Genomic DNA, 144,179 nt, shown 5'->3' on the forward strand with positions numbered 1-144,179 from the left:
GTAGTGGTAATAACTAACAGCCTTATCTCTGGATTTACAATGCTTAATTAGAGACGGCTAACACAGATAGCCCTTGTGAAGTGTTTCACAAAATTTTTAAACATTTTCATAACTTTAAATATTTAAAATAAATTTAAGGTGTAACATATCCTAAACGCTCATATTATGGTCATCTACACATTGTGTAATAGAATTCAGTTTTGCTGTTTCTATAAACAAAACCTAACTGTTGAGGAATACTTACCGTTTATGAATAGTCGCAGTGATTGAGCGGTGTGAAGATCACTTCCATAAACCATAGAACCATCCACGAAACTGGTAGGAGAATTTAATTGATCCCTGGGTCCTACAGTTAAGAATTATTTTAAAGATAGGACATACATTTAATTAACCTAAAAAAATGAATTGTTTGAAACCTTTCATTCAGAAGTTACTTATTTTCTACATGTTAAACATAAGTATTAGGAAAGGTTTATATTTAATTGATGTCTTTCAAAACACTTTTTAGAAGAATTAGATGTCAGGCAAAAGTCAACATAGCCTTTATAACCTCAGGGGAAGTGGGATAAGTCTATAGGAAACTATTAATTTTTTTATTTTATATTTTTTAAGAAATCAATGTTCACTGATAGTCTGTTTTCCAAAACCGATATAAGGAGACAACAGTTAAAATGTTTATCTTTATTATATTTAGAAACACACACACAAAAATTAAAAGCAGATGCTATGAAGTTACCATAGTCGATCATAAGGAGAAACTAATACTCACTGTTTCCTGTTAAACAAGGAAAATATTTGCATCTGCGACAGTTTTTCACTTAATAATGAACCACTTTGTTTTACATAAAAAATATTTATAACGATGAAAAAAAATCTAGCTGATGATAAAAAGAAATATTCTAACGATATTCTTTCATCACCAGACAGTGTATTATGTGGAATATTATTTGAAGGTGTATTATAAAGAATCACTCTGAAATATTTAACACAGTTAAAATGCCCATGATGTATTAAATTAACTTAAATAGTTAAATTAAAAAAAATCATTTAAGAAACTGTAAATAAGAGAATCTTCGTTCTCAGGCTTATATTAAACACAAATGTAAAAAAGACTTATGTTGAACAATTATAATCACTGAATCACATTTTTTTTTCTACAGATATAAATTTTCTTACTCACTAAGATCTTCTCATGTTATTAGCTAATGACCTTACCAAGTTTGCATTTTGGACAGCTAGCAGATCTTCGAAAATTCATACATCTTTCATTAAATCGACTAAAGAATTCATCATTTTGAGGAATTTCGATCGGAAGACATCGTGTGTCATTCCTATTCTCTGAATCGCAGCAGTCCACACCTTCACCTCCATCTTGACGGTTAAAATGAAAGTGTTAAATGCAATTATTAGTAAAGGTTCCTCATGTGTTTTATTAGTGTTCACAAAAATATTCAAACGACTAACTCTTCCCGGATATTATCAAAGGCTAAAACACATATCAAGGTATGGAAAAATCAGTTATATAACAATTTTGTTATAAACATAATCAGTAAATGATGCAATTTTTCTTACAATAAAACATTAAAAAGTAAAAGATTAATTTATTTTTGCTTTGGTAATTAATTCACGAGAGAAAGTATCCCCATATTCCTTCTGGTTAATGATATATATCATAAGGTGATGATTGTGATTAAATTTGAACGATATTCATAGTTTCTTTGGAGTGTTTGATTATATGCTAACAGTTGGTTATTTTCATTTGATTTAATGTTTACTTGTTTATTGTGTTGTTGGTTTTTTCAGTGTCATTATTCTACACTATTTGAATCAGAAAAATTGCAGAATACTTCGATTAAAAACATGGTCTGTTTCTGTTAGAACAGTAAAAATGAAAATTGTTAATTTGATAAGGTATCTATTTAACACTCCTTAAAGTTTCGAGCTGTCCTCAAACATAAAGTGGCATACTCTACCAGCTTTTCTGATTGAAAGAAAAATTTAAAATCATAGTATCTTACGTGATTTTACGTCTATGTAAATATATAAACAGGAAAAAAGAACAAATAAAATAGAGATCTACCTGCAAGTATCACTTCTTCTTCTGGGGCGCTGTTAAAAGGAGCGAGGGCACTGTCGTGGTCCATAAATTGACCCCACAACATCAAAAGTGTGTGAAAGATGCTTCTTTGTTCCTATTGATGTGAATTGTAGTTGATACCAGTCGTGGATTCGGTAAGTCTTTTCCAGATTTTGCTTTTCTTGGTTCAGAAATACCTGTAGACAAATTCATTTTCTATATATCAATAAAACATTTACTGTTGTAACAAGTATAAAGGTTTTTCTCAAACATAATAATTCTAAACAATTACTTCTTTTCTTTCTTGTTACTCTGAAGATGACCTAGGAAAGTCAAAACGTGGTTCTCTGCTTATCAATAAAGGTGTTAATATCCATACCAGCCGTTCAGTCATACATAATTACATACATAATTACACATCTAGATTACAAGCGTAAAATCTAACAATATTTGTCTCAATTTATATTTTATCTTCAAAACAATATATAGTATATAAACACACACTCATATACACGAGAGGGGATCTTCAATTGCCTTTGCACTTGAAATTCTTTCCAGTAGAATTAGAGTAAATTAATCTTTGGGATCAATGTTTTCCCTTTTTACTTGCTATTTATTATTTTATACGCTAGAAATTCCAAAGGTGGGGCATGCGTATATCCGAATCAATTTCAATACTCATAAGAATCAATTCTAATTTACCTCAAATTGAAATTCTTTAAGGTAAGAATAAGGTAAATTAATCTAAGGTAAAAGAAAAAACAAGATCACAACAAAGCTATGAGCTATTCACCAGGGGCAAAAAACTGCGACTACTTTTTTAAAAGCCAGTTTCAACTAAAGACAAAATCAGTTTTATGGATAAAAATTTGTTGTTGTTGTTGTTTTTAAACCTAGTAAGCTCTAGTACATGTACTGAAAGAATTTAGATAGGAGAAATTACACTTACCACCAAGAAAATATATTTAAAGAAACATTTTTTCTCATTCGGGTTAGTTTTACAGAAGGTAAATTTCATAATGCACCTTATCAAGGTTGCTCCAAGAAATGTTATACTTTTTTGGCTTAGAATAATTTCATAAATTATAACATAAGACAACGGTACGCTAATCAATTTAATATACTCACCATCAGCGTACTTTGCTGGAAGAAGTCTGGTCAAACAGGTGAAAGAAGAACCATCTCGAGGAGATTGTAAACGGTTACACGTTCCGTCAAATTCCCGGTATTTTTGTGAACAACTACACGTTATTTTCTCTTCATCTTCGCTCAACATACTTCCTAACTCGCTTGATTTTAATTGGACATCAGCTAAAGCAGATACTTCTTCGCTCTTTAACCCTAGCCTATAAAGAGGTAAACAAGGTGTCCCTTTCATTTCCCAAATAAAGAGGTAGTATGCTTTTAGCCACATGACTGCATGTCTTTTACACTGGAACGTTCAATGAAACATTTGACATCAAACTTGAAAGAGTAGAACAGTGAACGTAATTTTGCTTTACCATAATAAAGTATATTTACTGGCAAAGTATATTTTTAAAACACATATGTGTATCATTATTCAAGACATTATGGTGGAATTTAATGTAATTTTTCTAAATACTCCTTTTATGTTTTTTTGTTTTTTGCTTGTTTTCTAGAATACGTAAAATGTGGATATAAAATCTTACTTTTTAGCCAAAACTTTTGTTGTTTCTTCAAATATTCTAGCTTTTTCAACCATCTTTGACACCCTGCTATCTCCTAACATTCGGTAGTGGTAGGTTGTCATAGCTGAGCATTGTGAAAGAGAAGACTTTCTACCTACTTCTGCAAAAAGATTTACTTTATTAAAACCGAATTCAAAGATTACTTAATATGATTTTCTTCAATAACATTTTTAAATATTAAAAAAATTAGTTACGCAAGATACTAAAGTAAATCTGTAATATTACATTGAATAATAAAATATGTAAAAGTAAAATATTCATATTATCCGTGAAAATTACGAATGCAGAAATTTTAAATACCCATTAATATATTCTTAAATATATATATCTATCCTTAAATCTCCATCAATAATTGTTATATACTAATAGACTAAACATGAAAATATTTGCATTTATTGATTGATTAAAAAATTCCGTAGCATATCTAATGATCATGTTTCCCAATAGAGATTTAATTGGGGGTTGTTTTGCTCTTCTTTGCTCGACTAAAGTGATTTATGTTAGAAAATTATGATTACTAGATAATTAAAATTAATTAATATTGATGGTGAAACACTTTGTAAATCAAAATATTAAAGTAAATCTGTACAATTATATAATTACATTGAATAATAAAATGTATAAAAAAATATTTGTTTTATCAGTGAATATACTGAATGCAAAAATTCTAAATACCAGTTAATATATTACTAAATATATATATATAATTAAATCTCTATTAATAATTGTTATGTACTAATAGACTTCAAATTAAACATCAAAATATTTACATTTATTGATTGATTAAAAATTTCCATAGCATGTGTTATGATCACGTTTCCCAAAAGAGACTAAGTTGAGGATTGTTTTGCTCGTCATTGTTCGATTGAAGTCGATTGTCTGAGAAAATTATTATTCTTAGGTAATTAAAATTAATTTTGAAATTAGTAAAAAGTGAATAAACTTCTAAGCTATTGTGATTGTTAGTTATACAGATCACTTACTTTTCATTATTGGTTTTTTGATATATGATTTCATTTTCTTGAGGTCTTTCACAGCTTTATCAATAGCTTCATCAAGCAACTTGGAATCTGTGAAAGCTTTGCTTATAATAAAATTGCCTAAGTCTGTGTTGTTCAGGATATCAGGAGAAGGAGTGAAGGTGTAGTTTGTTTCAGCATCGTTCTTCGTTTCTATCGATAAAAGTGAGGCTTGATCATCAAATTTTTTGTCAACTGATACCTTGTCTTCTTTGAAACCTTCCGATATTTTATGTATAATCTCGTTTCCTCGAATGTACTTGTTGAGCATATCAGAGGAAACAGTCAAGAACTCATCCATTTGAACATTATGAATGTTCAAAAATAATAACAACAACACCGTCAACAACATCCTAGAGGAAAGAGAAAAAAAATATGAAGGAAAACGATTATATGATTAGGTAAATATATTTCTCATGTACAAAGTGGAAATGCGTTCCAGTAAAATAACTTACATGGCCGTTTTACACGTCGCTGTTGTGGTTGAACCTCAGAATCTCCTCACTCTTGAGAAGACTGCTGGAGTGGAGGTGAAGTTAAGAATATTTATAATTACCAATTATCTACCCTTTGACATTTTCGGTCTTTGTAGATCTCTGTAAAACATGTCATGTAAAAACTGTTATTCAAAAACATTTGCCAAATCTAACAGATGGTGTAGTACACCAGTGTTTCAAATAGTTGAATTTTGTAAACACAATTTATAACCATGGTATCTCAACAGATGGTTTATTTGTGTTTGTACGTAACTGACTAAACCTTTGAATAAGTAAAAAATACTCAAATGAATATTTGATACAAACATATGTTTTTTTGAAAAGTCAACTAGCATTTTGCAACACATAACTGAACCACAACTGGTTCGCTTTTGTTGTTATTTTCTAAAGAATCTCATAAACCATTTCTAATTTGTATGCGCTTTCAAATTAACAATTGCCTATAAATTTAACCTTTTGTGTATGAATTAAAAGATCACCTGCATAAACATATTTCAAACATGAGACCTAACTTTGAAAAGTGTTTTTTCTACTTTCATTAAGTCACATTTAAAGTGTAGGTAAAATATGGATGGTTGTAAAAGTATGTATAAAAAAAACACTGAATATTGTGAATGCAGCGCCAGCTGTAGCGATTTGCAAAACTTACAATGTTGGATAATTTCTAAACATCATTCTGTTTCAGGTAGCCTCTTGCATAACCATTTGTCTAACATCCAAATAAAACATACTGAATCCCCAGTTACTCAAGCTCCAAGAAATTCAGGCTCATGAAACTTTTAAATTATAAGATTGGTCTTAGGGTATTATTTCAGATAATCTGTCTAACGCAAGAAAGAAGAGATATAATATACACTAATCCAATATCTAATATCGTAATTTTACTGGCTTCATTTTACGTGTATTCTAGTTATTCTTTCCTAGATTTATTCATAAGGCATTCAAAGCCAACTGAAGTATACTGAAAAAAAGCACTTTTGAATAATAATTTGTTTGTGTTAACGTGTAGCAAAATCTAACATTGTGTATAAATTGATATTTCATTAAATCGAACCATGTGGGAGAGATATGATATTTCATTATTACATAATAACCTAATTAGTTACTTGATGTGTCACTGCGCACATGTTTAAAATTCATTCTGTTGTGTGAAATGTTCATATTTTATCTATTATTTTCTTCTAGGGTACAGGTATTTTCATGAGCAACCAACTTTATAATTTAGGTGTAATTATCAGTTCAATTTAATAATTGAAACCCTGAATGAGGATGCCAGTCAGCCGAGCATGCCAAAATGAAAGGCTTTGTGCATTAAAGTAAACGTTCTGCATAAGCGATCTCAGTTTAACGTAGTACACTTGTGAGATGTAGCATCATATTCAAAACTCTACAATCAGTATAACTTGGCACATTTCCAGAATAGAACATCTCCATTTAACATAGTACACTTACTGAATAGGCTACAAAATTCTGTTCTTATCATTCCGTGTGAAACTGTTTAACCTGGTGGTCTCTACCATTACATTATATTTCAAAAATTACCCCTTTTCACGTTAGTGCCGGTGTTTTGGGATGTGTTATTACTTTTGTTCGAACATTCCAGCAACGAGTTCACAATATGATAATGAACTTTGTCAACACATCCGGCATTTCCAGCATTATAAATGTCGAATTTGATCTCGCTAATCATGTAAGATTATCATTGTAAGGTGATGACTTGTTTCCGTCTCTCTTTTCTAAAAGGAGGGGCGGTTATGGCCGAACTTTGTGATTTTCGATCTTTCCTTTTTGGTATAGGTGTTGTGTAAGGTGCTGTTCAAATATGAAAATACCATCTTAGGGTCATTTTCCTTCGTTTAAGATTATATTATATGTGATACCTTTCCTGCAAAGTTTAATACAGAGTAGTTAAAGTCAAAATGGGTCTTACCTCTTGGAAACCTGTAACACATAAGCATAAGATTTAGCTTACATACATAAGGAATACAACATGTTTTCACTAGTTTCTGTAAACAGCATGTAATTACATCACTGTAAAAAAATAATTTTGCATTATTATATTCAACTTAATTATGGTATTTAAATGCCAAACCTCGATAATTTTCATCACTTAATAAATGAGTTGGAGGAACTGTGACATATAGCAACCAGAGATAAGGTCAGAATATCATGTTGGCTGAGTATGATGGAAATACCGACAATAAAACTTCCAATATGCAAATACGGTTTAGTTACACTTTTTCGAAGTTGTTCTTACTAATAACAATACTAACATATAAAATTACTTTTGAAAAGCTGTCATTAACGAATCTTAGCAAGTTTCCATTATAGATTCAAATTTAGTTTGTATTAGAGATTTATGATAGTTCGTGTTCGTTCATCAAATTATCTTTCTAAGATTGCTAGATTTGCTAATTAATATTTCACAGTTTCTTATCTAAATTGTGTTCCAGTTATAAGTTCGTATCCTACAAGCATTCATTTCACTTTGAAGTTTTTTCTTACCGAATATTAATTACACATTTTCAAGCAAATATGCGTCGGTGTTCCAAGTTTTTGAATAATTAAATAACCAATATCTTTCAGATTTACTTTTAATGATTATTGATTTTCGTGTCAAAAGTGATTCTCAATGAATGATAACACCTGTGGTTTCAGCTTCATTTCCTAATAAGTAACTATTAAAAAATGAAGTTTCTTCCTTCATTATAATTTATGTGTAAGTTCTAATAATGTATTTTCCGTCATTTAATGACCAACACCCTGTTATCAACCCACCTCTTGCCGCCAACAGACTGGGTACTACTGTTCTGTTTTCTTCACAGAGAAACTAAAATATTTCACTATTTTTTATTCAGAACTTACTTTATTCTGTATTTGATTCCTTTCAGACTAGAAGGTCTGAGGGTCTCGGGTTCGCATCCCTGTCGCGCCAAACATGCTCGCCCTTTCAGCCGTGGGAGCGTAAATAGTGACGGTCAATCCCACTATTTGTTGATAAAAGAGTAGGGTGGTGATGACTAGCTGCCTTCCCTGTCGTCTTACACTGCTAAATTAGGGACGGCTAGCACAGATAGCCCTCCAGTAGCTTTGTGCAAAATTCAAAACAAACAAACAAACAGACTAGAAGAAAACAAAATGCTGCTAATTTACGGTCCCTACAAGATACTTTTATCGGAGAATGTGGCTGAGCCGCCAAAGACAAACCTAAAGACTTGGAGTTATGGCTATTAGAGTTTCAAATGTTTTTAAGACATATAACTATATAAGCATCTGAGATTTACTTTCAAAGATTTTTTCCAAAAGAATTATTAATGGACCCGGCTCTTTCTTTCTGAAACACATTTTTTTAAAATTATTTATTCACCATATTCCTTGTGCGTCCCTAAAATAAAGAATGAATAAAACCTGACAAGATTAGCATCGGTATTGCAATTATTTCTATTAATTACTTCTGGGATTCCATATAAGGGATTCTCAAACTTTACAACCCACGACTTACATGAGTAGACAAACAATTTTTGGTAACACTAATAAATTGGAAATGTTACTGTTTTAGTGTCTATAAAATGTAATACTAGTGTTCTTATAGTGTATTTGTTTATTTATTCAAAACATTTTGAGATTATTGCTCGATAAATACCTTTAAAATAAAATTATATTTATGTTTTATTTGCGAGCCACCTGATACCTTTTGCCATCCACAAATTGAAAACTACTTTCCGTACCATTTAAAAATGAACTAAAACATTTCATTTTTTTTCAAAATTACATTACTCTGAGTGTTGTAACAAATGAAAACAGAAAATTAACATGATCCAAGTTTCTATTTATTATATTTAATATATTAGCGCAAAGCTAAGCAAAGGATAACTACACCAACTATCCCTAGTTTTTTTCCCCTTGAAACTAGTAGGAAACAAAAGGCTGCTAATTTACAGACCCCACAAGATATTTTCATCGGAGAATGTGGCTGGGTTGCCACAGATAAACCTCAAGACTTAGGGTTTATAACTCTAAAACGGGTTTTATACCCGCAGTGGGAAGGAAGGCAATTCAGATAAAAGTATGTTGTGCATTAGCGAACAATGGTCTTGTTGAAGTGATATTATTATCAAATTATAGATGTAATTTCAGGCTAATTTTAAGAAACAATTGTTACAGCATGAGAATTATCTATTTTATTGTTACTCATCAAGTAAGATCTTCTGGATAGGACACCCTTATATATGGTTTCTTCTTCCTTATTAAGAAAGATCTTTTGGATAAGTAACCATTATCTGTGGTTATCTTATTTTTTATCAAATACGATATTTTAGAAGGTTACCGTTATCTGTGATTTATTGTTCCTTATCAAGTAGAACTTGATTAATTCAGCATTATAAAATTTCTTCAATAAAGCTCATTAACTCACTCTAATTTTGAACAAAAATAAATTTATTTATCGCATTTTAATCATTAGATTCAGTAAACTTTGGCCTAGGTACAGCATTGTCAAGTGGTTATGGCGCTCGACTCATAATCTGAGAGTCGCGAATTCAAATCCCAGTCCAACCAAACGCGCTCGCACTGTCAATAACGTGATGTGAAATGGTGGTATTCAATTCCCCTATTCATTGGTGAATGAGTATCCCAAGAGTTGGCGGTGAATGGTAATGACTCGCTGCCTCCGTCTATTCTTACACTGCAAAATTAAGGACGGCGAGCGCAGAGAGCCTTCCTGTACCTTTATACAAAATTTAGAATAAACAATCATATAGAGTATATATTTTTTTTTATATACCGGCTCGTACAGAGAATGTTTGATAGAAAGGCTCCAGTTTCTGAGAGCCAATGCATATTATCCGAAAATTCGTAAAATATAGGCGCTATGATATTAACTGACGGAGCGATTTTGTATGAAATATAGCTTAAACAATTGCATGCCTGTTTATTGTTTGTTTTTTGAATTTCGCACAAAGCAACTCGAGGGCTATCTGTGCTAGCCGTCCCTAATTTTGTAGTGTAAGACTAGAGGGAAGGCAGCTAGTCATCACCACCCACCGCCAACTCTTGGGCTACTCTTTACCAACGAAAATGGGATTGACCGTCACATTATAACGCCACCACGGCTGGGAGGGCGAGCATGTTTTGGCGCGACTCGGGCGCGAACCCGCGACCCTCAGATTACGAAGCGCACGCCGTAACGCGCTAGGCCTATGCCTGTTTATATAAAATCCATAAACATTTAATGAAATACCAACAAATGATCATTCTGTTGTAGCATTATATGGGGCCTAGACTTAAATTAGGATAAATATGTATGGTTTATTTCGCTACTGTGCTGTACTATCTACGTATATAGCAGTTATCATTTGTTAACTTTATTACTGATATATTATAACAAAAATAAAAGGTTCAGACGATGTCTCCGTTAGTGAGTGCGTGGTGTTGGTAAAACCCTTATCACTTGTTTATTATGTGTTTATATAGTATGATTTTTTTTTCAAAATAGCTAACCCTTTTAATCGATTTATTAAATTTCTTCACGTTTTACATTTTTATCTTCAGCAAAAATAAACGATTCAACAATATTTAAATCCACTCATGAAGGTAAAACATATTTTTATTTATTTCTATAAATACTTCATAAAACTTGGTTATTTAAAATCAAGCACAAAGCTACATTAGAGGTTATCTGTACTCTGTCCACCACGATTATCAAAACCCAGTTTCCAGTAGGATGGGTCCGTAGACATGCCACTGTTCCAGTGAGGATTCTACATGAATCAAACGTGTTTTCTAACATAATAAATCTGATAATGTATGTTTACGCCAATAAAGTTAAACACATCGCCAGTTCAGTGTCATATGACCCTTTCGTGTCTCCTTTTGTCTCTCTTTTATGTGTCATATGGTCTGTCTTACGCGATGTGATTGGTTCCATTTGTCATCCGATATTTTATCGCCCAAAATGTTTTTGTTTCCATTAGCTACGCCCGCTGGTAGGCGCAGTAATTAGTTTTGTTGTCACAAATTCTGTTCTTGATTTAATTGCGTTGAAATTCCTTATCTTTAAAGATTTGCAGAATTGTCTGCCAGAAATCAATACTCTGGTTTCCTTTTTAAATTCCGTTTTCCTTGAGAACAGTTGATTGAAAATAAAATTGGCAACATATTAAGAGTTCAACGTTTTATAATTTTTGTTTGCAACTCAGATGATTTTTAATTAATATATGTTTAATTAAGCTTAATAAAATGTGCTAGTTTATAACTATTTATTATAACTTTAAAGATAAACAACGCAACATATCTACCTAAACTAACTATACAGATCGACCCAGACGGAAAATCTCACTACAGATATAGAAGTGTTCGTACGTCTCTGCCATATTACAAATGCCCATCACAGTTTCATGTTATTTCTCACTGAATTGAAATGATTGCATTTCTTCTATTTTTCCTTGTCAATCGTTTATTACAAAATCATACAGAGAAGATAACCCATGGCTCATGATTACCGTCTCTAATTTTAAATTTATGACAAGAAAAAAAACATTCGTCGTCAAAATGTTTTTTTCGATTTTTTGAACGGAATAACGGGATTGACTGTCACGTTTATAACAACCATTATAAAGAAAAATATTTTCTTTTAATGCGATGTCAATTTATTGTCAGGATTGTCCCAAAACAAACATTCTTTACTGCTCTCCTATTACTTCTCTCAGATTTGAATTCAAATCGTATTTTGTAAACCTTTCTCTATTTTAATTTATGATTTGTTGTTCTATATGTATTTGTATGTAAAAAGTTCATGACGATGAAAAATTTGGAAAAAAAAAATGTACATAAAACGATGAATATTCGATTTCTTGGATTTCCAAGCGCACATAAAATTCGGGATGTAACCTGTGAGGATGTATCGCCAAGAAACCACTCGACTATTCTAAACACTCTTAAAGACCTGCTGGCTTCCTATGTTCGTCAATAATGATTTGGTGTTATGTACCGGTCTCGGTCGGTAAGACACGTGCGCACGCGCCTAACGTAAAAGTTGTTACTGTGGCTGGCTTATCCCGCAGTTACACTTGATGTAAGCAAACAACCTGTGACAGTTAGAGATTTAAGAATAAATGGCAGTTACTGATTAGGTAAAATATGATTATTTACGGTAGTAAGAAGCAGAAAGAAGTAATTAATAACAGTCTGAATAATCTGAAAATCGATAACACATGTTAAGCACAGGCAGTGGCTAGCTGTGTGGTGCTGAACAGTTAGTTTTCACTGCTAAAGTTCCGGTAATTACCTGAACCTAACTTTACTCGTCAAGACTAAGATTTTAATTTCCGCAAAGCTTGAAGACGGTTACAAAGATGTCGTATAGGTAATGTGGAGCGTCCATTATAATTACTACTCACATAGACTTTCCACCAACGTTTAATTTTGCTTTTGGTTTTTCATTATGAGATAAGATCTGTTTCTTTCTAGATAATGTTATTTAGTTCATCCAGAAAAATGTTTAGCAGTGTCTTGGTGAGACTATAAAATACTTATTGTAACGTGTGTAAGCTAGGTGATTCAACCTGATGAATTTCCTGGCTCATTGTAATGCTGAATTTGACATGGATTCAGCCGATAAAACAGTAACGATGAATTATTGAAGGCTACCAATTTAATGAAAGCGTAATTTTGTCTCTTAAGTATATGAGCGTTAGAATAGGTACAGTTTTGAAGATATTTATAGTTCTGGTATAGTACAGTATATACTGATCTGCTACATGTGTTGGAAGACAACTACATTAAGTTTCCGCTATTGACTTAAGTGTTGTATTTGTTTGTTTGTGTGCAATAATATAAAAATATTTACTCCTCCCCTTCCAAGTGGCTCAGCGGAAGGTCTGAGATTATATAACGCTGAAAATCGAATTTCGGTACCTGCACAAGACAGAGGTCAGCGTTACGCTTAAAAAGGCAATAAAGCCTATTTCTTTTTACATCTACTTTAGGTACAGCACACATTGATAACAGATCTGTGGATGTCGAAGAAAGTATTAAAACGCTAAATATATACATAAAGAGAAAAGCAGAAACGCGTGTGCAACAAACATTACTTAGTCATTTTCTGGAATAATTTATATTCGTATGAATAAGGGATTGCCTGTAATCTATAACATTTTGAAGGTAGCCATAACGGGTGTTTCTTTCACATGTAGATGATAACGCAAGAAAAGAAACGACGTTGTAAACTCCAGATAACGACAAGAGAACTTTTATTTGAATCGACGTTTCGCCTATGCAGCTTCTTCTGGGCTAGTACATAAAACTCAATTTTCCCAACTTTTCCATTCTTGAAGTTTGTTATATTGTTTCTTAAAGACGTAATATAATTACTGGTATTGTAACATATCGCACGTATGCTGGGGGAGATATATTTGTAAAGCAATAACAGTTAACTGTAATATTGAGATTTCTTAAATGAATTATTATATCAAATTTAAAAATGTTAAGGGTTCAAACAGTTTGCTGGGATAAACTTTGTTCCCACTAAGCCCAAGGAAAATTAATTTCAAATAACATCTGTTAAGGCATAAAAGGTATAAGGTAAAACAAATTATGTATTTGAAATTCAGGAATAAGACTCACCTGGAAGTAATTTAGGCATTCTTGAAGTACTCAAACAGAATAATCCAATTGGGCAAATAATTTCAAATATATCTGTGTATATATCTTCATAAACTTGAAACTTATTTCGTCACATTTCTTGAGAAATTGTATTAATCATTTTAAAGATTTTTCTTAAAACTACATAATAGTTTAATGTGCTATAGTTACCATTCAGTGCCTTCACAATAATATTCTTTTGTAAAGATTGTACATTTGAGCACAAATCTTGTATACCAAGTATATTCCTGCCATCAAGCTATCCTATTTACAATTTTACAAAACTATAATGATCATTATCATAAGTACTTCATCCCCAAAGAATTAAAATGGATCCAAAATCAGCTTTTACCAATATTATTATGTTATGCATGTAAGAAGCTTTACATATGAAAAACAAACCATGAAAGCTTATCTGTCTACTTTCACCTCATACTGAATTAGAAATACCTAAAACTTCAAATGTAGATTACACCTTCTTTTTTGTTCTTTTTTTCTTGGATCAAAGAGCAAGAATTCTGCCACAAAAAATATCAAATGTTTGTCAGCTAACAATAGTAACCATTCAAAAAGTTACATGGAGCCGACCATTAGGTGACATTTAAAATTCAACTGACTGAACACTCAATTGTGATGGGTAATGGTAGGAACCCAGCTATAAAGTTTAAAACATGACACAAATTAGTGATATTTAGTTCACAATTCAAAATTATTTTGATTCCTTGACAAGATCCAATGAAGAATGCTGTTGCTATATGAAAGGAAAACAAGAACAACAGTACACTGATTAAAAATAAAGGTCTGTTGATAAATAAACCAAAGCTGAGCTGTGAATTTATATATAAATCACAAAGTAATCAGTTCTAAGAGAGCCAACAGATCACCAGAAAATACAACTCTGGATGTTTGACAGTCATACTGAAACTTCTGAATAATGTGGAACATTGAGAAAAAATTATTTTTTTCATTAGTACAATACACTGTCTGTCATACATCCACTGCAGAGAATGGAAACAGATTTTAGTTTTGTAAATCCATAAATGTACCACTAACACAGTAAAGAACAAGCAAAAATGAGCTACTAATGGGAGTTGGTGTACGTGAGTACTCAATAACCTTGATATAAATAATTAACCAGTCTTCTTTTGTAGTTACAAGAATCTTTATATAATGACTAGTTAGAAAAGCAAACTATTAGCTATTTATCATTCTTGGTTATAAAACTAATAAAGAAAATTTGTATCCATGAGCAGATAAAGAATGTACAAGTAGAATTTCAAAATTGTGTCTCCTATTAAAAAATGATAAAAGATATAATTATTTCAATGGATACAAACTTTGAAGTGTGAAACAAAAAGCTGTAGTCACTTTTTTCACAAGTGTCACTCACTACATTCATTTTTTCTTTTCTCTTTTAATCAAGTCTGTAAAATTTACAAATGATGTTAAAACATATCAGTGCATAACCAACAGTATGGAGTTGGATGGGAGAGAACTTCAAAAAAAGAAAACCCTTCTTGCAAATAAAAGCTTTAAGTTATTCACCTTAGCCTAAATTAAACTTGTAAAACACACAGGTATTGAAAATGAATGAGAAATTCAAGTATATATTTAAAAAGAATGTAAAGGTAATGGATCTCTCAGAATTTTGGGATGGTCATTTATCCCTTTCCTCCAACTAAGCTCATGCATACACAAAGCATTGCAATGTTACATTCCTTTTTTTATGCAATTTATGAATAATGTTTTTTCTAAGCTTCCCTTAGATACAACAATGCATATATATGTATGTATAAAAACATTTTAGTATAACACTGACATATTCTGAAGACCATATATCATGTTTTACTACTTTCAGATTTCCCCAAAATGTCTACAATTGTAGTACTAAGGAATTTTACTGTAAGAGCAACACACTTAAAAATGGTTGTATCTGTTTCGAGATGCCTCAAATGCTAAATGCATTATAACACACATACTTCAGCAAGATTTTAATATAAAAGTAACAGGTTTGCAAGATAAATATTACTAATCTCAAATATCCTCAAAGATTCCTTTTTGTATATCATGTTTTACATGCTTCCAAATATTCCCAAACTTTTCTAACTTGTAACATTTGCATATCATAACAAAAGATGATTTCATTCCAACAGTGAATTAGATAGTAATTAAAAGACAAGACTCGACACTCATTCAAGAATTGCTTCACTACACAAAAAGAGACATTTCAGGCTGACTACTTATTTAGAAGTCTGACTAATAACCCATGAATAAAGGTTTCAGACCCTCCAGGCTGCACATAATAATATGTCTTCTGAATGTCCTAATTCACAGGAAGAAGATATGTACAAATCCTCTTTTAAAATAAACAGCTCAATTCTAAAAGTCATGTCTGTCAAACCAGTCAACTCACTTCACACTGCATCATACAAAGGAAAAGATATCGTGGAAATAAGAAGATCAATGTTATGGAATGGCCAGATCAATCACCTGATATCAAACCAAGATTAATGAAAGCTTGCAAGCCAAACATAGCAGATAAACTTTTTGAAGTACCCAAAGAAGGATGGTAGTCAATCACTCTGTAATATTTGCACAAACTCACTGAACGCATGCAATGTCGATGTGAAGCAATACTGAAATCCTAGTGAATGCCAACTGAATGAAAAGTTCAGGTATTTACAGAAGCAAGTGTTATACTTAGGATTTGAGATACTATTAAAACATATCTCATTAAGTATGTTCTAAAAAACATATTTTTACATATTTTTCTGTTATCTAACAAAGAATATAACAAGAAAAGTTTCAAGGGGGAATATTTTTTTTTGGCACAACTTCTATACACAAATGGCTTGAGGAAATTTTGAACAAGAAATCAGCTGTAGGTGACCTAATGTACATATACCAGATGACAGTGAACTCCCAAATTTAAATGGCAACATTTGCTTTTAGTGACATATAAATTGATATACAATCTCTTATGGAAGAAATAAAAATGTTAGCTGAACTTAATTTCTATTTTCGTTTAAAATAATTTTTACTAACTCATAAAACCTTGTGACCAGGTTTATATTTCCTTAATTGATTTAATACTGAATAAGAAGAATATATTGTTGAAACAATTTCTTATTTCGTTTCCCTTTTCATGCACTCATAATATGATATAATTAATGTAGAATATATATCCAACAAAATGTTTTATTGTGATGCCCAAATACGAAAGTTCTCAATTAATGATAATTTGTTCTCTTTTGTTATTATTTTAAAATGTCAACAAACACAAAAAGGAATAACATGTAGAAAAGTTCTTGGATACAAAAATAAAATTATTATTGTGTGCTTTTAATACAAAGAACAACTACAGGTGTAACTGCAGTTAAATGCATCAGCAGAGCTAACAGTTTTGAGTCTACATGCTTCCCTATAAAAATTTAAAACCTGGCAAAAATGTAATACCTCGCAAAAGTGCTCTCTGAGAAATTGTAGTTCACAAAATGTTGAATTCTGGGATTTCAAGTTTACATTTACCTAAACTATATGTAGACTTGTATTAAAAATAAATGAAAAATAACAAGGATTTTTAAAAATAAAAAAGAAAATATACTCTTCAAAACAGGCAAATTAGAGGCTTTAAAACTCAAAGTCACAAACTACTCAAAATAAAAGGGGTGAGCTAATAGATCATGCAAACCATGTTAAATAAAAGATCAATTAATCGAACTAATATTGAAGTATCAATGTCTGTAACTGAAGTTGATAATTATTAGTCTTGTACAAAAGCTAGGTCTTGAATACTGACCAAATTACATATTTTATATAATCTAAGTTTTAGCATGTACCCAAATAATATGAAGTATAATGCTGACCACAAGAGACATCTCCTAATTTTTTTTTGTGACAGATATTGAATATTACCTACACTTTGATACCATACCATCTAGCATTTTGCATAAGCCAAGTCTTAACCATTGGTCAAACTATACACCGTATCTTAGGTCTCACCTTTAATTTTCGAAGATGATAGCAAAGGGTTGCAAGATAAACTTTTTCTTACCAATAAATATAGGACTCCTACTTGCAATAACATTATAATTCTGGAATGTGAATGTGCCAAAATTTTTTCAAGTGTTAAATGTTCATAATAAATATATATATCTTGTTCACGTATAAACAGGAGCACCATTTCACAAAAGACACAGGGATACAAACAAAGCTGATGTTAAACTAACTATCCAATGCAGCTGATGCCTTATGAAAGGGCATAATTTTTGTATATGTGTTAATCAAGAATAACTTGAAATGTCTCTCTGAAACATCTAGTTTACACCCTCTCCCACAGCTTGGAGATTCAACTGTTACTCCCTTCTATAAATCTTCTGAATAAGGCTTTATGTTAAAATATTTTGAAATATTAAAACCCATTTTTATTAGAACTATTTCACAAAAGCTAAAATATGCTTGATTCAAGAAGAAACTGCTGTATCTAGATCATAAGTACCTGTATTGACAAAGTATACAGTATATCACTGCTGATAGTCACACTATATTAAAAAAAATTATATTAACAAAAATTATGTTTTAAATTCCAAAAGTTATGAAAGCATTAAAATATTATATGTAAAATTTGTGTTAATCATGCACGAATTAAGAGGAATGTAGAAAACAAACGTAAACATGCAATTTATGAGAAACAACCTTGTTAATCACAATTATAGTTTCCTCCTATGTGCAGAATCTTGTTATGTAAACAACTGAAATACACATATCTGAAAATCTTCTTTATAAGGTGTGCATTATCAATGTTTCAAGAGCTCTTAATTTTACAAAATAAAATGCAACACAAACCAGCAACCTGCTAGTGTGCCAGTGATAACTTCAAGCCCTATATTTTGCCGTTCATATAAGAACTAACTATAATCCAAATCTGTTAATATATCTGCAAGTACCACCACTGTGACCCAAAACATGGATGGAATAACAAGAGTGTAATTGAGTAAAGGAATAGGCTCATGTGTAATATATTTGTGAGGATGTATGTTGATTGGTTCAGGTCTAAATCCATAACCTGGTCACTGGAAACCAACATTCATGTAGAAGTAGTATTAGAGATTCCTATCAGATGGCTGAACTGCAATTTTGATGGTTCATTCTCAAGATATATAAAACAAAGGACAGGACAACATGTCTTCTATAGAAGCAAACACCATCAACCTACTCTCAACTGATTGGTTTAGTTTATATACAGCTTCTCATTCAGGAAGATGCTGCTGTGGTCCACCACCTTGGAAACATGGAACTGGAAAGTGGCCAAGATTTCCAAACTCCTCTAAAGTGAAAAGGTGGCAGAACCACAGTGGTGAATCTGGGGGAATAACAATACTGAATGCAATGGCTGACCACAAAACCCTTTTTTGAAAAGAGACCATATCAATTTATTCAATACAAGGTAAGTAAAAATGGGTACTATCCCTTTCTGCTTCACCAATGTAGTCCATGGATGACTACAGTCCAGGTCAGACAAACCAGTGAAACAACCATATCATGATTATAAACCTATCATGGCCTTTTGGTGCAGCTTTGATTAGTTTAAGTATATTTGGATCAGCACCACTTGCCACAATGTGAGATCTATAAAGAAAAAGAGGGACATGGCCCTGAAGAATAAGAGGCGTTGATAATAAAGGGTAACTTACCAAATCACTATCTCAAGAAAGATTGAAGAATGATAATAGGTGAATGAAAGTCCCCACAAAGAAGAAATAACTACCCAATTAGACAATGGGAGATGAACATATGACATGCAGTCCCAGTTCTCAACAGATGAAGTACCTCTAACAGACTACATGGTTAATATGTGGGGTAAAGGGAAGGCATATGATTGGAGTGAGGACACCTGAAAATGACAGAAAGAAGGTGACAACAAATGAAAGACCCATTGGAACATAATTCAAACCCAATGAGTTAAGAAAAAAGTGTAAGAAATCGCAGACAAAGCAGTGGAGTAAAGAAAGGAAATTGTGGGAAATAGATTCAACTGAAAAAAGCTTTAAAAAGAATGACACAAACTACAGCATATACTGGACAGACAAGAAAGCAGCCTGAAATCTAAATTTTGACTTTGTCCCGACATTTTGCACAGTATTGTAGTTCAATTAACTTTTGAATACAACCTTAAAAATGTCATGACCAGTGCAATTTGATCTGCACATGTTAATATAAGAAGACCAAAGTCTTAATCAATAAAATTACAGAAGAGATAATGAAAAGTGAAACAGCCTAGAAATAGTACCTTAAAAAAACTAACAATATATTCAAAGAACATTTAGAGGAAGTGTGGAATTGGTCTGTGTTACTGTATGTGAACAAAAAATTAAATCATTACACTAGAATACAGTTAGCAAAAAGTAAGTACAATGTAATGTAAGTACAATACAATTGCACATTCTGTTTATCATTAAATACGTAAATTTATTAAAATTTACTGTGATTCTTATATAGTTCACCCTTACAAATTTAACAGTTATACAATATGTTAATCATAGTGCTGTTATTTAAAAGTAGAATTCTCCTCTATTTTCACAGAATTTGCAGTGCATCTATCGGCAATAAAGTTAGCCAATTTCAGCTTAGGTTTTCCTGTTGTAACTTCATAAGGTCCAATGTTACAAGATCAAGCTGAAGAGTAAAATCTTATTTTGTATGTAACTTCATTGTCAAACTGGTTTTACTAATCTCTGACATTAAAATCACAATGTAGCTACTAAAGTGTAAAATTGACAAGTCTAAGTCTTATTATGAAAATGACACCCTATACATCAATGGTTTCCAACCAGGGGTACTTGTACCCTCAAGGAGTGCAACAAAGCATTCCAGAGGGTGCAAGATAACATTTGTTTTAGCCATTTTCACCTTTATTCTTAAATAAATAATTACTGTGAGGGGGCAGGAACATATTAAAATTTTTTAGGGGTGCAGGGCATAAAAAGGGTTGGGAACCACTGCTACACATGTATGTCTGTTCATTAGCATACATCAACCAGAACTGGCTGGTACAGTGACCATAACTTTTTTGTATTATAACCCAGGAACTTTCTGACTGAATACATGGGCTATTTTGTTTAAGAATTTTGCCTTAAACGAAAAATAAAAAACACTTGAAGTTTTCATCATCCACATGGCTGATTTAATCAATATATCTTTTATATTGTAACTTCATAGTATCAGTTGACATACATGGATTACTTTGTTTTAGGATTTTTGCTTCAAAAGAGGTATCAAAAATTGGAAGTAGAGTATATCTTAAAAATAAACTTTTGGCTTTGAATTGAAAGACATTACTACTTAATCATTTAAGTCTCTCAGTACAAGTTCAGTCTATATGACCAACCATGTGACCTCTTTGTACACATTTATAGTCTTTTTAGATTGAATGCTTCTATATTTCATTATATTGTATGAATGTTACACAATTTAGCAAGCAGTCTTTTAGCTGATATTATATGTCTTTCACACATAAAAATTTATATTTTTAGTGTAGTACTCTTAATGAAGTAAAATAAAAATTTATCTATGAATACATTGTGTGTGAGGGCCTGGCATGGCCAAGCTCGTAAGGCGTGCGAATCGTAATCCGAGGGTCGCGGGTTCGCGACCGAGTCACGCCAAACATGCTCGCCCTCCCAGCCGTGGGGGCGTATAATGTGACGGTCAATCCCACTATTCGTTGGTAAAAGAGTAGCCCAAGAGTTGGCGGTGGGTGGTGATGACTAGCTGCCTTCCCTCTAGTCTTACACTGCTAAATTAGGGACGGCTAGCACAGATAGCCCTCGAGTAGCTTTGTGCGAAATTCCAAAACAAACAAACAAACAAAATACATTGTGTATTTGTTTTGAATAGTTCATGTGCAAAGTAATTTTCATGTTGAAATTAAAAATACTTTCACTCATCTAAAAATCGAAAATTCGTTTGTTAATCCCTAAAACATCCTTAGTATGTTTAAAATGTTTTTGTTCACTAAAACTATATATTTTATATGTTTTCTCTCTACCCTATCTCAACCAAAACATATTCTGTTTTTACATTTTTGTTACTTTTATAATTATACACCATGAACAAACATGAGAAACAAGAAATAAAATATTTATCCAATCTTTTTTTTTTATTTCTCTCAACTATCCAAGAAAGCTAACTAAATATTTTATACCACTCATAGTATTGCATTTAATAAATTTTATTCAACTACAAAATGTCCAAAATAATATATACTAATGATGCACACAGTAGGCATATTCCCTTATCTGTCAAAATGTTTCTGGCTTTCTAACCATGCAGCAACAGTCATTACAAATTCATCAAAACTGATCATTAACTTTCTATCGGAACAATGATTGTACTCTGAGTTGAAACTGACATTTAACCATTCAGAACTTGACTTCCTATTGGTTATGGGTAACATATCATTAAACATAAGGGCCTGGCATGGCCTAGCGCGTTAAGGCGTGCAATTCGTAATCTGAGGGTCGCGGGTTCGCGCCCGAGTCGCGCCAAAACATGCTCGCCCTTCCAGCCGTGGGGGCGTTATAAGTTACGGTCAATCCCACTTTTCGTTGGTAAAAGAGTAGCCCAAGAGTTGGCGGTGGGTGGTGATGACTAGCTGCCTTCCCTCTAGTCTTACACTGCAAAATTAGGGACGGCTAGCACAGATAGCCCTCGAGTAGCTTTGTGCGAAAAACAAACAAACAAAATTAAACATAAAGGATAACTACTAACAAATTATGAAACAGAGGATGTAACAAACAGGTGTGACATGAGAAGTCTGATTTCTTATTTCATACCTCTGTAAATGAAAAAAATTCAAGACTTATAAAAACGGTTTGTCTGAGCAATGATCATTTTATAGAGAACAATTTACATTTAATTTCACACTTTTTTTTTTTTGAACAGGTGGTGGATAAAATAGAAAAAATAAAAGGTGATAGGAAAACGTGTCATGTTAAGTAAAATTCAGTATTTTTGTTAATATTGCATTGTAGAATTAAGAACTTAAAACTTATATTCTATTAGAACATGTATTATTAGCAGAGATTTTATCTTATTTTAATTGATATAACATAAACAAAAAGCAGTATAATAAAAGTTTTAATATGAGACAGTAAAACCTCGTGTCATGCACAGTTAGAGGTATGTGTGGTGACAGGGTTAAATGAGTCAATTATTACCTTCCACAAAGCAGATTATGCAATTAGCATCTTAAGAGGCCATTAGGACTTTAATAACAAAAGAAAGAAGTGTAACTTTATCTAACATTGTCGTATCTATACCTGATTTATGTAGCAATCACAGTACAGTTAATAAGTTGTTCAAATTTCAAGTGTTAGTGCAGGTAAATTGTGTAACAATAACACAACATTCTGGGACAACATGGGGCCTATTGGTCCATCTAAGCTGCTCCACATTCTAACATAAAAAAACAACTTAAAGTACTTTTTTAAACTCGTTTAAATTTACTGCCTCTAGAATATCTGAAAGTAACACCTTTCAAAGGCAACCAACCCTTTTAGAAAAATAAAATTATTTGAACTGAAGATGATTCCAATGTTGCCAAAATTTATTCTTGTGTCCCCTACTTATACTATTCTCACTGTTAAATATAAAATGATGATGCATCAACATCATCAATTCTTTTTAGAATCTTAAACACCTCAATCAGACACCTTCTAACTCTTCTTGTTTTTCAAAATGAAACAAGTTGACAGTTTTAAGCCTTTCCTCATATGAAAACCCCTCCATTTCAGGCACTATTCTAGCATCCCATCTCTAAACCCTTTCCAACAATTCAATGTCTTTCCTTAGGAGCCCAGTACAATGTTTCAAATGTGGCATAACTAGTGGCCTGTACAATGAAATTATAGCTTCTTTCGATTTTTATTTAATATTTTTAAAGTAACAACCTAAAATCCTATTGCAACAGTACATTCCTTGGATGGTTTTAGAGACTGATCAACTATTACATCAAAATCTATTCTTTCATATCAATGTTAAGGTTATTCCTATCCAATTTATAATTCAACTGATGATAACCCACATGCAGTACAATTACTAAAGTGTTGAAATGTCAAGTATTGGTATAAGTACACTGAAGACAAGATTATTATAATTCAAATACAGTTATTTTAGAATGGAATCATTAAGTGTTAGTATAAGTAAAAAGAGGAATAAGTCTTTACTATTCAAGAGCATAAATAGAAGATAGTTTTTTTTGCTTGTTCTGTATATGATGTTCTTTGAGTGTCAAAGGCTTGGGAACCTCCTTCAGGTGAGCATAAAATGATTAATTCTATTTGTTCAAATTATAGATACATATTCAATTTCATAAAATTTACTTTACATGAAATATCCATACTTCAAGACATACTCATCATTTATTTTACATAAATGATTACATCAACGTTTATTTTATAGAAACCTCTTTAAATTTAAAACTAATGAAGTGCAAAAAAATTATTTGAAAAATAAATAAACAAATATTCTTTAAGGACCAACATTATGGCTCATAATAACCCCATTTTTTACACTATTCAACATCAAAGGAACATGAAGGTATGATTATCTTACAATATTTTTACAAAAAATGTATAACAAAAAGAAAATAATGTGTGTGTGCATACAAACCAAAGTAATAAAAGCACTTAAACCATTATCATTCACATGTTAAACTTTCCAACTCCCTTTTTCACAACTGTAATTACAACAACATGCAATTTTCTATCACCTAGTGTATTACACACCTTCCATCTTGTTACTTCTTAAACAACCGATATAATAGTGTTCCTTCAACTTCTCTGTATATTGAAGCCTAGCAGGTTTAATAAACTCTGGTATTGAGCAAAATGTCCCATCATCATCTTGATAAAAAAAAGTAGCTTCTTACCACCTTCACAGGTTTTTTATTAGTTTTATACATCATAAAATGTGTAAAGTCTACACAAGTATTATTTCAAAATGTATTGTTAAGCACATAATTTTATTTGTACATTATAATAATTAATATGATCTCCACTAATAATTACCTATATCTTCCCTTGTTAGAGGACACTTTTCATAAAAGATTTTTTATGTTAAACGACAAATGGCATTGCCTGTCTTCATGTCCTACCACAAGGGCTGACACAGATCAAAACTGGAGAAGTTTGGTATCTTCATTTCATTACTTTCTTCTGTCAAGAATCTTCCTAGAAAGTAAACATAAACTAAATAAGCAAGAAAACAAAGTCTATTTTAAAGAAAGGTAAGCTGTAGGAGAAAACCACAGGGTTTTTATAATCTTACTGGCCAGAAATATATGTTTTTATAGATTTTCTGCATAATCAATTTGGCAAAAAACTGATATTCCCAACTGAACCATTCATAAAGTCACAATATTATTGAAATCAAAATAGTTTTCTTATATTTTCCAAAAAGTATCAGGTTGTGTTCAGTATAACAGTGAAGATTTTTACCTTTTTCCATAAACTTCTTTTTTTTTTATATATTTTTAAAGTAACTATAATACAAAATAAAACAAAAGCATTTTAAAAATATATGTTTTCATAGATTCATTGAAAAGCCCTTTTGATAATGCATCATACTACATGTTCTATTTCATTTAAAATATTCAAGACAATAAAAGTTATGTAGTTATTCTTATAAAATTTCCATGCCACTCTTTAATTTTAAAGAAATTAAATCTTACGTAAAAGTATCTTAAGAACTGCTGTCTTATTAGGTTTCTGATGACCTTCAAATTTGTTTCTTTATCTTATAGGAGAATTAATCTGATGTTTCACTGACATCCTTCTGCAATGGTGAGCTCTTTTATCCAAGTTTTAATGTTAGGTCTGGACTTAAGCTTCTTTGATTTAACTCTCAAACACCCTGATATTGCATTACCTTTACAGGAATCTAGTTGAATATATACATGTTTTGCAATTTTATTCAAATCCATTTTGTATGTGAATGATTATTTTTAAATGCTAGGCTTTATCTAGTATATTCTAATTCTTCCAGCTTACAAAGCTGTTTACAGTACGAACACATTCATCAACAGCTAGTTTTCAAGTCTTTTTAGACCTCTGAGCATTATGGCCTATTTTAAAATCTGTCTAATCTAAATGATTTTTTTCACTTTGCTTGTTACAAGAACAATTAAGAATCAAGCGAGTCGTTTTTGCATATAAATTAAGAATCTTGTCAGACAATGTGTATCTGTTTCTTAAGTTTCACAAAGAAGGTTCCTGAAAGCTTTAGTTTGTCATGAGTGAACATTAATTGTAGGTGTTCATAAAAATTGTATATTTGGTTCTTCAGGTTTGAAATGTAATTGAAACATATCATTGTTTTTATTTCTTCATTATGTTTTCAGTCTATGAATAGTCGATGGGAGCTTCCTTAATAAATCTGTAACTTATGTTTTCAGTGTCACACACATGCTTATTTCTATGTTATAAGCATGGCAAAATACTCTTTTTTCTTTTGCAAAAACAAAATAAAAACACAGAATCTCAGTTCCACAGATCAGCATATTAACTACCATACTATGCTCAGCCTTATCATATAAGTATGATTGAAATTATTTACACACATCACTTCCAGAAACTCAAAGGTAAAACTTTTGTTTGCACACACACAAGAACTGAAGTTCCAGGTGAAATGGAAACTCGTCCACTTTTCCAAATTGATGTCCATATGAAATTAACATTTTTCTTACCTGAAAATACATTCCTGATAGATACTAAACTCCACATACAGAATGCTATCGACCTCGCATCTTTGCATATGAGATTTGTATGCCACTAAACTTGAGATAACATTCACCTAAATTAATGTGTTTGATAGAACTACATATAAGGAAAATATTAACTTTTGAGACAACTCAGTTATGCACACGGAAATACTAGATTCTCATGTTGAAATAGTTGAGAGACAAGCACAAGAAATTACCTAGAGGACCTTCCTTCTAAAAGTGCCCAAAAATAAATCCATGAAATGTATCATGTGATGACAAGGACTCCATAGGAGCACACAAGCAGAAGACAACATCTCATCTTGTCCAAGATATACTCTTCAACATAAGGGAAGGAAAGGCAAATGAACCCAATGTATTACAAGGACAAATAGAATGATAACATGACTATCCAAGCACCTGCACATAAGCAGTTAACAGGCCAATATATATAGTGTGATTAAAAAGCAGAAAGACTGCATCATGTGTGCATGCTTCAACTGTACTGAACAGGCTATAGCTGCAACAGGAGGGCAGATTAGTTCTGGGGTGTACTTTGTGAGGGACCTTTACCACACTGAAAGTGTCACCACCATTCCAATTCTCACTATATGTGCTCAACCCAACTGGTGAGGATTCTCCATTGTCCACCACCTCACTGAGTGGACACTGGTAAGTGGTAACTCTCCTGTTGTCCACTAAAAAGCAAAAAGGGGAGGGGAAAATCCACGGCATGGTGACCCCATTTGACCACCAGCCAGATAAGTCTTTTACTGGAGACAGTGCAGTGGGTAACCATAAAATATTATTTTTAAAAAACCAGCAATCATGAGCCAGAAAAGTTCAACACTTTTCTGATGCCTGAGTGTTAACATTTTCCCACAAGGAAAAGGATTTCCAGTAGGTTCTTACCTCCTCTTACTCAACTTCAATATGCTCTCTGAGCATTACTTTTTTTTTTTGTTAACAGCACAGCAGTCTGTTATACCTCTTTGCTTTTGTATCATTTCAGAACATGTGAAAATCATGTAACTAACCTCCACAAATTGTACTATGCTGCTCATAATAGTACAGGTTGCTCACTCTACTGTTCTAGTACAATCCTCACTTACGAGAAACAACAGTTACAAACTAAAACACTGACAGTGAGGAGGAAGGGTGGCAGAACACCAAAAGTGGATGGTTTGAGCATATAGACTATTTTGATTTAACGTGAATTTTGGGAAATAAGCATATTTAGGAAGTCAGAATTCTAATAAATGTTATGAAAAATTGAAAGTTACAATTTTCCAAAATGAAAATGATACTCACAGCAGGTACTTATCTCCTCTCACAAGATTAGCTTTTCTCATTTTGTTTTTCAATGCATACAACAAGCCTTCAACCCTCCCTCTTTAGAATCCAAAGTTCCAACATGATCTCATGTAAATCACTATGTATCACTTCTCCACCGATATGAGAGTACTACTATCATGTAATGCACGTAACTCCCTATATGGGCTACTCTCAAACTATTGTTGTAAAGTTTAGCAGAAGACAAAAACACTGGAAGATAGTTGAAATAAAAGGTGGAAAGAGTGAGCAAAGGAAGTATCTATCAGAAACATATTTTCATTTTGGAAAATTTTAACTTCAAATACAATACTCTCCCTCTTCTCACAATATTAGCTTGAATCCCACAATGAATTTGAGGAGGGACCTGTATAAGGGAATCACAGACATATCCCCCCATAATCATCCAAAACTGAAAGGAAAATATCAGTACATCTGAGGAGAGGCACGCAAGTGGTTAGGCTAACTTGGAAAGGATCATGAGAACAGAAAGGTTGCAAAGGGTCAAACAGATGAGAATGAAGACCCTGAAAGCAAGCCAAGGAAGCAACATAATGGAGGGTACTGGCAAGACAGAGGAGTCCACCCAGTTCAAGAGGAGGGCAGAAATGAAAAACTAAGGACTGGCAGATAGGATAAAGGAGACCTGAACATCACGAGCCACAGAGGCTGTAGGAAGGAAAGTATGATCTGGAAAAGGAATAAGAAATGGTAAAAGGACATGATAAACTTGTGGACAAAATTATTTGACCTACAATAACCACAAGATGGGAGGAGAAAGAAATATGCCATCAAATGGAGGTGAAACAAGGAACATACAAACAGAGAACAGAGGTGCAAATGAATATAATGTGAGGGCAGGAAGACCCATGATAATATCTCAGACTGGGAGCAATGGATGCCTTGGTGGTCAATGGAGAAGAAAGGAATGGATGAACATGGAAAGAACAGAGGAAGTGAAGACCATGCAGAGACAGTTAAAAGTGAAGGTATGAGATAATGGTACGCAACACTCAACATCAAGAAGATTGGAGAAGCCCTCTGAAACAGACATATGAGACACTCATGAGGCAACTGTTGGATGAAAAGCCCAGTAGCTTCAAGTCAGTGCTCAGGAGAAAATATTCTCCATTTATGTATATGGATGGCTAAAGAAGGGCAACATAGAACAGGTTAAATGTGAAGTTACTCTGCAAAAGTAACTGGAAAATCTAGTCACAGACTTCACAAAAAATGGAGCACCACTGACGACTGGATTTATGTAGCAGGTTGGGACAAAAGAAAAGAGGAGAAGGGACCACCTGTAGCTGGAGAAAATGAGGTAACCAATTTCAACAGGCTAGGAAGAAGCCTTGCCAAAAGGTTTGAAAGATATCAGAAATGAACACTCCCCAAAGGCTATAGAATGTCGCCAGTAAGAAGGAAGGGAGCAGATAGGACAGTCAGAAAAGCCAGTGCCATAGAATAAAGTCTGAGAGGAAAAGTAGAGCACAAGTGGTATAGATGTTGAAGAAAACACCCAGATGTACAAAATATTCGTGAGGATGAAGGAAGGACCTCTTCAAAGTGTTCAACCATTGCACCTGAATATTTTAGAGAAGGAGCTGATAAAAGAACCATCTGACTCCTGTTTGGAAATGGCAATAGGAAACCAGTGGCCTACATACGTGTGGAAGCTCAGTCTCAAGGGTATAAATACCATTTCACAATTGGCACACTAACTGCAGTAAAAAACCGCATGTGGAGCATGTACAATATCATTGGAGTAACAGGACAATGGTTGCTACAGATATACATTAGAGGGCCCAGGAATCCTGAGAAGAAATAAAGAAAAACCATGTATTGCCAAAAAACATGGCAAACAGTGGTACTGAGGGTAATTGTAACAGACAGAGGTGGAAGACGTAAATTCAAGAAAACGAGACTCAGAATCACACTGGGTCTTGCACAAGGAAAGGCAGATACATGTTGAACAGAAGCCACCCAAAACAACACAGTGAGAGTAATCATGTCAAACTCAGATGTCATTAAAACAACGCCATAGGAATGACCTATGTATACTGAATCGGGTGACGAGACCATAAAAATACAGCATTGTGACCCATAAATGACCTAAAGAAAAGTAAACTACATGTGAAGGGCCATACCAGAAATTTAACACAAAAAAGTCATCCAGTATTTTGCAATACATAACTAATCCACAACTAGTCCGTTTTTAGTGTTAGTTTATCAAGAAACCCATAAACTATTTATAAATTAGTTCGCATCCCCGTCGCGCCAAACATACTCCCTCTTTCAGCCGTGGGGGGCGTTATAATATGATGGTCAATCCCACTATTCGTTGGTAAAAGTGTAGTTCAAGAGTTGGCGGTGGTTGATGATAACTAGCTGCCTTCCCTCTAGTCTTACACTGCTATATTAGGGACGGCTAGCACAGATAGCCCTCGAGTAGCTTTGTGCGAAATTCCAAAAACAAACAGACACAAGAAAAAAGACGTATAACTTACACTAATCCAACATCTAATGGCGTAATTTTACTAGCTTCATTTTACTTGTAGATTAGCTATTATTTCCTTGGAAATTTTCACAAAGCATTCAAAGACTATTGAAGCTAATTAAAGAAAAACTTTTAAATAATAATTTGTCAGTGTAAACATGTAGACAAAATCTCACAACGTGTATATATTGACATTTCATCAAATCCGACCGTGTATGAGAGGTATTAAACTTCACGATTACATAATAACTTAATTAGCTGTTTCATAATATATTATCATGCAGAAGTTTAAATTCATTCTACTGTGTAAAATGTTCATCAAGTTATTTATTCATTTATTTTATGGTACACCTATTTTATAATTCATGTAGAATAGGGGTAAGCTGGGCTCTATCCACATCGGGTATCAAATCCGGGTTCTAGCGGTGTGGGTCCACAGATGCCACTGTTCCAGTGGAGATCCTTCATGATCTACGTGTTTTTTCTAATGTCAAAAATCTAATCATGTGGATTTAAGCGACTGAAGTTAAACCCAGCGACTCTTCGGTTTCATATGACGATTACCTGTCTCCCGCTCTTTTAACTGTCACGTGGCCTGTCTACTGTGGTGCGAATGGTTCCATTTGTCATCTGATATTTTTACGCCCAAAGACACTTTGTTTCCTTCATAACCGCGCGCTAGTATGCACAGTAATTAGTTTTCTTGTTTCAAATTCTGTTCCTAATTTACTTCCATTGAAATTCATTATCTTAAATATTCACAAAATAGTCTGCCTGAAATTAGTGGTTTTCTTTTTTAATTTCAGTTTACCTTAAGGGCAGTTGACAAAATAAATTATACATAAAAATTGGCAACATATAGAGTTCAACGTTTCATAATTTGTTTTTTTTATAAATCATATGATTTTAATATATGTTTAATTAAGCTTATATAAAACGTGCTTTTTTATAACTATTTATTATTACTTCAAAGATAGGCAACACAGCATAACAACCTAAACTAAATGTATGTATTTAAATGCATACATTGACCCAGACGGAAAATCTCGCCACAGTTGTGGAAGTGTTCGTGCGTCTTTACTATATTTCAAGTGCCTATCACAGTTTCATGTTGTTTCTAACGGAATTGAAATGATTGCATTAGTTCTATTTTTCCTTGTCAATCGGCTATTACAATATCGTATTTAAAAGATCACTCAAAACTCATGATTACCGTCTCTTATTTTAAAATTATAATTTGAAACAAGCACCACCCGTCATCAAAACGGTTTTTCCGATTTTATTAACGCAATAACGGGATTTACTGTCATGTTTATAGCAACCATTAAAAAGGAAGAAATTTTCCATTTAATATAGTGAAATATAAATAATTACTTAAGGTCTATTGTTTTTTGCCAATGCCAAATCACTTTATCGTAAGGCTTGTAAAAAAAAAAAAAACATTCTTCACTGTTCCACGATTATTTCTTTCAGATTTGTATTTAAAGGGTATTTTTACACCTTTTATTTAAAATGTTTTGCTTTGTTGTTCTATAATTATTATCACATATATCTGTATTCCGTAGCTTACTATCATATAGTCATATTAATGAAGGTGTCCATCACCAAATCTCAGCATCATATGACCTTTGTCGTGAAATTACACTCAACCATAACTCATCACAACACAGCAACAATCATGAAATAGTATATTATACCTGACATCTACTCTTAGATTACACTACCATAGTTTGCTTGTGAAACTGTGCTCCTTTATGAAAATTAAATGTGGAATACCAAATATGATCAATTTGACTAAAATTAAAACTTAACTCGTGTCTATCGACAGAGTCTAACTCTTTGGGAGAAAAATACCCAAATAAAATCAATATGCATTTAATTTACAATTCAATTATCAAATTTTAAAACATTCAACCAATGGGATAACCCAAGAAACAGCACCTGATGCACACCCTACACTCCCTCATAAAGAGGAAACACTCAGTATCAATTAATAACTTCACTAAAACTAAGCATTCAAGTGAATGAACCAATTCCAGTACATGACATGCCTCCAGTATATCAACGTACTACCATTGCTACAAGGAACATCATGCTGGTACAAAAGATACAATCAACACCACAAAGGTTCTATAATGATGCTGCAAGATCACAACAGTCAGTATGACTCAATCACAGAAATGTCAAGTTAACATATCCATAAATAATTCAATACAAATGTGGTTATTACTGCAACATGTAAAAATACTATTCTGTCCATGACAGTCTTTCTAACATACATCTGTAACATTGAACAGCATTATCTCAATCTACAAGCTTGGTGCAGACTACCTACGAGAGATCATACACAGAAACAAAAATTATATCTCAATTTAATCTTTTTGCATTTTCATACATAAACATCCAAGTAGGTATTAGCTATAAACAATATAAACTATTTAAGGTTGACATAACTATACCAGAAGTTATCACAAATATTAACCAGAAGAAATATAACAATAGTGTCCAAGATAAAGACAGAATACCAAACCAAGTGTTTAAGAATGCACCACCTTAACTATTTCCAAAACATTTTAGTCTCTGCACAATATTTCTACAACCCATCAATACGGAATTCAACGATCTTACTACTTTAAAAAAAAGCCCCAACTCCCAAGACCAAAACAACTTTCTCTCTCTAAGCCTTACTACTTGCATAAGCATCATCTGGAATGAATTATCACTACATGACTAACGTGACTACAAGAGGAGGACAATATAATCAATGAAATACAAAATGTATGAAAAATGCAGAGAAACAGGAGATCACCTCATAAGACTTGGAGAAACCACATTTCCAACTGTAATCATGCAACAATACCAGCATCCTTAGATGTAAATAAAGCATTTGACACAACTAAATTAAGTACAACCTATGCACTTACAGCATACCAAAGGTATACTTAATTAATTTCAAGTTTCCTTTCAAACTGCATTGCTAAAGTTTCCACCAGCAACCTCGTATCTCAGCCATCCAAATCTGATGCAGTATTAAGCCCATTAATTTACACAGTATTTATCAGTGACTATGTAAGCCTCTCCTGTTGCTACTTCATGCATCACAATATGTTATTTAGTGGTAGAGAGTACATCTTGTAACTCCCCATGTGCAGCTAACAGAGTACATGATTCAATAAATAGGATCACAGCAAGTTGCAGATTGACCTTAATACATCCAAAACATGCTTATTTCACTGAAACCCCAAACATTTTCCACAATTCATGAAAGACAAACTTAATATATGACACACCCATAACCTTCAAAAATCATTCTAGATCACTTTCAACTTCAAGGAATTAATGACAAAATAATAATTAGAACAGTGAATCTCAGAAAAATAGCATGTAGCATACATATACACAAACCAATCATAAGAACTTTTCATGGAGTATAGATCCATGATACTCTGTAACATGCATACCTATGACTACAGTTACTTCAAAACAGCATGACTACTTTCTCTTCATCTATGATTTTACACTCCAGCATCTCATGTTGAGAACTCAATCTCTGAAGATTGTAATTGCTGCTAATTTTTAGAAAAAAAACACTAAAATGTGACACTTACCCACCATACAATTTCCTAAAATTGTACCCACATCCTCTTCACAGGAAAAGTATTTGTATTCATACATTTTATTCAGTATCTAATACATAATCATATGTATGCCAAACGCACAATAATATACTATTGTGGGTCACTCTGTAGCACTAATCTATTGCTTTCCAGTTTTTTAAAGACGTGAGCAAGAAGAACAATTACAGTTAGCTCAAGGGTGTAAATGCAATTCAGATATAAGAAAGCGAAATGGCCAGAACTTGAAAAATTGTACCCTTGTGTAACAGAACAGATGAGTCAAAGCATTGTACCTTCAACAAAAAATGATAATTTTTCAAAGGAAAAAAAGATAGCTAAGGAAAAGAATTATGATGTTTTAATGTTATACACCTTGGTCTTACAGATTCATGAAATGTAAAAACCTAGTAATACAAACAAAAACAAAATAGCACAAAGGATGCCAGAAGGGCTTGAGAATAAAATTTTAGAATCCCATGCATATATAATCAACACAAGAAAATCAACAAATTTTGGGCTATCTCAAATTGCTAATATGGATGAGGTACTCAGAATATAATTATAAAAACAATTGAGCATGAGAAAATCCATTACATAGTAAGTAGTATTATCATGCTGTTCCAACAGTTTAAAACTTCCACCAAAACTGATATTTAAAAGAAAGACCTTGCCATAAGAGAAGTTGCCAATTGGTATTCTTCTTCATCTCCATCCCAATGGATGGATGGATGAATGATGGGATGTAGTTGTGGCTAGACAAAGTGTGGGTTAAATGTCAAAGTGGGTTATTGAAAGCCCCAGCCTTGCTTGTATGGGATTCTTTAAGAGCACGTAAGACTGATCCAATTAAGAAAAAAAAATTGCCCAAATGAAGACCCAACTGGCTGTTATACCTGGTGGACTAACAAGCCAATTACAACCACTGGATGTATCTATCAATTTGTCCTTCAAGTGCTTCATGTCCAACACGTTCAACAAATGGATGCAGATGGTCAACTACAAAGTGACTCCTACCAAAAGAAGGAAGAGACCAAGCATTCCAATTGGATGACAGTGGGTGAAAAGCTCATGGGAAAGAGTTAAGACTAAAATTGTAGTAAAGGCATTTAAGAACTGTGTCAAAAGTAATTTTCTTTATGGTAGTGAAGATGATATCCTGTTTGAGTAAAGTGATGACTCAGGTGAATGAGCCTTCAAATCTTGATTTCAGTGGCAGTGAATGCAGTGATGCACAAGATTTTGAAAGTTTTTATAATGAATGAATAATGTTTTTGCATTGAATGTATGGAAGAGCCTTATTTTATTTCCTTTTTAACACTATTTTTAAAGACTTTGGACGGGTTTATGGCAAGTAAGCAGTTATTTTGTTTCCTGAATGTTTCAAAGTACCAAACCTTTTTTTCTTCCCCAAAGTTGTGAAACTGTAATAAAAAGGTATTTAAAAAAATGTGATGTCAGCATTTTTTTGCTCACATAAAAGAATTGCCTTAATGGCACCAAAGATAATACTGTTTGAGTACAAGTGAGAGTGAACTTTCAGAATTTGTTTTCAGTGAAATCTGTGATGAAAAAGATGAATTTGAAAGTTTTCATAATGAATAAACAATGTTTTGATGTATATGTGTGAAACAATCATATTTTATTATATTGTGTACATTACTTTTGAAGTATTATGAAAAATAATAAAAGATTATGCTTTTGTTAAACAAATAAATAAATGATAACTTTGAAAAAATTTTTCCCTGAACGTAGTCTTGAAAATAGGGGTGTCTTATGCACTGAAAAATACGTTAATATTCAAAGAGATCTCATTAACTGTGTCTAATAAACATAGTTTTACATATTTTTCTCTCATCTAATAAAGGACATAACAAAGTAATAACATTTGCAAGAGGGAGCATGTTTTTCTTGTCCAACCCCTGTACACAAATGGTAAGAGGAAATTTTTAACAAGACATAAGCTGTAGGTAAACTAATGTGTATATCCCAGGTAACAGTGAACTCCCAAAGTTAAATGGCAAAATGTTTTTAGTGACATATAAAGTGATAAACAATCTCTTTTGGAAGAAATGAGTGCATTAACTGATCTCAATTTTGTATTTTCATCTAACTCATAAGACCTTTTGACCAAGTTCATGGTTCCTTAATTGATTTAATACTGAATAAAAAACATATATCGATAAAACAGTTTCTTATTTCATTTTCATGCACTCATAATATGATATAATTAATGTAGAATATATATCCAACAAAATGTTTTATTGTGATGTCCAAATAAGAAAGTTCTGAATTAATTATTATTTGTTCTCTTTTATTATTATTATTATTTTAAAATGTCAATAAACACAAACAAATGACATGTAGAAAATGTTCATAGATACAAAAATAAAATTATTATTGTGTGCTTTTAATACAAAGAACAAGTACAGGTGTAACTGCAGTTAAATGTATCAGTAGAGCTAACAATTGTGAGTCTACATGCTATATTGTAACATTAAAAAATTAAGAACTATACAACATACAAGTTCACACAAGATAAACAATTATAACAGTGGAATAAAGAATAACTGTTGTCATTACCATTTCACCTAGTCATAACTGTTTATGTAAACTTAATAGCACTCATACTTTCCCATAAAATTTTAAAACCTGACAATAAATGTATTATCTAGCAAAAAGTAATCTACAACAAAATGGAGTTAACAAAATTTTGAATTCTGGCATTTCATGTCTACATTTACTTAAACTATACTTCCTGACCACATCTCCTCATTTTCATCAGTAAGAAATAGTGAATGGTACCTACACTTTCATACCATACCATCTTGTGTTTTGCAAAAGCCAAGTCTTAACCATTGGTCAAACTATACATTGTGTCTTAGGTCTCAACCTTAATTCTCAAAGACAGCAAACAGTTGCTAGTTATACTTTTTCTAACCAATAATTGTAAAACTTCTACTTGCAATAATGTTATAATTCTAGAAAATGAACTGTAAATGTTTCATAATTATTTGAAGTGTCATATGTTCATAATAATTATACATATATATCCAGTTCATGTACAAACACAAGCACCATTTCACAAAAGACAAGGAGATACAAACAAAGCTGACGTTACATTGACTATCCAATTCAGCTGAGGCCTTACGCTATGGTGTAATTTTTGTATACAAGTTAATCAGCCATAACTTGAACTGTCTCACAGAACATCAGTTTATTCCCTCTTCCACAACTTAGAGGTGCAGTTGTCACTCCCTTGCATAAACTTTGAGTAACGCTTCATGTTCAAATATTTTGAAATACTAAAACCCATTTTTATTATAACTATTTCACAATACCTAAAATATGCTTGATTCGGGAAGAAACTGCTGTATCTAGATCATACATACCTGTATTGACAAAGTATACAGTATCCCACAACTGATAGCCATACTATACTAAAAAAATATATATATTATCAAAAATTACACTTTAAACTCCAAAAGCAATCAAAGCATTAAAAGCTTATATGTCTAAACTTTGTGTTAATCATGGGCAACTTAAGAAGAATGTAGAAAAAAAAATGCACAATTTATGAGATTCCTATTGTATTATCACCTCCAATAGGTAACTAATTCAGTGCATCATCTGTGACATTAAGATAGTGAAAAAACTGTCCTGCAGATGCTAACTGGTTTGAGTTTAGGCAGCTCGCCCATGGGTGAACGGCTTCAGCAACCAATTCAATGAGTTGAGCTGCACTCTTGTTTTCCATTTCCTGATACATAGCTTAGGTACACAACCAACCTCAAAATGGAGATGACAAGACCTTGTTGAAATGCCACTAGGGAGAGAAACAATCTTGTTAATCACAATTATAATTACCTCCTATATGCAGAATCTTGCAATATAAATGACTGAAATGCATGTATCTGCAAATTTTCTTTCTAAAGTGTGTACTATCAATGTTTTAAGAGCTGTTAATTTTACTAAATAAAATGCAATACTGACCAGTAGCCTGCTAGTGTGCCAGTGATAACTTCAAGCCCTGTATGTTGCTATTCATATAAGGACTATTACCCAAACATGTTAATACATATCCTTGCTTTTAGCATGAAATTCATATCCTAACTAAAATCAAAAATTGCATAATGATCTAATTCTGATAAACTTGGATGAACCAACAACCAAATTATATGTTAATACTATTTTATGATGCTCAAATATATTATCTATTAAGCAATTTAAATACACCAACTTGCTATTACACAAAAACCATCTAATGGCTTGTAGCCAGAATAAAAATATCATTCTGCTTTCTGAATGAGCATCTTGTAATAGCTAGTAAGTTAAAATGGTACTTCAACTTGTTTTCTGTAGAAAAATCTCGTAGTGGCTTAAAGCCAGACTAAATGTCATGCACTACATATGCAAGATGTCAAAATGCAATTCATATCACAAAAATTATCACTAACTGCAATTTCTAACAGATTAAGTTTTCTACTAAACAAACATAGATATATGCTGGAAAGCCAAAACAAATAATGGAATACTACATCTAAGGGAAGGATATCAAGAACAAGTATACCCAAACCTTAGATGAAATACAATTAAATTCAATTTAATAAAAGTACATTCAACGTCATTTAAAAAAAAATTGTGGTCACAATATATACATCAAAAATTAGGGTATAAATTGTAAAGAACATTATGAAATGCTCCGATTTTTCAGGTACTGGCAGAAGTAAGAAATTGACTGGGGGTACACCATCTCTACAGTTTAACCTTAACTTGGCTGTCCTTGCATGTTTAAGTATATTGCAGTAATACCTTAACATATTGGTGTTTGTGTCCAAACATCTTATTAAGCACTTAAGTGCTTACTTCATGGGCAGTTTTGCTGTCTCCCCATAGATGTATTATATTATTTCTTTTTCTTTACTGTTATATTTTAAATTTAGGAGGAACAATCTACTCACATCTCTTCCATTTTTCTATTTTCTCCAGCATTTGAGGCTGACAAATATCAGATTAAACTAAACATCAGTGTACCCCAATATAATTTGGGTCTTACTTCCACCATGGCACATTACATGAGACCTACTTTCTTATGTTTTGTGTCCTGCAATTCAATGTATGAATTGTGGCTGTGATTTGTTTCATTTTATCTTCCTTAAAATAACAATTATACATAAAAAAATTTATTTTTTATCACTTATAATGTGGTTACCAATGTTGCAAAGTTACTTTATCCTCTAACAATGTTTAGGTACAACAAGAGATTTACTGCAACCTGATGTTTCATATTATTTTACTGGTGATATTTAAAAATACATGGAATAAACAGAAAAAAAACTTAACATCATAAAAGCAACACAATCAAACCAAAGTGTCTGGAAAAGTGAACTTTCCTTTATAAGGGATAAGTGACACAAGTTTCATGATTTCTCAATTATCATATTCTCTAAGCTAGCTAGAGTAACTAAACTTATTTCATGAAATAACCAATTTGTACATCATTAGCTTTTAGGAAAATAATTTCAAATAAAATAAAAATTATAACTTTTCTGGAATGAAAATATGTTTCCAATAAATGCTTACCATTCTCTCACATAAACAGCTATTTTTCTTCAGTACTTCAGGAATGAAATAGAAGCACCAATTTCAGTGAGTTGGAAAAGTGTGAAGTGTGAGTGAAGGTACGACCTGCTGAAAACACATTTTCAGCACAAGAAAATTATAACTTACAATAAAGTAAATTACCTTCAATCACATAAATTGCTACAATCCCACAATGAAAAGGAAGACGAACCAGTGCAAGGGAAAGAGAGTGCATTCTTCAAAACCATCAAAAGGGCACTATCAAAAATGAGATCTTTAGACAAGATCATATATGAGAGACTATACCACTTCTGTATCAAATACACTCTTTGGGTGTGTAGAAAAAAAGTGTTGCAGATATGGGTGGAAATAGAGAGTACCACATCCAACAGATAAAGAACTATCGTTAGATAGGAATTTTAACTACAACACATGAAAACAAACAAAAATGTAACTGTCTAGAAATTCAAAAACGTCACAGGGTTGATTGATTGATTTAGTGTTTTATGGCACAAAGCAGCTAGGCTATCTGCACCAAACGTCTGGTAAAAAGGTAAAAACAAATTAAATGTAGTAAAATACAGAAAAGGAATTGAAGGTAAAACAAAACATCACTGAAAAACAGAAAAAGCATAAAACCAATGTTGACACCTAGTTTACACTGTTAAGAGAGAAAGCAGAGTAAAAGAAGTTGTAAAGTACTTACTCTATCAAAATGGTTATGATCATAACCCGCCAGGAAGACTAACAGGTAAGTACAAGAACCACCATCAGTCACCTGAAGTTGGCCTTTCCAGTCCTGGTTCCGGATTATGTGTCATAGCAGCCATTATCAAAATGTAAAATAAGAGAAGTTTTAAAAGACATACAGCAAAATCGTAATAATGAGTAGCCAAATGCCCAGTAAAAAGGTAAAAGTAAAGTAAATGTCGTAAAATTTGTAAAAGTAAATGAAGGTAAAAACAAAACAGCAATTAAAAACAGAAAATTGCATAAATCCGATGTTGACATCCAGTCTATAAAGTTGTAAAGGACTTCCTGTAGCAGAATGGTAATGATCATAACCCGCCTGGAAGACTAACAGGCAAGTACCAGAACCACCGTCAGTCACCTGAAGTTGGTCTTTCCAGTCCTGGTTCCAGGTTATGTGTCATTATGGCCAGTACCAAAGGGCAGAGTAATAAAAGTTTAAAAGACATGCAGCAAAATTGGAATAACAACTCGCCAGGACGACGAATGGGTAGTTCAAACAGCAGCGTCACTCAGCTGACATTGGCCTTTCCAGTCCTGGTGTCGAGTTATATAATGTTCTGGCCATTTTCCAACTTCAAATTAAACTAGAGAGATTGAAACTTTGAAAATGGAACCACAATTAAAAAAGGTGTAATAAATAAATATCCAACACTTAAATGAGATTAAAAGATTAATGGCCATTAAAAAACTAAAACTTTATCAAGGTGGAAAGTGTCACCATCACCAATAACACTGTTTAATGTTACAGATAAACCCTGGGAAAAAAAAACATGTTTAAAATAGTGCCGTCGTTGAGAGTCGTAACGATGGCAAGAAAGTAAAATGTGGATTACAGTGATTTGAGTGTTACACAAACTACACACTGGTGCAACCGTTCCAGATAAAAGAAAACAATGAGTTAAAAAACTGTGACCAATGCGTAGTCTACTTAGAACAACTTCCTCCTTCTGAACCTTATGGAAGCTAGATGGCCAAAGCCCAATATAGGGTTTTATTAGAAAAAGCTTGTTGTCGCGTTGCTCACTCCAAGTGGACTGCCAGCTGGCATGGAGCCGAGCCTTCAATACAGGACCATAATCTATGTACAGAATATGTACAGTGGTGATAGTGCCTGAGCAGATAGATTTAGCTGCCGTGTCTGCAAGCTCGTTCCCGCAAATACCAACATGGCCTGATATCCAGAAAAACTGGATAAAAGTAGCAGTTAATGAGAAATGGGCCAGTCGGTTTTGAATATCAGCGAGAACAGGGTGTGAGCCAACGTGTAGCGATTCCAGGGCCAGTAGAGAATTAAGCAAGTCAGTAAAAATAGTGCAGTTGGAGTATTGCTCAGCTACAATATGATTCAGGGCAAGAGATATGGCGTGCAGTTCAGCAGTGAACACAGAAGCTGTAGAGGGGATTCTGCACGCAACCACCGAACTGCAGCAAACCATGGCAGAGCCCACTGAAGTACCTGATTTGGAACCATCTGTATAAATTGGAATGGAATGATTGTTTGAAAGATGTTCATTAAATAAAAGATGGTACTTCCAATCTTGAGTATCTGCCTTTTTCAGATGACTGAAAGAAAGGTCACATTTGGGGGCTGTAATAAGCCATAGTGGGATGGGCTGACCTGTGGATCTGCAATGTTATCCATGGACAGACCCAATTCATCCAATGGCGCCTGGATGTGAAGGCCAAAAGGAGGAATGGCAAATCGTCTGTTCTGAAAAAGTACGGCCCACTGAGGACGGAAAACACATCCCCAGGTGGGATGCTTTGGTAAGGAACAAAGTTTCAAAGAATATAGTAAAGATAGTTGTAAACGGAGAGGTGCAGAGAAGGTTCATGAGATTCAACGTATAAGCTTTGAACTGGAGAGGTGCAGAAAGCCCCAGTGCAGAGTCAAAGTCCTTGGTGATAAATGGGGTCCAGCATCTTTAAGGCCTTAAGTCTGGCACAGCCATAGACCATTGATCCATGGTCGAGTTTTGATCGAATAAGAGCACGATATACCTTTAGCATAGAACATCAATCTGCTCCCCAACTGGCAATAGAGAGGACACGGATGATGTTCAATGCTCTTGAGCATTTGACCCGTTGCTGCTTTAAGTGTGGTATAAATGTCAGCTTACAGTGAAATATAAGCCCCAGGAACTTGGTCTCAGGGACCATTAGCAGCAAAACTTCACCGATATGAAGTTCAGGATCAGGGTGTATACCCTGTTGGTGGCAAAAGTGCATGCAAACGGTTTTAGAGAGAAAAAAATTAAAACTGTTCGCCATAGTCACCTTCAGTACACGATTGAGGGCAGTTTATAGTTGCCACTCAATATATCTCATGTTTGACGATCGACACGAGATGTGAAAATCTTCGACATACAGCCCATTCGCAACAGTGAGAGGGAGTTGTTCAGTGATGGCATTTATCTTTATACTGAAAAGTGTGACACTCAAAACACAGCCCTGAGGGACTCCAAGTTCCTGTACAAAAGAACGGGAAAGTGTCGAACCAACAGGCACTTGAAATCTCCAGTCCAATAAAAAATTTTCAATAAACATAGGTAAATGGCCACATAACCCATATGTATGGAGGTCTCGCAAAATACCATACCTCCATGTTGTGTCATAAGCCTTCTCAATGTCAAAGAATATTGATACAAGATGTTGGCATTTGAGAAAGGCTTCTCTGATTGATGTTTCAAGTCGAAGTAGGTGGTCTGTGGTGGAGTGCTGTCATCGGAACCCACACTGGGTGGGCGAGAGGAGATTGTTTGATTCGAGGAACCAAACAAGATGAGCATTAACCATCCTTTATAAGGTCTTACAGAGACAGCTCGTCAAAGCAACTGGACGGTAGTTTGTAGGAATCTTGAGATCTTTCCTCAGCTTAGAGAAAGGGAAAATAATAGCCTGGTGCCAGGCATCAGGAAAAACATTCTCCTGCCAGTTCCAGTTAAAGACAATTAGAAAGACATCAAGAGAAGCAGGAGATAAATGGTGCAGCATGTCATAGTGTACATCATCAGGTCCAACAAATGTACTGCCAGATGATGAAGGGAAATTTTCAGTTCCACCAGTGTAAATGTACAATTATAGTCAAAGAGACAGTTAGTTCGAAAGGAAAGAGGTGAACGCTCTGCCTGAGTCTTGATGGCCAAGAAGGTTGAGGAACAAGCAGAAGTGCTAGATACCCGGCAAAAGCTTTCACCTAGAGTATCAATGATGCTCCAGACATCAGCCACCTCCTGACTATCAGAGAGTAAGATCGAGAGAGGGACAGAATTGTAGTGCCCACTGACCTTTCGAATCCAGTCCCATATGACCTTGGAAGAGGTGGTAGAAGATATGTTAGTTGTGAACTTAATCCAAAATTCCTTCTGGCTTTGACGTCTTACCCACCTAGCATGTGCACCGTTGGAAAGCAACAAGGTACGAAAGTGTGGGATATCTACGAAAAGTATTCCAGGCCCGTTTTTGAGCCTTCCGTGCTAAGTGGCAAACAGGATTCCACCACGGACGAGGATATCGTGGAAAACGTGTCGAGGTTTTAGGAATACACTTAGCAGCTGCTTGTATAACACAGCCAGTTACCGCTGCCACACAGTCGTCTATTGATGGCTGATTCACGATGGCAGGATCAAGTTCTGCAAGAGCAGTGAAAGTGGACCACTCTGCCTGATCCAGCTTCCACCGGGTCACGCGGGTAGGGTGGCATCGACCACAGTCAGTCTCTCTCAAAAGTATAGGAAAATGATCACTGCCTAGTGGATTATTGTCAACCCTCCATGAAAAATGGGAAAATAATGAAGGGGAGCAAACTGAGTGATCAATAGCGGTAAGGGACTGACTAGGTGCATGAAAATAAGTGGAAGAACCAGCATTGAAAAGAGATAGGTTGTGATCAGAGAGCATACGCTCTACAGAGTGACCTCTCCCATCAATAACAGCAGTTCCCCAGAGAGGATGATGTCCATTAAAGTTTCCCCCGGAGTAGAAAGGGAGACGGCAACTGTTCAACGAGAACATCAAGGTCTGATTGATCATATGTCTCTCCAGGGGACAGGTAGAGAGAACAAACAGTGATGGTATCACCTAAGGAAACATGGATGACTACAGCCTCCAAGGGTGTGTTGAGTGACAAAGACAGGATGTGCGCATGCTGATCAACCAATAGTGCCACCCCTCCCTGCACTCGTCCATCACACAGCCTGTCATTTCTGTACAGAGAAAACTGCTGAATGGTGACTGTATCAGCAGGTTTTAGAAATGTTTCTTGCAAGTAAAGACATACAGGATGGTGGGAAGCAATCATTGTTTTGATATCATCCGGATTAGAACGTAAACCTCAACAGTTCCATCGTATCAAGGTGGCCATTTTTAATAACGAGTAGGCGAAGTGGCTGAAGAACCCTTTTGTTTACGACCAAGTCTTTTTCCTTACTGTCCTTAGTGGGAGGAGGTCTATCAACCTCCATGGATCCTGCCCTAAGTCGATTGGGCAGGTCTTTGTTATTGGAAGGGGATTCCAGTGACTGAGGACATGAACGAATGATTTTTTTGTCTTTTGGGGTGGGAGAAAAAGATGTATTAGAAGAAATATCTGTACCTGAAACTAAAGGATGTGGATCTTGAGGTTTCTTGGATTGTATGGGAGGAACAGAGATGGGTGTGGAAGTCGATTCATCAACCTTTTTAACCATGGAGGTCAAAAGGCTTTTCATTTGTTTTGAAAATGATTCTTTTTAAGGCACAGAGAGATCTGTCTGCACTCCCACTGTAGTTGTCGAATGAAGTGCAGTAGCATATGTCTGAGATGGAATGGCGGGCAGCAATTTCTGAGCCTCAGGATAACTAATGTTATGAGTTGTTTTCAAATGCTGCACCTCTTTTTTCTCCAGCCATTTTGGGCAAAAACGAAAGTAGGAAGGGTGAGAACCATTGCAGTTGACGCAATGCGGGTCCATGTCACATTCATAGGCATCGTGGTCCTTGCCACCACAATGAGCACATGTCAGGGAACCACGACATGATGTCTTTGAGTGGCCGAAATCTGACACTGGAAACATTGGAGAGGGTTTGGAATGTATGGCCGTACCCTTCAAATTAGACAACCTACCTTGATGGTGGCAGGTGCACGTGATGATGTAAATGTCAAAACGAAGGTATTTGTTGGCAGTGTAACTCCATCTTTGCGAGTGGAGATGCGCCTCACTGCAGAAACTCCTCGAGTGGAGAGACCAGCGAGAATCTCTGACTCGGGGACGTTCTTCAAATCCCTCTCCACAATAACTCCTCGTGATGAATTCAAGGAAGCATGAGGGGTAACCTCAATAGGTATATCCCCAATTGCCATTGAATTCAAGAGGAGTTCACTGTGTTGGGTTGTGGATGTTTCAACTAATGTCTGCAGATCAAAGCTTCTTTACTGACTTTGGAGACCCAGCAAGACCCTCAAGTCCCTTCTGAATAAAAAAGGGGCCATTCGTCCTGAAGGTTTTTCTGAAAGAGAATGTAATATAAGGAAATGAAGTACGTGTGTTACAGATGTTGAAGATTGCTGCTCAGAGTCTTCAAGATGTGGTCGTTTACCTATTGACTGGTTTTTCACTATTTTATTATAATTTTTTGAATAAGGATCCATAGGAAGAAAGAAAAATTTCGGTACCCACTGACCCCACACTCCATGGAGCCCTATGAGGGGACGCACTACAATGTCATGCAAGGACAATGCAGCAACGCCACAGTGGTGTGTTAAGGTTGGATCCCTCAATCACCAGGATCCTCTCCTCACCTTCATGGGTTGCCACACACGGCAAATACGTGGGTGGACGTTTAGACCAGACAGAACAGAACCTTTCCTGGGAGGTCCCCTCACCACGTACAGGAATCCACACTGAGGGGACGTCACAGGGAAAAGTATTCTACAGAAAGCAGAGTCACCAAAAATTTGGAGGATAAAGATGTCACTCGTTTGAAGAAAGTGTGATGAGACAAAAAGTCAATCAGCAACAAGAACAAAAAGCACCAAGGAAGAGAAATAATCCAGAAATGGAAGGAGGAAGTAGTAAACCCGAGGTCATAGCTAATCTGATCAGCTAACAACAAATAGACAAAGAAAGAAAGAAAAAAATTAAAAGGAAAATAAAATGAATGGCTTGGATAACATATCTCCATAGAATGCATTTGAGGAGGAGAAATGATGGTTCTTTATGGAGATGTTTTTAAGAATTCTTACCCAAAAGAGATAAGAATGTGAGGTATGAAACAGGAATAACATAATCCCATCAGAAAACCTAACAACCTAGGCTGACTGTAGAAGTATGTGAGCATATTGAAACTACCCCCATTTGGAAGGAGCTAACCAAAGTCAGACATCCAATGAATGGTGTAGGTAAAATCCCCAAAATTGTTAAAGTCTGATAAAATGCAGACCATCCCACAAAAAACACATGGAACTGAAACAAATTCAAAAGGAAAAGCACAAAACTGGGACTGAATCCCTTGGTGAAAAAAACAATCTAAGACAGGGTCCTGAGAAATGGAAAATAAAAATTTGTATCATGGGTATTCCAAGACATGCATAAATACCCCACTGGAATATGATCAAAGACAAAACAAGAAAACATAGTAAACCCAAGAAATGATTGAAGTAGAATCAATCAATCTTGAAATTCAATCAGCATCATGCATACAAGACAAATGGAGGGAACCTTCAGGTAAGATAAGTAAATGATAGGAAGTTGAAAGAGATGTGAAAAAATATATTTGAATAAAACAAAGTGCAAATAAACAATTTAATATAGCATGGTAAATACCCCACTTAATACGAAATCTACAGGATGAGCCTCAGAATCTGAATTGTGGAGAAAAAAGATTTATCTTAAGTCCATATTAGCAGTGGATGGTAAACATAAATTAGCAGTGTCTCACCCAAGAAGTCTCAAAAGTGAAGAATCCTTATGTGAAGGGAAAAACCTGAAAATGTCAAGTGCTCCAGTATGGAGGGAAGGAGAAGGTATCCCATCAAAATCTCTATATATAGGAACACCGACTAAAGAAGGTGGAAATTAAACATTACATGTACAAGAGTAGATTGGACAGTATGAAGTTGAAGAACTATGTTGAGGAAAAAGGGCATGACATCAAGAAGATAATCTGCCTGATGGTAAGTCAAGGCAAATATAATTAATGTTTCTATAGGGTTAGGCATGTACCCACTTTCAAAAGAAACACACAAACATTATAAAACAATGTCAAGATAAAGAGAATATACTGTAAAACGTATCTAAAACAAAAAGTGGCTGAGACAAGCCAAGTAAATGGTTGGAATTTTTTTGCACAAGAAAGTTCTGCAGTAAAGGTAGAGGAAAGTTCAAAATGTATGATCAGCTTGAAATGGGATCTGGCATTATAGAAAGAGAGTGAGCAATAATGGGCACAGTTATGGAAGATCCCATACCTCAGGGGCTTAAACAAGAGAAAAGGTAAGAAGGTTTGCATTATAAATTAAATAAAATCACTGGTAGGAAACTGTAGCAAAATAAATATTGATTGTAAATGATAGATATTGATGAAAACAAAATGGTTAATCTAGCTATTGATTAACCTGGAAGAATAATCACAAGTATACTGAAATTAACAAACACTTTTTTAAGCCTAATCGAATAGTGCAGGACAAAGGATATCGCTAAGCTCTAAAATAAAAATGTTAACCTAAAAAAGTTGTATAGTACTGGGAGAAGTTAGTGTTGACCCAATCTAACACAATTTATGTCATATAACACAAATGAATACAGACAATATTAAAAATAAATTATTCAAAAACCTCATAATGTCTTATATTACTAAAATTGGGGGGCTGTACGTGAAACACAAGTGAGTCTCCAAACTAAAAATGAGGCCTGATAAGAGTCAGCTCATTGATTGATCAATCTACTAACGAAGTAGAAGCCAAACATTTTCTCATAACGTATCGTCACTTGAAGACTGAAAAATGTGCTGATAGTACACATTACCTCTGGAGTAACAACATAGTATTTATAATGCAAAGTGAATAACCAAATACAACTATGTTGGCAGAAGTAAATAAAAATGTTTAGTAACGAAAGAAGATCTGTAACCAGGTAAAAATATAAAATAATTCCATTTTGGAATAGCTCAATAAGTTAAAAATTTCACTATAGTATAATAAATAATAACTTTGTTGAGCGAAATTGACAGAAAGATGTATAAAAAATTAAAAACCTCAAGACAGTAGAAAAAAAAGTTTGTCGCACTGTTGTTGGTAGTGGGTTATACATGATAATTTACATGCAACACACATTGGAATAAGTTAATTACAGATGGGTAAGAACTTTAGGGCTTGATGCATGTGTAAAACAATTTTGCATTGAGAGAGTAGTACCGAACAAGAATAGTCATTTATGTGAGTGGAAGTTACCTATCAGTATCAGAAAACAATTAAAGATAGAATAAAAATTCATTGATTCATTGAAAATTTATTGCCTAATCAAATTCATTCTTTCCTTGTGATTCTTCATCGTATTATGCGATGATTTGAGGCTATTGTTTTGATTTAAATAGTAGAAATAAACAAAGTTCTACACAAAAAACAAGTATACTTTTTCTGTAGTCTTTTCCCAATAACTGAAAATTTTAAGTGAATATAAAGTAAGTTGAACTTACTATTTACACCTCATAAAATTAATTATGGATGAAGATTAAATATCTTATACTAAATGACTCAAAAGAAAGAAAGTCCAGTTTGAAAATATTCAGATGGTGACAAAATAGGTATAAAAGTGTAAAATGGAAGATTCTGAAACTTCAAGATCAAAATCTACATTTTTCAAATAATGTTCTTCTTCCTTGAAAGTATTTGAAAATCAAATAAAGCAAAAATATTGCTAGTTTTCTTAAGTATCACATGCACTAAGCTGACTATTTACAGTTGAATAGAAAACAATGTTTGAGCATTTCAACATGTACAGGCATATATATATACTTAAATAGTGAAATTGTTGGAACAAGAAAATATACAAAACGGGCTGTCAAACAAAATAAACAATTTTCTTATACATGATGTGAATGTAAAAAATTAATAACAATAGAAACATATATACCTGTAAATGAATACAACAACCTTCTTTGATAACAGATGTTGGTAGCAATACTTTTGGTTGTGGTTCTCAGTAATGCCTATCCATATAAACAGTTATCACAAAAAATGGAGTATTCACCTCTGTTACCTCTATTAAATGTCAATGAGTATTCCACACTACCAAATGATTTAACACCATTGAAAAGTCTCACCGCAGCTGTTTCTACACTTAAAACTCTTGCACCTGAGGATGTAAAAGATGAAGAATGTTTACATGTTATTTCATGATTTAAGTTCTAAAATAAAATGCCATTTACATAACAAATTGAGTAAAAGTTCACTATGATCATTTCAAACTGAAATTGGTGAATAAATATCAAGTAAATGTAAAAATAAAGTGAGTTTAACAATTTATATGCACAGAGTGGATACATTGAGATGAAACAAAGAAAAGAGAGTGACATAATTGTTTCACTTTGAAGCAAAACATTTAAATGAAAAATAAATAACATAAAAGTAAATGCATAACACTATATTCTTACTGCTTCATTAACTTCATGCCTGTCCCCCCACCAGTACAGTGGTATGTCTATGGAAAAACAATGCTAATATCAAGTGTTTGATTCCACTTAATGGCTAAGCAGATAGCCCAATGTGGCTTTTCTATTAGAAAACGCATACATACTTCTTGCCACGCTCCTCTGTATGTGCAGCAACTGCTTACAGAAATCACCAGGAATAATTTCATTCTAGTCACTTTTTTTTGTGCATTTTGAATTTTGTACAAAGCTATGTGACAGAAACGTGTCCAGATGTATAGTATCAAAAACACTCAATAAATGTCATGACCTGTGCAATTGGGCTTTACATATTAACAAAGAAAACCAAAGTCTTAATCAATAAATATACATAAGAGATAATGAAAAATGAAATATATAGTAATAGTACCTTAAAAACAACTAGCAATGTATTTAAAAAACAATTAAAGAAAGTGTGAAATTTGTACTGCATATCTTAGCAATAAATTTAACCTATATCAGCTGAGGTTTTGCTGTTGGAACTTCATCAGGCCTAATATTACAAGATCAAGTTGAAGAGTAAAAGTCTTATTTCTTTATGTAACTTTATTGTCAAACTGGGTTTACTCATCTCTGTCATTATAAACACAATATAGTGACTAAACTGTGAAATTGACAAGTCTAAGTTTTATTGTTAAAATGATACCCTGTGTATGTATGTCTATGCATTAGTATACATCAATCAGAACTGGCTGGTACAGTTACCATAACGTTTTGTATTATAACCCAGGAACTTCCTGACTGAATACATGGGCTATTTTGTTTAAGAATTTTGCCTTAAAAGGAAGATAAAAACAACTTGAAACAGAGCACTTTTTTTTTTTTAAAGACTTGAAGTTTTTATCATCCACATGGCTGGTTCAATCAATATATCTTTTGCATTGTAACTTCATACTATTTGTTGATGTACATGTTGAGTTACAGTATTATTAGTCAAGTCTGAATAACACAGTCAGATGGTTAATGGAATTTGATAACTGATAAATTGTGCATAGCATTCAACTAGCTGACTATTCACATGAGATTTCAATAATTGAAATAAGAATAAAAAAACTTACTAATTTTTACCAAACTGAATAGCCCTCAATTCACTGAAAACAAAGAAAAATTAAACATTTTAATAACTTAGAAAAACAAAACAAAAACTTAAAACCAGATACTTATCAAGCATTTTATTAAACTCTTTTAAATTTATTGCCTCTAGAATATCTGAAAGCAACTCATTTCGAAAGCTACAACTGTTTTAGACAAATAAATTTGTCTGAGCTGAAGATGAATCATGCACTGCCACAATTTTACTTGTATCCTTACTTCCACTATTCTCAATGTTAAATATAAAAAAGGGTGATGCATTAATATCATCAATTTTCTTTAAAATCTTAAACACTTCAATCAGATACCCTCTAACACTTCTTTTTTTCAAAATAGAACACTTTGAAAGATTTAAGCCTCTTCTCATATGGTAACCCTTCCATCCTAGGCACCATTCTAATGACTTTTCTCTAAACTCTTTTCAATAATTCAATGTCTTTCTTAAGAAGCCCAAGATTTAACACAGTATTCCAAATGTGGCATAACCAGTGACCTGTACAATGAAATTATAACCTCTTTGAATTTTTATCTAATATTTTTGAAGATACAACCTAAAATCTTATTTGTAACAGCACATTGCTTGGATGGCTTTAGAGACTGATTGACTGTTATGCCAAATCCATTCTTTCATGACACTGTTAAGGTTATTGCCATCCAAACTATAATTCAACTTGTGATAATCCACATGCAGTACAATCACTAAAGTGTTGAAATGTCAAGTATAATTAAACTGAGGATGAGATCATTATAATCCAAATACAGTTATTTTAGTATGGAATCACTGAGTGTTAGTATAAGTAAGATGAAGAATAAATCTTTATAATTCAAGTACGGTTCATTATAGTGTAGAATCATCAAGTGTTAGAGTATAGGAAAACTAACAACTTCAATTCCAATACAGTTATTACAGTATCAAATCTTCAAGTAATCCACAATGACGAGAAAACCCACATGTAGAAAAAATTATACATTTAAAAATGACTATATGTATAGAGAAAGCACCAGTGGAGGAGCAAACCATGTCAGGTTCACAAAGAAAGAAAGGGTTACTGACTGGTAGCTGACCACTGCCTTCAAACATGTGGTCAGCTACTGGTCAGTAATCGTTTTTTTCATTGTGAACCTGACAATGACCGAACAAGGTTGAAACATTGTTCACTCCTCTACTAGTGCTTTCTCTACCCATACCAGCCACTTTTAAATAGTACCTTAGAAAATATATCATGATTAATTCATGTTTTAAATCTCATATCACAAAGTGTACTTGTTAACAGTAATAAAAGTAGATCTAAAACATTATTACACTTTCTATAAGTTCTATAACTAACTAACCATCCTACAAATATTTAGAACATAGATTATCTCTATTTCATATGTAACTTGGCAAACTGTCTCTCCTTAAACATGAAGTGCTGACAAATATTAAGTCTAAATAGCAGAGCCAGATGGTTAATGGAATTTGACAACTGATTAATTGTGCATAGCATTCAACTAGCAGATTATTCTCACGAGATTTCAATTAATTGTAATGTCAATAATGATAATAATAAAAAATTACCCATTCTCATTAAACTGAATAGCTCTGAATTTACTAAAAACAAAGATAAATTAAACATTTCAATAACTTAGAAAGTTGAAATAACTGAAACAGTAATATGCAGAAACATTGTTTTTATAAGTTGATTATTTGGGGACATTAATCAAATTAGTTGTAATTTTGACAAATCAATTATTTCATGAGACTGTAATAAGTGTTACAGACCATGAAAGATTATACTTATCAATTGAGTTAATCACCCAGCTCTATAATGTAATGTAAACACTGTCATTTTACATCTTTTAGCTGCAAAGATGGTTTTGAAAGAACCCCAGAGTCAAAATAAGCTTTTGCATATGTTACTCTGAGAATTCAAAAGTAGGAGGTAGTTTTCTTTGCATGTTCCGTATATGATGTTCTTTGAGTGTCAAAGGCTTGAGAACCTCCTAGAGGTGGGCATAAAATGATTAATTCTATTTACTCAAATTTCAGATACATATTCAATTTCATAAAACTTATTCTAAGTGAAATATCCATACTTCAAGAGATGCTCATCATTAAGTCTACATTTTTTTTTTTCTGTTACCAGTAAGTGTAACGAAAATTATATTCAAGGTGTGAAAACTCTAATGGTCTAACTTATCCTAACAGCAACATGATTGAACTGTAAGTTGACATTTAAATTTAGAATCTGTGTATAGTATACTTATAATTTCATAATTACAGGGAATTTCATACTTCAATTCAGCCAACTTTTAATTTTTAATAAGTCATGCAAGAAGAAAATCCACTCTTTTGTTAAATTTGAAAGACTCTTACATCCATTACTTAGTCACAGCAGCATTTAGACCAGATATGTTGGAAATTTTGTGTGCAATACTACAGTGCTTATGACTAAATACAATACTGTATGACAGTGTAAATATTTTTGTGAGGTGGTAGATAATAAACATTTGTTGAAACGTTGGAATCAAATGCATAAATTCAAAATTGATATACACACTTTCATTTCCCAACAAATTAATTTTCAAAAAATAACAAATCAGATCTTCTTATAGAGGAAACATTTGTCATTCTCACAACTCCTTCAATTATTCACTTAAATTCTACTGAATGTACTTGCCACATTTTATCTTTATTTCAACAGACTGCACATTGAAAAAGCAAATCCCTTCTTCTTGAGCAGACCATTGAGAAGCCTTTCACATCACACTAGAGAACTGTTCAAAAAGTATGAAGGATAAAAAAGCCTCCTTCAGACAAATTTGCTGGCGCAATAACATCAACTCCTAGTAGAAAGAGAAATATAAATTTTAACTAATATCTCAGATTTCTCTTCAAAACTATTCCTCAAAATATGAATATATCTATTGAAATGAGATCTCAATTCCAATGAAACACTTCATTTATTTCATTTTACATTTTCAAAACAAGCTGGCAGAAAATAAGTAATACTGCCATATAATTTATGCATAATATACTAAAAGTCAACAGGCATTCATCTAGCATTGGATAAATAATGGAGTTTGCTAATCAATTTGTTGTCAAATTCATCACTCAATAATTTTATTTTTTTCACAGACTAATCTTCTTATTTTCATTTTATTTGGAGATTTTTAAGAGATCTTTTCTAACCAACATTTATTTAGTATCATTGTTAAGTTAGTTTTTTTAACCATAAACTTTTAATGTCATATACAAAGTAACAAAATGAAAAATAGGTTAATACCTGTCTGTGAATTTCTCTTAATATATTTTCACAAAACACCTCTACCAGAACTAAATTAACTATTTATCTATTAGAAACTATTACTTTTACATTTCCTCAAAAAACTAGTAAAGATTCTTGTGATGGGTTATGATACTTGATATTTAATTCAGTGCTAACAGATTCACCCAGATTTTAGGAAAACAATGTCAATACAACGTTTACTATTATGTATTCAAATTATGATAATGACACCTAAATCACTTGCAACAGTTAAAATTATCCATAAGGTGGAAATCAAAGTACTATGAGAAATATTGTGATCATGATAATTACACAGAAACTTCTTATTTCTTATATATATTAATAAATACAACAACTGTACATTTCTGATCAAAGTAACCAGAATGCAAAAATTAAAAATTTACTTGGTTAGATAAAAACTTAAATTAATAGAAATAATTTTTTTACTTTATGGAATGTATGAGTAGCATACATAATTTAAAAACATTTAATGTAACCTGACAATTTATTTATCCTAAACTCTCCACACTAATATTGGATGATTTAATGCTATTTGCTAGTTAAACATTATTCAAAGAGCAGTAAAACAAAATAAAACAAACTTTAACAAACCACATACTATTTAAGATAAATAGTTGTAACTTTATGTTGCAATCTGTAGCAAATTTAGAAAGAAAAAAGTAATTTAGATTTCTCATATTTTCTGTGGTGATTACAAGGTTCTTTTAACAAACTAAACCCATGTAGCACAAGGAAAGAGAAACCAACTGATAAATAGTTTCACTTAAAACAAAGAGCATTTTTCAATGATTTAGGATGTTCTACAGGATATGCAATGAAATTTAAAAAGTGTAATATGATAAAAGTATTTTTATTCTCAACATGAAACTCACCTTGCACTCAGACTAGTTTAAGTCTGAGTTGAAACTAAGTAAAGTAAATTCAGTGACAAACCTTTAGTAAAAATATTCAGTAAAAATTCTTTTCTTTTTGTACAACATACTTATAATGGTTACTCAGACTTTACACAACTTCATTAAGATACGCAAAGTAAATTCAAATATATAAGAACAAATATTTTTCCAACAAGCACTTGGCCCAGCAGACTGATCCTGTGCACTTTATCCATTCCACATCCTTAACTACTGAAAGTTCTATCAAATGGTTACTAGTTTTATTTTCCCCTTGCTATCAATTTGATGTGGATACTAACAGCAGCATTTTCTTTTCTTAAATTAACTAACTGCATGAAAATTATTTCGTGTATTAAATGAGAATAGATGTGTTTCTCATTAAACATACTCAAATGTCAAAGACATGTTTAATCACTGTAACAGTAAATATTTCAAAAAAGTTGAAATATTTTTTATTTTGGCAGAAACTGGCATACTTAGATAAACAGTGCCAAGATGGACAAAGAGTACTGTATTTATGGTCACTCCAGTGCTAAAAAAGTAGCTTACTTTTAAAAATTAATATTTAATTACCAAAAGCTGTCAAAATGTAAGAAACCAAAAGGTCTAACAGTTGTGTTCATCATGGAAATGTTATGAAAATTACGGAAAAATGTTTGTAATCTGCATGAGTTATAATTTATTATTATATTAAATGAGCAACTATTTTGGCCCAGTATTTCAAATTATACTGCCTGCAAAACTGCCAGATGATGCAAGTCTAGTTGGCAAACCCACATGCTTATTTCATCAGCATTCAATCAAACAAACTAACCAACAGTCTTTTTCTCTGTTGTTTTCTTATACTTAAGATGTATGTGCCATGCAGCACAAATGTATATCACATGACACAACTGTTACTCTGGCAAGAGAAAAAAGTCTTTACAATTATAATAAGTACTGTGTTAAGAATATTGAGATAAGTGCTGCCACTTGTAGTTAGGAATAACTCAATGAATAAACACGTATCAACAGGTTATGGGCTCAGGAATGCTCTAATAGTGCTTAAACAGATGAAACTGTTTTAAAATTGTTAGTACAAGTAATCCAGGAGATACTGAGGATTACTGTGGACAAATTTTTGTTGGATGGCACAGGATTTACATGGATACTTTATCACAAGTGCTGGGTGATTCGTTTCCTTTGTCTGGAAGCTATTGTGAAATATCAAGATAAACTGTAAGAAAATATTAATTGACACTCTATTTTCTCAAGTCATATAAAGGGAGAAATAGATCTAAATCAAAGAAAGGAATATTACAGTTGTGGTTGATATAGTTTGACAATGGAAGATAAAATATCAATTGATAAGTTGGGAGAAAATAATTGGGCCACATGGAAATTTCAAATGGAACATTTATTGAGAGGAAGAGGCCTATGGGACCATATGACTGAAACAGAGGTATTGGCAGAGACAGTCAATGATCAAACAAGGGAAGATTTCAACAGGAAAAGGGAAAGAACATTTTCAACAATTGTTCTGAATATTCAAGGTGCACAACTCTATCTTGTCACCTCATGCACAACTCCTACGAAAGCATGGAATGTACTGCGTGCTCACTTTGATAGGAACACACAAGCCAATAAACTATTCTTGTAAAAGAAGTATTTTCAATGTGAGTTGAAAGAAAGCATGACAGTCCAGGAACATTTGAAACAAATGAAGGAATTAATGAATCAGCTTGCTGCGGCTGGGGCAAAAATAGCAGAAAAAAGATCAGATTGTTACCTTACTTAGTAATCTGCCAGCTAGCTATGATACAATTGTAACAGCCCTGGAAACCAAAATTGATGATATCTCACTAGAATTTGTGCAACAGGCACTGATTAATGAAGAACAAAAGAAGAAAAAGACCACATCGAATGAAACATCATCAACTGCATTAGCCACTCGCAGCAACTTCAAACCACATGGAACAGAAGAAACAAAGAAAAGGGGTAGCAACTTCAAGTGTTACAAGTGTGGAAGAGAGTGACATACAAAACGCAATTGTCCAAAACTGAAGGAAATGGTCCACAAAGCTAAGAATGTGGATACTAATGTGGCAAAAGATTATACTGATGGAAATGATGATGTTGCCTTTGTAACAAACCAGGATAAAGGAATAGGAAATGGGGAATGGTTGGTGGATTCTGGTGCGTCTAGGCATGTAAAACACCAGAGGAACATATTATCAAATTATCACAAGTTCAACAGACCTCAGCAAGTTAGGATTGGTGATGAAAGAACTGTTGAACCTCTTGGAGTTGGAAACAGTAAACTAGAAATGACATTTAAAGTCAGTAATTCAAAGCATGTCACAATGGAGAGTGTCCTTCATGTAACAAAATTAGCTAACAGTCTATTTTCAGTAGGAGCTGCTACTGAAAAAGGAAAAGTTGTGCAGTTTGGAGTTAATCGCTGTTACATCCGAGGTAAATCAGGACAACTCCATGGCATGGGTACAAGAAAGGATGATGGTCTATACCAACTGAACTGTAAAACCAGTGTTACTGAGAATGCCTCAGTAGCCTCAAACAACAGCATGAATGGCTTGGATATATGGCATCCACGACTAGGGCATGTCAGTGTTTTACAGTTACAGAAGCTTATCAGGAGTGGAAATGCAAGTGGAATCAAATTCCAGAAGTCTGATGAAGCCAGTTTCTGTGAGAGATGCACTGAAGGTAAAATGCACAGGAAGCCATTTAAGTCAGTGGGAGAAATCAGATCAAAGGGAAGACTGCAACTGGTACACAGTGATGTCTATGGTCCTATGCAAACTCCATCTATTGGAGGTAGCAAATACTTTGTTACATTTATTGATGATTACTCAAGATGCTGCAGTGTATTTCTTGAAACAGAAGTCAGAAGTCTTTGAAAAAATTCAAGGAATTTGAGAAGTTGTACTCAAATGAATCTGGAGAGTGCATAAAAAACCCTGCGCACACATAATGGCGGAGAATATACCTCAAATGAGTTCCAGCAATATTTGAAGTCAAGAGGCATTCATCATGAGATGTCAGTAGCATATTGTCCAGAACAAAATGGTGTTGCTGAGAGAAGGAACAGAACTCTTGTGGAATCAGCAAGAAGCATGCCATCACATGCTAAGTTACCAAGAAAGTACTGGGCGGAAGCTGTAATTACTGCAGCGTATGTGGGTAACAGAGTATCCACATCGGCAATAAAAGATGGTAGTACGCCATATGAGAGATGGAATGGGAAGAAACCAGATGCAGAACACATGAAAGTGTTCGGATGTCTTGCATATGCACATGTTCCAGATGCGTCAAGACAGAAATTAGACATGAAGTCTATGAAGGTACGTTGCACCAAGGGATATCGACTGTATGATGAAAAATCCAGGAATATTTTCATACGGCGAGATGTTATCTTTAATGAAACAGAATTTGGTCAAGAGTCTGTGACAAATGTGTATGTCTCATCAAGTGAACAGATAGTGGACCAAAAAACAGAAGTTAAAGCTAAAGATAAAGCTGAACGACCAGCAAGAAACAGGAAACCCCCCATCCGCTATGGATATGATGAGTATGCTGATATGGCAGCAGCAAATGAATCAGTTTGTCACGCTGCAAATTTATGCAGTATGTTAAAGCCAAGAACATTAAATGAAGCAATGTCAAGTGACAATGCAAAGGAGTGGAAGTCAGCCACAGATCTGGAATCTTTACATGAAAATGACACGTTGGATCTGGTGGAATTACCAATTGGAAGAAAACCTATAGGTTGTAAGTGGGTATTCACAGTTAAGTATGGAAATACTGAAAATGTAGAGAGGTTCAAGAGTAGGCTGGTGGCCAAAGGTTACTCGCAGAATTATGGTCTGGATTACGAGGAAACCTTCTCCCCAGTGATGCACTATGCATTAATTCGCTCCTTAATTGCATTTTCTGTGCAGAACAACTTGAACATTCATCAGATGGATGTCATAACTGCATTTCTGAATGGAAATCTGGATCAAGAGGTATACATGGAACAACCGGAAGGCTACACTGTTTCAGGGAAGGAAAACCTTGTGTGTAAACTGAAAAAATCACTGTATGGATTAAAACGGTCACCACGCTGTTGGAACAAATCATTTCATGAACAGATGAGGGAACTGGAATTTGTTCAGAGTTCAGCAGATCCATGTGTTTACATACGGAAGGGTGAAAATCTAGCAATAGTTGCAGTATATGTGGATGATATTATTTTGGTTGCTGATAGTGATGATGAAATAATCACTATAAAGGAAGCACTGAAGGAAAAATTCCTCATGAAAGACCTTGGAAAGCTCCATTATATCCTTGGACTCTGTATTGTTCAGGATGAAAATAATGGTTGTGTATGGTTAAATCAAATATAGTATACCCAAACTATGCTGGTGAAATTTGGAATGACTGAGTGTAAGGCAGTTGCAACTCCATCAGATATAAACGTGAAACTGCAAAAGGATGATAGTGTTAGAACTCAGGTTGACCGCAGTTTGTACCAGTCGTTGGTAGGCAGCCTTCTGTATGCTGCAATTGGAACAAGACCAGATATTGCATATGCAGTGGGAGCAATATCGAAATATTGTGCTCAGCCCAACACAGTACATTTGACAGCAGCAAAGAGAATCCTACGTTACTTGAAAGGAACAGTTGATCTTAGTCTTAAGTTTGAAAAGGTACCAGGAGACGTCATTGCTGGTTACACAGATGCAGATTTTGCTGAAGACCTGGATGATAGGAAATCCACATCAGGAAATATCTTCATTCAAGCAGGAGCAGCTGTAAGTTGGATTAGCAAAAAGCAATCCACGGTGGCCCTGTCCACCTCAGAGGCAGAGTATATAGCCTTGAGTCTTGCAGCACAGGAAACAGTATGGGTGAGAAAACTACTGCAAGAAATAGGTTCCGAAGTTGGTGACCCTGTTTGTATCATGGAAGATAACCAAGGAACAACAGCAATGGCACAGAATTCAGAGGGTTATGCAAGAACAAAACCCATTGACATTTATCACCACTTCATTCGCCAATGTGTGCAGAACGGATCAGTAAAACTGGAATATTGTCCCACAAACAGTATGACTGCTGACATTCTTACAAAGCCACTTGCTAGAAACGCATTCGAAAGGTTCAGAGATAATGTTGGACTGGCACCAATGGATAAATGAACCTGATAAAGTGACGATTATAATAACAGATTGAAAGTAATTGTAAAACATTTAGAATAACTGTAAGATTATTTACAGTAATTGTAAGTTTGCGTAAAACTTAAAATTAAGAGGGAGTGTTAAGAATATTGAGATAAGTGCTGCCACCTGAAGTTAGGAATAACTCAATGAATAAACACATATCAACATACTGTGTTTAAAATCTTGCAATATAAATGTATCATGAGTGTATTAATTTTCAACAGTAGTAATCTGAACAATTACCTTCTCTAATATATACAGTAAATACTTTCTAATTTTTACCAGTCAAACTGTAACACTAACCACCAATTCGGCAGTAAGCATTAATTTCAAATCTGTAACATTTTTTGTTGAGAAGCTCCTCTTACACATAAAGATAAATGCTTGATGTTAGCTTCTTTGTAACCATTTCGAAAACCAACAACTTATTTGTCATCAATTGTTGTAAGAAATTACATAAAACACTCATTTTTTTTAATACAATAAAACGAAACTGCCCTTTAAATAAATTAGTTTGGTGACTAAACTTACAGCCCAAATAATGTTTATATATAAATATATAAAAGGAAATCCATAAAACATATATTAATGTTAATCCAAACAGTAATCATATGAAAATACTAACACAAAAAATAATTTATTCACTCACTGATGGTGTGGAGAAATCATATGATACTCCAATTACAAAAACAGAAAAGCTAAATAAAGTAATACAAACAATTAAAATACCTCAAAGAGTTTAAGCATGTGGCAGAAAATTAAACAAATAAAATAAAAACAAATTATAAATTTAAAAATAACACTTCGAAAATTCGAAACCAGAAAGCAAACTAAAAGATATTAATTGATGATCTTCAAATAAATGTAAAACTTAACAGTTCATACAGCAACTAGTTGTCTGCATTTTTACTTCTTGTATCAAAATTATCTTAGTAATTTTGAACAACTATGTTATCTTAATTCATCTGTTTCTAGAATTATTTAAATAGGAAACCCTTATGTCATTACGAAATGACAAGCATAAAGCAGAAAAAATATTTTGTTTAAACATCAGACAAGAATATTATCCACACTATCTGTTTTCAAAGTAGATCACCTAAGTATTTTTCCTTTCATGATTAATTTATTACACCATCCTTCTTAAATGGCAAATTATAGTATTACAACTGTTTTTATAATCCCAGAAATTTCACTTCTAACTAAACTTGATCGCTAAAGGAACTGAGTTTTAAATTCAAAAGATCTGGCCACTTCTATCTTTTGGCCAACTGGATTTTGTCATTTAGACATCTATATTATAGTCACTTGATTAAAGATGTGTTATATATATATAAGAGAAGTAATAGAAAATAACTAATCAAGAATGTACCCTTTACTAACATAATTTGTTTTATTGGTGGAATATTAAACCTCTTGCCTACAGTGAAGCAGCATATGAATAATACATTTTTTTACTTTTACTTAAAGAAAAATGGTGTTTACAGAATTTTCAACACAAGAAAAAAAGTTTTCATGAACCACAAAGTATTTTCTTCTTTAACACTGAAAGCTATACACCTGTTTTCTAAGACTGAGGTAGAGCAACTTTCTCATTTAATCTTGTGATAGCTGTGAGGTACACTCCTAACGGATGTTAGAATTCAGGTTTAACCCTATCAGCCCTTGCCCAAGGCAGCCAAATTGTCCCTTGGCCTGAGTTCCACAGCAAAAATTAATAAAATCACATATGTGTCAGAGAAACAGAGATTACATGAAAACTATTACACGCAAACACATAAAATTTTAGAAGATAATCTGTAATAGGTTTACCTTTAATACAGTACCAATATTGGACCTTGTTCTGCCAGTCTTCCCAGTATGTTTAACTGAATTTGATGCGGAGATATTTTTGGAGAGGGAGCACCAAACTCAACTCTTGACCACTTTGAAAGGAATGTCCTCCAAGGTGGTTTATTTTATATCTGAGGTGTTTTTCACTACACATAACACATATGATTTTCAGACATGCATTCATTGTTACCATCAAACTGTAAATCAGTCTCTGGTGCAAAAAAAAATATTACTTCAACTTGCACCTAAAACATCTGCATCACCCATACCATCAGCCGATGGTTTGAGGCCTATCATCATTACTTTCAGATTCTTCTTCTAAATTTTCTTCATCTTTAACTGATCCCAGGTCATCCTCAGGATACGTTCAGTCGAATTCCTGTGCATCTTCATCTGATTCATTTGTAAACATCCTAGGCTTTTGTCTTTTCTCACTAGAAGTGATTGGTTCCAGAAAGCTACGCTACATGGTAAAAAACTAGCAAATATTTTTACAAAAACAACAAAATTGTAAGTTAGTAAGGGAGCAGACAGGGCACTCACAACAGCCAGCTCCATAGAATAGAGTTGAGATGAAAGGTAGGGCTGAAGTGGTATGAATGTTGAAGAAAACACTCAGATTTACAAAGTATTGGTGAGGATGAAGGAAGGACCTCTTCAAGGTGTTCAACCATTGTACCTGCACATCTTAGAAAAGGAGCTGACAAGAAGGACCATTCAACTCCTGTTTGGAAATGGCAATAAAAAACCAGTTGTCCACGTACATGTGGAAGCTCAGTCCCCAGGGTATAAATTCGATTCCATAATAGGCAAAATGGCAGCAGTAAAACCCACGTGGAGCATGTACAATATCATTGGAGTAACAGAACAATGGTTGCTTCAGGAAAGACACTAAAGTGGCCAGGAATCCCGAGGAGGAAAGAAAAACCACGTGTAATAAAAGACATGACAAACAGTGGTACCGAGAAAAACGAGACTCATAATCACACTTGGAGAACACTGGGTCTCGCAAAATGAAAGGCAAAATCATGTTGAACAGAAGCTACCCAAGACAACAAGGTACAGTAATAATGTACCTCAAACTCAACTATCATAAAAGCAAGGCCATAGGAATGACCTATATATACTAACTCGGGTGACGAGATCACGAGAATATAGCATTGTTATCCATAAATGACCAAAAGAGAAGTGAAGCAGATGTGTAGGGCCATACCAGACAGTTAACATAGAAAAAAAGTCACCCAGTATTGTGCAATACATAATTAATCCACAAACCCATAAACCATTTACAAATTTGTATGAACGTTTAAGTTCACAATTTCTCATAGGATTAGCCTTTTGTGTGTGAATAAAACGTTCACCTGTGCAAACTTAACTCAAAGGAGCAATATAATTTATAAAAGCGGTTTTTGTATATTTAACAAGTCATTTAAAGTACACGTAGGTCCGGCATGGCCAGGTGTGTTAAGGCGTTCGACTCGTAATCTGAGGGTCTCGGGTTCGAATCCCCGTCGCATTAAACATGCTCGCCCTTTCAGCCGTGGAGACGTTATGTGTGACGGTCAATCTCACTTTTGTTGGTAAAATAGTAGCCCAAGAGTTAGGGGTGGGTGGTGATGACTAGCTGCTTTCCCTATAGTCTTGCACTGCTAAATTATGGAGGGCTAGCGCTGATAGCCCTCTTATAGCTTTGCGCGAAATTCAAAAACAAACAAACAAATATAGTACACGTAAAATGTGGATGGTTGTAAAAGTATGTATATAAAAAATTGAATATCGTTAATGCAATGCTATCTGTAGTGACTTGACAAAAATTACATTAGATAATTTCTAAACATCAGTCTGTTTCAGGTAGCCTCTTACTTAACCAGTTATCCAACGTTCAAATAAAATATATCAAACTCCCAGTTATGTAACCTCCACGAAATTTAAGCATACAAGACTGTTAAGTTATAAAGTGCGTCTTCAGCTATTATTACAGTTAATTTGTTTCACACAAAGATTTTTGTTTGTTTTTTAATTTCGCACAAAGCTACTTGAGGGCTATCTGTGCTAGCCGTCCCTAATTTAGCAGTGTAAGGCTATAGGGAAGGCAGCTAGTCATCACCACTCACCGCCAATTCTTGGGATACTCTTTTATCAACGAATAGTGGGATTGACCGTCACATTATAACGCCTCCACGGTTAAAATGGCGAGCATGTTTGGCGCGACTGGGATGCGAACCCGCAATCCTCAGATTACGAGTCGCACGCCTTAACACGCTTGGCCATGCCGGGCATTTTCACACAAGAAAGAAGTAATATAAACCACACTAATCCAATATCTAATACATGTAGTCTCGTTATTCTTTCCTTGAGATTATTGTTATTCATAAGGCATTCAAAGCATATTGAAGCGATTTAGAGAAAAACTTTTAAGTAAGAATTTTTTAGTGCAAACATGTAAACAAAATCTCACAAAGTGAATAAATTGATATTTCATCAAGTTCAACGTGTGTGAGAGGTATGAAAGTTTGTGATTACACAATAACCTAATTAGTTGTTTGATATTATCACTCAGAAGTTTAAAGTTAATTCCACTGTGTAAAATGTCCACTAGGTTATTTATTCCTTTCTTTTACGGTACAGTTATTTTTAACATGAGTAACAAACGTTAAAATTCAGGTACAATTATCAATATTTACTAACTAAAAATGTAACACAAAGAAGCCAATCAAAGATAAAGCCAGAAAAAGGGCTTTATGCAATAGATAGAGTATATCTTGTTAGACAGAGTATCCGTTGTGCAACTCGATGCGCTTATAAAACAAAGTTTCCTTATGTAGTGTTCTGGATTTATTGAATAGTGTATCCCTAACAGGGCATACTTTTGGATAGAGTATATAACATGGTACAGTTACTGGACACGAAATTCTTATCCAACCTAGTACACTTACTGGTTAGAGTATTCCCAGCTAATATGGTAGACCTCCTCATCAACTTTATTCAACTGAAATAGTTGCTTGGAAGGGCAACATACCCACAGCAGTTGATGTTCGTTCCCCAACAAATAATAATTTCGACTTGAGGTTTATTTTTTAGAATATTGCCTCTATATGATCAGATTTGCTTCTCAGTTGATATATAAAAGTTAGTGGCTTATTAAATTTTATTTCTAGTTCTGTCTTTCAAGAATATTTACCTCACTTTAAAGTTGGCTCTTCTCAAATGTTGATTACATTTTTTACCAAATAATGCACCGTGTGATAAATTCATGAATTTTAAATGACTAATATCTTTCAAATTTACTTTTAACAATTTCCGGTTGTCATATCAAAATTGTTGTTTTTAAGCTGCAATCGGGGATATTTGTGTTCTTCCCAAATAAAAAGATATGTTTCTCTCTCCATATATATGTATATATATATATAGCCTCTGAGGTTTGAACCTTTTTTTCTTGATAAATAGTAATAAGAACTAAAATTTCGCTATTAAATGATATTCATTCATATTTTGATTTATTTATTCAGTAAGTGCTCACAGTGGGTTAGGGTTTGTTATCACAGTGATAGTTATTTATTAGCAAATAATTATAAAGAGCTACACGAGGGCTATCTGCGCTAGCCATCCCTAATTTAGCAGTGTAAAGCTGAAGAGAAGGTAGCTAGTCATCACCACTCACCGCCAACATTTGGGCTATTCTTTTACCAACGAATAATGGATAGACTGCGCGTTATAACGCCCTCACGGCTGAAGGGGCGAGTATTGGTGCGACAGGGATTCGAACCCGCCACCCTCAGATTACCAGTCGAGTGCCTTTACCACTTCGTCATACTGGTCGTCGCTGTTCATTCCTTCGGTTACACCAGATGTAAGCCAACATCCGAAGGTGCAAAAAGAGGCTGTAATGGTTTGATAATTTTTTGAGAAAAATGTGGCAGTTAATGATTGGGTAAAAAATTATAATTATTTACGGCAGTTAGACGCAGAAAGAATATATTAATCAAGGTTTCAATGAGAAAATCAAAAACGAATATTAGGCCTAGGCAGCTGTTACCTCTGTGGTGCCAAACCTTGACTTTTATTTGCCACAATTCCAATAATAACACGTATCTCAGGTTTCCACACGAAACTAAATCTGCTGTTGTCGTAGATCCTCAATCCAGTCTAAAGGTGACGCACGTAATATGATTGGGTCACGGTAATCAGTACTTTTATTGACTCTTTTTTTCTAACTGTTTCTCCTCTCAGATGAGACATTCTTTTGTTATATTTATTTTTCTGGTTTTGGTAATGTTAGTTACTTCACCGAGGAGAATGTTTTGGTTCTGAAGAATTAATTTAGCATTAGGTTATCGATAAATGATACATACAAACATATGCATAGACAGCAGATAAACGATATAATTTAAGTGTCTGTACTATGTAAGTAACAGGTTGTCAAATTTTATGTGCCGCTATGGCCTGGTGCTTAGGGCTATCGACTCGTAATCTGAAGGTAGTGGGTTCAAATCCCAGTCACACTGAAAATGCTTGCTCTTTCAGGCGTGGAGGTGTTATAAAGTGACAGTCAATTCCATTATTCGTTGGTAAATGAGTCGTCCAAGAGTTGGCACTGGGTGGTGATGACTAGATGCCTTCTCTACACTATAACACTTTTAAATTAGGGGCGAAAATTTGAAAAACAAAGGTATTTTATTAATCTATTTGAGTGAGACTTTTTAAAATGTAAACTTACAATCTACGTAAAAGGGCTGAAAGCCGAGAGTACAAGAGTTCGGAGTACAAGAACATGCGCCACAAGAAACATTTTTATTGAATGAATCAAGATCGTGCAGTTTTTATGTGTTCTTCATTTTTGTGATGCCGATAAACTACTAATCTGATGAAATTGTGAAAGTTTTGTTACTTTTGTGTGTGAGAGTGAGAAAAGGCCCAGATTAGTGAATATTTGTAGCTGTGGTACAATACAATCTATATTATTCTCTTATGAGTATTTTATTAGAAGAAAAACGCAGTAAATTCCTTTTGTTGGTTTAACTGTTACCCCTATTTTTTTATGTGCAATAAAATATTCATAGCTATTTTACTCCAGTAGCTCAACGGTAATTCTGAGGTCGAGGTATAGAAATCGAGTTTCTATACCTGTATTGTGTATAACACAGGTAGCCCACTGTGTAGTTTTGTGATTAACAGCGAACAAGGAAAATCTTTCTCTGTTTTTAATTTTTAACACTTCGTTACTCAGTAGTTCATCAAGTAAATATGAGAAAATTAACAGACACTAGGGTTCGTGAAGTAACCTTCGGTGGTAACTTTCCAACTGGTTTAGAGGTTTGTCTCAAACAGAATCTTATGTTCAAATCTCCGTGCAGTTGAGATTTTCTTTTCACTTTTGTAAATTATTATGTCTAGAACAATGTGTAACGGGCTTACTAATACATTTCTGTTTTAATATCAATGTTTCTTTAAGTTAAATTTATAAATATACTTAACTTCCCACCTATTCACTGAAGTTGTAGAAAATACTTCAATGTAAGAATCAACAATATATACCTGAATGTAAACTCTAGTGTGTCGTCTAAATTCTTGCGTAAACTGAAGTTTCGAGAAATTCATTCTCACGCCTATATACATATAATGAACGCGACGCGCCAAGAGACATTATATATACTCTTGGTTTGCTGCATTTTATATACTATAAACCTGAGGAGCTATAGCTGTGATTAACTCTTGTTAATCTGGAACTTTAGATATCTTAAAAGAAACGTTTATAGATTTCTAACACTACAAATTAATTAATTTCAACTGGAAAACGCCATTAAAAATCCCAGTAAAACTAACTGGTCTTCGTCTTCCCTACTTCTTTCAAAGTCTGATGGTTCGGTTAGATTCTATGCAGACTTTCGCAAAGTAAATGCTTTCACGAAGACAAATTCCTATCCTATACTATTGTATTGTTAAAACGGAAAAGGCAGATATACTGCGAAGTAGGACCCACTAAAGAAATACTGGGCTGCTCCTCTAACTGACATGACAAAAGAAATGTCTGTTTTTGCCTCTCCTATTGGATGATACCAGTACAATGTAATGACTTTGGGATGAACAATTCTTAGGCACCTTTTAGTGAATGATGAATGAATGTTTCAACAGTCTATCACATGTTGGAATTTATGCTGGTGATATTGTGATTTAAAGTGCAACCTGGGAAGAAAATTTATATGTTTGTTAAGAAACTCGAGACAGCCAATTTCACTGTAACTTTCGCAAAAAAGTGACTTTTGTAAAACCAAAGTTGTTTACTTAAGTCATTTGGTAGACAATGGACAAATTTCTTCAGTTCAAGTTAAATTTACTTTTTTGTGAATTATCCAACTTCATTCAACAAAAAGGTTTCATGGGAGTTTTGGGAAGGGCTAGTTATCAGAGGATTTTTTTAAAACACGAAAATATATCGTGTTTTAGGGTTTTTTTTCAGCTTCGAAATATTGAGATTGCTGTAGAATAACCACCAAGTGCGGGGCGAAGAGAAAGGAAATTTATGAGCGCCCCTTCTCAAATTCACTAAAAAACTGTATTAATAAAGCAAAATACAGTGTATTGTCAATTAATTAATAGTTTCATCATTGTCGAACTTAGTTGCGACTGAATTTGCAGCTTTCGAGCTATTTTATTAAAAAATGATCACGGAAATAATGTTAAAAGTCACTTCGGATCAAATTTTGATAAGTATAAAAACATCCAACTGAAAATAAAAAACGTTTTTGTTTATCATGTTAATTAATGGAAATACAACTTTAAATTAACATAATCACCATGATAATGAATAAAACTAAATAGTGAACACAATTAAGTTGGGAAAAGATGTCGACACATAAGGTATTAATCATAGTAAACTTGTGAAACTGGTTATTTCAGTGGTTAAAATCTTAAGTGAGGTCTTAAATAACGCTGTAAGTTTAAAAATTAGAAATAAGTTCAAACAACGTAAAATATTAAAGTTAAAAACTGAGATAGACAATGTTGTAATAAATTTAAGAATTCACGCGAGAATGAGAAAGGAAGTAGATAGTGTACGAATACAGGGTTTGTTGAATTCTTAGATTAATGTTCACTAAAAGATCAAAAGTGACAGTATTATTACTAAGCAGATATTTTTCTTGTGTTTCTATTCCCTTAATACGTACGAAACTTAATGCATATATCTTTCTCTATATATAACGAAATCACAAAAAGCTTTGCACCTGTAAAAACAACTCACAAAACATTACAATCCTTGAACTCTTCTGTTTTGTATTTTTTTCTCTATCTGTTAATTATTGTTTTCATCTATCCGTTTTGTGACTTCAACGAGATTCTAATTAATTGTTTGTTTTTGAACTTTCCGCAAAGCTACATGAGGGCTATCTGCGCTAGCCGTCACTAATTTAGCAGTGTAAGATTAGATGGAAGGCAACTAGTCATCACCACCCACCACCAACTGTTACGCTACTCTTTACGAACGAATAGTGGGATTGACCATCACATTATACCGAAACCACGACTGAAAGGGCGAGCAAGTTTGGTGCGACATGAACCTGTGACCCTCAGATTACGACTCGAGCGGCTTAACCACCTCGCAATTCTAATTAATGATTTATTTAATTCCAATAAGAGAAATTTAGTATATCTTTGAAAATGTAATAATTTTTAGTGAATTTTATCCTGCTAAAATAAATAATTTAGAGAAATGTCGTATTATCCTATCCACTAAAAAAATTATAAGTTTATATAAATAATCATATATAGATATCTGCAGGAAAACATTTTATGAATGTACTTGCAGCAAAAGTCCCCGCTAGTACAGCGGTATGTCTTCGGATTTACAACGCTAAGATCAGGGGTTCGATTCTCCTCGGTGGTCTGAGAAAAGGTCTTCCAAATTGGGGGTTGTGCAGTAGGCTAACAACCTACTCACTTAAAAACCATCCTGTTACAGAAACCGCAGCGATTGCGGCCATATGTTCCTTAAGGAATCAAGTGGCATATGATGATGACTTGCAGCAAATTTTTCAAATTTTCTTTTTGTGGAATGTAATAAAAATATTAGTTAAAAATATTTCCGAGTTTTTTGGTAGTGCTCTCAGTAGTTAGTTTGTTTGAAGTTAAGCACAAAGCTACTCTCGATGTTACCTGTGCTTTACCCACTACAGATATCGAAAGCAGGTTTCCAGCGTAGTAAGTACGTTGACATTTTCGATGTGCCACTGGGAGGCTCAAGAAATTAGAGGTAAGTTGGCAGAAGTAATAGTAGTCGAGTGTTTGTTTGTTTTTGAAATTCGCGCAAATCTACACGAGAACCATTTGCGCTAGCCATTTCTAATTTACCAGTCTAATCACCCACCGCCAACTCTTAAGCTACATTTTTACAAACGAATAGTGGGATTGACAATCACATTATAACGCCCCCGTGGCTGAAAGGGCGAGCATGTATGGTGTGACAGTGTTTCGTACTCACGACCCTCAAATTGCTAGTCGAGTGTTCTAGCCATCGGGCCATACTGGTCCTGTAATCGAGGGAGGTTAATAAAAATTAATGTAAAATAAAAGGTACAAATATGATTGACAAAGTAACCGGGAAAATTCGGTATTACAGACAAACTATTTCAGGACCTGTTTGTTTTTTGTTATTTGCATTTTGTGCAAAGCTACATGACTGCTATCTGTATTAACCATCCTAATTTTTCAATGATATGGCAAACAGATAGTCTACACTACCCAAGGGTCTCACCACTACGTTTATAATGTACTTAAGACTCCAAAGTGCGGGAAGCAATTTCTTAAAGATTTTTCTTTTTTTGGCGGAAATGAACGTTAACCACAGGACCTCAGCTCCACAGTACGAAACGTTAACTATTAGGACACGATCTGCTCTTCAGGCCACAAGTATGGTTCCTCCTGACCTAACATGATTGTAACGGAAACTAAAAGCACTTTTTATCGGATTAGTTTATACATAGCTAGTTTAAATTATTTTTAATATTCTAACAAACTAGGTGTGAGAGACAAATAGGTATATAGGTAACAACAAGACATTATTCCTCGACTTGACATGATGATTATATCTACATCTAAACCAATCCCAGGATACAAGGCTGACACCAAAAGTAGGATTCCTTGTTGAACTTTCTATAATTAATGCAAAAAATCAGACTTAGGAATCTGCTATACTAGCATAAAATAAATTACAGAACTCTCGAGATGCACAATATGAAATATCATACAGGGTTCCAAGTGTTCAAAAGGTCAAAGGAATTGTTAAAATGAAGTAGTTTTCAACAGAAGGACAAAATTTTAAAAATATGAGTCACTAGTTTAACTGGTAAAATACAAACCATAAACAGAACCAGTTAATTATCAACAATAACCAACTTTACACCAGCTGTGATCATCACCCGTGTAATGCTTGTTTTAAACAGTGCCCTGAATGAAATAGAACAACATTCCATTCGACCCAGCAGCGATATTACCACACAAGGTGGAATGTTGGTAAGAACTCATATACTCGTATAGAGGGCAGCGTACAAAACAATCACTTCCTTACTCCTGCATGTTACGAATGGAAATAGTTAAAACAAGGGAAAAAAAACGCTCTAATTACACTCTGGGCCATTTTTGCTTCGAATGTACTTTGGGTATGTTAAAAACGCATAATGTATTTTAACTCTTTTCTTATTTAATTACATTATGTAATTAAATGGTAGCGACGTTCAAAGTCCAGTATATTTTGGTGAGAGCGCTTGCCTTGCTCCTATGAGTATGCTCCCATGTTCTCCTTGAATTTATCAAGATGAGCGTCAAGGATATGGACTTTCACGGACATCCTGCAGCCGATTTTGCCGCAGTACTTCACCAGAGCCTCAACCAGTTTCACATAACTTTCGGCCTTGTGATTGACCAAGAAGCCCAGAACCACTGCGACAAAACTGTCCCAAGCTTTTTTTTTCCTTCCTACTCAGCTTCTTTGGGAATTCTGTGCACTCCAGGATTTTCTTTATTTGTGGTCCAACCAATACACCAGTTTTGACCTTTGCCTCTGACAGCTTAGGGAAGAAGTCTCAAAGGTACTTCAAGGCTGCAGACTCTTTATCAAGAGCTGTGATAAAATGTTTCATAAGACCCAATTTTAAGTGCAATGGTGAGAACAACACCTTCTGGAGGTCCACTAGTAGCTCACACTTGATATTTTGCCTCCACACAGAGAACTCGGTCTGCTGTGGCCAGCACTATCTGTTGTAGTGCACCCCGGTGTCCCTGCTGACCCATAGGTAAAGATAACAGAGAAACTTGGTGAAGTCTCCTTGGAGATTCATCACGAATGTCACCATTTTGAAGTCTCTGATAACCTCCCAGTGATACTCATCATACTTCAAGGATTCTAGCAATGTCTTAACGCTGTTGTATTCCTCTTTAAGGTGCACCAAATAAGCCAGGGGAAGAGACGGATACTAATTCCCCTTATGGAGCAGCATAGCTTTGAGGCTTCTGGATGAGCTATCAATAAAGAGATGCCACACGTTCGGGTTACAGACAATTCCAATTGCCTCACACAGACCAGATACCTTGATGAGTGAAGAAGCTTGTAAAATGTCGGTGACGCTTCCTCTGACTTGCGACTTGCACAATTTCATCTAACAATTCCCACTCCTTGGGCCTACATGTCAAAAGCTATGATAAAGTTATTGAGATGTCTTTGATTGGGATAGTATGGGTTTCTTTCACCAGCTGTTGCACCTCTTAAATTGTAAGCTGGATCTTCAACGTCTACCTCCTCTTCTGATTTGCTTCTTTCTTCAGAGGATGGCTGCTTTCTCTCTGGCAGAGTGGGTACAGGGAGCTCAGGGCATTGTGGCTCTGGGACGATGGATGATGGAAGGTCCAAATACATCATTACAGATGCGTTCTTACCAGCCTGATGTTTGGAAGCAATTGCTTGAATGGTCAGTGGGTTCACGTCAAATTCTTGGAATAGCGAACTTCATTGCTCTCTTTTCCCTCTGTACCATCCTGCAAAAGAGCAAAATAAAATTGTTATTATGAAGAATAAATTTATTTCATCCACAACTAATGCGTACGAGGCTCATGCAAAAGATTTTATTTGTAATATTTTTCTATACTACTGGAAATTAAAAAATAAATTATAAGATATTTAAATTTAAAAGGTCTAAAAGTTGTATAATATAAAATCTTTCTATTCAAGCAAGTAACAATTGCCCGTCTTACCTTCAAGAGTTTTTTTTGCAGTGCTCGCAGGTAAAATGAGATGCTTAGGAGATTTGTCTTGATCCTCGACAGGCATGCCGAAATATGCCTTGTAGGGTTCACACATTTTAACAGATGCTGTCACAGAGTACTTTTCTCACTTGTCTTGATAAATTAGCACATACATAGTAGAATACGTCTGGAGAACGCTTGCAGCTTCCAGATGCCATCTCTGTTAAAATCAGATAGGTCTATGTATTCGCATAGGCAGCTAAAACTGAACTGAAGTGGTGAGTGGTGAGCCCCTGTATATATATATATTACTATGAAAGGTTCTAGAAAATTTTAAAAGGTTCTTAAAAATTTTCGTAAGTTCTACAATATTCTTCAAACTTTTTGTAAGTTCGAGAAAATTCTCTATCAGTTACTCAGCGCTGAATCTATCTGGTATGTTTTGGAAAATGGGTAAATTTGAAAATTTCATTACCTAGGTCACAAAAGCAAAGTTTGAAGAGAAAAATAGGTCGTTTTCATTTATTTTAGGCATAAGCAATTGGGAAATAACACTTTCTGCCCAGGAACAAGAAAAAGTAAAAATTTTGTTACTTACTGTTATAGATATCCGCTCTAAGACTTGAAACTAAACATGAAAATATCTACATTTATTGACTGACTAAAATTTGCGACGGGTTTTATTATGATCATGTTTTGTAAAAAGAAGCTAATTTATGGGTAATTTTGTTCGCCTTAGTTCGTTTAGAGACATTTATGCTAGAAAACTGTAATTATTTAATGATTAAAATTCATTTATATTCATTCTTAATTCGTAAAGAGTAAATGAAAGTGTTATTCGTACCAAAATATTATGCTGAGCTAATTTGATTGTTAGTTATACAGATCACATACTTCTTATTCCTGGTTTTCTAATATATGAATTCATTTCATTGAGGTCTTTAAGAGCTTTACCAACAGTAAAATATATTAAGAGAATCTCAATTATTCAAGCTCCAACTAATCCAAGCATACGTAACCGGAAGTTATTTGTAAGGCATTCAAAACATACTGATTTAATTTAAAGAAAAACCTTTAATTTATACTTTGCTAGTGAAATAGTATACAGGTAGTAAAAATCTTGTACTGTGTATATATATTAATATTTCAACAAATCTAACCGTATACGAGAGGTGCGAAACTTTGTAAATTTCATAATATATTATATAGCAATCTGATTACTTGTTTGATAATATTTTATTGAGCAAATGTTGAAAATTCATTCTTTTATGTGAAATTTTCATCAGTTTATCTATTCCTTTCTTTTACGGTATAGATATTTTCATCATGAGCAGCAAACTTTATAATTCAGGTACAATTATCAATACTTACTAATTAAAAACCTGAATTATAAAGCCAGTCAGCAGAACAAGCCAAAAGAAGGATTTTACGTATTTGGGTACACTAACTGTATTGTCTAACGTGGCACAACAATTAGATAGCCCCCCAGTATCTCTGTGGATTTAAAATGTTAGAAAACGGGTTTCGATACCCGAAGCGGGTATAGTACAAATAGCCAATCGTGTAGCTTTGTGCTTAACTTCAAACAACAACAACCTATTTGATAGAGCATCTATAAGTAACACGATACACTTTCTGTTTAGATCAAACTTTTGATCACCGTACAATTATTAAACGGGACATTTCCGTGTAACATTCTACTCTTATTGAATAGTGCATCCAAACTTATATAATAGAGTACATAACACGTAAAAATTACTTGACAGGAAATCCTTATCTAACCCACTACGCTCTTTATCAGTTTACATCAGTTGAAAAGTAACTGTTTGGAAAAGACAACATACCCACATAATAACAATAATGTAAAACATAACCAATAGTGGGCGGAGATAAAATCAGACTATCATGTTGGCCAAGTACGACAGAAATAACGCTGGATACTTCAACAGTTGCAGTATGCAACTAACTGTTATCTGTAATTTCGGAATTGTTTCTTAAAAAGAACAATATTGACATCTAGAATGATGCTAGACGAATAGCCATTAATCTTTCGAGTTCGTATTTTACTAAATTGCTAAACTAAAGTAAAAGTTGGATTTTAAAGGTTATTTATAATAGTTGAATTTCATCTCCGAGCAACTAATAATTTTGAATTAAGACGTATGTTTGGGAGAAATAACCTTCATTGAATCAGTGAGTGGCTTCTCAAATTTAATTTTTAATTTTATGTTTGTCTCTACCAAATATTACTTTCAGTTTGAAAGTGGTTTATAACCAAGTATTAATTATTTTTTGTCGAATATGCAGCAGTATCCCAGGTTCGTGAATTATTAAATATTTCTCGGAGTTACTTTTAGCAAATAACGATTTTCATGTCAAATTTCTATATATATATATATCATCTGAAGTTTGAACTTTATTTCTTAATAAATAAAACTGAAAAACTAAAGTTCGACTCTTAATTGGTGGACCTGGCATGGCCTAGCGCGTTAAGGTGTGCGCTTCGTAATCTAAGGGTCGCGGGTTCGCGCCCGAGTCGCGCTAAACATGCTCGCCCTCCTATCCGTGGGGCGTTATAATGTTACGGTCAATCCCACTATTCGTTGGTAAAAGAGTAGCCCAAGAGTTGGCGGTGGGTGATGATGACTATCTGCCTTACCTCTAGTTTTACACTGTTAAATTACGGACGGCTAGCGCAGATAACCCTCTTGTAGCTTTGCACGAACTTCCAAAACCAAAAAAAAAAAATTAAATGTGCCGTTGTCTTTCTAAATTTTGAAAAAATACTGACTAATGTAAAACCTTTAGCGATATGAACAAAATATTGGTACGTTTTTGACAACTTTGTGACAGAAGTATCGGAAATAATTTTATCTGGTTTCTATATTTATGATTTAAAAATATATATGATAGTAACGTGTGAAACGCCGAAGTAGTAGCCATTTTAAACTTACAGATAATATAGTGCTATCAAATCCTGTAAAAGGGGTTGAACTTTTCATTTACAATAAACAAGATTACTTGATAAAGTGATCTTAAATGACTACAGCAAGATGAAAGTGTTTGATAAAGACCCCACCTAAAAGAGAAAAAGTAAACTTCAAAGGCTCTTATTAAGAAAAACCAACAACATACTGCAATAAACTTATCCCGAACTCAACGTGAAAATTAACACTTTGTTAATAATGGTTATTATTATTAATAACTAGTTGTTATTAATAATAATATATAAATTGTTATATATTATATTATATAATATATAATATAATATTATATATATTATATATATATAAGATATATATGCATTATATATATGCAAGGTATATATAATATTTATATACGGTAAATACGTATAATTACCGCTGTGCTGTAAGGGGGTGAAGGAAGAGAAAAGAAAGTACATTCGCAAATCTTTAACTAATTTATTTTTCAATATATTCTAACGTACTTCACTTATTTAAGAACTGTATTTTATTTCCGCACATTTTGAAAAATATTTATTAAATTCATGTTATTTATATTCAGTTGAATAATGGTATTTAAACGTTTTTATTTTAGGAGAGATCCAAAACAATATCACGAAGATTAGTATTTTAAGTCACGAAATCGCTTAATAAAATAATAAGAACAAAAGTATTGTAGTGTTTATCATATACAGTTGGAAAAGTCTGATTCTCTCAACATTGAAAATAAGTACTACTGACATCAGTGATGGACATCATTTTAATATATGCTTAAAGTATACACAAGATTATTTATAATACCTTTTGACCCTGTAATTAATACTTTTTTTGTATTATTTATTTGGTGCAGGTAACAACAACTGAAGTGCATTTTAAAACTCGTTTCTTTCACCTTCCTCCATTACTCGTTGTTGCACGCTGCAAAAGAAGAAAAACGTATCAATACTGCACTATGGTTGACCAATACTGTCATTTGGTTAGTAAATTGGTCTGTTAGATAATACACTGTACATATTTAAAGTTTGAATCATTCTCGGTAAATGCCAATTTGAAAGACAAAAAACACTTTCAGTCAATGATGAAAAGACCCACAAAAACACATGTATTTTGTTTTGGAGCACCACTGAAACAAAAATAATATCACCATGCTTCAGAGTTGTACATTATTCCGTTTAGAAACATCATGTTTCTATGTTTTCGAACTCTACAAACAAAACTTCATGAAAAATTAACTTAGTTTTCCCGATTATTTTTTCTTATACGTATAACACATGTCAAAATTCATGCTATTTGAAAAAAATTGGAACAGTTTCGTCATGGTATAATATAAATACGAAGAAGTAGGAAAGTATCTAGTGTGCTATTTTATTTAGTTAACACAAGATGGCAGTCTCATAGATAAAATAAAGTTTCAAACTAGACAATTTTCATTTTTTCAACTAGAAATTACAACACGTTTATGTCGTAAAAAAAACACATGTAAGCTTAATTGTTTAAAATTAAGGTACTTATAAAATGTATTATTGGAGCAAAAAGCTGTCGCCTTCTAGATTTGGGTATCGACGTGAGACAATATCACTACCACAAAATCTCCTCCAGCAAACCTGATCCTGTTTTATCTTTTTGTTGAAGATAAGGTACCATAGGTTTATTTGAGAAGCTAGCTGCTATAATAAGCTGTACACAAATTATATACAACGTTTTAAATAACGACTGTATATTACTTATCGAATTGGAAATTTTACAGAATAGTAAGGTTGATCTTTTCAAGATCGATCATTTATATATTAATTGTGTGTCTCTTAACTTATTATAGTAAGAAACAGACCTGCACCTATTATTCCGGGATTTTTAATAACATTGTTCTGTATTATTAGAAACTATTATAACATCAGGTATAAACGTTTAAAAACAGTAAAAAATCAATACTGATAATTTAACTTACAAGCATCATGCCATGGTATGAAGTTAAAGGATCTTCGAGACGAGCATTTCAAAGATGGATTGCTAAAATAAACAATCATGGAAAGTATTTAATATAACGTTCCGCAAACCTCAAATTTCGAGCTCCACAAATTAAGACGAGATTTTAAATAACTGTAATATCATTGATTCTGACCAAAAAAAATCACGGTTTTCACAACTGATAATTATTTATCAAAATGTTTTCAATACAGTAATTATAAAAATGTTTGCTTTCCAAACTAGTTTTAGGGACAAACAAAATGAAAACAGGCACTTTAATCCGAATTGTTTTCAAAGTTAGTTGTTTTGCCAAATATACACGAGTTAAAAAAATATAGTAATTTTTATACATTTTTCCTTCTGTTATACTACCTTACATGTTATAAACATCATTAAAAATTTTTAACTGAACGGTTTTGTTTTCACATCTTTACAAAAGCAAATAAAAAACTTTCAGATTAATTAATTAAGAAAATAATAAATAATTTATTAGTATTCCATTACGAGAACATCACCAATGTAGCTGTTATTAAATTTTACAAACTAATAAAAATAGAGAAGATAGTTTTCTAACTCACTTCTCAGAAACTGGTCGGAAGATCCATTGTTGTAGTTCATCCACTTCGTCACTGTTCTCACACAAAATTGTGGACAAAGTTACCTCTCGGATTTCTCTCAACTGGGCTGTGTAAAGATCAATTGAATAATAATATAATGCTAATAATATTTTTCTATTTTATGTTACAAACATTTCTAAAATTGTACGATTTATTAAAACATTATTTATTATTTCACACGTACCAAACAACTTCAAAACTACACACTAATGTACACACCGCCAACTCTTGAGCAACACTTTTATCAACGAAGAGTGGGATTGAGCGCCACATTATAACGCCTCCACGGCTGAAAGAGCGAGCATGTTTAGTGTGGCAGAGATTCGGACCTGCGACCCTCGGATTACGAGTCGAGTGCCATAACCACCAGGCCATGCTAGGCCTAAATCATTGGGAATATATTACAACGCAACAACAGCGTTTCGTTTTGTGTTAACCACTTTAAACGTTGTGAAAGGATATTTCACATACAATACCTGTAAGTAAATAAACAACTTTAACTGTATGAGATGTACGAAACAAAGATTGAACATACCAGGTGTGAAAGAACCAGCTTCTCCATACACATCAAAGAAGTATCTATCTCCAAATCTTAATCTGTTGTACTGTAAGGCAATAATAAAACCACAGGTAGGTCCGACGATACCATCTGAAACTGGTCTCTCCGAAATACTGCCTGAGAAGAAGTCAATATCTTCAACGGACCTGAAAGAAGAATTAGAAATGTTTCAAATAAATACTGTTTACAAACAAAATACGTTTCTTGTTCGTACAATATGATTTAGAAATGTGATAATATAAAAGACAAACGCAAAGAAAAATAAACTTATAAAAATTATTCACCTTTCAATAATTGTTTATAAATGAGTATTTAAAAGTAAACATTATAGAAATGGAAAAATATATTAATATCTAACGAAAATGTTTCATAATTAAATACTCGTTGAAAATTAAATTTTAGACTTAGGACTTTAAGGGGCTTCTGACGTTAAATTCTGGAGTTCGATTACTTGTTAATGTATAGCTTTGCAAATAGCGGGTAAACAAAAAACTTCATATTTATGATTACAATCGATCAACTATAACAATAATTACGTACTCGTAAATTTGTTCAAACTTCTGCAGTACTTGCTTAGGCATTAGATTATTTAGATCTGAAAAAGATGTAACACTAAAATTAAATATAGCTCGAAGGTAATCTACATAAGGTCGAATTCCGTGGTCTCTGCCTCTTTGAATATTGATAGCCATAAGATCTAGTCCGAACTTTTCTCCTCTCCTGCGGTACAGGTGGTTAGTCAAATCTTCAACGATAAAGTTATCAGATTTTTGAGCCAACTGATCAGCAAGCCCTCTCACAAGAAGTTCTGTTTGTCCATTGTAGAGATCAAATGGGTGGAAAAAATTGTTTCGCAACTTGAAATTTGTACGATTTCCAGAAGATTGAATTTCTATGAAAGAACTTTGAGATGTGGAATGGCCGAATCGAAAGCATGCTGAGGTAAATTCATTAATCATACCAGGATTGACGTTAGGGTTGTATGCAGTGTAGAAACCATTTCGGAGAGTTCTTAATAAAAAGTTATTATAGTAGCTGGGACCAATGACAAGACTTAGAAATTCATTGTATGTAATCATTTGGATCTCAGCAATCACGATCCTCCTAAAGAAACAACAATAACAATTAAACATAAGCAGAATGAATAAACAATAATTTAAACAACTGAATAATCTTAAAAAATAAAAGTGACACACTGGAATAAAAGAAAGAATGTAATTTTTATTATAAAGATATTTCGTAACATAATTAAAATGTAAAACAAGACCGTTCATTATATCTTCAACTGTAAATTAATTAATAGTATTGGTTAAACGTTTAATATACGTTTTATTTGTTTTATTCTAATTGTATATTAGTTATTATTCTGATTACTTGTTATATTATCATTTGGAAGTAGCATTAATCTGCACCCTTGTGGCATATCGGCATGTCTGTCGACTCACAGTGCCAGAAACCGCGTTTTGATTCTTATGTGAGCAGAACACATTGTGCAGCTTTGTACTTAACCGGAAGCAAACAAAATAATTAATTTTAGAAATGACCAGCCCTTTGGAACTGTTATGATTACAGTAGAAAAATATGTTTTACAGCTATGGTAAAATTTTATGAATAAATATTTTCTTACAATAATATTTCTGTTCTCCTGAATTTGTATACTACAATAAGAAAAATATATTAACTTTTGTCTCTTCATTATTAGTTAATATTTAGCTATGATCTATCATGGTTGTTTGCATTGATGAACAGCTTCTAAACAATATAAGCTGAACCTGGCTTCTTGAAACAGCCTCTCATCATTCCAACATGGGTTCAATCTTCTGAGTTCTCTTGCAATTCTGTTATGTTCTCTGATAAATACAGTTTGTACAGCTGTCAAGGCTGGATGTTCATTCAAGCGACGATCTCCTGGAGAACCAGAAATACATTTTCGGTAATACCGTTTGAACAAAAATAGGCATGGAAAATTTAGTTGGTGCAAGCGATGATTGATTAGGCTATTTAAATACATTATTTTGATTAAGTAATCTTCAATGAAACTGTAGCGGTTACACTCTTTGGTTACTAATCGTGCAACATGAACATTAAAGCTCAAACTCTCTCTATTTTTATGTAATATATTACAACTTTAATGTACACATTAGTGAGGAAAACCTTTGGTTGGAAAATACATAGAACTGAATACTCCTGATCGGACTTGCGTTTGAGTAAACATGTTCTAACGGTAACATAACAACTGTTTCTATTTTATAAAACGAAAAAATCCCCAAATACGAAAAATTATATAACGTAAGTTCATGTTTAGGAAAAGAAAATAGCAAAGGTTTCATGTTAAATTTTGTTGATTGTAACAAAATACAAATGTTGAATATGAACAATTATAATTTAATTAACATTTAAAGGTCAGTCACTAAACCTTTGTGAGATGCATAGTAAACATTTGTCAGTTCGACAGGGTTGAACAGTTTTATATAATTCATTATTCTGTTAATATAAAACAAGTTACTTTTCCCATTTTAGTCAGTTAGATTCGTATATGAAGATATGACTGCGGGAGGCAGTTGTCCGAGATGCAATTTTCCTCCAGCTGATATCATCTTACAACCTTTTTAACACATAAAAATTAAGTTTTTTGTAAGTTTCGAACAATATAAAATTATTTATGATCATATAGTTGGTCATACCTGATTTCACATACACATGTGAAATTAATTAATTTCACACATTAATGAATTCATTAATGGTTTTATTGACCGTTTTATTATACATTAAAAATCAATTTTTATTGATTACCTGCTTCAAAGCAAAATAACCTGTTTCCTGGGTCACTACACAAATCGTTTCTGGCGTTTCGAGATCGTGGTAAAAGGATATTTCTTTTCGAATCTTTTTGAAACCTCATCAAACCTGGCAAATGAAAGGCGGTTAAAATACATTCTTTTATAGCAAATTCCTACAATAAAACTAATATGAACTAAGATTTCAACACAAGATATTTGTAAAACATCAATTAAAATACTATTTTACTCGAATATTTCTGTAAAAAAAACTCTATGAATTGATTTGTTTTAGTTTAATTCTCTCTCATAAGTGCGCCCGACATTACAAGGTGGTCATGGAACTCGATTCCTAATTTGATAATTTCAGGCTTAAATCCCCTTCTCATCGGAAATTGTTGAATGGACGTTATAATGAACCGATTAATTCCACTATTCGTTGGAAAAGTAAAAGCCCAAGAGTTAGCGGTAAGTGGTAATGACTAACAGCCTTATCTCTAGATTTACAATGCTTAATTAGAGACGGCTAACACAGATAGCCCTCGTGGAGTGTTGCACAAAATTTTTAAACATTTTCATAACTTTAAATATTTAAAATAAATTTAAGGTGTAACATTTCCTAAACGCTCATATTATGGCCATCTACACCTTGTGTAATAGAATTCAGTTTTTCTGTTTCTATAAACAAAAACCTCACTGTTGAGGAATACTTACCGTTTATGAATAGTCGCAGTGATTGAACGGTGTGAAGATCACTTCCATAAACCATAGAACCGTCCACGAAACTGGTAGGAGAATTTAATTGATCCCTGGGTCCTACAGTTAAGAATTATTTTAAAGATTGGACATAATTTAATTAACCTAAAAAATGAATTGTTTGAAACCTTTCATTCAGAAGTTATTTATTTTCTACATGTTAAACGTTGTTCGCTCTTCTATGTAAAATATTTTCTCAACCCAAACGAACCGTTTTTGCATATAAATTTCTCAACAAGTGGGTTTCTCGACATCACTGATTATTAGTATTGGGAAAGGTTTATATTTAATTGATGTCTTTCAAAACACTTTTTTGAAGAATTAGATGTCATGCAAAAGTCAACATAGCCTTTATAACCTCAGGGGAAGTGGGATAAGTCTATAGGAAACTATTCATTTTTTTATTTTATATTTTTTAAGAAATCAATGTTCACTGATAGTCTGTTTTCCAAAACCGATATGAGGGGACAACAGTTAAAATGTTTATCTTTATTATATTTGGAAACACACAAAAAAAAATCAAAAGCAGATGCTATCAAGTTACCATAGTCGATCATAAGGAGAAACTAATACTCACTGTTTCAAACTAAATACTAACTAAAAACGTTTGGATGAAGGATAAATAACGCCCTCACAAAAAATTGTATAAAAATTGGTCACTATATCACAACAATTAAACAAGGAAAATATTTGCATCTGCGACAATTTTTCACTTAATATTGAACCACTTTGCCTTACATAAAAATACTTATAACGATGAAAAAAAAAATCCTAGCTGATGAAAAAAAGAAATATTCTAGCAATATTCATTAATCACCAAACATAGTATTATGTTGAATATTATTTGAAGGTGTATTATAAAGAATCACTCTGAAATATTTAATACATTTAAAATGTCCATGATGTATTAAATTAGCTTAAATAGTTAAATTTTAAAAAATCATTTAAGAAACTGTAAATAAGAGAATCCACGTTTTCAGGCTTATATCAAACACAAATGTCAAAAAGACTTATGTTGAACAATTATAATCGCTGAATCACATTTTTTTCTCTATAGATATAAATTTTTTTACTCACTAAGATCTTCTCATGTTATTAGCTAATGACCTTACCAAGTTTTCATTTTGGACAGCTAGCAGATCTTCGAAAATTCATACATCTTTCATTAAATCGACTAAAGAATTCATCATTTTGAAGAATTTCGATCGGAAGACATCGTGTGTCATTTCTAGTCTCTGAATCGCAGCAGTCCACACCTTCACCTCCATCTTGACGGTTAAAATGAAAGTGTTAAACGCAATTATTAGTAGAGGTTCCTCATGTGTTTTATTAGTGTTCACAAAATTATTCAAACGACTAACTCTTCCCGGATATTATCAAAGGCTAAAACACATATCAAGGTATGGAAAAACTCAGTTATATAACAATTTTGTTATAAACATAATAAGTTAAATGATGCAATTTCTATTACAATAAAACATTAAAAAGTAAAAGATTAATTTATTTTTGCTTTGGTAATTAATTGACGAGAGAAGGTATCCCCATATTCCTTCTAGTTAATGATATATATCCTAAGGTGATGATTGAGATTAAGTTTGAACGATATTCATAGTTTCTTTGGAGTGTTTGATTATATGCTAACAGTTGATTATTTTCATTTGATTTAATGTTTACTTGTTTATTGTGTTGTTGGTTTTTTCAGTATAATTATTCTACACTATTTGAATCAGAAAAATTGCAGAATACTTCGATTAAAAACATGGTCTGTTTCTGTTAGAACAGTAAAAATTAAAATTGTGAATTTGATAAGGTATCTATTTAACACTTCTTAAAGTTTCGAGCTGTCCTCAAACATAAAGTGACTTATTCTACCAGCTTTTCTGATTGTAAGAAAAATTTAAAATCATAGTATCTTACGTGATTTTACGTCTATGTAAATATATAAACAGGAAAAAAAGAACAAATAAAATAGAGATATACCTGCAAGTATCACTTCTTCTTCTGGGGCGCTGTTAAAAGGAGCGAGGGCACTGTCGTGGTCCATAAATTGACCCCACAACATCAAAAAGTGTGTGAAAGATGCTTCTTTGTTCCTATTGATGTGAATTGTAGTTAATATCAGTCGTGGATTCGGTATGTCGTTTCCAGATTTTGCTTTTCTTGGTTCAGAAATATCTGTAGACAAATTCATTTTCTGTCTATCAATAAAAACATTTACTCTTCTAACAAGTATAAAGGTTTTTTACTCAAACATAATAATTCTAAACAATTACTTTTTTTCTTTCTTGTTACTTTGAAGATGACCTAGGAAGGTCGAAACGTGGTTCTCTGCTTATCAATAAAGGTGTTAATATCCATACCAGCCGTTCAGACATACATAATTACACATCTAGATTACAAGCGTAAAATCTAACAATATTTGTCTCAATTTATATTTTATCTTCAAAACAATATATAGTATATAAACATACACTCATATACACGAAAGGGGATCTTCAATTGCCTTGGCACTTGAAATTCTTTCCAGTAGAATTAGAGTAAATTAATCTTTGGGATCAATGTTTTCCCTTTTTTACTTGCTATTTATTATTTTATACGCTAGAAATTCCAAAGGTGGGGCATGCGTATATCCGATTCAATTTCATTACTCATAAGAATCAATTCTAATTTACCTCAAATTGAAATTCTTTAAGGTAAGAATAAGGTAAATTAATCTAAGGTAAAAGAAAAAAACAAGATCACAACAAAGCTATGAGCTATTCACCCGGGGCAAAAAACTGCGACTACTTTTTAAAAGCCAGTTTCAACTAAAGACAAATTCAGTTTTATGGATAAACATTTGTTGTTGTTGTTGTTTTTAAACCTAGTAAGCTCAAGTACATGTACTGAAAGAATTTAGATAGGGGAAAAATTTCACTTACCACCAAGAAAATATATTTAAAGAAACATTTTTTCTCAATCGGGTTAGTTTTACAGAAGGTAAATTTCATAATGCATCTTATCAAGGTTGCTCCAAGAAAAGTTATACTTTTTTGACTTGGAATAATTTCATAAATTATAACATAAGACAACGGTACGCTTATCAATTTAATATACTCACCATCAGCGTACTTTGGTGGAAGAACTCTTGTCAAACAGGTGAAAGAAGAACCATCTCGAGGAGATTGTAAACGGTTACACGTTCCGCCAAATTCCCGGTATTTTTGTGAACAACTACACGTTATTTTCTCTTCATCTTCGCTCAACATACTTCCTAACTTGCTTGATTTTAATTGGACATCAGCTAAAGCAGATACTTCTTCGCTCTTTAACCCTAGCCTATAAAGAGGTAAACAAGGTGTCCGTTTCATTTCCCAAATAAAGAGGTAGTATGCTTTTAGCCACATGACTACATGTCTTTTACACTGGTACGTTCAATGAAACATTTGACATCAAATTTCAAAGAGTAGAACAGTGAATGTAATTTTGCTGCACCATAATAAAGTATATTTACTGGCAAAGTATATTTTTAAAACACATATGTGTATCATTATTCAAGACATTATGGTGGAATTTAATGTAATTTTTCTAAATACTCCTTTTATGTTTTTTTTTTTTTTTTGCTTGTTTTCTAGAATACGTAAAATGTGGAAGATAAAATCTTACTTTTCAACCATCTTTGACACCCTGCTATCTCCTAGCATTCGGTAGTGGTAGGTTGTCATAGCTGAGCATTGTGAAAGAGAAGACTTTCTACCTACTTCTGTAAAGAGATTTACTTCATTAAAACCGAATTCAAAGATCATTTAACATGATTTTCTTCAATAACATTTTTTCAATATTAAAGAATTAGTTACGCAAGATATTAAAGTTTTTTTGTTTGTTTGGGAATTTCGCACAAAGCTACTCGAGGGCTATCTGTGCTAGCCGTCCATAATTTAGCAGTGTAAGACTAGAGGGAAGGCAGCTAGTCATCGCCACCCACCGCCAACTCTTGGGCTACTCTTTTACCAAGGAATAGTGGGATTGACCGTCACATTATACACCCCCACGGCTTGGAGGGCGAGCATATTTAGCGCGACGCGGGCGCGAACCCGCGACCCTCAGATTACGAAGCGCACGCCTTAACGCGCTAGGCCATGCCAGACCAGATATTAGTAAATATGTAATATTACATTGAATAATAAAATATGAAAAAGTAAAATATTCATATTACCCGTGAAAATACGGAATGCAGAAATTTTAAATATCCATTAATATATTCTTAAATATGTATATCTATCCTTAAATCTCCATTAATAATTGTTATATACTAGTAGACTACACATGAAAATATCTGCATTTATTGATTGATTAAAAATTCCATAGCATAGTTAATGATCATGTTTCCCAAAAGAGATTTAATTGGGGGTTGTTTTGCTCCTATTTGCTCGATTAAAGTGGTTTATATTAGAAAATTATGATTACTAGATAATTAAAATTAATTAATATTGATGGTGAAGCTTGTAAAAAGTAAATAAACTTCTAAGCTAATGTGATTGTTAGTTATACAGATCACTTACTTTCTATTATTGGTTTTCTGATATGTGATTTCATTTCTTTGAGGTCTTTAAGAGCTTTATCAATAGCTTCATCAAGTAACTTGGAATCTGTCAAAACTTTGCTTATAATAAAATTGCCTAAGTCTGTGTCGTTCAGGATATCAGGAGAAGGAGTGAAGGTGTAGTTTGTTTCAACATCGTTCTTCGTTTCTGTCGATAAAAGTAAGGCCTGATCACCAACTTCTTTGTCAACTGATACCTTGTCTTCCTTGAAACCTTCCGATATTTTATGCATGATGTCATTTCCTCGAATGTACTTGTCGAGCATATCTGAGGAAACAGTCAAGAACTCATCCATCTGAACATTATGAATGTTCAAAAATAATAACCACAACACCGTCAACAACATCCTACAGGAAAGAGAAAAAAAATATGAAGGAAAACGATTATATGATTAGGTAAATATATTTCTCATGTACAAAGTGGAAATGCGTTCCAGTAAAATAACTTACATGGCCGTTTTACACGTCGCTTGAGAAGACTGCTGGAGTGGAGGTGAAGTTAAGAGTATTTATAATTATCAACTATCTACCCTTTGACATTATCGGTTTTTGTAGATCTCTGTAAAACATTTTATGTAAAAACTGTTATTCAAAAACATATGCCAAATCTAACAGATGGTATAGTAAACCAGTGTTTCAAATAGTTGAATTTTGTAAAAACAATTTATAACCATGGGATTATAGCAGATGGTTTATTTGTGTTTGTATGTACCTGACCAAACCTTTAAATAAGTAAAAAAAGCACTCAAATGAATATTCGATACAAACAGATGTTTTTTTCAAAAATCAACTGGCATTTTGCAACACATAACTAAACCACAACTGGTTCGCTTTTGTTGTTAGTTTCTAAAAAATCCCATAAACCATTTCTAATTTGTATGCGCTTTCAAATTAACAATTGCCTATAAATTTAACCTTTGTGTATGAATTAAAAGATCACCTGCATAAACATATTTCAAACGTGAGACCTAACTTAGAAAAGTGTTTTTTGAACTTTCATTAAGTCACATTTAAAGTGTAGGTAAAATATGGATGGTTGTAAGAGTATGTATAAAAAACTGAATATTGTGAATGCAGCGCCAGCTGTAGCGATTTGGAAAACTTACAATGTTGGATAATTTCTAAACATCATCCTGTTTCAGGTATCCTCTTGCATAACCATTTGTCCAGCGTCCAAATAAAATATATTAAATCCCCTGTTACTCAAGCTCCAAGAAATTCAGGCTTGTGAAACTTTTAAATTATAAGATTGGTCTTAGGGTATTATTTCAGTTAATTTGTCTAACGCAAGAAAGAATAGATATAATCTACACTAATCCAATATCTAATTTCGTAATTTTACTAGCTTCATTTTATGTGTATTCTAGCTATTCTTTCCTTGGAGTTATTCATAAGGCATTCAAAGCCTACTCAAGTATACTGAAAAAAAAAAACACTTTTAAATAATAATTTGTTTGTGTAAACGTGTAGCGAAAATCTAACATTGTGTATAAATTGATATTTCATTAAATCGAACCATGTGGGAGAGATATGATATTTCATTATTACATAATAACCTAATTAGTTGCTAGATATGTTACTGCACACATGTTTAAAATTCGTTCTATTGTGTGAAATGTTCGTCATTTTATCTATTATTTTCTTCTTGGGTACAGATATTTTCATGAGCAACCAACTTTATAATTCAGGTGCAATTATCAGTATTTAATAATTAAAACCCTGAATAAGAAAGCTAGTCACCAGAGCAAGCCAAAAACAAAGGCTTTCTGCATTAGGGTAAACGTTCTACATAGGCGATCTTAGTCTAACGTGGTTCACTTGTTAGATATAGCATGATATATAAAACTTTACATTCAGTATAACTTGGCACATTTCTAGAATAGAACATCTTCATTTAACATAGTACACTTAGTGAATAGGCTAAAAAATGCTGTTAAAAATATGACTATTTACGGTAGTAAGAAGCAGAAAGAAGTAATTAATAACAGTCTGAATAATCTGAAAATCGATAACACATGTTAAGCACAGGCAGTGGCTAGCTGTGTAGTGCTGAACAGTTAGTTTTCACTGCTAAAGTTCCGGTAATTACCTGAACCTTAGATTTACTAGTCAAGACTAAGATTTTAATTTCCGCAAAGCTTCAAGACGGTTACAAAGATGTATAGGTAATGTGGAGCGTCCATTGTAATTACTACTTACATAGACTTTCCACCAATGTATAATTTTGCTTTTTTTTCATTATGAGATAAGATCTGTTTCTTTCTAGATAATGTTATTTACTTCGTCCAGAAGAATGTTTAGCAGTGTCTTGGTGAGACTTTAAAATACGTATAATTGTAACGTGTGATTCAACCTGATGTATTTCGTGGCTCATTGTAGTGCCGAATTTGACATGGATTCCGCCGATAAAACAGTAACGATGAATTATTGAAGGTTACGAATTAAATGAAAGCGTGATTTTTGTCTCTTAAGTATATGAGCGTTAGAATAGGTACAGTTGTGAAGATATTTATAGTTCTGGTGCAGTGCAGTATACACTAATCTTATACATGTATTGGAAGACTACTACATTAAGTTTCCGCTGTTGATTTAAGTCTTGCATTTGTTTATTTGTGTGCAATAACATAAAAATATTTACTCCTCCCCCTTCCAAGTGGCTCAGCGGAAGGTCTAAAAGCAAGAGATTATAACGCTGAAAATCGAATTTCGGTACCTGCACTAGGCAGAGGTCAGCGTTACGCTTAAAAAGTCAATAAAGCCTATTTCTTTTTACATATACTTTAGGTACAGCACAAATTGATAACAGATCTGTGGATGTCGAACAAAGTATTAAAACGCTAAATATTTACATAAAGAGAAAAGCAGAGACGCGTGTGCAACAAAACATTACTTAAGTCATTTTCTGGAATAATTTATATTCGTATGAATAAGGGATTGTCTCTAATCTATAGCATTTTGAAGGTAGCCATAACGGGTCTTTCTTTCACATTTAGATGATAACGCAAGGAAAGAAACGACGTTCTAAACTCCAGATAACTACAAGAGAACTTTTATTTCAATCGACGTTTCGACCTTGCAGCTTCTTCAGGGCTAGTACATGAAACTCACTTTTCCCAACATTTCCATTCTTAAAGTTTGTAATATTGTTGCTTAAAGATGTAATATAATTACTGGTATTGTGACATATGACGCATGTATGCTGGGTGGAGGGAGATTTGTAAAGCAATAATAGTTAACTGTAACAATGAAACTTTTTAAATTAATTATTATATTAAATTTAAACATAAGTTAACGGTTCAAACAGTTTGCTAGGATAAACTTTGCTCCTACTAAGCCCAAAGAAAATTAATTTCAAATACACCTGTTAAAGCATAAAAGGTATAAGGTAAAACAAATTATGTATTTGAAATACAGGAATAAGAGTCACCTGGAAGTAATTTAGGAATTCCTGAAGTACTCAAACAGAATAATCAAATTGGGCAAATAGTTTCCAATATATCTATGTATATATCTTCATAAACTTTCAAGTTATTTGGTCACATTTCTTGATCAATTGTATTAAACAACAAAAGTCATTTTAAATATTTTTCTTAAAACTTCATAATAGTTTAATGTGCTATAGTTACCATTCAGTGCCTTCACAATAATATTCTTTTGTAAAGATTGTACATTTAAGCACAAATCTTGTATACCAAGTATATTCCTGCCATCAAGCTATCCTATTTACAATTTTACAAAACTATAATGATGACAGTAAAGTAGCTGAGAAGTCAAGACTGACTCTTTCTCTGGTCCAATCATTTCTCTGTTTTTATGCAAAACAATTGCTAAAAGACTATTCTAGGTACATATTTCAAATGTTATATTATCTAAAGTATATTGCTCATACTTTTGCCATCTTCAGTGAATGGAAACAAGTGTTACAATTTCTTTACTACCTCAACAGCAAACAACTGCTGAACTTCAACATCATCATCCATGTGTGTTTTGATATACAACATTTGCAAGTTTTGCTGTGCAGACTATCTTAAACAAAGAATGAAAGAAATTTTGAATGTGTTGTATAGTTTTACAAATAATTATTTTACGAATTCAGTTAAGATATAAATTTCTTACATTACCATAAGTACTTCATCCCCAAAGAATTAAAATGGATCCAAAATCAGCTTTTACCAATATTATTATGTTATGCATGTAAGAAGCTTTACATATGAAAAACAAACCATGAAAGCTTATCTGTCTACTTTCACCTCATACTGAATTAGAAATACCTAAAACTTCAAATGTAGATTACAGCTTCTTTTTTGTTCTTTTTTTTTTGGATCAAAGAGCAAGAATTCTGCCACAAAAAATATCAAATGTTTGTCAGCTAACAATAGTAACCAAAAGTTACATGGAGCCAACCATTAGATGACGTTTAAAATTCAAATCATTGAACACCCAATTGTGATGGGTAAAGGTAGGAACCCAGCTATAAAGTTTAAAACATGACACAAATTAGTGATATTTAGTTCAGAATTCAAAATTATTTTGATACCTTGACAAGATCCAATGAAGAATGCTGTTGCTATATGAAAGGAAAACAAGAACAACATTACACTGACAAAAAATAAAGGTCTATTGATAAATAAACCAAGGTAAAAGTAACACCTTTCAAAGGCAACCAACCCTTTTAGAAAAATAAAATTATTTGAACTGAAGATGATTCCAATGTTGCCAAAATTTATTCTTGTGTCCCCTACTTATACTATTCTCACTGTTAAATATAAAATGATGATGCATCAACATCATCAATTCTTTTTAGAATCTTAAACACCTCAATCAGACACCTTCTAACTCTTCTTGTTTTTCAAAATGAAACAAGTTGACAGTTTTAAGCCTGTCCTCATATGAAAACCCCTCCATTTCAGGCACTATTCTGGCATCCCATCTCTAAACCCTTTCCAACAATTCAATGTCTTTCCTTAGGAGCCCAGTACAATGTTTCAAATGTGGCATAACTAGTGGCCTGTACAATGAAATTATAGCTTCTTTCGATTTTTATTTAATATTTTTAAAGTAACAACCTAAAATCCTATTGCAACAGTACATTCCTCGGATGGTTTTAGAGACTGATCAACTATTACATCAAAATCTATTCTTTCATATCAATGTTAAGGTTATTCCTATCCAATTTATAATTCAACTGATGATAACCCACATGCAGTACAATTACTAAAGTGTTGAAATGTCAAGTATTGGTATAAGTACACTGAAGACAAGATTATTATAATTCAAATACAGTTATTTTAGAATGGAATCATTAAGTGTTAGTATAAGTAAAAGAGGAATAAGTCTTTACTATTCAAGAGCATAAATAGAAGATAGTTTTCTTTGCTTGTTCTGTATATGATGTTCTTTGAGTGTCAAAGGCTTGGGAACCTCCTTCAGGTGAGCATAAAATGATTAATTCTATTTGTTCAAATTATAGATACATATTCAATTTCATAAAATTTACTTTACATGAAATATCCATACTTCAAGACATACTCATCATTTATTTTACATAAATGATTACATCAACGTTTATTTTATAGAAACCTCTTTAAATTTAAAACTAATGAAGTGCAAAAAAAATATTTGAAAAATAAATAAACAAATATTCTTTAAGGACCAACATTATGGCTCATAATAACCCCATTTTTACACTATTCAACATCAAAGGAATATAAAGGTATGATTATCTTACAATATTTTTACAAAATGTATAACAAAAGAAAATAATGTGTGTATGCATACAAACCAAAGTAATAAAAGCACTTAAACCATTATCATTCACATGTTAAACTTTCCAACTCCCTTTTCACAACTGGAATTACAACAACATGCAATTTTCTATCACCTAGTGTATTACACACCTTCCATCTTGTCACTTCTTAAACAACCGATATAATAGTGTTCCTACAACTTTTCTGTATATTGAAGCCTAGCAGGTTTAATAAACTCTGGTATTGAGCAAAATGTCCATCATCATCTTGATAAAAAAAGTAGCTTCTTACTACCTTCACAGGTTTGTTAATCAGTTTTATACATCATAAAATGTGTAAAGTATACACAAGTCTTATTTCAAAATGTATTGTTAAGCACATAATTTTCTTTGTACATTATAATAATTAATATGATCTCCACTAATAATTACTTATATCTTCTGTTGTTGGAGGACCCTTTTCATAAAAGATTTTTATGTTAAACAACAAATGGCATTGCCTGTCTTCATGCTCTGACCACAAGGGCTGATACAGATCAAAACTGGAGAAGTTTGGTATTTTCATTTCATTACTTTCTTCTGTCAATAATCTTCCTAAAAGTAAACATAAACAAATAAACTAAATAAGCAAGAAAACAAAGTCTATTTTAAAGAAAGGTAAGCTGTAGCAGGAAACCGCAGGGTTTTTATAATCTTATTGGCTAGAAATATATGTTTTTATAGATTTTCTGCATAATCAATTTGACAAAAAAACTGATATTCCCAACTGAACCATTCATAAAGTCACAATATTATTGAAATCACAATAGTTTTCTTATATTTTCCAAAAAGTATCAGGTTGTGTTCAGTATAACAGTGAAGATTTTTACCTTTTCCATGAACTTCTGTTTTTATCATATTTTTATAGTAACAATAATACCTAATAAAACAGGGGCATTTTAAAATATATGTTTTTCATAGATTCATTGAAAAGCCCTTATGATAATGCATCATACAACATGTTCTATTTCATTTAAAATATTAAATACAATAAATGTTATGTAGTTATTCTTATAAAATTTTCATGCCACTCTTTAATTTTAAAGTTATTAAATCTTATATAAAATTATCTTAAGAACTGCTGTTTTATTAAGTTTCTGATGGCCTTCAAATTTGTTCCTTTATCATATAGGAGAATTAATCTGATGTTTCACTGATATCCTTCTGCGATGGTGAGCTCTTTTATCCAAGTTTTAATGTCAGGTCTGGACTTAAGCTTCTTTGATTTAACTCTTAAACACCCTGATATTATATTACCTTGACAGGAATCTAGTTGAATATATACATGTTTTGCAATTTTTATTCAAATCCATTTTGTATGTGAATGATTATTTTTAAATGCTAGGCTTTATCTAGTATATTCTAATTCTTCCAGCTTACAAAGCTGTTTACAGTACGAACACATTCATCAACAGCTAGTTTTAAGTCTTTTTAGACCTCTGAGCATTTTGGCCTATTTTAAAATCTGTCTAATGTAAATTATTTTTTTCACTTTGCTTGTTACAAGAACAATTAAGAATCTTGTTAGACAATGTGTATCTGTTTCTTAAGTTTCACAAAGAAGGTTCCTGAAAGCTTTAGTTTGTCATGAGTGAACATTAATTGTAGGTGTTCATAAAACTTGTATATTTGGTTCTTCAGGTTTGAAATGTAATTGAAACATATCATTGTTTTTATTCCTTCATTATGTTTTCAGTCTATGAATGGTCGTTGAAAGCTTTCTTAATAAATCTGTAAGAATAATTCTTTCTTAACTACAAACAAGAATCTCTTTACTACTTATGTTTTCAGTGTCACACACATGCTTAGTTCTATGTTATAAGCATGGCAAAATACTCTTTTTTCTTTTGCAAAAACAAAATAAAAACACAGAATCTCAGTTCCACAGACCAGCATATTAACTACCATACTATGCTCAGCATTATCATATAAGTATGGTTGAAATTATTTACACACATCACTTCCAGAAACTCAAAGGTAAGACTTTTGCTTGCACACACACAAGAACTGAAGTTCCAGGTGAAATGGAAACTCGTCCACTTTTCCAAATTGATGTCCATATGAAGTTAACATTTTTCTTACCTGAAGATACATTCCTGATACATACTTAACTCCACATACAGAATGCTATCGACCTCGAATCTTTGCATATGAGATTTGTATACCACTAGACTTGAGATAACATTCACCTAAATTTATGTGTTTGATAGAACTACATATAAGGAAAATACTAACTTTTGAGACAACTCAGTTATGCACACGAAAATGCTAAATTCCCATGTTGAAATAGTTGAGAGACAAGCACAAGAAATTACCTAGAGGACCTTCCTTCTAAAAGTGCCCAAAAATAAATCCATGAAATGTATCATGTGATGGCAAGGACTCCATAGGAGCACACAAGTGGAAGACAACATCTCATCTTGTCCAAGATATACTCTTCAACATAAGGGGAGGAAAGGCAAATGAACACAATGTATTACCAGGACAAACAGAATGATATCATGACTATCCAAGCACCTGCACATAAGCAGTTAACAGGCCAATATATATAGTGTGATTAAAAAGCAGAAAGACTGCATCATGTGTGCATGCCTCAACTGTATTGAACAGGCTATAGCTGCAACAGGAGGGCAGATTAGTTCTGGGGTGTACTTTGTGAGGGACCTTTACCACACTGAAAGTGTCACCACCATTCCCAATTCTCACTATATGTGCTCAACCCAACTGGTGAGGATTCTCAATTGTCCACCACCTCATTAAGTGGACACTGGTAAGTGGTAACTCTCCTGTTGTCTACTAAAAGAAAAAAGGGGAGGGGGAAAATCCACAGCATGGAAACCCCATTGGACCACCAGCCAGATAAAGTCTTTTACTGGAGACAGTGCAGTGGGTGGCCATAAAATATTATTTTAAAAAACTAGCAAGCATGAGCCAGAAAAGTTCAACACTTCTCTGATGGCTTGTTAACATTTTCCTACAAGGAAAAGGAATTCCAGTAGGTTCTTATCTCCTCTTACTCAACTTCAATATGCTCTCTGAGCATTACTATTTATTTTGTTAATAGCACAGCAGTCTGTTATACCTCTTTACTTTTGTATCATTTCAGAACATGTGAATATCATGTAACTAACCTCACAAATTATACTATGCTGCTTATAATAGTGCAGGTTGTTCACTCTACTGTTCTAGTACAATCCTCACTTTCGAGAAACAATATTTACAAACTAAAATACTAACAGGGAGGAAGAAGGGTGGCAGAACACCAAAGTGGATGGTTTGAGCCTTTACACTATTTTGATTTAATGTGAATTTTGGGAAATAAGCATATTTAGGAAGTCAGAATTCTAATAAATGTTATGAAAAAATGAAAGTTACAATTTTTCAAAATGAAAATGATATTCACAGCAGGAACTTATCTCCTCTCACAAGATTAGCTTTTCTCATTTTGTTTTTCAATGCATACAACAAGTCTTCAACCCTCCCTCTATTAGAATCCAAAGTTCCAACATGTCTCTCATGTAAATCACTATGTATAACTTCTCCACCAATATGAGAGTACTACTATCATGCAATGCACGTAACTCCCCATATGGGCTACTGTCAAACTATTGTTGCAAAGTTTAGCAGAAGACAAAAACACTGGAAGATAGTTGAAATAAAAGGTGGAAAGAGTGAGCAAAGGAAGTATCTATCAGAAACATATTTTCATTTAGGAAAATTTTAACTTCAAACACAATACTCTCCCTCTTCTCACAATATTAGCTTGAATCCCACAATGAATTTGAGGAGGGACCAGTATAAGGGAATCACAGACATATCCCCCCATAATCATCCAAAACTGAAAGGAAAATATCAGTACATCTGAGGAGAGGCACCCAAGTGGTTAGGCTAACTTGGAAAGGATCATGAGAACAGAAAGGTTGCAAAGGGTGAAACAGATGGGAATGAAGACCCTGAAAGCAACCAAGCAAGCAACATAATGGAGGGTACTTGCAAGAGAGAGGAGTCCACCCAGTTCAAGAGGAGGGCAGAAATGAAAAGCTAAGGACAGGCAGATAGGATAAAGGAGACCTGAACATCACGAGCCACAGAGTCTTTCAGCAGTGAACACAGAAGCTGTAGAGGGATTCTGTGCAACCACCGAACTGCAGCAAACCATGGCAGAGCCCACTGAAGTACCTGATTTGGAGCCATCTGTATAAATTAGATTGGAATGATTGTTTGAAAGATGTTCATTAAATAAAAGATGGTACTTCCAATCTGGAGTACCTGCCTTTTTCAGATGACTGAAAGAAAGGTCACATTTGGGGGCTGTAATAAGCCATGGTGGGATGGGCTGACTTGTGGATTCTGCAATGTTATCCAAGGACAGACCCAATTCATCCAATTGCACCTGGATGCAAAGGCCAAAAGGAGCAATGGCAAATCGTCTGTTCTGAAAAATTACGGCCCACTGAGGAAGGAAAACACATCCCCAGGTGGGATGCTTTGGTAAGGAACGAAGTTTCAAAGAATATAGTAAATATAGTTGCAAATGGAGAAGTACAGAGAAGGTTCATGAGATTCAACATATAAGCTTTGAACTGGAGAGGTGCGGAAAGGCCCAGTGCAGAGTCGAAGTCCTTGGTGATGAATGGGGTCTAGCATCTTTAAGGCCTTAAGTCTGGCACAGCCATAGACCATTGATCCATTGTCGAGTTTTGATCGAATAAGAGCACGATATACCTTTGACATAGAACATCGATCTGCTCCCCAACTGGCAGTAGAAAGGACACAGAGGATGTTCAGTGCTCTTGAGCATTTGACCCATAGCTGCTTTAAGTGTGGTAAAAAGGTCAGCTTACAGTCAAAGATAAGCCCAAAGAAATTGGTTTCAGGGACCACGGGCAGTGAAACTTCACCGATATGAAGTTCAGGATCAAAGTGAATACCCAGTTGGTGGCAAAAGTGCATGCAAACGGTTTTAGAGAGAAAAAATTAAAACAGTTCGCCATAGTCCAGTTCAGTACACGATTGAGGACAGTTTATAGTTGCCGCTCAATATATCTCATGTTTGACGACAGACACGAGATGTGAAAATCGTCGACATACAGCCAATTCGCAACAGTGAGAGGGAGTTGTTCAGTGATGGCATTTATCATTATACTAAAAAGTGTGACACTCAAAACACAGGCCTGAGGGACTCCAAATTCCTGTACAAAAGAATGGGAAAGTGTCGAACCCACATGAACTTCGAATCTCCTGTCCATTAAAAAATTTTCAATAAACATGGGTAAATGGCCACGTAACCCATATGTATGGAGGTCTCGCAAAATGCCATACCTCCATGTTGTGTCATAAGCCTTCTCAATGTCAAAGAATATTGATACAAGATGTTGGCATTTGAGAAAGGCTTCTCTGATTTATGTTTCAAGTCGAATTAGGTGGTTTGTGGTGGAGTGTTGTCATCGGAACCCACACTGAGTGGGCGAGAGGAGGTTGTTTGATTCGAGGAACCAAACAAGATGAGCATTAACCATCTCTTCTATGGTCTTACAGAGACAGCTCGTCAAAGCAACTGAACGGTAGTTTGAAGGAATCTTGAGATCATTCCTCAGCTGAGAGAAAGGTAAAATAATAGCCTGGTGCCAAGCATCAGGAAAAACATTCTCCTGCCAGGTCCGGTTAAAGACAATTAGAAGGACATCAAGAGAAATAGGAGATAGATGGTGCAGCATGTCATAGTGTACATCATCAGGTCCAACAGATGTAATGCCAGACCGATGAAGGGCCATTTTCAGTTCCACCAGTGTAAAGGAACAATTATAGTCAAAGAGACAGTTAGTTCAAAAGGAAAGAGGTGAATGCTCTGCCTGAGTCTTGATGGCCAAGAAGGTGGAGGAACAAGCAGAAGTGCTAGATACCCAGCAAAGCTTTCACCTAGAGTATCAATGATGCTCCGGACATCAGCCACCTCCTGACCATCAGAGAGTAAGATCGAGAAGGGGACAGAATTGTAGTGCCCACTGACATTTCGAATCCAGTCCCATATGACCTTGGAAGTGGTGGTAGAAGATATGTTAGTTGTGAACTTAATCCAAGATTCCTTCTGGCTTTGACGTCTTACCCACCTAGCTCGTGCACCGTTGGAAAGCGACGAGGTACGAAAGTGTGGGATATCTACAAAAGTATCCAAGGCCCATTTTGAGCCTTCCGTGCTAAGTGGCAAGCAGGATTCCACCACGGACGAGGATATCGTGGAAAACGTGTCGAGGTTTTAGGAATACACTGAGCAGCTGCTTGTATAATACAGCCAGTTACCGCTGCCACACAGTCGTCTATTGATGGCTGATTCACGTTGGCAGGATCAAGTTCTGCGAGAGCAGTGAAAGTGGACCAGTCTGCCTGATCCAGCTTCCACCGGGTCACGTGGGTAGGGTGGCATCGACTACAGTCAGTCTCTCTCAAAAGTATAGGAAAATGATCACTGCCTAGAGGATTATTGTCAACCCTCCATGAAAAATGGGAGAATAATGAAGGGGAGCAAACTGAGAGATCAATAGCGGTAAAGAACTGACTAGATGCATGAAAATAAGTGGAAGAACCAGTATTGAAAAGAGAAAGGTTGTGATCAGAGAGCATACGCTCTACAGAGCGACCCCTCACATCAATAACAGCACTTCCCAGAGGGATGATGTCCATTAAAGTACCCCAGGAGTAAAAGGGAGACGGCAACTGATCAACGAGAGCATCAAGGTCTGATTGATCATATGTCTCTCCAGGGGACAGATAGAGAGAACAAACAGTGATGGTATCACCTAAGGAAACATGGATGACTACAGCCTCCAAGGGTGTGTTGAGTGACAAAGACAGGATGTGCGCATGCTGATCAACCAATAGTGCCACCCCTCCATGCACTCATCCATCACACAGCCTGTCATTTCTGTACAGAAAAAACTGCTGAATGGTGACTGTATCAGTAGGTTTTAGAAATGTTTCTTGTAAGGAAAGACATACAGGATGGTAGGAAGCAATCATTGTTTTGATATCATCCGGATTAGAACGTAAACCTCGACAGTTCCATCGTATCAAGGTGGCCATTTTTAATGACGGATAGGCAAAGTGGCTGAAGAACCCTTCTGTTTACGACCACGTCTTTTTCCTTACTGTCCTTAGTGAAAGGAGGTCTATCAACCTCCATGGATCCTGCCCTAAGTCGATTGGGCACGCCTTTGTTATTGGAAGGAAATTCCAGTAACTGAGGACACAAACGAATGATTGTTTTGACTCTTCGGGTGGGAGAAAAAGATGTATCAGAAGAAATGCCTGTATTTGAAACTAAAGGATGTGGAACTTGAGGTTTGTTGGAATGTACGGGAGGAACAGAGATGGGTGTGAAAGTCGATTCATCAACCTTTTTAACCATGAAGGTCAAAAGGCTTTTCATTTGTTTTAAAAACGATTCTCTTAGAGGCATAGACAGATCTGTCTGCACTCCCACTGTAGTTGTGGAACAAAGTGCAGCAGCATATGTCCGAGATGGAGTGGCGGGCAGCAATTTCCGAGCCTCAGGATAACTAACGTTATGAGTTGTTTTCAAATGCTGCACCTCTTTTTCCTCCAGCATTTTGGGCAAGAAAGAAAGTAGGAAGGGTGAGAACCATTGCAGTTGACGCAATGCGGATCCATGTCACATTCATAGGCATCGTGGTCCTTGCCACCACAATGAGCACGTTAGGGAACCACGACATGATGTCTTTGAGTGGCCAAACCTCTGACGTTGGAAACATCGGAGAGGGTTTGGAATGTATGGCCGTAACCTGCAAAGTAGACAACCTACCTTGATGGTGGCAGGTGCACTTGATGATCTAAATGTCAAAACGAAGGTATTTGTTGGCAGTGTAACTCCATCTTTGCGAGTGGAGATGCGCCTCACTGCAGAAACTCCTCGAGTGGAGAGACCAGCGAGAATCTCTGACTCGGGGACATTCTTCAAATCCCTCTCCATAATAACTCCTCGTAATGAATTCAAGGTAGCATGAGGGGTAACCTCAATAGGTATATCCCCCAATTGCCGTTAAATTCAAGAGGAGTTCACTGTGTTGGGTTGTGAATGTTTCAACTAATATGTCTAGAGATCGAAGCTTCTTTACTGACTTTGGAGACCCAGCAAGACCCTCAAGTCCCTTCTGAATAAAAAAGGGGCCATTCGTCCTGAAGGTTATTCTGAAAGAGAAGGTAATATAAGGAAATGAAGTACGTGTGTTACAGATGTTGAAGATTGCTGCTCAGAGTCTTCAAGATGTGGTCGTTTACCTATTGCCTGGTTTTTCACTATTTTATTATAATTTTTTGAAGAAGGATCCATAGGAAGAAAGAAAAATTTCGGTACCCACTGACCCCACACACCATGGAGCCCTATGAGGGAACGCACTACAATGTCATGCAAGGACAATGCAGCAACGCCACAGTTTCGTGGGCACCATTCCCAAACACCAGCATCAGGCACAATGTTCACAACACCCATTGAGAACTTCCAACACTGGTACTTGGTTGATTCTAGCCTAAGTGGACCAGCCGATTGATCCAAGGGGGGCCACCCAAAGGCCGTCAGTCTACAGGAATTCAAGGCCAAAGTGGTGTGTTAAGGTTGGAACCCTCAATCACCAGGGTCCTTTCTTCCCTTTCACGGGTTGCCACGCACGGCAAACACGTGGTTGGACGTTAGATCCCAGAGAAGGTAACCAGACAGAACAGAACCTTTCCTGGGAAGTCCCCTCACCACGTACAGGAATCCACACCGAGGGGACGTCACAGGGAAAAGTATTCTACAGAAAGCAGAGTCACCAAAAATTTGGAGGATAAAGATGTCACTCGTTTGAAGAAAGTGTGATGAGACAAAAAGTCAATCAGCAACAAGAACAAAAAGCACCAAAGAAGATAAATAATCCAGAAATGGAAGAAGGAAGTAGTAAACCCGAGGTCATAGCTAATCTGATCAGCTAACAACAAATAGACAAAGAAAGAAAGAAAAAAATTAAAAGGAAAATAAAATGAATGGCTTGGATAACATATCTCCATAGAATGCATTTGAGGAGGAGAACTGATGGTTCTTTATGGAGATGTTTTTAAGAATTCTTACCCAAAAGAGATAAGAATGTGGGGTATGTAACAGGAATAACATATCCCACCAGAAAACCTAACAACCTAGGATGACTGTAGAAGCATATGAGCATATTGAAACAACCCCCATTTGGAAGGAGCTTACCAAAGTCAGACATCCAATGAATGGTGTAGGTAAAATCCCCAAAATTGTAAAAGTCTGATAAAATGCAGACCATCCCACAAAAGATACATAGAACTGAAACAAATTCAAAAGTGAAAAGCACAAAACTGGGACTAAATCCCTTAGTGAAAAAAAAAATCTAAGACAGTGTCCTGAGAAATGGGAAATAAAATCTGTATCATGGGTATTCCAAGACATGCATAAATACCCCACTGGAATGTGATCAAAGACAAAACATGAAAACAGGGTAAACCCAAGAAGTGATTGAGGCAGGATCAATCAATTTTGAAATTCAATCAGCATCGGGCATACAAGACAAATGGAGGGAACCTTCAGGTAAGATAAGTAAATGACAGGAAATTGGAGGAGATGTGAAAAAATATAATAGAATAAAACAAAGTGCAATTAAACAATTTAATAAAGCATGGTAAATACCCCACTTAATCCTAAGTCTACAGGATGAGCCTCAAAATTTGAATTGTGGAGAAAAAATATTTATCTAAAGTCCATTTTAGCAGTGGATGGTAAACATAAATTAGCAGTGAAGAAGTAAAGAATCCATATGTGAAGGGAAAAAACTGAAAATGTCAAGTTCTCCAGTATGGAGGAAAGGAGAAGGTATCCCATCAAAATCTCTATGCATAGGAACACCTACTAAAGAAGGTGGAAATTAAACATTACATGTACAAGAGTAGATTGGGCAGTATGAAGTTGAAGAACTATGTTGAGGAAAAAGGGCATGACATCAAGAAGATAATCTGCCTGATGGTAAGTCAAGGGAAATATAATTAATGTTTCTATAGGGTTAGGCATGTACCCACTTTCGAAAGAAACACACAAACATTATAAAACAATGTCAAGATAAAGAGAATATACTGTAAAACGTATCTAAAACAAAAAGTGGCTGAGACAAGCCAAGTAAATGGTTGGAATTTTTTTGCACAAGAAGGTTTTGCAGTAAAGGTTGAGGAAAGTTCAAAATATATGATCAGCTTGAAATGGGATCTGGCATTATAGAAAGAGAGTGAGCAATAATGGGCACAGTTATGGAAGATCCCATACCTCAGGGGCTTACACAAAAGAAAAGGTTTGAATTATAAATTAAACAAAATCACTGGTAGGAAACTGTAGTGAAATAAATATTGATTGTAAATGTTAGATATTGATGAAAACAAAATGGTTAATCTAGCTATTGATTAACCTGGAAGAATAATCACAAGTATACTGAAATTAACAGACACTTTTTAAGCCTAAACGAATAGTGCAGGACAAAGGATACCGCTAAGCTCTAAAATAAAAAGCTTAACCTAAAAAAGTTGTACAGTACTGGGAGAAGTTAGTGTTGACCCAATCTAACACAATTTATGTCATATAACACAAATGACTACAGACAATATTAAAAATAAATTATTCAAAAACCTCATAATGTCTTATATTACTAAAATTGGGGGACTGTACGTGAAACACAAGTGAGTCTCCAAACTAAAAATGAGGCCTGATAAAAGTCAGCTCATTGATTGATCAATCTACTAACGAAGTTGAAGCCAAACATTTTCTCATAACGTATCGCCACTTGAAGACTGTATAAATGTGCTGATAGTACACATTACCTCTGGAGTAACAACATAGTATTTATAATGCAAAGTTAAATAACCAAACTAAAAAATGTTTAGTAACGAAAGAAGATCTGTAACCAGGTAAAAATATAAAATAATTCCATTTTGGAATAGCTCAATAAGTTAGAAATTTCACTATAGTATAATAAATAATAACTTTGTTGAGCGAAATTGACAGAAAGATGTATAAAAAATTAAAAACCTCAAGACAGTAGAAAATAACATTACATCACAAGTTTTGTCAAACCACGAATAATAGTTCAGAATCAAACAAACATGCATCAAAAAAGTTTGTCGCACTGTTGTTGGTAGCGGGTTATACATGATAATTTACATGCAACACACATTGGAATAAGTTAATTACAGATGGGTAAGAACTTTAGGGCTTGATGCATGTGTAAAACAATTTTGCATTGAGAGAGTAATACCGAACAAGAATAGTCATTTATGTGAGTGGAAGTTACCTATCAGTATCAGAAAACAATTAAAGATAGAATAAGAATTCATTGATTCATTGAAAATTTATTGCCTAATCAAATTCATTCTTTCCTTGTGATTCTTCATCGTATTATGCGATGATTTGAGGCTATTGTTTTGATTTAAATAGTAAAAATAAACAAAGTTCTACACAAAAAACAAGTATACTTTTTCTGTAGCCTTTTCCCAATAACTGAAAATTTTAAGTGAATATAAAGTAAGTTGAACTTACTATTTACACCTCATAAAATTAATTATGGATGAAGATTAAATATCTTATACTAAATGACTCAAAAGAAAGAAGGTCCAGTTTGAAAATATTCAGATGGTGACAAAATAGGTATAAGAGTGTAAAATGGAAGATTCTGAAACTTCACGATCAAAATCTACATTTTTCAAATAATGTTCTTCTTCCTTGAAAGTATCACTGCGAAGAAAAAAAATCAAATAAAGCAAAAAATATTGCTAGTTTTCTTAAGTATCACATGCACTAAGCTGGCTATTTACAGTTTAATAGAAAACAATGTTTAAGCATTTCAACATGTACAGGCATATATATATATACTTAAATAGTGAAATTGTTGGAACAAGAAAATATACAAAAACGGGCTGTCAAACAAAATAAACAATTTTCTTATACATGATGTGAATATAAAAATTAATAACAATAGAAATATATATATATGTAAAGAATACAACAACCTTCTTTGATAACAGATGTTGGTAGCAATACTTTTGGTTGTGGTTCTCAGTAATGCCTATCCATATAAACAGTTATCACAAAAATGAAGTATTCATCTCTGTTACCTCTATTAAATATCAATGAGTATTCCACATTACCAAATGATTCAACACCATTGAAAAGTCTCACTGCAGCTGTTTCTACACTTAAAACTCTTGCACCTGAGGATGTAAAAAATGAAGAATGTTTACATGTTATTTCATGATTTAAGTTCTAAAATAAAATGCCATTTACATAACAAATTGAGTAAAAGTTCACTATGATCATTTCAAACTGAAATTGGTGAATAAATATCAAGTAAATGTAAAAATAAAGTGAGTTTAAAAATTTATATGCACAGAGTGGATACGTTTTAGATGAAACAAAGAAAAGAGAGTAACATAATTGTTTCACTTTGAAGCAAAACATTTAAATGAAAAATAAATAACATAAAAGTAAATGCATAACACTATATTTTTACTGCTTCATTAACTTCATGCCTGTCCCCCACCAGTACAGTGGTATGTCTATGGAAAAACAATGCTAATATCAGGTGTTTGATTCCCCTTAATGGCTAAGCAGATAGCCCAATGTGGCTTTTCTTTAGAAAACACATACATACTTCTTGCCACGCTCCTCTGTATGTGCAGCAACTGCTTACAGAAATCGCCAGGAATAATTTCATTCTAGACACTTTTTTTGTGCATTTTGAATTTTGTACAAAGCTATGTGACAGAAACGTGTCCAGATGTATAGTATCAAAAACACTCAATAAATGTCATGACCTGTGCAATTGGGCTTTACATATTAACAAAGAAAACCAAAGTCTTAATCAATAAATATACATAAAAGATAATGAAAAATGAAATATATAGTAATAGTACCTTAAAAACAACTAGCAGTGTATTTAAAAAAACAATTAAAGAAAGTGTGAAATTTGTACTGCATATCTTAGCAATAAATTTAACCTATATCAGCTGAGGTTTTGCTGTTGGAACTTCATCAGGCCTAATATTACAAGATCAAGTTGAAGAGTAAAAGTCTTATTTCTTTATGTCACATGTCAAAATTCATTCTATTTGAAAAAAATGGGAACAGTTTCGTCATGGTATAATATAAATACGAAGAAGTAGGAAAGTATCTAGTGTGCTATTTTATTTAGTTAACACAAGATGGCAGTCTCATAGATAAAATAAAGTTTCAAACTAGACAATTTTCATTTTTTCAACTAGAAATTACAACACGTTTATGTCGTAAAAAAAACACATGTAAGCTTAATTGTTTAAAATTAAGGTACTTATAAAATGTATTATTGGAGCAAAAAGCTGTCGCCTTCTAGATTTGGGTATCGACGTGAGACAATATCACTACCACAAAATCTCCTCCAGCAAACCTGATCCTGTTTTATCCTTTTGTTGAAGATGAGGTACCATAGGTTTATTTGAGAAGCTAACTGCTATAATAAGCTGTACACAAATTATATACAACGTTTCTAAATAACGACTGTACATTACTTATCGAATTGGAAATTTTACAGAATAGTAAGGTTGATCTTTTCAAGATCGATCATTTATATATTAATTGTGTGTCTCTTAACTTATTATAGTAAGAAACAGACCTGCACCTATTATTCCGGGATTTTTAATAACATTGTTCTGTATTATTAGAAACTATTATAACATCAGGTATAAACGTTTAAAAACAGTAAAAATCAATACTGATAATATAACTTACAAGCATCATGCCATGGTATGAAGTTAAAGGATCTTCGAGACGAGCATTTCAAAGATGGATTGCGAAAATAAACAATCATGGAAAGTATTTAATATAACGTTCCGCAAACCTCAAATTTCGAGCTCCACAAATTAAGACGAGATTTTAAATAACTGTAATATCATTGATTCTGACCAAAAAAAATCCCGGTTTTCACAACTGATAATTATTTATCAAAATGTTTTCAATACAGTAATTATAAAAATGTTTGCTTTCCAAACTAGTTTTAGGGACAAACAAAATGAAAACAAGCACTTTAATCCGAATTGTTTTCAAAGTTAGTTGTTTTGCCAAATATACACGAGTTAAAAAATATAGTAATTTTTATACATTTTTCCTTCTGTTATACTACCTTACATGTTATAAACATCATTAAAAATTTTTAACTGAACGGTTTTGTTTTCACATCTTTACAAAAGCAAATAAAAACTTTCAGATTAATTAATTAAGAAAATAATAAATAATTTATTAGTATTCCATTACGAGAACATCACCAATGTAGCTGTTATTAAGTTTTACAAACTAATAAAAATAGAGAAGATAGTTTTCTAACTCACTTCTCAGAAACTGGTAGGATGATCCATTGTTGTAGTTCATCCACTTCGTCACTGTTCTCACACAAAATTGTGGACAAAGTTACCTCTCGGATTTCTCTCAACTGGGCTGTGTAAAGATCAATTGAATAATAATATAATGCTAATAATATTTTTCTATTTTATGTTACAAACATTTCTAAAATTGTACGATTTATTAAAACATTATTTATTATTTCACACGTACCAAACAACTTCAAAACTACACACTGTGCATGCTTGACAAAACATAATTAAAGAAAGATAACAGTTCCCGTGTTGTATTGAAGTTTCAAATCACTGGGTTTAGTTGGGTTTGAATTTCGCGCAAAACTACACGAGGGCTATCTGCACTAGCCGTCCCTAATTTAAAAGTGTAAGACAAGAAGGAAGGCAGCTATTCATGACCACCCACCGCCAACTCTTGGGCAACACTTTTATGAACGAATAGTGGGATTGAGCGTCACATTATAACGCCTCCACGGCTGAAAGAGCGAGCATGTTTAGTGTGGCAGAGATTCGGACCTGCGACCCTCGGATTACGAGTCGAGTGCCATAACCACCAGGCCATGCTAGGCCTAAATCATTGGGAATATATTACAACGCAACAAGAGCGTTTCGTTTTGTGTTAACCACTTTAAACGTTGTGAAAGGATATTTCACATACAATACCTGTAAGTAAATAAACAACTTTAACTGTATGAGATGTACGAAAAAAGATTGAACATAACAGGTGTGAAAGAACCAGCTTCTCCATACACATCAAAGAAGTATCTATCTCCAAATCTTAATCTGTTGTACTGTAAGGCAATAATAAAACCACAGGTAGGTCCGACGATACCATCTGAAACTGGTCTCTCCGAAATACTGAAGGAGAAGAAGTCAATATCTTCAACGGACCTGAAAGAAGAATTAGAAATGTTTCAAATAAATACTGTTTACAAACAAAATACGTTTCTTGTTCGTACAATATGATTTAGAAATGTGATAATATAAAAGACAAACGCAAAGAAAAATAAACTTATAAAAATTATTCACCTTTCAATAATTGTTTATAAATGAATAATTAAAAGTAAAATTATAGAAATGGAAAAATATATTAATATCTAACGAAAATGTTTCATAATTAAATACACGTTGAAAATTAAATTTTAGACTAAGGACTTTAAGGGGCTTCTGACGTTAAATTCTGGAGTTCGATTACTTGTTATTGTATAGCTTTGCAAATAGCGGGTAAACAAAAAACTTCATATTTATTATTACAATCGATCAACTATAACAATAATTACGTACTCGTAAATTTGTTCAAACTTCTGCAGTACTTGAATTAGGCATTAGATTATTTAGATCTGAAAAAGATGTGACACTAAAATTAAATATAGCTCGAAGGTAATCTACATAAGGTCGAATTCCGTGGTCTCTGCCTCTTTGAATATTGATAGCCATAAGATCTAGTCCGAACTTTTCTCCTCTCCTGCGGTACAGGTTGTTAGTCAAATCTTCAATGATAAAGTTATCAGATTTTTGAGCCAACTGATCAGCAAGCCCTCTCACAAGAAGTTCTATTTGTCCATTGTAGAGATCAAATGGGTGGAAAAAAATTGTTTCGCAACTTGAAATTTGTACGATTTCCAGAAGATTGAATTTCTATGAAAGAACTTTGAGATGTGGAATGGCCGAATCGAAAGCATGCTGAGGTAAATTCATTAATCATACCAGGATTGACGTTAGGGTTGTATGCAGTGTAGAAACCATTTCGGAGAGTTCTTAATAAAAAGTTATTATAGTAGCTGGGACCAACGACAAGACTTAAAAATTCATTGTATGTAATCATTTGGATCTCAGCAATCACGATCCTCCTAAAGAAACAACAATAACAATTAAACATCAACAGAATGAATAAACAATAATTTAAACAACTGAATAATCTTAAAAAATAAAAATGGCAGTTATCACTGGAGTAAATAAAAAAATGTAATTTTTATTATAAAGATATTTCGTAACAAAATTAAAATGTAAAACAAGACCGTTCATTATATCTTCAACTGTAAATTAATTAATAGTATTGGTTAAACGTTTAATATACGTTTTATTTGTTTTATTCTAATTGTATATTAGTTATTATTCTGATTACTTGTTATATTATCATTTGGAATTAGCATTAATCTGCACCCTTGTGGCATATCGGCATATCTGTCGACTCACAATGCCAGAAACCGCGTTTTGATTCTGATGTGAGCAGAACACATTGTGCAGCTTTGTACTTAACCGGAAGCAAACAAAATAATTAATTTTAGAAATGACCAGCCCTTTGGAACTGTTATGATTACAGTAGAAAAATATGTTTTACAGCTACGGTAAAATTATATGAATACATATTTTCTTACAATAGTATTTCTGTTCTCCTGAATTTGTATACTACAATAAGAAAAATATATTAACTTTTGTCTCTTCATTATTAGTTAATATTTAGCTATGATCTATCATGGTTGTTTGCATTGATGAACAGCTTCTAAACAATATAAGCTGAACCTGGCTTCTTGAAACAGCCTCTCATCATTCCAACATGGGTTCATTCTTCTGAGTTCTCTTGCAATTCTGTTATGTTCTCTGATAAATACAGTGTGTACAGCTGTCAAGGCTGGATGTTCATTCAAGCGACGATCTCCTGGAGAACCAGAAATACATTTTCGGTAATACCGTTTGAACAAAAATAGGCATGGAAAACTTAGTTGCTGCAAGCTATGATTGATTAAGCTATTTAAATACATTATTTTGATTAAGTAATCTTCAATGAAACTGTAGCGGTTACACTCTTTGGTTACCAATCGTGCAACATGAACGTTAAAGCTCAAACTCTCTCTATTTTGATATAATATATTACAACTTTAATGTACACATTAGTGAGGAAAACCTTTGGTTGGAAAATACATAGAACTGAATACTCCTGATCGGACTTGCGTTTGAGTAAACATGTTCTAACGGTAACATAACAACTGTTTCTATTTTATAAAACGAAAAAATCCCCAAATACGAAAAATTATATAAAGTAAGTTCATGTTTAAGAAGAGAAAATGGCAAAGGTTTCATGTTAAATTTTGTTGATTGTAACAAATGTTGAATATGAACAATTATAATTTAATTAACATTTAAAGGTCAGTCACTAAACCTTTGTGAGATGCATAGTAAACATTTGTCCGTTCGACAGGGTTGAACAGTTTTATATAATTCATTATTCTGTTAATATAAAACAAGTTACTTTCCCATTTTAGTCAGTTAGATTCGTATATGAAGATATGACTGTGGGAGGCAGTTGTCCGAGATGCAATTTTCCTCCAGCTTATATGATCTTACAACCTTTCTAACACATAAAAATTAAGATTTTTGTAAGTTTTGAACAATATAAAATTATTTATGATAATATAGTTGGTCATACCTGATTTCACATACACATGTGAAATTAATTAATTTCATACATTAATGAATTCATTAATGGTTTTATTATACATTAAAAATCAATTTTTATTGATTACCTGTTTCAAAGCAAAATAACCTGTTTCCTGGGTCACTACACAAATCGTTTCTGGCGTTTCGAGATCGTGGTAAAAGGATATTTCTTTTCGAATCTCTTTGAAACCTCATCAAACCTGGCAAATGAAAGGCGGTTAAAATACATTCTTTTATAGCAATTTCCTACAATAAAACTAATATGAACTAAGATTTCAACACAAGATATTTGTAAAACATCAATTAAAATACTATTTTACTCGAATATTTCTGTAAAAAAAACTCTATCAATTGATTTGTTTTAGTTTAATTCTCTCTCATAAGTGCGCCCGACATTACAAGGTGGTCATGGAACTCGATTCCTAATTTGACAATTTCAGGCTTAAATCCTATTCCCATCGGAAATTGTTGAATGGACGTTATAATGAACCGATTAATTCCACTATTCGTTAGTAAAGTAAAAGCCCAAGAGTTAGCGGTAGGTGGTAATGACTAACAGACTTATCTCTAGATTTACAATGCTTAATTAGAGACGGCTAACACAGATAGCCCTCGTGGAGTGTTGCACAAAATTTTTAAACATTTTCATAACTTTAAATATTTAAAATAAATTTAAGGTGTAACATTTCCTAAACGCTCATATTATGGCCATCTACACCTCAACAAGTGGGTTTCTCGACATCACTGATTATTAGTATTGGGAAAGGTTTATATTTAATTGATGTCTTTCAAAACACTTTTTTGAAGAATTAGATGTCATGCAAAAGTCAACATTGCCTTTACAACCACAGGGGAAGTGGGATAAGCTTATAGGAAACTATTCATTTTTTTATTTTATATTTTTAAGAAATCAATGTTCAACGTTTCCCAAAACCGAAATAAGGGGACAACAGTTAAAATGTTTATCTTTATTATATTTGGAAACACACAAAAAAAAATCAAAAGCAGATGCTATCAAGTTACCATAGTCGATCATAAGGAGAAACTAATACTCACTGTTTCAAACCAAATACTAACTAAAAACGTTTGGATGAAGGATAAATAACGCCCTCACAAAAAATTGTATAAAAATTGGTCACTATATCACAACAATTAAACAAGGAAAATATTTGCATCTGCGACAATTTTTCACTTAATATTGAACCACTTTGCCTTACATAAAATACTTATAACGATGAAAAAAAAATCCTAGCTGATGAAAAAAAAGAAATATTCTAGCAATATTCATTAATCACCAAACATTGTATTATGTTGAATATTATTTGAAGGTGTATTATAAAGAATCACTCTGAAATATTTAATACATTTAAAATGTCCATGATGTATTAAATTAGCTTAAATAGTTAAATTTTAAAAAATCATTTAAGAAACTGTAAATAAGAGAATCCACGTTTTCAGGCTTATATCAAACACAAATGTCAAAAGACTTATGTTGAACAATTATAATCACTGAATCACATTTTTCTCTATAGATATAAATTTTTTACTCACTAAGATCTTCTCATGTTATTAGCTAATGACCTTACCAAGTTTTCATTTTGGACAGCCAGCAGATCTTCGAAAATTCATACATCTTTCATTAAATCGACTAAAGAATTCATCATTTTGAAGAATTTCGATCGGAAGACATCGTGTGTCATTTCTAGTCTCTGAATCGCAGCAGTCCACACCTTCACCTCCATCTTGACGGTTAAAATGAAAGTGTTAAACGCAATTATTAGTAGAGGTTCCTCATGTGTTTTATTAGTGTTCACAAAATTATTCAAACGACTAACTCTTCCCGGATATTATCAAAGGCTAAAACACATATCAAGGTATGGAAAAACTCAGTTATATAACAATTTTTGTTATAAACATAATAAGTTAAATGATGCAATTTCTCTTACAATAAAACATTAAAAAAGTAAAAGATTAATTTATTTTTGCTTTGGTAATTAATTGACGAGAGAAGGTATCCCCATATTCCTTCTAGTTAATGATATATATCCTAAGGTGATGATTGAGATTAAGTTTGAACGATATTCATAGTTTCTTTGGAGTGTTTGATTATATGCTAACAGTTGATTATTTTCATTTGATTTATTGTTTACTTATATATTGTGTTGTTGGATTTTTCAGTATAATTATTCTACACTATTTGAATCAGAAAAAATGCAGAATACTTCGATTCAAAACATGGTCTGTTTCTGTTAGAACAGTAAAAATGAAAATTGTGAATTTGATAAGGTATCTATTTAACACTCCTTAAAGTTTCGAGCTGTCCTCAAACATAAAGTGGCATACTCTACCAGCTTTTCTGATTGTAAGAAAAATTTAAAATCATAGTATCTTACGTGATTTTACGTCTATGTAAATATATAAACAGGAAAAAAGAACAAATAAAATAGAGATCTACCTGCAAGTATCACTTCTTCTTCTGGGGCGCTGTTAAAAGGAGCGAGGGCACTATCGTGGTCCATAAATTGACCCCACAACATCAAAAAGTGTGTGAAAGATGCTTCTTTGTTCCTATTGATGTGAATTGTAGTTGATACCAGTCGTGGATTCGGTAAGTCGTTTCCAGATTTTGCTTTTCTTGGTTCAGAAATACCTGTAGACAAATTCATTTTCTATCTATCAATAAAAAACATTTACTCTTGTAACAAGTATAAAGGTTTTTTACTCAAAAATAATAATTCTAAACAATTATTCTTTTCTTTCTTGTTACTTTGAATATGACCTAGGAAAGTCAAAACGTGGTTCTCTGCTTATCAATAAAGGTGTTAATATCCATACCAGCCGTTCAGTCATACATAATTACATACATAATTACACATCTAGATTACCATAATAAAGTATATTTACTGGCAAAGTATATGTTTAAAACACACATGTGTATCATTATTCAAGACATTAAGGTGGAATTTAATGTAATTTTTCTAAATACTCCTTTTATGTTTTTTTTGGTTTTTTTGCTTGTTTTCTAGAATACGTAAAATGTGGAAGATAAAATCTTACTTTTCAGCCGAAACCTTTGTTGTTTCTTCAAATATTCTAGCTTTTTCAACCATCTTTGACACCCTGCTATCTCCTAGCATTCGGTAGTGGTAGGTTGTCATAGCTGAGCATTGTGAAAGAGAAGACTTTCTACCTACTTCTGTAAAGAGATTTACTTCATTAAAACCGAATTCAAAGATCATTTAACATGATTTTCTTCAATAACATTTTTTCAATATTAAAGAATTAGTTACGCAAGATATTAAAGTTTTTTTGTTTGTTTGGGAATTTCGCACAAAGCTACTCGAGGGCAATCTGTGCTAGCCGTCCATAATTTAGCAGTGGAAGACTAGAGGGAAGGCAGCTAGTCATCACCTCCCACCGCCAACTCTTGGGCTACTCTTTTACCAACGAATAGTGGGATTGACCGTCACATTATACACCCCCACGGCTGGGAGGGCGAGCATATTTAGCGCGACGCGGGCGCGAACCCGCGACCCTCAGATTACGAAGCGCACGCCTTAACGCGCTAGGCCATGCCAGACCAGATATTAGTAAATATGTAATATTACATTGAATAATAAAATATGAAAAAGTAAAATATTCATATTACCCGTGAAAATACGGAATGCAGAAATTTTAAATATCCATTAATATATTCTTAAATATGTATATCTATCCTTAAATCTCCATTAATAATTGTTATATACTAGTAGACTACACATGAAAATATCTGCATTTATTGATTGATTAAAAAATTCCATAGCATAGTTAATGATCATGTTTCCCAAAAGAGATTTAATTGGGGGTTGTTTTGCTCCTATTTGCTCGATTAAAGTGGTTTATATTAGAAAATTATGATTACTAGATAATTAAAATTAATTAATATTGATGGTGAAGCTTGTAAAAAGTAAATAAACTTCTAAGCTAATGTGATTGTTAGTTATACAGATCACTTACTTTCTATTATTGGTTTTCTGATATGTGATTTCATTTCTTTGAGGTCTTTAAGAGCTTTATCAATAGCTTCATCAAGTAACTTGGAATCTGTCAAAACTTTGCTTATAATAAAATTGCCTAAGTCTGTGTCGTTCAGGATATCAGGAGAAGGAGTGAAGGTGTAGTTTGTTTCAACATCGTTCTTCGTTTCTGTCGATAAAAGTAAGGCCTGATCACCAAATTCTTTGTCAACTGATACCTTGTCTTCCTTGAAACCTTCCGATATTTTATGCATGATGTCATTTCCTCGAATGTACTTGTCGAGCATATCTGAGGAAACAGTCAAGAACTCATCCATCTGAACATTATGAATGTTCAAAATAATAACCACAACACCGTCAACAACATCCTACAGGAAAGAGAAAAAAAATATGAAGGAAAACGATTATATGATTAGGTAAATATATTTCTCATGTACAAAGTGGAAATGCGTTCCAGTAAAATAACTTACATGGCCGTTTTACACGTCGCTTGAGAAGACTGCTGGAGTGGAGGTGAAGTTAAGAGTATTTATAATTATCAACTATCTACCCTTTGACATTATCGGTTTTTGTAGATCTCTGTAAAACATTTTATGTAAAACTGTTATTCAAAACATATGCCAAATCTAACAGATGGTATAGTAAACCAGTGTTTCAAATAGTTGAATTTTGTAAAACAATTTATAACCATGGGATTATAGCAGATGGTTTATTTGTGTTTGTATGTACCTGACCAAACCTTTAAATAAGTAAAAAAAGCACTCAAATGAATATTCGATACAAACAGATGTTTTTTTCAAAAATCAACTGGCATTTTGCAACACATAACTAAACCACAACTGGTTCGCTTTTGTTGTTAGTTTCTAAAAAATCCCATAAACCATTTCTAATTTGTATGCGCTTTCAAATTAACAATTGCCTATAAATTTAACCTTTTGTGTATGAATTAAAAGATCACCTGCATAAACATATTTCAAACGTGAGACCTAACTTAGAAAAGTGTTTTTTGAACTTTCATTAAGTCACATTTAAAGTGTAGGTAAAATATGGATGGTTGTATGTATTAAAAAACTGAATATTGTGAATGCAGCGCCAGCTGTAGCGATTTGGAAAACTTACAATGTTGGATAATTTCTAAACATCATCCTGTTTCAGGTATCCTCTTGCATAACCATTTGTCCAGCGTCCAAATAAAATATATTAAATCCCCTGTTACTCAAGCTCCAAGAAATTCAGGCTTGTGAAACTTTTAAATTATAAGATTGGTCTTAGGGTATTATTTCAGTTAATTTGTCTAACGCAAGAAAGAATAGATATAATCTACACTAATCCAATATCTAATTTCGTAATTTTACTAGCTTCATTTTATGTGTATTCTAGCTATTCTTTCCTTGGAGTTATTCATAAGGCATTCAAAGCCTACTCAAGTATACTGAAAAAAAAAAACACTTTTAAATAATAATTTGTTTGTGTAAACGTGTAGCGAAAATCTAACATTGTGTATAAATTGATATTTCATTAAATCGAACCATGTGGGAGAGATATGATATTTCATTATTACATAATAACCTAATTAGTTGCTAGATATGTTACTGCACACATGTTTAAAATTCGTTCTATTGTGTGAAATGTTCGTCATTTTATCTATTATTTTCTTCTTGGGTACAGATATTTTCATGAGCAACCAACTTTATAATTCAGGTGCAATTATCAGTATTTAATAATTAAAACCCTGAATAAGGAAGCTAGTCACCAGAGCAAGCCAAAAACAAAGGCTTTATGCATTAGGGTAAACGTTCTGCATAGGCGATCTTAGTCTAACGTGGTTCACTTGTTAGATATAGCATGATATATAAAACTTTACATTCAGTATAACTTGGCACATTTCTAGAATAGAACATCTTCATTTAACATAGTACACTTAGTGAATAGGCTAAAAAATGCTGTTAAAAATATGACTATTTACGGTAGTAAGAAGCAGAAAGAAGTAATTAATAACAGTCTGAATAATCTGAAAATCGATAACACATGTTAAGCACAGGCAGTGGCTAGCTGTGTAGTGCTGAACAGTTAGTTTTCACTGCTAAAGTTCCGGTAATTACCTGAACCTTAGATTTACTAGTCAAGACTAAGATTTTAATTTCCGCAAAGCTTCAAGACGGTTACAAAGATGTATAGGTAATGTGGAGCGTCCATTGTAATTACTACTTACATAGACTTTCCACCAATGTATAATTTTGCTTTTTTTTTTCATTATGAGATAAGATCTGTTTCTTTCTAGATAATGTTATTTACTTCGTCCAGAAGAATGTTTAGCAGTGTCTTGGTGAGACTTTAAAATACGTATAATTGTAACGTGTGATTCAACCTGATGTATTTCGTGGCTCATTGTAGTGCTGAATTTGACATGGATTCAGCCGATAAAACAGTAACGATGAATTATTGAAGGCTACCAATTAAATGAAAGCGTGATTTTTGTCTCTTAAGTATATGAGCGTTAGAATAGGTACAGTTGTGAAGATACTTATAGTTCTGGTGCAGTGCAGTATACACTAATCTTATACATGTATTGGAAGACTACTACATTAAGTTTCCGCTGTTGATTTAAGTCTTGCATTTGTTTATTTGTGTGCAATAACATAAAATATTTACTCCTCCCCCTTCCAAGTGGCTCAGCGGAAGGTCTAAAAGCAAGAGATTATAACGCTGAAAATCGAATTTCGGTACCTGCACTAGGCAGAGGTCAGCGTTACGCTTAAAAAGTCAATAAAGCCTATTTCTTTTTACATATACTTTAGGTACAGCACAAATTGATAACAGATCTGTGGATGTCGAACAAAGTATTAAAACGCTAAATATTTACATAAAGAGAAAAGCAGAGACGCGTGTGCAACAAAACATTACTTAAGTCATTTTCTGGAATAATTTATATTCGTATGAATAAGGGATTGTCTCTAATCTATAGCATTTTGAAGGTAGCCATAACGGGTCTTTCTTTCACATTTAGATGATAACGCAAGGAAAGAAACGACGTTCTAAACTCCAGATAACTACAAGAGAACTTTTATTTGAATCGACGTTTCGCCCTTGCAGCTTCTTCAGGGCTAGTACATGAAACTCACTTTTCCCAACATTTCCATTCTTAAAGCCTAGCGCGTAAGGCGTGCGACTCGTAATCCGAGGGTCGCGGGTTCGCGCCTGCGTCGCGCTAAACATGCTCGCCCTCCCAGCCGTGGGGGTGTATAATGTGACGGTCAATCAGACTATTCGTTGGTAAAGAGTAGCCCAAGAGTTGGCGGTGGGTGGTGATGACTAGCTGCCTTCCCTCTAGTCTTACACTGCTAAATTAGGGACGGCTAGCACAGATAGCCCTCGAGTAGCTTTGTGCGAAATTCCCAAACAAACAAATCATTCTTAAAGTTTGTAATATTGTTGCTTAAAGATGTAATATAATTACTGGTATTGTGACATATAACGCATGTATGCAGGGGGGAGGGAGATTTGTAAAGCAATAATAGTTAACTGTAACAATGAAACTTTTTAAATTAATTATTATATTAAATTTAAACATAAGTTAACGGTTCAAACAGTTTGCTAGGATAAACTTTGCTCCTACTAAGCCCAAAGAAAATTAATTTCAAATACACCTGTTAAAGCATAAAAGGTATAAGGTAAAACAAATTATGTATTTGAAATACAGGAATAAGAGTCACCTGGAAGTAATTTAGGAATTCCTGAAGTACTCAAACAGAATAATCAAATTGGGCAAATAGTTTCCAATATATCTATGTATATATCTTCATAAACTTGCAAGTTATTTGGTCACATTTCTTGATAAATTGTATTAAACAACAAAAGTCATTTTAAATATTTTTCTTAAAACTTCATAATAGTTTAATGTGCTATAGTTACCATTCAGTGCCTTCACAATAATATTCTTTTGTAAAGATTGTACATTTGAGCACAAATCTTGTATACCAAGTATATTCCTGCCATCAAGCTATCCTATTTACAATTTTACAAAACTATAATGATGACAGTAAAGTAGCTGAGAAGTCAAGACTGACTCTTTCTCTGGTTCAATCATTTCTCAGTTTTTTATGCAAAACAATTGCTAAAAGACTATTCTAGGTACATTTTTCAAATGTTATCTTATCTAAAGTATATTGCTCATACTTTTGCCATCTTCAGTGAATGGAAACAAGTGTTACAATTTCTTTAGTACCTCAACAGCAAACAACTGCTGAACTTCAACATCATCATCCATGTGTGTTTTGATATACAACATTTGCAAGTTTTGCTGTGCAGACTATCTTAAACAAAGAATGAAAGAAATTTTGAATGTGTTGTATAGTTTTACAAATAATTATTTTTACGAATTCAGTTAAGATATAAATTTCTTACATTACCATAAGTACTTCATCCCCAAAGAATTAAAATGGATCCAAAATCAGCTTTTACCAATATTATTATGTTATGCATGTAAGAAGCTTTACATATGAAAAACAAACCATGAAAGCTTATCTGTCTACTTTCACCTCATACTGAATTAGAAATACCTAAAACTTCAAATGTGGATTACAGCTTCTTTTTTGTTCTTTTTTTTTTTGGATCAAAGAGCAAGAATTCTGCCACAAAAAATATCAAATGTTTGTCAGCTAACAATAGTAACCAAAAGTTACATGGAGCCAACCATTAGATGACGTTTAAAATTTAAATGATTGAACACCCAATTGTGATGGGTAAAGGTAGGAACCCAGCTATAAAGTTTAAAACATGACACAAATTAGTGATATTTAGTTCAGAATTCAAAATTATTTTGATACCTTGACAAGATCCAATGAAGAATGCTGTTGCTATATGAAAGGAAAACAAGAACAACATTACACTGACAAAAAATAAAGGTCTATTGATAAATAAACCAAGGTAAAAGTAACACCTTTCAAAGGCAACCAACCCTTTTAGAAAAATAAAATTATTTGAACTGAAGATGATTCCAATGTTGCCAAAATTTATTCTTGTGTCCCCTACTTATACTATTCTCACTGTTAAATATAAAAATGATGATGCATCAACATCATCAATTCTTTTTAGAATCTTAAACACCTCAATCAGACACCTTCTAACTCTTCTTGTTTTTCAAAATGAAACAAGTTGACAGTTTTAAGCCTTTCCTCATATGAAAACCCCTCCATTTCAGGCACTATTCCAGCATCCCATCTCTAAACCCTTTCCAACAATTCAATGTCTTTCCTTAGGAGCCCAGTACAATGTTTCAAATGTGGCATAACTAGTGGCCTGTACAATGAAATTATAGCTTCTTTCGATTTTTATTTAATATTTTTAAAGTAACAACCTAAAATCCTATTGCAACAGTACATTCCTTGGATGGTTTTAGAGACTGATCAACTATTACATCAAAATCTATTCTTTCATATCAATGTTAAGGTTATTCCTATCCAATTTATAATTCAACTGATGATAACCCACATGCAGTACAATTACTAAAGTGTTGAAATGTCAAGTATTGGTATAAGTACACTGAAGACAAGATTATTATAATTCAAATACAGTTATTTTAGAATGGAATCATTAAGTGTTGGTATAAGTAAAAAGAGGAATAAGTCTTTACTATTCAAGAGCATAAATAGAAGATAGTTTTCTTTGCTTGTTCTGTATATGATGTTCTTTGAGTGTCAAAGGCTTGGGAACCTCCTTCAGGTGAGCATAAAATGATTAATTCTATTTGTTCAAATTATAGATACATATTCAATTTCATAAAATTTACTTTACATGAAATATCCATACTTCAAGACATACTCATCATTTATTTTACATAAATGATTACATCAACGTTTATTTTATAGAAACCTCTTTAAATTTAAAACTAATGAAGTGCAAAAAAATTATTTGAAAAATAAATAAACAGATATTCTTTAAGGACCAACATTATGGCTCATAATAACCCCATTTTTTACACTATTCAACATCAAAGGAATATAAAGGTATGATTATCTTACAATATTTTTACAAAAATGTATAACAAAAAAGAAAATAATGTGTGTATGCATACAAACCAAAGTAATAAAAGCACTTAAACCATTATCATTCACATGTTAAACTTTCCAACTCCCTTTTTCACAACTGGAATTACAACAACATGCAATTTTCTATCACCTAGTGTATTACACACCTTCCATCTTGTCACTTCTTAAACAACCGATATAATAGTGTTCCTACAACTTTTCTGTATATTGAAGCCTAGCAGGTTTAATAAACTCTGGTATTGAGCAAAATGTCCATCATCATCTTGATAAAAAAAAGTAGCTTCTTACTACCTTCACAGGTTTGTTAATCAGTTTTATACATCATAAAATGTGTAAAGTATACACAAGTCTTATTTCAAAATGTATTGTTAAGCACATAATTTTCTTTGTACATTATAATAATTAATATGATCTCCACTAATAATTACTTATATCTTCTGTTGTTGGAGGACCCTTTTCATAAAAGATTTTATGTTAAACAACAAATGGCATTGCCTGTCTTCATGCTCTGACCACAAGGGCTGATACAGATCAAAACTGGAGAAGTTTGGTATTTTCATTTCATTACTTTCTTCTGTCAATAATCTTCCTAAAAGTAAACATAAACAAATAAACTAAATAAGCAAGAAAACAAAGTCTATTTTAAAGAAAGGTAAGCTGTAGCAGGAAACCGCAGGGTTTTTATAATCTTATTGGCTAGAAATATATGTTTTTATAGATTTTCTGCATAATCAATTTGACAAAAAAACTGATATTCCCAACTGAACCATTCATAAAGTCACAATATTATTGAAATCACAATAGTTTTCTTATATTTTCCAAAAAGTATCAGGTTGTGTTCAGTATAACAGTGAAGATTTTTACCTTTTCCATGAACTTCTGTTTTTTATCATATTTTTATAGTAACAATAATACCTAATAAAACAGGGGCATTTTAAAAATATATGTTTTTCATAGATTCATTGAAAAGCCCTTATGATAATGCATCATACAACATGTTCTATTTCATTTAAAATATTAAATACAATAAATGTTATGTAGTTATTCTTATAAAATTTTCATGCCACTCTTTAATTTTAAAGTTATTAAATCTTATATAAAATTATCTTAAGAACTGCTGTTTTATTAAGTTTCTGATGGCCTTCAAATTTGTTCCTTTATCATATAGGAGAATTAATCTGATGTTTCACTGATATCCTTCTGCGATGGTGAGCTCTTTTATCCAAGTTTTAATGTCAGGTCTGGACTTAAGCTTCTTTGATTTAACTCTTAAACACCCTGATATTATATTACCTTGACAGGAATCTAGTTGAATATATACATGTTTTGCAATTTTTATTCAAATCCATTTTGTATGTGAATGATTATTTTTAAATGCTAGGCTTTATCTAGTATATTCTAATTCTTCCAGCTTACAAAGCTGTTTACAGTACGAACACATTCATCAACAGCTAGTTTTAAGTCTTTTTAGACCTCTGAGCATTTTGGCCTATTTTAAAATCTGTCTAATGTAAATTATTTTATTTCACTTTGCTTGTTACAAGAACAATTAAGAATCTTGTTAGACAATGTGTATCTGTTTCTTAAGTTTCACAAAGAAGGTTCCTGAAAGCTTTAGTTTGTCATGAGTGAACATTAATTGTAGGTGTTCATAAAACTTGTATATTTGGTTCTTCAGGTTTGAAATGTAATTGAAACATATCATTGTTTTTATTCCTTCATTATGTTTTCAGTCTATGAATGGTCATTGAAAGCTTTCTTAATAAATCTGTAAGAATAATTCTTTCTTAACTACAAACAAGAATCTCTTTACTACTTATGTTTTCAGTGTCACACACATGCTTAGTTCTATGTTATAAGCATGGCAAAATACTCTTTTTTCTTTTGCAAAAAACAAAATAAAAACACAGAATCTCAGTTCCACAGACCAGCATATTAACTACCATACTATGCTCAGCATTATCATATAAGTATGGTTGAAATTATTTACACACATCACTTCCAGAAACTCAAAGGTAAGACTTTTGCTTGCACACACACAAGAACTGAAGTTCCAGGTGAAATGGAAACTCGTCCACTTTTCCAAATTGATGTCCATATGAAGTTAACATTTTTCTTACCTGAAGATACATTCCTGATACATACTTAACTCCACATACAGAATGCTATCGACCTCGCATCTTTGCATATGAGATTTGTATACCACTAGACTTGAGATAACATTCACCTAAATTTATGTGTTTGATAGAACTACATATAAGGAAAATACTAACTTTTGAGACAACTCAGTTATGCACACGAAAATGCTAAATTCCCATGTTGAAATAGTTGAGAGACAAGCACAAGAAATTACCTAGAGGACCTTCCTTCTAAAGTGCCCAAAAATAAATCCATGAAATGTATCATGTGATGGCAAGGACTCCATAGGAGCACACAAGTGGAAGACAACATCTCATCTTGTCCAAGATATACTCTTCAACATAAGGGGAGGAAAGGCAAATGAACACAATGTATTACCAGGACAAACAGAATGATATCATGACTATCCAAGCACCTGCACATAAGCAGTTAACAGGCCAATATATATAGTGTGATTAAAAAGCAGAAAGACTGCATCATGTGTGCATGCCTCAACTGTATTGAACAGGCTATAGCTGCAACAGGAGGGCAGATTAGTTCTGGGGTGTACTTTGTGAGGGACCTTTACCACACTGAAAGTGTCACCACCATTCCAATTCTCACTATATGTGCTCAACCCAACTGGTGAGGATTCTCCATTGTCCACCACCTCACTAAGTGGACACTGGTAAGTGGTAACTCTCCTGTTGTCTACTAAAAGAAAAAAGGGGAGGGGAAAATCCACAGCATGGAAACCCCATTGGACCACCAGCCAGATAAAGTCTTTTACTGGAGACAGTGCAGTGGGTGGCCATAAAATATTATTTTTAAAAAACTAGCAAGCATGAGCCAGAAAAGTTCAACACTTCTCTGATGGCTTGTTAACATTTTCCTACAAGGAAAAGGAATTCCAGTAGGTTCTTATCTCCTCTTACTCAACTTCAATATGCTCTCTGAGCATTACTATTTATTTTTGTTAATAGCACAGCAGTCTGTTATACCTCTTTACTTTTGTATCATTTCAGAACATGTGAATATCATGTAACTAACCTCACAAATTATACTATGCTGCTTATAATAGTGCAGGTTGTTCACTCTACTGTTCTAGTACAATCCTCACTTTCGAGAAACAATAGTTACAAACTAAAATACTAACAGGGAGGAAGAAGGGTGGCAGAACACCAAAAGTGGATGGTTTGAGCCTTTACACTATTTTGATTTAATGTGAATTTTGGGAAATAAGCATATTTAGGAAGTCAGAATTCTAATAAATGTTATGAAAAAATGAAAGTTACAATTTTCCAAAATGAAAATGATATTCACAGCAGGAACTTATCTCCTCTCACAAGATTAGCTTTTCTCATTTTGTTTTTCAATGCATACAACAAGTCTTCAACCCTCCCTCTATTAGAATCCAAAGTTCCAACATGTCTCTCATGTAAATCACTATGTATAACTTCTCCACCAATATGAGAGTACTACTATCATGCAATGCACGTAACTCCCCATATGGGCTACTGTCAAACTATTGTTGCAAAGTTTAGCAGAAGACAAAAACACTGGAAGATAGTTGAAATAAAAGGTAGAAAGAGTGAGCAAAGGAAGTATCTATCAGAAACATATTTTCATTTAGGAAAATTTTAACTTCAAACACAATACTCTCCCTCTTCTCACAATATTAGCTTGAATCCCACAATGAATTTGAGGAGGGACCAGTATAAGGGAATCACAGACATATCCCCCCATAATCATCCAAAACTGAAAGGAAAATATCAGTACATCTGAGGAGAGGCACCCAAGTGGTTAGGCTAACTTGGAAAGGATCATGAGAACAGAAAGGTTGCAAAGGGTGAAACAGATGGGAATGAAGACCCTGAAAGCAACCAAGCAAGCAACATAATGGAGGGTACTTGCAAGAGAGAGGAGTCCACCCAGTTCAAGAGGAGGGCAGAAATGAAAAGCTAAGGACAGGCAGATAGGATAAAGGAGACCTGAACATCACGAGCCACAGAGTCTGTAGGAAGGAAAGTATGATCTGGAAAAGGATTAAGAAATGGTAAAAGGACATGATAAACTTGTGGAGAAAATTATCTGACCTACAATAATTACAAGATGTTAGGAGAAAGAAATATGCCATCAAATAGAGGTGAAACAAGGAACATACAAACAGAGAACAGAGGTGCAAATGAATATAATGTGAGGGCAGGAAGACCCATGATAATATCTCAGACTGGGAGCAATGGATGCCTTGGTGGTCAATGGAGAAGAAAGGAATGGATGAACATGGAAAGAACAGAGGAAGTGAAGACCATGCAGAGACAGTTAAAAGTGAAGGTATGAGATAATGGTAGCCAACACTCAACATCAAGAAGATTGGAGAAGCCCTCTGAAACAGACATATGAGACACTCATGAGGCAACTGTTGGATGAAAAGCCCAGTAGCCTCAAGTCAGTGCTCAGGAGAAAATATGCTCCATTTATGTATATGGATGGCTAAAGAAGGGCAACATAGAACAGGTTAAATGTGAAGTTACTCTGCAAAAGTAACTGGAAAATCTAGTCACAGACTTCACAAAAAATGGAGCACCACTGACTGGATTTATGTAGCAGATTGGGACTGAAGAAAAGAGGATTGGAAGGGACCACCTGTAGCTGGAGAAAATGAGGCAACCAATTTCAACAGGCTAGGAAGAAGCCTTGCCAAAAGGTTTCAAAGATATCAGAAATCAACACTCCCCAAAGGCTATAGAATGTCACTAGTAAGAAGGAAGGGAGCAGACAGGACAGTCAGAAAAGCCAGTGCCATAGAATAAAGTCTGAGAGGAAAAGGTAGAGCATAAGTGGTATAGATGTTGAAGAAAACACCCAGATGTACAAAATATTCGTGAGGATGAAGGAAAGACCTCTTCAAAGTGTTCAACCATTGCACCTGAATATTTTAGAGAAGAAGCTGACAAAAAAAACCATCTGACACCTGTTTGGAAATGGCAATAGGAAACCAGTGGCCCACGTACGTGTGGAAGCTCAGTCCCAAGTGTATAAATACCATTCCACAATTGGCACACTAACTGCAGTAAATCCCATGTGGAGCATGTACAATATCATTGGAATAACAGGACAATGGTTGCTGGTTGCTACAGATATACATTAGAGTGCCCAGGAATCCTGAGAAGGAAGAAAGAAAAACCATGTATTACCAAAAAAACATGGCAAACAGTGGTACTGAGGGTAATTGTAACAGACTGGGGTGGAAAACGTAAATTCAAGAAAACGAGATTCAAAATCACACTGGGTCTTGCACAAGGAAAGGCAGAGACATGTTGAACAGAAGCCACCCAAAACAACACAGTTACAGTAATCATGTCAAACTCAGCTGTCATTAAAACAACGCCATAGGAATGACCTATGTATACTGAATCGGGTGACGAGATCATAAAAATACAGCATTGTGACCCATAAATGACCTAAAGAAAAGTAAACTACATGTGAAGGGCCATGCCAGAAATTTAACACAAAAAAGTCACCCAGTATTTTGCAATACATAACTAATCCACAACTAGTCCGTTTTCATTGTTAGTTCATCAAAAAACCCATGAACTATTTATAAATTAGTTCGCATCCCAGTCGCGCCAAACATACTCGCCCTTTCAGCCGTAGGGACGTTATAATATGGTGGCCAATTCCACTATTCGTTGGTAAAAGTGTAGTTCAAGAGTTGGCGGTGGGTGATGATGACTAGCTGCCTACCCTCTCGTCTTACACCGCTAAATTAGGGACGGCTATCACAGATAGTCCTCGAGTAGCTTTGTGCAAAATTCCAAAAAACAAACAGACACAAGAAAAAAGACGTATAAATTACACAAATCCAATATCTAATGGCATAATTTTACTAGCTTCATTTTACTTGTAGTTTAGCTATTAGTTCCTTGGAAATTTTCATAAGGCATTCAAAGACTATTGAAGCTAATTAAAGAAAAACTTTTAAATAATAATTTATCAGTGTAAACATGTAGACAAAATCTCACAATGTGTATATATTGACATTTCATCATATCCGACCGTGTATGAGAGGTATTAAACTTCACGATTACATAATAACTTAATTAGTTGTTTCATAATATATTATCATGCAGAAGTTTAAATTCATTCTACTGTGTAAAATGTTCATCAAGTTATTTATTCATTTATTTTATGGTACACCTATTTTATAATTCAGGTAGAATAATCAGTATTTATTAACTTAAAACGTGACACAAAGAAGCCAATCGCCAGAGCAAGCCAGAAAAAGGGTGTTGTGCATTAGGGAAAACGTTCTGTACAGGCAATCTCAGTCTAACGTGGTGCACTTCTTAGAAAAACCATCATATGTAAAATTTTACATTCAGTGTAACTTAGCACATTAGAATAGAGCATCTTCATTTAACATAGTACATTTACTGAATATGTTACAAACATATTTCTTATCATACAGTAAGAAACCATTTAACCTGGTGGCATCCACCTGAGCATGATATTTCTATCATTAACCCTTTTCACGCTAGTGTTGGTGCTTTGTGATGCATTAATACTATTGTTTCAGATGTTCCGACATTGAGCCCAGAATATGATAATGAGCATTGTCAACACATCCGGTTTCAATCCCGGTAATCATTTAAGATTATCAAATAAGATTATTTCTTTGAGATATGTATATAAAGGGTATTTTTACACCTTTTATTTAAAATGTTTTGCTTTGTTGTTCTATACTTATTATCACTTATATATGTATTCCGTAGCTTACTATCATATAGTCATTTTAATGAAGGTGTCCATCACCAAATCTCAGCATCATATGACCTTTGTCGTGAAATTACACTCAACCATAACTCATCACAACACAGCAACAATCATGAAATAGTATATTATACCTGACATCTACTCTTAGATTACACTACCATAGTTTGCTTGTGAAACTGTGCTCCTTTATGAAAATTAAATGTGGAATACCAAATATGATCAATTTGACTAAAATTAAAACTTAACTCGTGTCTATCTACAGAGTCTAACTCTTTGGGAGAAAAATACCCAAATAAAATCAATATGCATTTAATTTACAATTCAATTATCAAATTTTAAAACATTAAACATTCAACCAATGAGATAACCCGGAGAAACAGCACCTGATGCACACCCTACACTCCCTCATAAAGAGGAAACACTCAGTATCAATTAATAACTTCACTAAAACTAAGCATTCAAGTGAATGAACCAATTCCAGCACATGAGATACCTCCAGTATGTCAACGTACTACCATTGCTACAAGGAACATCATACTGGTACAAAAGATACAATCAACACCACAAAGGTCCTATAATGATGCTGCAAGATCACAACAGTCAGCATGACTCAATCAGAGAAATGTCATGTTAACATACCCATAAACAATTCAATACAAATGTGATTATTACTGCAACATGTAAAAATACTATTCTGTCCATGACAGTCTTTTTAACATACATCTCTAACATTGAACAGCATTATCTCAATCTATGAGCTTGGTGCAGACCACCTACGAGAGATCACACACAGAAACAAAAATTATATCTCAATTTAATCTTTTTGCATTTTCATACATAAACATCTAAGTAGATGTTAGCTATAAACAATAGAAACTATTTAAGGTTGACATAACTATACCAGAAGCTATCACAAATATTAACCAGAAGAAATATAACAATAGTGTCCAAGATAAAGACAGAATATCAAACCAAGTGTTCAAGAATGCACCACCTTAACTATTTCCAAAACATTTTTAGTCTCTGCACAACATTTCTGCAACCCATCAATACGGAAATCAACGATCTTACTACTTAAAAAAAAGCCCCAACTCCCAAGACCAAAACAACTTTCTCTCTCCTAAGCCTTACTACTTGCATAAGCATCATCTGGAAAAAAATTATCATAACATGACTAATGTGACTACAAGAGGAGGACAATATCATCAATGAAATACAAAATGTATGAAAAATGCAGAGAAACAGGAGATCACCTGATAAGACTTGGAGAAACCACATTTCCAACTGCAATCACGCAACAATTCCAGCATCCTTAGATGTAAATGAAACATTTGACACAACTCAATTAAGTACAATCTATGCACTTACAACATACCAAAGGTATACTTAATTAATTTCAAGTTTCCTTTCAGACTGCATTGCTAAAGTTTCCACCAACAACCTACTAACTCAGCCGTCCAAATCTGATGCAGTATTAAGCCTATTAATTTACACAGTATTTATCAGTGACTATGTGAGCCTCTCCTGTTGCTACTTCATGCATCACAATATGTTATTTAGTGGTAGAGAGTACATCTTGTAACTCCTCATGTGCAGCTAACAGAGTACAAGATTCAATAAATAGGATCACAGCAAGTTGCAGATTGACCTTAATACATCCAAAACATGCTTATTTCACTGAAACCCCAAACATTTTCCACAATTCATGAAAGACAAACTTAATATATGACACACCCATCATCTTCAAAAATCATTCTAGATCACTTTCAACTTCAAGGAATTAATGACAAAATAATAATTAGAATAGTGAATCTCAGAAAAATAGCATGTAGCATACATATACACAAACCAATCATAAGAACTTTTCATGGAGTATAGCTCCATGATACTCTGTAGCATGCATACCTATGAGTACTGTTACTTCAAAACAGCATGACTACTTTCTCTTCATCTATGATGTTACACTCCAGCATCTCATGTTGAGAACTCAATCTCTCAAAGATTAAGTAATTGCTGCTAATTTTTACAAAGAAAATCTAAAATGTGACACTTACCCACCATACAATTTCCTAGAATTGTTCCCACATCCTCTTCACAGGAAAAGTATTTCTATTCATACATTTTATTCAGTAACTAATACATAATCATATGTATGCCAAACACACAATAATATACTATTATGGGTCACTCTGTAGCACTAATCTATTGCTTTCCAGTTTTTTAAAAACTCTTCAGCAACAGCTTCAAAACTAAAATCTCTCAAATACTGGCCAGGTGGAAAATTTGTCATCTGACTGGTAAAAGTGACTTTTCTCAGAGCACACTTACTTCCCATACAACTAAAATAAAGGTAATGGATCTAAAGATCCCTACTACCCTGAATAATGACAGTGAGTAATTACATAACTACAAAATACCTATAAATGGCATAAAAGTAAGAACAAGCAAGATCAAGTTATATTTCTCTACTTCTACATTTACTAAATGTTAGATGAATTATATCCTAAAGTGAAATTTTACTTTAACTACAAACATTTAATTCTTTAATGAATCACTCATTACATAATATCATAACAATGGTGTACTGAGCAAGTATATAACTACAGTGTTGCAAATCCAGTGATGGTGGAAACACTCATGAAGACTGGCAAAAATAGAATTAACTGCATTTGACCAACATACTGCAAAAAGAAGTGTGAACATTATTGACATTCAGATCATCAGCAATAAGTTCAAAATGACAATAGTGGTAAATTAAATTCTATATTTGCATAAAGTAATTTTAAACTTTACATCTATACATGTATGGGTGTGTGTAAACACATATCAAGCTCAATAACACAAAATAATAAAGTGGAAAAGTATGAGACTTACAGATGCCAAATTACTTACTTACTTGTGGAAGAATTATTTTGTAATTAGATATTAAAACTTAGTTATTGTTTTACTAAAAAAACATGTAATGTTATCATGGTTTATCATTATAAAAACCATACTATCACAGGCTACTAGTGACAAAAGTTTTATGCTTAGTATTGTGATTGTACAACATGACTAATATTACGACCATCGTATCAATGTTGTACAACAAAGCTATCACAGTACAAAATTGTCGTTCAACGATCACCATAATATAATCATAGTTTAGCAGAACACAGCTAGGGGTTTAAAAGTTAAGATCATATTTTACCATACTATAACTTTGTTATCTAATGAAGATATACATCACGAAATCTTAGCATCATATGATCTTTGTCATGAAATTATTTGTCACAACTCATCACAATACACCAACAATGATGAGATAGTATATTATAGCTTACAACTGCAGTGAAATTACACTACCATAGTTTTTGCTTGTGAAACTGTGCTCGTACTATTACAATATAAATGTAAGGTACAAAATGTGGTCAATTTGACTAAAATTAAAACTTAACATTAACTATATGCCAGTCTATCTACACAAAGTCTAACAGTTCTTCCTAAAGTATCGAATATTTTCACACTCTTGTGTGATTTTCTGATGATCAATATGTTACCAATTAATTAAAAAATGTGTTTTAAAGTAGGCATAATAAAACAATACCACTGAAACCTATATGAATTAAGCTATGACTATTAGGCTTACCTGCAGTGAAGAATAAAAATGTACATGGATGGATAAGTTCTTCATCACAAAACCATACATTTAAATGAGGGCCATATCTAATTTGCATTTATCACAATTTACTTTTCAATATTTTAAAATGATCCAAACAATCTAGCAAGCAAATGACTCTAGAAAATAATGAAGTGTAATCAATTACTGTTGATAATGTAAGTATAACTAAATCTACACTACAACCTATTAAAACTGTTTGCATAAAAGTGTACTTTGAACCAACTATTTTAATAACTTGTAAGCTTACATTACTCTAACCAGATTTTAAAAGAAATTTGTATAGCAAGGTCTACAAACTGGCTCAATGAACCATTACACTTCCCTGAGCTTGTTTTCTTTCTCTCACAGGCTAAAGAAACTGGGTTATGTAAATGACTGTAGAAGAGCATTCTGTTACGGGGTCTTAAATAAGACATTGTACTAACAATATTAAATTCATATCCATAAAGAACACAATCAAAACATACAAGTTTAGAAACTAACTGTAATTGTGAGCACAAAATCTATACAGGCTTCTAATGAGAGTTCAAAATATGAGGAGTGTGTACACACCATGATGGCTGCTGAGAGACCTATAGGCATCACCATCAACACAGAGCAAGAAAGGGGGTTATGCTATTGTATATATCTCTGTGGCTTCATGTCAGAGCAAACATTAATAAGCTTATGCATCTCAGAACGGCTGGTATGGGTATTAACACTTACTGTAAAGGAGAGAACAACGTTTCAACCTTCCTAGGCCATCTTCAATCAGAAGGTGAGCAAGTTAATGGTGTGAAGTGCATCATGGTCGTTTACTGGCCAGGCAAGTTCATTCTTTGTATTCTGAAAAAGATGGGGACATAATGAGCCTTATGTGACACAAAAGTCATTATTTTAAGGAATATAAAAAATATATCAAGTGAAACACCATGTCAAAGCTAAAAAAAACATTGTTACAATATAAAATTTAAGCTAGATGTCATAAAGTATGTAAAGGAACATGATAATAGGGCAGCTGAAAGTGTTTTGAGGCCCACCACCAACTGGAAAAAAATTCTTCCTTGACGTGAGCAAGAAGAACAATTACAGTTAGCTCAAGGCTGCAAATGCAATTCAGATATAAGAAAGCGAAATGGCCAGAACTTGAAAAATTGTACCCTTGTATAACAGAACAGATGAGTCAAAGCATTGTACCTTCAACAAAAATGATAATTTTTCAAAGGAAAAAAAGATAGCTAAGAAAAAGAATTATGATGTTTTAATGTTATACACCTTGGTCTTACATATTCATGAAATGTAAAAACCTAGTAATACAAACAAAAACAAAATAGCACAAAGGATGCCAGAAGGGCTTGAGAATAAAATTTTAGAATCCCATGCATATATAATCAACACAAGAAAATCAACAAATTTTGGGCTATCTCAAATTGCTAATATGGATGAGGCACTAGGAGTATAATTATAAAAACAAGTGAGCATGAGAAAATCCATTACATAGTAAGTAGTATTATCATGCTGTGCCAACAGTTTAAAACTTCCACCAAAACTGATATTTAAAAGAAAGACCTTGCCATAAGAGAAGTTGCCAAGTGGTATTCTTCTTCATCTCCATCCCAATGGATGGATGGATGATGGAATGTAGTTGTGGCTAGACAAAGTGTGGGCTAAATGTCAAAGTGGGTTATTGAAAGCCCCAGCCTTGCTTGTATGGGATTCTTTTAGAGCACATAAGACTTATGCAATTAAGAAAAAAATTGCCCAAATGAAGACCCAACAGGCTGTTATACGTGGTGGACCTATAAGCCAATTACAACCACTGGATGTATCTATCAATTTGTCCTTCAAATGCTTCATGTGCAACGAGTTCAAAAAATGGATGCAGATGGTCAGCTGCAAAGTGACTCCTACCAAAAGAAGGAAGGGACCAAGCATTCCAATTGGATGACAGTGGGTGAAAAGCTCATGGGACAGAGTGAAGACTAAAATTGTAATAAAGGCATTTAAGAAATGTGACAAAAGCAATTTTCTTTATGGTAGTGAAGATGATATCCTGTTTGAGGAAAGTGATGACTCAGATGAGTGAGCCTTCATATCTTGATTTCATTGGCAGTGAATGCAGTGATGCACAAGATTTTGAAGGTTTTTATAATGAATGAATAATGTTTTTGCATTGAATGTATGGAACAGCCTTAATTTATTTCCTTTTTAACACTGTTTTTTAAAGACTTTGGATGGGTTTATGGCAAGTAAGCAGTTATTTTGTTTCCTGAATGTTTCAAAGTACCAAACCTTTTTTTCTTCCCCAAAGTTGTGAAACTGTGATAAAAAGGTATTTAAAAAATGTGATGTCAGCATTTTTTGCTCACATAAAAGAATTGCCTTAATGGCACCAAAGATAATATTGTTTAAGTACATGTGAGAGTGAACTTTCAGAACTTGTTTTCAGTGAAATCTGTGATGAAAAAGAAGAATTTGAAATTTTTCATAATGAATGAACAATGTTTTCATGTATATGTGTGAAACAACCATATTTTATTATATTGTGTACATTACTTTTGAAGTATTATAAAAATAATAAAAGATTATGCTTATGTTAAACAAATAAATAAATGATAACTTTGAAAAATATTTTTACCTGAACGTAGTCTTGAAAATAGGGGATTCTTATGCACTGAAAAATACATTAATATTCAAACAGATCTCAGTAACTGTGTCTAATAAACATAGTTTATTTACATATTTACATATGTTTCTGTTATCTTATAAAGGACATAACAAAGTAATAACATTTGCAAGAGGGAGCATGTTTTTCTTGTCCAACCCCTGTACACAAATGGTAAGAGGAAATTTTAACAAGAAATAAGCTGTAGGTAAACTAATGTGTATCCCAGGTAACAGTGAACTCCCAAAGTTAAATGGCAAAATGTTTTTAGTGACATATAAAGTGATAAACAATCTCTTTTGGAAGAAATGAGTGCATTAACTGATCTCAATTTTGTATTTTCATCTAACTCATAAAACCTTTAGACCAAGTTCATGGTTCCTTAATTGATTTAATACTGAATAAGAAAATATATTGACAAAACAGTTTCTTATTTCATTTTCATTTTTATGCAATCATAATATGATATAATTAATAAAGAATATATGTTCAACAAAATGTTTTATTGTGATGTCCAAATAAGAAAGTTCTGAATTAATAATTATTTGTTCTCTTTTATTATTATTATTATTATTTTAAAATGTCAATAAACACAAACAAATGGTATGTAGAAAATGTTCATAGATACAAAAATAAAATTATTATTGTGTGCTTTTAATACAAAGAACAAGTACAGGTGTAACTGCAGTTAAATGTATCAGAAGAGCTAACAATTGTGAATCTACATGCTATATTATAACATTAAAAAATTAAGAATTATACAACATACAAGCTTACATAAGATAAACAGTTATAACAGTCGAATAAAGATAACTGTTGTCATCACCATTTCACCTAGTCATAACTGTTTATGTAAACTTAATAGCACTCATACATTCCCATTAAAGTCAAGGCAAATATAATTAATGTTTCTATAGGGTTAGGCATGTACCCACTTTCAAAAGAAACACACAAACATTATAAAACAATGTCAAGATAAAGAGAATATACTGTAAAACGTATCTAAAACAAAAAGTGGCTGAGACAAGCCAAGTAAATGGTTGGAATTTTTTTGCACAAGAAGGTTCTGCAGTAAAGGTTGAGGAAAGTTCAAAATATATGATCAGCTTGAAATGGGATCTGGCATTATAGAAAGAGAGTGAGCAATAATGGGCACAGTTATGGAAGATCCCATACCTCAGGGGCTTACACAAAAGAAAAGGTTTGAATTATAAATTAAACAAAATCACTGGTAGGAAACTGTAGCGAAATAAATATTGATTGTAAATGTTAGATATTGATGAAAACAAAATGGTTAATCTAGCTATTGATTAACCTGGAAGAATAATCACAAGTATACTGAAATTAACAGACACTTTTTTAAGCCTAATCGAATAGTGCAGGACAAAGGATACCGCTAAGCTCTAAAATAAAAAGCTTAACCTAAAAAAGTTGTACAGTACTGGGAGAAGTTAGTGTTGACCCAATCTAACACAATTTATGTCATATAATACAAATGACTACAGATAATATTAAAAATAAATTATTCAAAAACCTCATAATGTCTTATATCACTAAAATTGGGGGGACTGTATGTGAAACACAAGTGAGTCTCAAAACTAAAAATGAGGCCTGATAAAAGTCAGCTCATTGATTGATCAATCAACTAACGAAGTTGAAGCCAAACATTTTCTCATAACGTATCGCTACTGGAAGACTGTATAAATGTGCTGATAGTACACATTACCTCTGGAGTAACAACATAGTATTTATAATGCAAAATGAATAACGAAACACAACTATGTTGGCAGAAGTAAATAAAAATGTTTAGTAACGTAAGAAGATCTGTAACGAGGTAAAAATATAAAATAATTCCATTTTGGAATAGCTCAATAAGTTAGAAATTTCACTATAGTATAATAAATAATAACTTTGTTGAGCGAAATTGACAGAAAGATGTATAAAAAATTTAACACCTGAAGACAGTAGAAAATAACATTACATCACACGTTTTGTCAAACCACGAATAATAGTTCAGAATCAAACAAACATGCATCAAAAAAGTTTGTCGCACTGTTGTTGGTAGCGGGTTATACATGATAATTTACATGCAACACACATTGGAATAAGTTAATTACAGATGGGTAAGAACTTTAGGGCTTGATGCATGTGTAAAACAATTTTGCATTGAGAGAGTAGTACCGAACAAGAATAGTCATTTATGTGAGTGGAAGTTACCTATCAGTATCAGAAAACATTTAAAGATAGAATAAGAATTCATTGATTCATTGAAAATTTATTGCCTAATCAAATTCATTCTTTCCTTGTGATTCTTCATCGTATTATGTGATGATTTGAGGCTATTGTTTTGATTTAAATAGTAGAAATAAACAAAGTTCTACACAAAAAACAAGTATACTTTTTCTGTAGCCTTTTCCCAATAACTGAAAATTTTAAGTGAATATAAAGTAAGTTGAACTTACTATTTACACCTCATAAAATTAATTATGGATGAAGATTAAAAATCTTATACTAAATGACTCAAAAGAAAGAAGGTCCAGTTTGAAAATATTCAGATGGTGACAAAATAGGTATAAAAGTGTAAAATGGAAGATTCTGAAACTTCAAGATCAAAATCTACATTTTTCAAATAATGTTCTTCTTCCTTGAAAGTATCACTGCGAAGAAAAAATCAAATAAAGCAAAAATATTGCTAGTTTTCTTAAGTATCACATGCACTAAGCTGGCTATTTACAGTTTAATAGAAAACAATGTTTGAGCATTTCAACATGTACAGGCATATATATATACTTAAATAGTGAAATTGTTGGAACAAGAAAATATACAAAAACGGGCTGTCAAACAAAATAAACAATTTTCTTATACATGATGTGAATATAAAAAATTAATAACAATAGAAATATATATATATGTAAAAGAATACAACAACCTTCTTTGATAACAGATGTTGGAACAATACTTTTGGTTGTGGTTCTCAGTAATGCCTATCCATATAAACAGTTATCACAAAAATGAAGTATTCACCTCTGTTACCTCTATTAAATATCAATGAGTATTCCACATTACCAAATGATTCAACACCATTGAAAAGTCTCACTGCAGCTGTTTCTACACTTAAAACTCTTGCACCTGAGGATGTAAAAAATGAAGAATGTTTACATGTTATTTCATGATTTAAGTTCTAAAATAAAATGCCATTTACATAACAAATTGAGTAAAAGTTCACTATGATCATTTCAAACTGAAATTGGTGAATAAATATCAAGTAAATGTAAAAATAAAGTGAGTTTAACAATTTATATGCACAGAGTGGATACATTGAGATGAAACAAAGAAAAGAGAGTGACATAATTGTTTCACTTTGAAGCAAAACATTTAAATGAAAAATAAATAACATAAAAGTAAATGCATAACACTATATTCTTACTGCTTCATTAACTTCATGCCTGTCCCCCACCAGTACAGTGGTATGTCTATGGAAAAACAATGCTAATATCAGGTGTTTGATTCCCCTTAATTGCTAAGCAGATAGCCCAATGTGGCTTTTCTTTAGAAAACACATACATACTTCTTGCCACGCTCCTCTGTATGTGCAGCAACTGCTTACAGAAATCACCAGGAATAATTTCATTCTAGACACTTTTTTTTGTGCATTTTGAATTTTGTACAAAGCTATGTGACAGAAATGTGTCCAGATGTATAGTATCAAAAACACTCAATAAATGTCATGACCTGTGCAATTGTGCTTTACATATTAACAAAGAAAACCAAAGTCTTAATCAATAAATATACATAAGAGATAATGAAAAATGAAATATATAGTAATAGTACCTTAAAAACAACTAGCAGTGTATTTAAAAACAATTAAAGAAAGTGTGAAATTTGTACTGCATATCTTAGCAATAAATTTAACCTATATCAGCTGAGGTTTTGCTGTTGGAACTTCATCAGGCCTAATATTACAAGATCAAGTTGAAGAGTAAAAGTCATTTCTTTATGTAACTTTATTGTCAAACTATGTTTACTCATCTCTGTCATTATAAACACAATATAGTTACTAAACTGTGAAATTGACAAGTCTATGTTTTATTGTTAAAATGATACCCTGTGTATGTATGTCTGTGCATTAGCATACATCAATCAGAACTGGCTGGTACAGTTACCATAACGTTTTGTATTATAACCCAGGAACTTCCTGACTGAATACATGGGCTATTTTGTTTAAGAATTTTGCCTTAAAAGGAAGATAAAAACAACTTGAAACAGAACACTTTTTTTTAAAAGACTTGAAGTTTTTACCATCCATATGGCTTGTTCAATCAATATATCTTTTGCATTGTAACTTCATACTATTTGTTGATGTACATGGGTTACTTTGTTTTAAGATTTTTACTTCACAAGAGGAATACAAAATCGAAAATAGAGCACATTTTAAAAATAAACTTTTGGCTTTGGTTGAACGACATTACTACTTCATCAGTTAACTCTCTCAATATAAGTTCAGTCCATATAGCCAACCACGTGACCTCTTTGCACTTGTTTAAAGTCTTTTTAAGTTTAATACTTCTAATATTTAAAAAAGTGTATATTTTCACACAACTTAGCAATCAGTTTTTCACACAAAAAATTATATTTTTAGTGAAGTATTTTATTAAAAGTAAAATAAAACTTTGTCGATGAAAACATTAAGTTTTTTTAATAGTTCATTTGCAGAGTAGTTTTTGTTTCGAAATTAAAAATACTTTTCCTCATCACAAAAATCGTAACTTTATTTTGTGTAAAATCTCCTCAGTATATTTCAAACATTTTTTTCACCTAATTCAATGTTTTATCTCATATTTTCTCTACCCCATCTCAACCTAAAAAGATTCAATTTTACATTTTAGTTACTTTTATAATTATACACCATGAACAAACATGAGAAACAAGAAATAAAATATTTATCCAATTTTCTTTTTATTTCTCTCAACTATCAAAGAAAGCTAAATATATATTTTATACCACTCATAGTATTGCATTTAATAAATTTTATTTAACTACAAAATGTCCCAAACAATATGTGCTAATGATGTACACAGTAGGCATATTCCCTTACCTGTCAAATGTTTCTGGTTTTCTAACCATGCAGCAACAGTCATTACAACTTCATCAAAACTGATCATTAACTTCCTATCAGAACAATGATTGTACTCTGAGGTGAAACTGACATTTAACCATTCATAAGATGATATAAAATATGTTATTTGAAAGATGAAAAGTACGAGTGCATGTACTTTACAAAATATTCCATGATTAATTTACGTTTTAAATCTAATATCAGAAAGTGTACTTGTTAACTGTAATAAAAGTTGATCTGAAATATTGTTAAACTTTCTCTAATTTATATAACTAACTAACTAACCATTCTACAAATACTGAGAACATAGATGATCTCTATTTCATCCATAACATGGCTAATTGTCATTCCTTAAACCTGAAGTGTTGACAAATATTAAGTTACAGTATTATTAGTTAAGTCTGAATAACAGAGTCAGATGGTTAATGGAATTTGATAACTGATAAATTGTGCATAGCATTCAACTAGCTGACTATTCACATGAGATTTCAATAATTGAAATAAGAACAAAAAAACTTACTAATTTTTTACCAAACTGAATAGCCCTCAATTCACTGAAAACAAAGAAAAATTAAACATTTTAATAACTTAGAAAAACAAAACAAAAACGTAAAACCAGATACTTATCAAGCATTTTATTAAACTCTTTTAAATTTATTGCCTCTAGAATATCTGAAAGCAACTCATTTTGAAGGCCAACAACTGTTTTAGACAAATAAAGTTGTCTGAGCTGAACATGACTCATGCACTGCCACAGTTTACTTGTATCCTTTGTTCCACTATTCTCAATGTTAAATATAAAAAAGGGTGATGCATTAATATCATCAATTTTCTTTAAAATCTTAACACTTCAATCAGATACCCTCTAACACTTCTTTTTTCAAAACAGAACACTTTGAAAGATTTAAGCCTCTCCTCATATGGTAACCCTTCCATCCTAGGCACCGTTCTAGTAACTCTTTTCTAAACTCTTTCCAACAATTCAATGTCTTTCCTAAGAAGCCCAAGATATAACACAGTATTCCAAATGTGACATAACCAGTGACCTGTACAATGAAATTATAACCTCCTTGAATTTTTATCGAATATTTTGAGGATACAACCTAAAATCCTATTTGTAACAGCACATTGCTTGGATGGCTTTAGAGACTGATTGACTGTTATGCCAAATCCATTCTTTCACGACACTGTTAAGGTTATTGCCATCCAAACTATAATTCAACTTGTGATAATTCACATGCAGTACAATTACTAAAGTGTTGAAATGTCAAGTATAAGTAAACTGAGGATGAGATCATTATAATCCAAATACAGTTATTTTAGTATGGAATCACTGAGTGTTAGTATAAGTGAGATGAAGAATAAAAATCTTTATAATTCAAGTATGGTTCATTATAGTGTAGAATCATCAAGTGTTAGAGTACAGGAAAACTAACAACTTCAATTCCAATACAGTTATTACAGTATCAAATCTTCAAGTAATCCACGATGACAAGAAAACCCACATGTTGAGAAATTTATATTTAAAATGACTGTATGGGTAGAGAAAGCACTAGTAGAGGAGCAAACAATGTCAGGTTCACAAAGAAAGAAAGGGCTACTGACTGGTAGCTGACCACTGTTTTCAAACATGTGGTCATCTACTGGTCAGTAACCGTTTCTTTCTTTGTGTACCTGACAATGACCGAACAAGGTTGAAACATTGTTCACACCTCTACTAGTGCTTCTCTACCCATACCAGCCATTTTTAAATAGTACCTTAGAAAATATATCATGATTAATTCATGTTTTAAATCTCATATCACAAAGTGTACTTGTTAACAGTAATAAAAGTAGATCTAAAACATTATTACACTTTCTATAAGTTCTATAACCAACTAAAGTGGTTATAAAGTGGATAAATAGATTATCTCTATTTCATATGTAACTTGGCAAACTGTCTCTCCTTAAACATGAAGTGCTGACAAATATTAAGTCTAAATAGCAGAGCCAGATGGTTAATGGAATTTGACAACTGATTAATTGTGCATAGCATTCAACTAGCAGATTATTCTCACGAGATTTCAGGGCCTGTCATGGCCTAGTACATTAAGGCGTGCGCTTCGTAATCTGAGGGTCGCGGGTTCACGCCGATTCGCGCCAAACATGCTCGCCCTCCCAGCAGTGGGGGCGTTATAATGTTACGGTCAATCCCACTTTTCATTGGTAAAAGAGTAGCCCAAGAGTTGGCGGTGGGTGGTGATGACTAGCTGCCTTCCCTCTAGTCTTAAACTGCTAAATTAGGGACGGCTAGCACAGATAGCCCTCGAATAGCTTTGTGCGAAATTCCAAAACAAACAAACAAACTCACGAGATTTCAATTAATTCTAATATCAATAATGATAATAATAAAAAATTACCCATTCTCGTTAAACTGAATAGCTCTGAATTTACTAAAAACAAAGATAAATTAAACATTTTAATAACTTAGAAAGTTGTAATAACTGAAACAGTAATATGCAGAAACATTGTTTTTATAAGTTGATTATTTGGGGACATTAATCAAATTAGTTGTAATTTTGACAAATCAATTATTTCATGAGACTGTAATAAGTGTAATCAGACCATGAAAGATTATACTTATCAATTGAGTTAATCACCCAGCTCTATAATGTAATGTAAACACTGTCATTTTACAAACCCAAAATTTTACTTTTCTTGATACAAATACAAATAAAAAAATACATGTTGTAGAATATGTATTATTACTGAAAACAATTTTATATATTAATACAAGTGTAGCAGACTTCCTGAAATAAAATGTGTGCTCCTAGAAAAACAGATTTTACATTATCAAAGCTATTATCCTCACCTGCAGCCTTTTACCATTCTTCCATTTCTGCCCTAGTTTGAGTCAAGCCTTCAAACTTAAACATGAAAATACCACAAGAGAGCTGAACTAGTAGAAATGTTTAACATGAGCTGCAAAGATGGTTTTGAAAGAACCCCAGAGTCAAAATAAGCTTTTGCATATGTTACTCTGAGAATGCAAAAGTAGGAGATAGTTTTCTTTGCATGTTCTGTATATGATGTTCTTTGAGTGTCAAAGGCTTGAGAACCTCCTAGAGGTGGATATAAAATGATTAATTCTATTTACTCAAATTTCAGATACATATTCAATTTCATAAAACTTATTCTAACTGAAATATCCATACTTCAAGAGATGCTCATCATTAAGTCTACTTTTTTTTTTTTTTTTTCTGTTACCAGTAAGTGTAATGAAAATTATATTCAAGGTGTGAAAAATATAATGGTCTAACTTATCCAAACAGCAACATGATTGAACTGTAAGTTGACATTTAAATTTAGAATCCGTGTATGGTATACATATAATTACATAATTACAGGGAATTTCATACTTCAATTCAGTCAAATTTTAATTTTTAATAAGTCATGCAAGAAGAAAATCTACTCTTTTGTTAAATTTGAAAGACTCTTACATCCATTACCTTGTCACAGCAGCATTCAGACCAGTTATGTTGGAAATTTTGTGTGCAATACTACAGTGCTTATGACTAAATACAATACTGTGTGACAGTGCAAATACTTTTGTGAGGTGGTAGGTAATAAACATTTGTTGAAACGTTGGAATCAAATGCATAATTTCAAAATTGATATACACACTTTCATTTCCCAACAAAATAATTTTCAAAAAATAACAAATCAGGTCTTCTGTAAGAGGAAACATTTGTCATTCTCACAACTCCTTCAATTATTCACTTAAATTCTCCTAAATGTACTTGCCACATTTTATCTTTATTTTAACAGACTGCACATTGCAAAAGCAAATTCCTTCTTCTTGAGCAGATCATTGAAAAGCCTTAAGCCTTTCACATCACACTAGAAAACTGTTCAAGAAGTATGAAGGATAAAATGCCTCCTTCAGACAAATTTGCTGGCACAATAACATCAACTCCTAGTAGAAAGAGAAATATAAATTTTAACTAACATCTCAGATTCCTCTTCAAAACTGTACCTCAAAATATGAATATTGAAATGAGATTTCAAATCCAATGAAACACCTCATTAATTTTATTTAACCTTTTCAAAACAAGTTGGCAGAAAATAAGTAATACTGCTACATAATTAATGCATAATATACTAAAAGCCAACAGGCATTGATCTAGCATTGGATAAATAATGGAGTTTGCTAATCAATTAGTTGTCAAGCTCATCACTCAATAATTTTTTTTTTGTGAGAC

The 144,179-nt window shown here is 33.2% G+C and overlaps 2 protein-coding genes, 2 long non-coding RNA genes and 1 pseudogene across 6 annotated transcripts in view; 1 reads left to right on the forward strand and 4 right to left on the reverse strand.

Moving 5' to 3' along the window:
* Positions 1 to 5,398, reverse strand: part of LOC143226161 (chorion peroxidase-like) — a 12,615-nt pseudogene extending 7,217 nt beyond the window's left edge. The window contains exons 1-7 of the transcript XR_013014405.1: positions 5,261 to 5,398; positions 4,770 to 5,158; positions 3,748 to 3,886; positions 3,206 to 3,423; positions 2,081 to 2,274; positions 1,216 to 1,371; positions 245 to 346 (exon numbers count right to left, since the gene is read on the reverse strand). The product of XR_013014405.1 is annotated as a chorion peroxidase-like (transcript). The remainder of the gene's footprint in view (positions 1 to 244; positions 347 to 1,215; positions 1,372 to 2,080; positions 2,275 to 3,205; positions 3,424 to 3,747; positions 3,887 to 4,769; positions 5,159 to 5,260) is intronic.
* A 19,346-nt stretch (positions 5,399 to 24,744) lies between these two features.
* On the forward strand, positions 24,745 to 77,609 carry LOC143226171 (uncharacterized). Its single transcript, XR_013014412.1, has 3 exons — positions 24,745 to 25,229; positions 25,746 to 25,785; positions 77,499 to 77,609. It is a non-coding gene; the product is annotated as an uncharacterized LOC143226171 (long non-coding RNA).
* On the reverse strand, positions 36,278 to 51,281 carry LOC143226169 (uncharacterized). The gene is made up of 3 exons (XR_013014410.1): positions 51,206 to 51,281; positions 49,592 to 49,813; positions 36,278 to 37,971 (listed from the first exon to the last, which is right to left on the reverse strand). It is a non-coding gene; the product is annotated as an uncharacterized LOC143226169 (long non-coding RNA).
* Positions 77,303 to 84,566, reverse strand: LOC143226163 (chorion peroxidase-like). Of its 2 annotated transcripts, XM_076456756.1 has the most exons (9): positions 84,435 to 84,566; positions 83,281 to 83,382; positions 82,583 to 82,696; positions 81,562 to 81,697; positions 80,330 to 80,893; positions 79,766 to 79,935; positions 79,192 to 79,297; positions 78,594 to 78,655; positions 77,305 to 77,566 (listed from the first exon to the last, which is right to left on the reverse strand). In XM_076456756.1, exons 2-9 carry the CDS (start codon positions 83,333 to 83,335, stop codon positions 77,550 to 77,552), a joined length of 1,224 nt encoding a protein of 407 aa, XP_076312871.1. In that variant the 5' UTR covers positions 83,336 to 83,382; positions 84,435 to 84,566; the 3' UTR covers positions 77,305 to 77,549. The 2 variants fall into 2 exon arrangements, with proteins under 2 accessions (XP_076312872.1, XP_076312871.1); XM_076456757.1 differs by lacking the exon at positions 78,594 to 78,655 and having other exon boundaries at positions 77,303 to 77,566.
* A 23,536-nt stretch (positions 84,567 to 108,102) lies between these two features.
* On the reverse strand, positions 108,103 to 118,716 carry LOC143227467 (heme peroxidase 2-like). Its single transcript, XM_076458911.1, has 9 exons — positions 118,699 to 118,716; positions 115,557 to 115,944; positions 114,618 to 114,756; positions 114,016 to 114,194; positions 111,647 to 111,760; positions 110,646 to 110,781; positions 109,407 to 109,972; positions 108,786 to 109,013; positions 108,103 to 108,204 (listed from the first exon to the last, which is right to left on the reverse strand). Exons 1-7 carry the CDS (start codon positions 118,714 to 118,716, stop codon positions 109,696 to 109,698), a joined length of 1,251 nt encoding a protein of 416 aa, XP_076315026.1. The 3' UTR covers positions 108,103 to 108,204; positions 108,786 to 109,013; positions 109,407 to 109,695.
* Positions 118,717 to 144,179: the final 25,463 nt, after the last annotated feature.

This window comes from Tachypleus tridentatus, chromosome 9, assembly GCF_004210375.1.
Source record: "Tachypleus tridentatus isolate NWPU-2018 chromosome 9, ASM421037v1, whole genome shotgun sequence".
Lineage (NCBI taxonomy): Eukaryota > Metazoa > Arthropoda > Merostomata > Xiphosura > Limulidae > Tachypleus > Tachypleus tridentatus.

Coding starts and splice junctions, on each gene's coding strand:
- LOC143227467 (XM_076458911.1), bottom strand. Junction 114,757..115,556: donor CAGAAAACCAATAATAGAAA/GTAAGTGATCTG, acceptor ATCTCTTTACAG/AAGTAGGTAGAAAGTCTTCT. Junction 111,761..114,015: donor AGAAGAAGTGATACTTGCAG/GTAGATCTCTAT, acceptor TTCATTTGCCAG/GTTTGATGAGGTTTCAAAGA.
- LOC143226163 (XM_076456756.1), bottom strand. CDS start 83,335: ATGGTTTATGGAAGTGATCTTCACACCGTTCAATCACTGCGACTATTC. Junction 80,894..81,561: donor AGGCTGTTTCAAGAAGCCAG/GTTCAGCTTATA, acceptor TTGTTTCTTTAG/GAGGATCGTGATTGCTGAGA. Junction 78,656..79,191: donor TTCCGACCAGTTTCTGAGAA/GTGAGTTAGAAA, acceptor TGTTTATTTTAG/CAATCCATCTTTGAAATGCT.